The sequence below is a fragment of the Muscardinus avellanarius genome, assembly GCF_963383645.1.
Source record: "Muscardinus avellanarius genome assembly, chromosome: 3".
Lineage (NCBI taxonomy): Eukaryota > Metazoa > Chordata > Mammalia > Rodentia > Gliridae > Muscardinus > Muscardinus avellanarius.
The window spans coordinates 151,284,406-151,428,584 of NC_137788.1; the positions used below are offsets into that span (position 1 = coordinate 151,284,406).

Consider the following 144,179-nt stretch of genomic DNA (forward strand, 5'->3'; position numbering starts at 1 on the left):
CGGACTGAGGGCTTTCCTGCAGGTCCTGTGGGCTCAGGCGAGTAAGAGGCCCACGACTTAGAGGCAGCTGCTTTTGCGGGCAGGGCTGGTGAGCCTGTGCCTGCCAGGAACTTCTCCAGCGTCCTCCCCCAGCCGTCAGAAGACTAGACCCCCTGCATCCCTGTGAGAAAGGGCAAAGAAAGATAAAACTAACATTCAAGACAGTGGAGGCACTGTACACTTTTATAGCGCTGACTTGACGGAGAACAAAATTCTGACCCTGGGCTGAGCCATAGCCTCAGGTTTCTGGTCAGGCTCTGGGAGGGGCCAGAGCTGCCCCCTGGCTGCGCTCCACCAAAGGACGCAGATCACCTGCCCTTTCTTTTCTCCAAATGGGGAGAAGGTTCTCCTAGGAGTCGGGGAAGGAAGAGCAAGCAGCTCTTCTACCAGGGACCCAGGGCAGGAATAAATCATAGCAAAAATTGAGACTTCAAAGGAAATTTATTATTATTTTTTTTGATAGGGCTGAGGCGGGGGGACTTTACAAGAGTCTGAAGCCAGTAACTAGAAAGGAAGATAAATAAAATACAGAGCCAGTATGTCGTGGCAAAATTCCAGAAAACACTGAAAAAAAATCTTTACAGTTTAAAACTGCTTCACCTTTTTACATAATTACAAATTAATATACAATGCTTGGGTTTGAACCCATCTTTTATGTAATAGCACAGGAAACGCTCCTATAGTATGTGGGGAAAAACCTTGCGGCAGGAGTAAGCGTGTCCTCGCCACCCTCCCGCGGGCCCCAGCGCGCCCGGCAGGCCCGGGACAGCCCTATGGCTACGCCGGGCGCTGGGGAAGGCCGGGGACCGGGGGCGGCAGCCGGAGCGGCCACGGCCTGGAGGTCATCCGCCTCATGGCAGGGACACTCAGCCAGTCGGGGCCACCCGTCTTTAAACCTTGGTGAGATGGAGAAAGAATTCATGGTCTGTCAGTCTCCTGACAGATTAAAACAGAGGAGTCCAGGGAAAGGCTTTGGCTGTCCCTTCCTTTTATGGCAACATTAAAATACTTTATCTTAAAACCTGACCAGCAGGCAATAGATCCCAAAGCTCTGGTTAACTAGGAATGTTACACTACAATGCAGGACAACTTAGGAGCTGAACCCAAACAAGCTGTGTGTGCTCTCGGGCTCTGAGGGTGACGGGCCCCGGGCAGGCGCGCGAGTCACCCAGAAGGTGACACCGCTAGGCTTCCACATTACAGGGGGTGCAGGCACAGAGGCTGGAGCCCTTCTGCGGGGCCTGGGCCGCCTCAGAGCCATCCTCTCCAGCCAGGCTGTCCTACACCCAGGGCCCGGCCATCCTCGGAGCACAGTGGCCACCTTCCTGAGCGCACACGTCCGTTCCCACACAAACACCAAAATCCTTGGGGGAAAAAGCATGGCGATGTCAAAAGGGCCTTAGGGACAAATGAATGAAAGGTAAAATAGTGTGGAGAGCGATTTCTAGCCCACAAAGGTTATGATTCCCACCTTCTTTTAAAAGGTGGGGCCCATTGAATATTTAATTGAGCCCTTAAACATTAACACCCCCCCCCAATAAAAAACCAAAAGAAACCCCCAGGATCATCGAAATGCATGCTTACTACTATCCCTGGGAAGATAAGGGACAAAATTAGCAGGGGGACAGCTTTTAGTGGCGTAACCCTGAGACATGAAGAGGAAAAAAGGTAAGGTTCGTACCTTTAAAGAAAAATATCGATAAGCATTTCTTCCCCCCAAGAGAGCTCTCCCTGGGGCAGAGGGAATGTTGGCAAAGGCTGAGTATGGCAATTTGCATGTTTTTAGCCCTCTCGGTTTGGTTTCCTAAACAGAAAACATAGTTAACACATTTGATTGTCTCATGAATGGAGCAACTGAGGAGGAGCATTAAAGTGCACATGTCACCCAGCAGGGATGACAACAACTGAGATGATTATGGTCTGAGAAGGCAGGTCTCCTTCCAGGGAGTTCACTAGAGTTTGGAAGTCTGGGGACCTTGGATTGTATTTCCATCTGCTCCCAAACACCTAAGCGCAATTCCAGGCCTCTGTTCTCTTTAGCATGGTGGAGAAGTCACCCCATGGGGCTTAGCTGCAGGAACTACAGAGGTCCTCAAGGTCACAGGCAAAGGCACAAGCAGCCACAGTCCCCAGTGCACAGCGAGGGCCCCTCGAGCTGTCTCAAAGCGGGGACGCAGCAGGCAGGGAAGCGGCCCTTGGGAGGTGGTTCTCTTTCTGCACAAAGACAGGCTGGTCCTGGAGGAAGCTGGGTGGCCTAAGGGAATCTGAGGAGCGCCTTCTTCTCCTTCCCAGCTTGTCCAAATGAGCACGTGACCAAACTGTCTTAAGGTAGCGGGGCGTGGGTGGAGGTGAAGTCTAAAACCACCCCATAAACCACCCCAGCGAGCTAACGTCGCCGCTCACTCGCGGGGAGGAGGCGCAGTGCCTTCCGTACGGTGTCTGCGGCACTTTTCTTCTGAAGAGTGTGGGAGTGAATTGGGTCAGCACTGCCCGTGACAGGGCCTTCGGCGACTCCCGCGTGGGAGGGGCCGAAGGTCTCGGTCTTGGGTGGGAGCCAGGCCCCCTCTGGCAGAGCCCTTCTCTGGGAAGTGGAGCCGGGTGGGTCATTCAGAGGCAGCGACAAGGCCAGGGCGGCTCTCTGGACAGTCGGAGGCTGTGGCTGTAACGTGGCACGGTGGAAGGAAGCAACTTAAACTTTTTTGCTATTTAGGGGGTCTTTGGGGAGGGACGTCAAGGTTTCAATACAGAAGCTGGTTTTGGTTGTAACGTCTTTCTGAAAAGTAAGAACACTTATGACAAGAACAGACAAAGGAAGTTCGCAGGTGGCAAGCTTCTTAATTTCCACATGGGGAGAACGTCTCTTGATAAAAGGCTGAGCGGGTGAGGGAGGAAAGGCCCTGACCTGCCCGACTCTCCATTTCATCTGGACCTCAAAGGCACTTGGAAAGACGCTGGCCCGTCACCCCTCTGCCTGCTACTCTATTCTCTGCACTGACTGGGTAGTTTAAACTGTTGGGCTAGTACTGGTTCACCTTAAAACAGAACACGAACACACACACACACGCACGCACGCACACACACATACACAAAATAAATAAAACAAATTTAGGCTAAAAATTTTAAACCAGACCTCTTTCAAATAAACTGAAAGATAAATATCTTCATCTGCAAGGCCAGCTTGCAATTCGGCAACAAGCACCACGTTACAGGTTTTTGTTTCTTCTTCTTCTTTTTTTAGGAATTGTTCAGAGCCCCCATGCTTCCAAGGGGCATAAAACTAGAACTGAAGGCCACATTAGAAGCATGGAATTCCTAGGGTCTTCTCCATGGGGAGGACCCAGTGTGGCAGGCAGACGGGGCCAATCAACTGTTCAGCACACACAGCTGTGAAAGCCTCAAGCAAACAGACCAAGACACAGTGGGAAAGAGGGGGCTCTGTGCAGCCTTCCAGAAGCAGAGCCTAACTATAACCCAGCGATCGATGGGGTTCAAGAGCTTCCTAAACCTAGGGCTCCCAGCCGCCTCCTGGGGCTGGCTCCTTGGCCTGTCTACACTGGCAGAAACCACTCTGCATGGGCTTATCACCCTCTCGCTCACCTGAACTTACTTCTCAGCCAGTCCTGCTAGTGTGTGTGTTGGGGGGGCGGCCTCGGAGCACAGCCCGGTCCTGGTGGGGGGAGGCTGGTGCCTTCCAGGCTGAAGGAAGCAGGTGGCCTCCTGGGGGCCCTAAGGGAGCTAGTGAGGGCTCTCTGGAGTGTTGACACTAAAAAGCAGTGTCACACTCCAGAGCTCACAGGGAGGAGGCCTCTGTGCCCAGGACACGGAGGCAGACGTACGGGACAGCCAGGGTATTTCCTCTGAGTTTGGTTAGATTTTTAAGGTAAGCCGGAACACTGAGCCTGAGGTTCAGATCATACACCTGGCCTTGCTCACGGGTTTCACGAATGTTTGCCATCCCTTCTAAGATGGAAAACAAACAGCCACGCAGGAACGGGGTGATGTGCGTAGGGGTGGTTTAAAGTGGATGCGCCCCCTGGCAGCTGAGTGTCCACAGGCCGGGCCACCGCTGCCTCTCGTGCCCGACGAAGCAGCTCTGACATCTGGCGTACCCTGGAGATGCAGGTGGGTGACTGTACACACACTCCAAGTCCGAATTCTCCGCTGTTTGATTCTGGTGGTGTCCCCCTGAAAAGGCAGCCGGGGTTTGAGAGCTGTGTTGGAAACGCTCTTTCAGCCCGACGTGTCTCTCCACGGCCTGGACTGGTGGAGCTGTTATCTGCAGTGTGGATCCTGAGCAGGGCCTGCCCCACCGCGTGGCTGGGGTGGAGCGTGTGGCTCCTTCCCACCCTGCCCCGCGGTTCCTCCTCATCCAGGACCTGGGGCAGCCTGGATGCTGTCGGGCAGGGGGCATTCGGTGGGAGATGCTCGTCGTGCACAGGGGGCAGCAGGAGAGGGCCGGGAGGCGAGGCAGCTGCCGCAGCAGAAAGGAGGTTAGCAGAAGATCTCCTCACCCTCTGCGGACGCTTCCGATGGGCCATCTGAAACAGCGAAACAAGGCTGAAAACCCGTGCTTCCCATCTCTCCAGCGGAGTCCTCGTGACTGCGCGCGCCAGGGGACCGCGCACGTGGGCAGGTAACTCTACACACACTGGCCTTTCCAAACTGATGGTCAAGCGAGGTCCTAGGTCGTGCTCTTCACTGTCTCCTGCTCCTGTAACTTCTATGTACTCACTGGGGTTTATAAACAGGTCTGGGATATACAATCTCTTTAGCTTCTCACAGAGAAGGAAGAGATCATTTCTAGTTCAGAGAAGGTACAGAAAAGGATCCAGGAAGCTGGGCGTGGTGGTGCACACCTGTTAATTCCAGTACTTGGGAAGCTGAAATGGAGGGTCACAGGTTTGAGGACAGCCTCAGCAACCTAGTGCAACCCTGTCTCCAAAACAGAAAGCAATGGCCGGGGCTGGGCATGGTGGTACACACTTGTAATCCCTGTGCTTGGGAGGCGGAGACAGGAGGATTGCGCAGGTTCAAAGCCAGCCGCACTGGCTTAAGAGACCCTGTTTCCAAAAATTAAAAAAAAGTATAAAATAGGTCTGGGAGTGTAGCCCGGAGGTAGAAGGGTTTCCAGGAACCTTAGTACCACAAAAAAAAAAAAAAAAAAAAAAAAAAAAAAGCAACAGCCCGGGAATAGTGGCGCATGTTAATAATCCAAACATATTTGGGAGGCTGAGACAGGAGGATTGCGGTTTGTAGACAGCCTCAGGGGAGGCCCTTTGCAACTCAGCGAGACCCTGTTTCAAAATAAAGAATAAAAATTGGGCTGGCTGGGGATGTAGCTTGGAGGTAGAGTGCCCCTGGGTTCCATCCCCAGTACCAGAAAAAAAAAAAAAAAGGTAAGATGGGTTGGGGGGTATAGCTCAGAGGTAGAATGCCCTGGGTTTGATCTCTAGTAGCACAAAAAGAATTCTGGGAAAAAGCAGCACTTGATCAGGAGGCATGCATGGCAGTCTAACCGTGGGCTTTGTGGCTGCTGGTGCCTTAGCTGACCTCTCAGTTTCAGGACCCTCTTTCTCTTGGGGGCTCATAGCACCTCCAACAATCACTAGGACCTACTGGTATCAGTTATTGGACGAGGTCTAGGAAGACAGGGAAGCCTTGAACCGCTTTACTTGGGAAAATCCGTTCCTCCATCAGGGAAGGCTCCAGAAATAAAACCTGCAGGCCAGGTGCAGTGGGCATGCCTGTAATCCCAGTATTTTGGAGGCGGAAACAGAGTTGTAGGTTTGGGGCCAGCCTCAGCAACTTAGTGAGACTTGGCAACCTCGCAAGACACTGTTTCAAAACAAAACAATAAGAAATTTAAGGAAAGGACTGGGGGCATAGCTCAGAGAGAGAGCCCCCGAATTCAAAGCCCCACTACCAAAAAAAAAAAAAAAAAAAAATGAAGCCAGCACTCTACAGGGAGGGGTTCCTGAGTCTTGGCAAGCAGGCTTGGTGAGGACGACGACAGCCTGGCTTCCCACCCACAAATGTACCTTCCCCCCCACTCCTGCGACACTAAAACCAACCCTCTCCTTTAGGCGGCGCGGTGCAGGCGACTCACCGCCGGGCTGAGAGCGGCTTCCCTTGCTCTTCTTCTTCTCCTTCTTCTTCTCCTTTGGCTTGGCTAGCCCGAACAGGCGGGTGGAGGCGGAGGTGCCCGGCGGGGCCTGGCTCTGCCCCTCGGGTACTCTGTTTGTCTGGCTGGTTGAACTCAGTATGTGAAAAGGCCCCTTATCTCTGTGTGTCCGAGAGATGCTGTTCCGTTTTGGGGACACTGACAGTTCCGAGTCCAATGACCCTGTTTTGGTGATTGAAGGTACAGAGGGCAAGGGAGGCTCCTCAGAAGTGGGAAAGAAGGATGGGATCCTCATTAGCTTGGTATTTTGTTGTGAAACCTGCACGTATTCAAGAGAAGGCATTTTAAGTTGGAAGCCATCAGCACTCCTGGTGCCCCCTCACCATGCCCGAATTATTGACTAAATTCAACTGGGTGTCTACCTGCTTCCCCAGAATCTAGAGAACTCCCTGTAAAAAAAAAAAAGGCTGAGAACTGCAGTTTCATCTCCTGCCCACCTCCAGGTGGCATGGATAAACATGTTAAAACTATTACCTTCAAGCCGGGCATGATGGTACAGGCCTGTAATCGCAGTACTTGGGAAAGGCTGAGACAGGAGAATTGCAAATCAAGGAAGTATGTTTTGAGATTCCACAGAATTTAAGAAATGAATAAAAAATTTAGAATAAAATTTTAGCAAGACCCTGTTTTAAAACAAAAAATAAAAAGGCCTGGGGGCTGTAGCTGAGGTAGGATGCCCCTGGGTTCAATCCTGGGTGACACACACATCATCTTCATAGTTCTGTTCCGGGCACTAATATTTGAAGCATCAATAGCACCTTTGATGGGGCAGCTTAAAAAAAGAACTCCCACCCCCTGAAAATATGAGCAGAGCTGCCAATCTTTTTTTTTTTTTTTGTATTTGAGGTTGAACTTGGGTCATCCTACCTCTGAGTTACACTCCCAGCCTTATTTTTTATTTTAAAGGAGGGTCTCACTAAGTTGCTGACGCTGGCCTCAAACCTGCGACCCTCCTCTCTCCGCCTCCCAAGTACTGGGATTACAGGCATATGCTGCCAATCTTAAAACTGATTTTACACAGGGATGTAGATGATTTTTTTCACAGTTAAGAGACTAGAGACATGTCAAGGAGAGGGTAAGTAAAAAGCATCTGACCTACGTCAATAGCTTAGTCAAAGGTTAAACCAGAGATAAAGAGGATTATCGGATCTGTGTTTTCCCCATTGCCCAGGAACCTTCTGTTCTCAGAGCTGTGCAGCACTTTACGGGGATGGGGGTGGGAATCCACCCTCATGTCATAAAAAAGCAAGAGTCATTTGCAGCTCCTGAGTATAAATTCAGAAACCTCTGCAGAAAGGGTCTACTGCCCACTCTCACGGTCCAAGGTCAATCAGCGAAACCAAGGGCACAGGATGAGTTTGAAAACACAGGGACATCTGCACACACCCAGGCTCTCCATCGGCCCTCAGTGTCCAGGCTCCAGGTAACCAGGGAATCTCGCGGGGATGCACGCAGGAGGCAGTGCACTCAATACCTGGACGCCTTGCATGCAAGCGGCGGCTACAGGAACAGCAAGGAACCACCAGCAGCTGGGACCCAGACGCTAAGTAGCGTCCAGATTTCGGAATCAGAGTAAGCCAGGGAGCTAAGTACAGAGGGCGGTGCTCCTCTGTTCCTGACCACCACCCACATCCTAGGGCTTCCTTTATGGGTGTTTTCCATCAGGTATCAAGTCCGTGGGAGGGGGGGGCGTGCCTGATTTCTCATGGGGCACAGGACAGATGTTCGGGGCTGCCCCAGCCCTCACCAGGAGTGGCTGGTGGACCCAGCTTCCCTGGCCAAGCCCCCTTTTCACCCTTCTCCAAATCTAAAGATGCAGAGGACAGATAAAGACTTATTTCCATCCCTAACAGGGTCTTGCTGGGTTGCTGAGTGTCTGCACTTAGGGTAAAGCAAAGATTTTGAAAGAGGCGTACATCTCTGCTTGCTTTCTTATGGTGCTTAGTGGACAGAGGGCCCTTGATGAGTGACGGCCGCCAGGTGGCCTTCCTCTAACAGGTAGAGCCCTGGCCGTCTGGTCTGCGGGGCGATTACCTGGCAGTGGTCCCGGTCGCTCTGCCTCTGGCTGAGCCGCTCGGTGTCCCGCTGCAGCTGCTCCTGCTCCCGCTCCAGCTGTCTCTGGGCCACGCGCAGCCTCTCCAGGTCGCACTGGTACGTGCTCTTCTTCTGCTGCAGCTCGTCGCGGTCGCGGTCCAGGTCCTGCTGGCCGCGCTGCACCTGCGCCTCGCGCTCTGCCAGCCGCGCCTCGCGCTCCCGCAGCTCGCGGTCGCGCGCCTCCCACTCGCGCTCCCGCCTGCGCTTCTCCTCCAGGTGCTGCGCCTGCTGCTTCTGCAGGTTGGCCAGGTCCTGGCGCTGCTTCTCCAGGCTGCGCTGCTTCTCCTGCTCGATGAGGGAGCTGGGGCGGGACGCGCTCCGCGTGAGCGCCCGCTCGCTCAGCACCAGCTTCTGGTCCTCGATGTAGCTGTCTTGCTGTAACACCACACCCTGAGGGAGGCACAGGGCGACAGCCATGCAACTCTGGCCCAGGACACGGCCTCTGACCCGCAAGAGCAGGGACATCGGCAGACCCAGCCTCCTGCACGGATTTTTTTTTTTTTTTTTTTTTTTGGTACAAAGAATTGAACCCAGGAGTGTTCTACTTCTTAACCATATTCCCAGCCCCTCTTTCTTTTTCTTTTTCTTTTTCTTTTTTTTTTTGGTGTGTGGTACTGGGGGTAGAACACAGGGGCTTTCCTACCACCGGGCTATACTCCCAGACCTATTCTTTTATACTTTATTTGGAAACAGGGTCTCACTAAGTTGCTGAGGGTCCCACTAAGTAGCTGAGGCTGGCTTCCAACCTGTGCGATCCTCGTGTCTCAGCTTCCCAAGCGCTGGGATTACAAGCGTGCGCCACCACGCCCGGCTCCTGTATTTCAAGAGTCTGGTCTGGTGACGAGCTGTGCTGGGATGATCCTGGGCAGTTATTAAATATGAGCCACAAAGGTGCAGGAGCCGGGCTCACGTGGAACCTGGTCACGATCTTTCTGGGTGGCTGGTTCCAAAGGTGGGAGAGAGGAAGAATCTAACAGGCTAGCTCTTCCGGAAAAGAGGGCCGATTTGAGGCTACACCCATGGAAGTACCAACAGTAGCTGTTTCGGGGAGGCTGACCTCCCCGGACACCTCACAGATACAGCATCTCTGTCCTAAAGGCGCTGTGGAGGGAGGTGATGTAGATGCAGGCGCACAGCCTGCGTCTCGAGCGGCGCCCACCGCACCAGCTGATCGTCAGCGCCAGCCTCGGAAGGTCAAGGCACTCTTCCACTGACTTCGTACCGTCTCACTCTGAGAGCCAGTCTTCTCTAGGCCCGGGACCCCACTGAGCCACAAAGCAACCTACACCCCTCGAAGACCCAGGTCACCCCGTTTCTGCCAGAGCCACGTACCTGCAGAGTGCTGAGGAGCTGGTGGAGATGGACGATGCACTGGACCACCTGCTGCGAGAGGAACACGGGAGACGTCACCCCAGGGACCGCCACTACGCCACACCCCAGGCTTCACGCACAAGGGGGTTCTATTTTAATGACAATGTTTTCATACAGAAAGCACCAAAGAAAATAAGCCTACAAGTAGGTAAGAGGGGAATTAGAGGCATCTGTAGTTGGCAATACTATAAAAGCAAAATTCTAAGATGGTGCCCTAGGCTAAGGAAATGGACAACTGTACTGAAATATATAGATTAGAGCCAAGAGTTGTCTTGTGTAAAACAGCAAAGCAAAAATTTTTCTGGTACTGGGGATTGAACCCAGGGGCATTCTACATCTGAGCTATACCGTAATCCTTTTGATTTTGATTTTGAAACAGGGTCTTGATAAGTCCCTATTTTGATAAACAGGACCTTGAACCTGTGATTCTCCAGTCTCCACCTCCCAAGTACTGGGATAAGTGCAGGCTCAAAAATGGTTATTCTTAAGCCGGGCGTGGTGGCGCACGTTTATAATCCCAGCATTCGGGAGGCTGAGACAGGAGGATCGTGGTTTGCGGACAACCTCAGCTACTTAGTAGAATATCACTGGGTTCCATCCCCAGCACCACACACAAAAAATTATTCTTAACAAGGATATACATATTCCTTTATATCATAACGTCCTTACCTCACTGTTTCTTTTAAGCATAAATACCATGTTAGCATTTCCACCCTATAAAAAAAATATGCGGTTAAAAATGAGGATTTTGCCATAAAAGTCATATTCAGTGTGTTTCTAAGGTAAGCCGTGGTTCCCTGCTGCCTTTCTTTTTCTACCACAGCCTCGCACTAGCGAACACGGTAGTGAAGATACGAGGCTCAAGCGCTTATTACTGACGCCTTGTAAGGAGACCGAGCTGGTTTGCGGTACTTAAACCTCTCCATGGAACTTGTCCTGCCAGGGCCACCGTAGAGTTGGGAATGTAAACCAAGTACTCCTGGCCAGGGGGCCCAAGAGCCAGTCCTGTGGGGCTCTCAAAGGCACAGTCTGTTTGAAAGCTGTGCGTTTCCATGGTCATAGAGGATTTTACTCAAAGTTGCAAGTCAGGTCTCCAAAGCAAGACCACAGTGGAACAGTTTGAAAGGTGAGGCCTTCCCGGGAAGGTGCACGAGAGGTTCACAGTGCGTTCCTAGGAGGAAATACCTTTTTCAGACCACTGTCCGATTCTGTCCTCCTGAGGTCTTGGCTGTCATCTCCCTCTTCCTTTTCGCCTCCTAAACAAAAGACAAAGTTGTTTACGTCGTGAAACAGACTGACCAAAAAAAAAAAAAAACAAAAAAAAAACCAAAAAAAAACACAACAAAACCCAATGTAGAGATAAGTTAATATAAGTTAGGTATACGGTATTTCTGAATCTTATTAATGCCAAAAGGAGGGCGCTGGGTGGCAGCTCGGCATTACTGACAATTTCGCTGATGCAGAGGAACCGGAGCAGCTGGAAACCAGGCGAGGCCGAGCGTGCGCCTTACCTGAAACATCTGGGACTAAGACGAGCTTTGGACTTTAGGTTTTTTCAAAATTTGGAATATTGCTTGAATAATGAGATCTCTTGGGGATGAGACCCAGGTGTAAACATGCAATTCATTTATGTTTCATATACACCTTCAAAATACAGCTTGAAGGTTATTATTATTTACTTGTTGGCATTAGAGGTTGAACCTGGAGGCATCCTACGTCCCAGCCCTTGGGTCCCACTAGGTTCCGGAGAATCTCACTCACTGGCTGAGGCTGTCCTCCAGCCTGTGATCCTCCTGTCTCAGCCTCTACAGTACTGAGATTACAGAAATGCAGCGCCACGCCTGGCCCCTAAGGTCATTTTACAGATACTTTATTTTGACTGTGTGTGTGGTTCTGGGGGATTGATCTAAGAGTGTTCTACCTCTGAGTTACACTCCCAGCCTTTTTTTTTTTTTTTTTTTTTTGTGGTACTGGTGGTGGAACCCAGAGGCTTTCTACCTCCGGGCTATACTCCCAGACCTTTTTTATATTTTATTTGGAAACAGGGTCTCAATAAGTTGCTAAGAGCCTTACTAAGTAGCTGAGGCTGGTCTTGAACCTGTGATCCTTTGTCTTGGCCACCATGCCCAGCTTTTGTGATGCTTTTAGCATGCCTGCATTCTGTCGATGACTTGTTACAGAAGGCCAAGCATGGAAATTTTCACTTGTAATGCCATGTCAGCCCCCAAGAAGCCTTGGATTTGAAACTCTTTTAGATTACGGGTATTCAACCTGTGTTATTACTCCTTGGACTATGGCTCAGCTGAGATCACAGGTGAATCCTTTCTATTACTGAAAATAAGGGTGACGCTGACTTAAGTCCCCGAGTGCTTTAGAATCTCACGGAAACCTTACTGACTGATGGGAATCCAGCTCATTCCAGTTGGACGGGAGGGCCCCGGGGGCTCACCCTTGGAAGCGTTCATCTGGTGGCAGTCAAACCCTCCAAAGGTCTCTGCTCTCCGGGGCAGGGAGATGGGGCCGACGGTGACCTCCTGCTCCCCAGGGCTGCTGATGGCCGGCCCGAGTGAGCCTCCCAGACTTCCACTCACCAAGCCCTGAAGGATCTCCACTGGAAGAAAGCAACAGCACAGAAATGACATCGGGTCCTTCAACGAGGAGGAAAGGGCACCACAGTGCAAGGCCTGCTCAGCCACCAGGACCAGCGCGGTCCAGGAGACCGAGGGCCCGCCCACCCGAGGGACGCAGCCCAGGGTGCAGGTGCTAGTGCATTGTGGGAGATTTCCAGATGAACCTTCAACTTTACTTGCCTAGGGCATTTGAAATGGACCGGGGAATGCAGAGTGATTTACCGGAAGGAACAGGACTTCTAGACTGCGACCCAAGCAGCCAAGAGGTATTTCTTGGAAACTATGGTGGACAAGTCAAGAGAAGAGGCGGCAAAATCAGTGAGGGTTTCGTCTCTGCAGTAGGAAGTGGGTTCAAGGGGCAAGAGTTCCCCAAATAGCCGAATTCTTAAATTTGACCAACTCAAGATCTTTTCTAGGGCAGGGTCACAGAAAGAAGCAAGCGGTGAAAGTGGAATAGAAACAGAACTCAAGAAGGAGAGAGACAACGGTAACGAGGGGAAAAGAAGGTCCAGATGGAATAAGGGAGGGCAGCAGAGGCAGGGAATCTCATAACAAGCACTGCGTTAAAAAAGCAAAAACAAAACTAGCCAGATGAGGTGGCGCACACCTGTCACCCCAGCACTTGGGAGGCGGAGATGCGAGGACAGATGTTCAAGGCCAGTCTCAGCAACTTAGATCCTATTTCAAAATAAAAAGGGCTAGAGGTGTAGCTCATAAATAGAATGCCTTTGGGTTCAATTGTAGTACCAAAAAACAAAACAAAACAAAAAAACCAACCAACCAACCAACACCAAAAGTCATCTAAAGTCCCCCAACTTTTTCTACTTTCCTGGGGACTGGAATTCAGGGACATCTTCCTCCAAGCTATACCCCCAGCCTTTTAAAAAAAAAATTTGAAGCTGGACCTTACTAAGTTGCTGAGGCTGGCCTCAAACCTGTTATCCTGCCTCAGCCTCCCCAGTACTGGGATTACAGGCCTGCGCCACCACACCTAGCTTGATCCCTAACATTTAAGAAACTAATTTCATATAAAAGTTAGCAACAGAAAATGGCTTAATAGGTAAAAGAACATTAAAAAGTGAAGTGATCAAAAGTATTACAAGAAAACTAACAAATACTAAAGACAGGCAAAAATGACCCATAGCACAGGCCACTGGAGCGCTTTGATTTTTCTTTTCTTTTTGTTTTTGAGTGCTGGGGACTGAACCTGGGGCATTCTACCTCCACGATACTCCCCCTACCCCTTTTATTTCTTTGTACTGAAGCAGGGTCTCTCCTCCTACCTGCGATCCTCCTGTCTCAGCCTCTCGAGTGCTGGGATTACAGGTGTGTGCCACCACGCCTCACTAAAAGTTCTTGAGGAAGAAAACCATAGGCAGAGAACAGGGAGAACCTTGCAGCCTGTGGTTCAGGAACGCTAATCTGAAGCCTGAAACCTGCGAAGCCATGATCACAGGAGACGCTATGAACCTGAGAATAGCAAGAAGGCAATCTACTAGCAACACCTGCACTTAGAGACGAGCCCCCTGGGCGCGGGGAGAGTCACGCCATCTGCCTCTCACAGCAATGCTTTACGCCCGTACAGAACGAAGTGCCGTCTGACACACTTTCAGGAGAAAACATGAGCCTAGGATTTTGTATCTGGGAGAAAAGATTTAAAGCCCAAAGTGCACAAATTAGTCCCAACATGCAAGAGCTCGTGGAATATTCTCCCCACGAGGCTGACCCGAGGCGTGTGCTGGAGACGAGCTGCGGTCAGCCGCTGTAGAAGGCCCCGCACGCAGGACTGGGGCGAGCCGTGAGCTCAAGAGCTTGTAGGGCTGGCTAAGGCCAAGGAGGAGCCAGCGCCCTTGGATGGCTATAAACAGACAGGCGCAAACACTTAAACACAAAGGAACAGGGGCTAGCGTGTAAAGATTGCACTTGGTAGTGACACCAGTATTATTATTATTATTGAGATACTGCTAAGGTGTAAGGTGGGATAAAGGCAGTAAGCAAATGTAAGATATTCCAATTCTATGGTGTAGCTGTGACAGAGAATATTCACAGCGTGGGAGAAAGGAGATACAGGTGTAATATAAAGGATTAGGCAAAAAAAACTTGTCTTTCACAATTTGATTATAGATAAGATCAATGTGAATTTGCATAAATATATTCATCCCCCAAGCTCTGTCCACTAAAAAGGCCCAACTTAGTAACAGAACCTTCTAAGCTTCATTCATTCATTCATTCATTCATTCATTCATTTGTTCATTCATTGGTTCATTTTGTGGTACCAGATGTTGAACCCAGGAGCACTCTTATCTCCAAGCCACACCCCTAGCCCCATTTTTTATTCTTCATTTGGAAACAGCATCTACTAAGTAGCTGAGGCTGGACACAAACCTGTGATCCTCCTGTTTCTGCCTCCCAAATAGTGGGATTATAAGTGTGCACCACCATGCCCGGCCGACCTTCTGAGCTTTAAATAAGGTTGGGAATTACAATGGCTTGAAACAAATCAAATATGTTTAAATCCATAAATACACAGTAACATTTTATTTATTTTTTGGTGCTAGGAATTGAACCCAGGGCTTCCTGTGCACTGAGCCACACCCTCAGTCCAGAATAATGTTTTTAAAAAAATACTGGTCCCCTTAAGAAGATGACCATGAATCAAGTTAATATCTTGAAAATCAGTAAAGGGAGGAAAAAACCCCAAGAATTTATCCTTTTATGCTGTTTTTCTATATGTTGCCCCAAAGAAGAGCCAGCCTGATATTTGATGCCTCCTAAAGAAAGAATACACTGTGTGTGCTGTGGTGGCGCATACCTGTCGTCCCAGTTACTTGGGAGGCTAAGGCAGGCAGCTGCAGTTTGAGGTCAGCCTCAGCAACTTCGTGAAAGCCTGCTTCGAAATAAAATAGGCCTGAGAGTGTAGCTCAGAGGTGGCGTGCCCCTGGGCTCAATCCCCACTAACACACGCAAACACGTGTGTGCGTGCACACACATGTACATGCATGCACAAACACTACACAACCACAGCTGACCAAGGGAATTAAATCTGAGTGAGCAAGCCTCTGAAACCAGCTTCGGAGCTGGTTTGAAGGAAACAAGACAGAACTGCAGTGTGAGTAAGCTGTAACCTGTAGCCCAGAAGACGTAGTTGGTTCAGGGGTAAACTGCATGGGAAGGAGCCAGTGCGGGAGCCGGCGGTTCCCAACCAGGCCCCGAGCGGCCAGTCTTTTTGGAGGGATGGAGATGTGATGGGGACTGGTATGTGGAGGGGCTTTGAGGGTCTCTGACCTGGGCAGTGGAGATACGGACATTCACCTGATCATTTGCTACAGAAAACTTTTTTTTTTGGGGGGGGGGCTATTGGAATTGAACCCAGGATCACCCTACCTTTGACCTACACCCCCAAACCTTTTCATATTTTATTTTGAAACAGGGTCTCACTAGGTTGCTGAGGCTGGTCCTATTGTCTCAGCCTCTCAAGTACTGGGATTACAGGTGTGCGCCACTCCGCCCCACTAAACTACTTGTTTCGGGTAATTTTCTGTATTGGTGCTCTATTTTCTGGTAACAAAATGAAGATAGTTAGGAAGGAAACGGTAGGCAACCCGGGCACGTAAAACACCGGGAGGGCTGCTGCTCTTACCTTCACTTATGGCACTCCTCATCAACGGCCCTCCTTTGAGAGCCTCCTCCGTGTTGGAGCGGAAGAGCGTCCTAGGGCTCTGAGTTGGCGAGCAATCCTCTGGCAAGGGGGTGCTGCACTCAGTCATGTCCCGGAAAATCATCTCCTTCTCCTCCAGCAAGAGGAGGATCTGCTGGTCCTTCTGCTGAAGTTGTTCTGCAAAGCCAAAGAGAAAACCATCTGTGATGTGTGAGGTGTTTAGACCACGTGAGGACCAGGACATGAGCGACACCTCGTGGTAGCTGGCATAATAGCAAGGGCTGAGCCGGACAAAGGTTCCCAATTCTCTTTCATCATGAAGGCTGCATCTCATGTCTATCCCTTAACTACTATCCGGAAAGCCATCCCGGGATTTTGGCAAACACCAGCACACCCGCACTTCGTCTGCACTCCCTCTGTTTCCATCCACTGCTCTCTGGCTGTGGCCCCTCCACTGTGAGGCTGCTCTCCTGACCAAGTCCACAGATCTTGCACTTTTTAAAAGTAATTTTTCGCTGGGCGTGGTGGTGCACGCTTGTAATCCCCGTGCTTAGGAGGCGGAGACAGAATGATCACACAGGTTCAAAGTCAGCCTCGCTGGCTTAAGAGACCCTGTTTCCAAATAAAAATAATATAAAATAGGTCTGGGAGTGTAGCCCGGAGGCAGCAGGGTTTCCAGGAACCCCAGTACCACCACCACTAATAATAATAATAATAATAATAATAATAATAATAATAATAATAAATAATTTTTTCTGGTACTGGCGATTGAACCTAAAGGCATTTTACTTTGGAGGCACACCCCCAGCTACCTACTTACTTATTGTGGTACTAGCGATTGAACCCTGGGGCAGTCTAACTCTGAGCTACACTTACAGCCCTATTTTATTTTATTTTTTTTTTTGAAACAGGGTCTCACTGAGTTGCAGCGGGCCTCACTAAGTTGCTGAGGCCGTTCATGAACCTGTGATCCTCCTGTCTCAGCCTCCCAAGTACGAGGATTACAGGTGTACACCACTGGTGACCATCCAAATAGATCCTCTGCTCTGAGCACTAGCCCACGGGGCCCCACCGTCATGTCCGAGCTGTCCTGCTCCCAGCGTGCCAGGAACCAGTCTCTTGCCAGCCGTGCTATCCCACCTCTTCCCTTCAGCGTGTGGTCTCCTCAGCCCCAGGTTACCCCATCTGGAAATCTGGGGCAGATTCCCTCTCTCATTCTCTCCCGTCACACACACCCAGCAGGCCAGGTTCTGACAACCCTGACTCACCCTAAGCGCCTCCCATTCGTCTTCCACTTCCAGCAGACGCCCTCCATCAAGTAACTCCCCCAATGGGTTACAACACCGCTTAAACTTTTTTTTAACGAATACTTTTTCTTTTCTCCTTGTTCCCTCTCTCCCCTGTCAGGTACTGGGATCTGGACCCGGGGCATTCTACCTCAGAGCTATGTTCCTAGCCGTTGTTGTTTGTTTTGTAACAGGGTCTCGCTAGGTTGTTTAGGCTGGCCTGGAACCTGGGGTCCTGGCTCAGCCTCCCAAGTACTGGGCTTACAGGCCTGCACACTGTGCCTGGCTTTCTCCCATTTTCTTCCAAGACCTGGTATCTCTGAGCTTTGGCTTTCGTCCCGTAGCCCTGAGCCTTCAGATGTGCCTGAACTGTCACCGTTTGGCAGGTGACATCAAGTCCCTTTTCGCTCATCTGGGGAGAGAGATGATTCTTTTCAGACGGAGCTCACACGTCGGCTTCTCTGTGAGAGCTGGGGGCAGGGGAGCAGCCCCCATACGCTCTACCTCTAGCCACCACCCTGCGGCCTGCTGTTCAGCTAGGCCTCCCTTGCCAGAGAGCGAGGTTCCTCGGGGTCAGGGCTGTTTTAGTGATCCGCGCATCCCGGCACCGCGATACACCTAGCCGGGTGCTTGACAGATGTCACTATGAGGTTTTATCCTTGTCTTCCTGATCGTGGGTGAATGACTTTGTCAGCGCTGGCTGTGGCTTACACCTGCCGCCTGTTTCTTCCTTCCGTGGACGTGCTATTGCTCTGCACAGTCTGGAGGACTACCCACTCCTTGGGTGTCCCCACGTATTTGACTCGCAGCCTGATTTCCACTCAAAGCACACTCTGTGTTGTTGCAGTCAATGAGCCCTGGCGAAGACGCCAAGAGCACCAGGGCCCCTGGCATCTGACCCTGGCAGGGACCTGAACTCTGGCTCGGTTACCAGCTATGCCTGGGTTGTCTGGCCTTGCAGGTCCGCGATGCCTCACCTGCTCGGTGAGCATCAGAATATCAGTTTTTAAGAGATGCTGACAAGAAACAATAGGTCACAATAAATAGGGCCAAACATAAGTACCTGTCCCTCTCTAAACCACCTCCCACCTCACTTGTGAACGATGGGTAACTAAGAAGCCGGGCAGGAGGATTCAGTGCTTTTCCTCCAATGCCTTTTTCTCTCCTTGTTTAAATCTCAAAGGGACTATGAAATTTGGCCAATTCTCAATGACGAAGTACAAAGAATGTCACCAGGGCCCAGGAACGGGACACTGAGACCAGCGGATCAACAGCCCCTCCTCGGGCACTGCACCATTCCTGCGGCCGTCGTTCAGCAGGACATCCCTCTGTTCTGGAGCCAGGAGCGGCCGGGGCAATGGTCCTCCGCAACCGCACACGTTCCACAGCCAAGGGCCTCGCGCCACTTTCAACAGTTTACCTTTCAACTCCCGGGCTTTGGTATCCAGCATCTTCTTTTCTTCCTCGTTCTCACTGGGAATTCCTTCATCTTCATCTCGGTTCCTAATATAACCCCAAACAAATGAAGATAAAACAAAATTTCTAAGATGTCACTTACCCACTCACCACCTGGTCTATTATGAAATCACACGCGGGCATGAAGAGGGCTGGGAAGGGCGGGCTGGGCGCTTCACTCACAGGGTGTTGATTGTATCCTGAATGATCTGAATCCAGCTGTTCCGCTCCTCTTTGGAGCTGGCATGAACCTCCACCATCTCAGGGTCTTTTATCCCCATACTGATCAGGAACAGACCTTTCTCCTCATGTGCTACTTCTCTTACGATCAGCTTCTTTAGAGAGATCACTGTTGATTTTTGGTCCTGGAAAAAGGGGAGAGGGCAAATATAAGATATGTATACAATGTTCTCTATTTTTTTTTTTTTCGGGACTGGTAATTGAACCCAGGGGCATTTTACCTCTGAGATCTATGCCCTCAGCCCTATTTCATGTTAAAACAAGGTTCCACTAATTTGCCTTGCTCAGTTGTTGAAGCCGGCCTCAAACCTCTGATCTTCCTGTCTCAATCTCCCAAGTACTGGGGTTACAGGTGTGCACCACCATGCCTGGCTTATAATGTTCTAAACTTAAGGTCAACTCTGATCTAAGGTAAGACCAAATGCTTTTTTAAATACAAATGATTGAGCCAGGCATGGTGGCACATGCTTGTAATCCCAGCATTTGGGAGGCTGAGGCAGGAGGATCACGGTTCATGGGCAGCCTCTGCTACTTAGTGAGGCCCTTTGCAACTCAGTGAGACCCTGCTTCAAAATAAAGAATAAAAAATAGGGCTGGGGGTATGGCTTGGAGATAGAATGCCCCTGGGTTCCATCCCCAGTAACTCCATAACAAAACAAAACAAAATTGCAAATGACTGAAAAACAAAGTTAGCTTTAGGATAAAGAGCAATGTCCCATTATTTTATACAAAAAGGCCTCTAGTCATGTTTCCTACATGACTCCTTCCAGGTTTCTCATAGCAATTCTGATCAGCAATATCATATACGATCATTAATGGGGGGATCAAATGTGTGAGAAATATTTCAGTCAAAAATTTCTATTTAGAGCAAATTGTCTAATGTCCGGGGCACTCAAAAGGAGAAACAGTGTTGGTAGTGGAGGCGACAGCAGATAATCAGGAGGACATGCAAGAAGTTACCCCGAGGAACAATCCCTGAGCCGACCAATTTTCAGACCGGGTGAGCCATAAATGCAGTCCTCACGCTTGACACTTGACCTAACTGTTTTAAATTCAATGAATTCCAGCCGGGCGTGGTGGCGCACGCTTGTAACCCCAGCATTTGGGAGGCTGAGACCGGAGGATCGCGGTTCACGGACAGCCTCAGCTACTTAGTGAGGTCCTCTGCAACTCAGTGAGACCCGGTTTCAAAATAAAGACTAAAAAATAGGGAAGGGGGGTGTAGCTTGGAGGTTGAATTCCCCTGGGTTCCATCCCTAGAACCGCAAAAAAAAAAAAAAAAAAAAAAATTTAAATTAATTCCAAGCAGAAGAGAGTAACACTTCAGCTTACCAATGAGGCGAAGATGTACTTCTGGTCCTTTTCTTGCAGGAAAACTAAGATGTCAGTGAGCAGAACAGCTTGAACCTCTGGAAAGCAGAAATGGGGGAAGAAGAGAGAACGGTGACTACTTCAGCGCTGGGCACTGCCAGAGAGGGTTTATCGCTGCAGTCAGTAGAGACGCCACAAGGGCAAACTGGTCTGAGAGCACATTACCCCAGGGCCACAGTTTTATAGTTCTAGGGTGCAGCACTGGTCGTGCTAGACTTTTAGAGGCATTTTGCATAGAAATATCTGAGTCTGATGAGAAGCAGCCTTCTGTGTCCTCAAGAGAACAAAAGAGGCGTCCACAGATGCCCTCTGGCCTCAAGGGAGTAGTGCACACAGGGCTGGCCCCAGCTCCCACGGGTGGAACACTCAGCTTCTCTCCCAAATGGCCTTCCCGTCCTTCCCCTGAAACAACCAATAAGGAGCTCGGGAGGAGCTCAGTGGTGCGGCGCATGCTCAGCATGTGCAAGGCCCCGGGCCCCCTCTGCAACACCCCTTCCCCTAATCAAAATCAAAGTGAATGACATCCCAATTGGATGCAAAAATTAAAACCCACCCAGGAAGCTTGCTCTGACTAATCCCCTAGGAGGGCGAAGAGATATTTCCCATTACTTCCCTGGGCCATGTTGACATCTCTGAGCTGTCCACTGAGCACCCACAGGCCGAGCCCTACGTGAATCTTCCCTCTGGGAAGTGGAGCCTATGAGTCCTTGGAGAGGATGGAACTGATTTACGCAACCCCCTCCTGGCCTGCCTTCAGCCTCAGCCGCAACTAGAATTCCTTGTCCGTGAAATTCACCGCAAAGCGATGAAGAACACAGAAGCAAGATGTCTTATTCCCGGGGAGGTCTAACTTTTCAGGCTAAATTATGGTAACTTTCCATGAATTATCCTTAGTTTTGACAAGTTTATTTTTCTAAAGTTTACTTGTAAATAATTCAGGTGTCTGCCAACATGAAAGGTGGGGGGGGGAGCTCCAACTTTGTTGAATCTTGAAGTTGATATGATCAGGGTCAGTGGACGAGACCAAAACAACCCCGCCCCTCTCAAGGGTCCTCAGCACGGCACTGGCTGTTCCTGGCGTGAGTTCACGCGGGGGTGAAAATGGCTACACCCCATCTCCCCTGGTTTTCCAAGCCAGAGAGACTATCACTCGGCCGCTGGCCTGACCACACGTTTATTCCAACAGCTGGAGCCCATTAGTTTTTGTTTTGGAAAGAAAGAAGCTGGCGTGTAAAGAAAGACTCAACGCTGGCTTCGGAGAACAGCAGCTCCAGAGAAGTCAAACCGTTAAGAGAGAGGTTGAGTATTTCTAAACTGCCAGCCTGCTTAAAAGATGGCTTCAGCCTGGCGTGGTGGCGCATGCTTGTAATCCCAGACAGGAGGAACCTGAGACAGGAGGATCCCAGGTTCAAGGCCAGCCTCAACAATTTAGTGACACATTATTTCAACATAAAGAAATAAAGTGAACTAGGGTGTAGTTCAGAGGTAGAATGTCTCTGGGTTCATTCCCTAGTGCCACATTTAAAAGACGGGGGGGGGGGCTTCAAAGTTGCCTGAAGAAAAGTGTGGAAAGAGTCCTCTGGGCGTCCCCACCCCTCCCGCTCTGTTCCAAGCACTTATCACACTGGACAGTGAGCATCTCTTTCCAAGTTGTTTCATTTTGGTGAAAACAGCCAAGTGTCTGGGCCTTCTCTGCTAGTGTCTAAGCATGTCTACGTGAAGGCCCCTTGGCCACTCGGACAGCAGTTACCCCATCACTACACCTGGGACGAGAGAGACACACGTCTCCCCAACCCCACCACCCGCTGGGCGACTGCCTGGCCCGGCCTGCTTCACCTCCTCAGCCCATGCGGGCCACCTGGCGAAGTCGGGAGTTCATGTTGAGGGCCACAGAGTATGGATTTGATAAAAGTGATTGCTTTGATTAAAAAAAAAAATCACATATGCAGTTAAATTAAAACAAACACCTAGCTCTGGGCATGGTGGCACAAGCTTATAATCCCAGCATTCGGGAGGCTGCGACTGGAGGATCATGGTTCTCTGACAGCCTCAGCTACTAAGTGAGGCTCTTCACAACTCAGTGAGACCCTGTTTCAAAAATAAAAAGACTAAAAAATTGGGCTGGGGGTGTAGCTTGGAGGTAGAATGCCCCTGGGTTGGGTTCCATTGTCAGCACCTCAATAAATAAATAAATAAATAAATAAATAAATAAATAAATAAATAAATAATAAAGACACCTAGCTTTCTTGACTTACCATGATTGATCTTTGAAAACCAAAAATTATAAACCAAATGGGAAAATGAATAATCTCTTATGATATACTCGGTGCGAGTAAAACTTACCTTTCTCTAAGGTCTACAACCTGCAAAGCCCCCTAATGTCCTTTGGGCACAGTAATGTGTTTTCAAGTCTCACAGATGTTGTGAACTGTCCCTGACCGTCTCCTCCTTACACAGGGATCCCACAGACCCCAAATCCCATGCTGCCATCTCTCACTGGGGAGTGCTCCTTCCTTGACAGCTTATATATTTGTGTTAATCTTATCCTTTTTTTTTTTTTTTCTTTTGCTTTATTTTTGATGCTGCAGATTGAATTCGGGGGTATTCTACCTCCCAGCTATATCGGAAAACCTTTTTTGTTACTATGAAATAGGGTCTCAGGAGGTTGCTGAGAGGCTCACTAAGCTGCTGAGGCTGGTCTTGAACCCTCAATCCTCCTGTCTCAGCCTCTGCCCTGTGTTAGCCAAGTGCTAGGAAGACAGGTGCGCACCATCACAGCCAGCCTGCTTTTAAAAATCTGATTTTCCATTTTCCCTGTCGGCACTGTTTCTGTAACTGTATCTCGTATGACGGTCAGTCTCTCCTAGCACTCCCTTTTGATCCGGGAGCACAATGATGAACCATCCCGGGTGGTGCCTGGACCCGGGCCTTGGATCCTGGCACAGACTCAGGACAGAAGGGGGCCCAGCCTCACCTTTCAACCTTCCTGCCGCGCTCTTCAGAAATACACTTCCATCCCGCACCAGCTTCTTCCGTTTCAAGTCCTCCTTGGCAAACATCTGACCGCTCTTCATCCTCATGATCGACTTGCTGTCCGTCTTCGTATAAATCTCGTTGAGACGCACTTTCTTCTCATAACTTGCCACTTTGCTGTCTACGGCTCCAATCACATCCTTCACCAGGTTCAAGGACTGAGCGAGGTCTTCCTGCTCCACGTCACCATCTAGGGAGGAAAGAACAGCTCTGGTTTTAATGGCTGATTTCAGACAAGCGCCTTCTTGTCCCACGGCACGGGTTCCCTCTGCTGGCGATGCTGTCAGAGAGGCCGGCGCCAGAGGTCCCCGCCACGCTCTTGCTGTCACTGCGTGGAAGAGCTACGAGTTTCAGTGGTGTGGATAATATGTAGTTATACATGTTCTGGTCTCAAATAAAAATAACCAAACATTTTTAGGAGGGAGAATATAGAGAAAGGGGCTGTGGCTATTATGTCTTTATTTTACTTCATCTTTAACTTTTTAAAAAATGTAGTCCCCTTATTGTCTTTATTGTAACTGCCCGGGAGAAGGATTAACATCAACAACAGAGAAACCAGCACACGCTGATGAAATGAGAAGCGACAGCACTTAGGAGAAAAACTGGTGGGAACTGTTTGCTTGTCTGGTCACAGGGAAAAAAGTTGTTCAGGGCCCTGAGCTCTTTTTTTTGGGGGGGAGAGGGGGGTACTGGGGATTAAACCCAGAGCCATTCTGCTTCCAAGTTATACTCCCAGCCCCTTTATATTTTATTTTAAAACAGGGTCACACTAAATTGCTAAATTGTCTTCCAAGTATTGGGATTAAAGTGTGCACCACCATGCCTGGCTATGAAAACAGTTTTCATTACAAAACATGGAGCCTCTTTTACATCTGCTAGAGTCTGAAGCAGGTTAGGGCTCTAGTGCTATTGGAGATACAGTAAACGGTCGCCTGGCGCGTAAGACGGAGGCTTAGAGGAGGCTCACCTTTGGTACATTGCAATATTCTTTGGAATAAAACTGGGTACTTGGTGATCCGCTGGGTTACAAGTAATATACACTCTGGGATTCCAAGCCTCCGCACCACGGAGCTGCTCATCTTCTTCTGCAAAGGAGTAAACGAACTGTCAGGAACTGTGAAATAAGGAAGCAAAATTCGCCAGCAAAAATCACCGGGGACAGATCGGTTGACAGCAGTTAGGGTTTGGGCCATGTGATACCTTTACAAAGGCCTGGAAACGCTTATCCTTCGTATAAAGGTCTTTGAAGTAGTTCACAGACTGGTTATGATGCCCACAAAACTTGCCGTATGTCTTCTTTAAGCGTTCTGCATTCTCGCCCGAAAACTGCAGAAAAAAGAAAACAGTGGTGAGGCCCTGTCTCGGGGTTAACCCCCTGCAAAGTTTCTAGTCGGTCTGTAAGAGCCAAGTGTGCTTTCTTGTTTTTGGAAAAACAGTTTGGCACTTCATTAAAGAGAAATACAGGGTTCTCATTAAGACCTAGCAATTCTGTTCCCACGTGTATACCCAGGAGAAAGAAGAACCTATATCCACACAGAAGCTTTACGTGAGCGCTCACATCAACATCATTCGTAACAGCCTCCAAGATGACATCCAGACAATGGAATGTCACTCAGTTCTCAAAAAAGAACCAAGTAGCCGGGCGTGGTGGAGGCCGCCTGTAATCCCAGCATTTGGGAAGCTGAGACCGAAGGATCGTGGTTCACGGACAGCCTCAGCTATTTAGTGAGGCCCTCTGTAAATTAGTGAGACCTTGTTTCAAAATAAAGAATAAAAAATAGGGCAGGGGGTGTAGCTCGGAAGTAGAATGCCCCTGAGTTCCATCCCCAGACCCACAAAAAACAAACAAACAAACAAACAAACAAACAAACAAACCCAGAACCAAGTACCAATACATGGTACAATCTTGAAGAACTCTGAAGGTACTCTGCCAAGTGAAAGAAGCCACGCTCACACTCAAAGGCCCAGAGGCTGTTTTATCCCATTTATACAAAACATCCAGAATAGAAACAGTTACAGAACACGTGCGTGGCTGCCTAGGACCAGGCAGTTTGGTGTTAGTGTGTGCAGGAGGAAGGGGAGTGAGCATAAACTGTCCTAAAATCCTCTGTGGGTATGGCTGTACAACTGTCAATATACTAAAAACAACTTAAATGTCCATTTTTTAGTGGGTATATTATACAGAATATTGAATTGTATCTCAATAAAGCTGCTCTATGTATCTATTTATATTTGTTTGTACCGAGGATTGAAGCCAGGGGCACTCAGCCTCCGAGCCACACCTCAGCCCTTGGGGTTTTGAAGTAGGGAGGGTCTCACGAGGTTGCTGAGCGTCTCAGTATGTTTCGGAGGCTGGTCTTGAACATGAGATCCTGTCTCAGACTCCCAAGTACTGGAATTATAGGTGTGTGCCACTACAACCAGCTCTGAAGCTTCTACTTCTACACAGAAGCAGGAAGTTGCTGGAGAAAAGAGACCTTGTCATAAGTGCATGCTGTATTCCTTTATTCGTTACCTGCTAAGGTTCTATTAGCAAGCCCCCCCACCCCGCCCCTTTTGGTACCGGGGATTGAACCCAGGGGTGTTCTACCTCTGAGATACACCCCAGATCTATTTTATTTTTTATTTTAAAACAGAGTCTCGCTAAGTTGCTGAGCCTGGCCTTGGACCTGCGATCCTCCTGACTCAGATTTACCAAGTACTAGGATTACCGGTGTGTGCCACCATGTCTGGCTTGCATTTTGTTTTTCAAAGATAAGATTTTCAAAAGACACATTAAGAACTGCCTATAGCAAGCACTTCGACACATATCAAAATACCTTTTAGCTAAATTTTCTTGGTCTTAGACTGGAACCACAACCACACCTTGATAAAAGAATCCACAATAAAGTCCTATGAATTTGATCAATTTTCTATGCTTTGGCTGGTTTTTTAGTAAATGAGATTCTTTCTGATTTGAGGCACAGGAGAAAGCTGAAGACTTCCACCCAGTATTCTTTGATTTTTTAAAACTATATTGTTTCTGATGATGGCAGAGACTCTAAGGAAGAAACCTTTAACCACATATCTGTATGTTAGATACTGGAACCACAGACTCCCTTTAACTTTCTAAACAGCATCGGTGGAGAAACCCTATTGTCCTTATTTTCCAGAAAAGGAAACTGAGGCTTACAGAGGCTAGCCAACTTCCCGCAGCTTTGCAAAGACAAGCGGCAGAGCTGAGATGCCAGGACGAGGCTCCCGAGCCCCAAAGCTCCACTGCGCCCCGCGGCACCAAGACCTCCCAGGGCTCACCTGATGGACCAGCACATCCCCTATCCTCTTGATGAGAAAGTTCTTTTCACTTTTATCCACCAGAGACTCCTTCTTCCGCTCCAGGATCCTCTGAAAGAACTGGCTGTGGATGCTGATCAACTCATCCAGGCACGGGAACAGCTTTTCCACTGTCTGCTGCTCAAAGAGCAGGTCCGTCATCATCCCCCGGCTGTACACGTCACTCATGATCTTGAGCGTGCGGATGTGATGGAACTCTGTCTGCATCAGCTCTGTGGGGAGGATGGAGACCGGGGATCAGGGAGACCGTGTGACAAGGGCATTCCTTCAAAGATCGTCTGCGGCCAGGCGTGGTGGCGCACACCTGGAATCTCAGCCCATGGGTGGCTGAGGCAGGAGGATCGCAGGCTCGAGGACAGCCTCAGCAATGTGGCAAGACTCCCAGAAACCTAGAGAGACCCCGTTTCGCAACAAACAATGAAAAGGGCTGGGGGTGTAGCTTGGAGGTAGAATGCACCTTGGGTATCTTCCCCAGTACCGCACAGACACAAAAAGGATAATTTGCTGTAGTCCTAAGACAGACTTTAAAACTGGGTCAACAGCTGTGGGTCCTGGGCATTCTCGCTGTCTCTACTTTTCAAATCACCCACCGCTATTTGATTTTCCTCCCTACCCCCCCCCCCCGCCAATGGTACACAGGGGCATTCTACCGCTAAGCTACACCATCCCATCCCTTTTTATTTATTGTTTGGAAACAGGACCTGGCTTGGTTGCTAAGAGTCTTGCTAAGTTGCCGAGGCTGTCCTCGAACCGGCAATCACCCTTGCTCCGCCTCTCAAGCACTGGGCTAATAGGGGTTGCCACCATGCCCCGCTCTCCAAACCGTACTTTCACAGCGATCTTTTTCTAGGAGCGCTGGACAGCTAAGCACTCACAATGTTCAACAGAACAAAAAAGAACTAAAGTGAGACAAAGGGAGAAAAGCGCACACTTCTGTTCCCTCAAGTTTTTAAAGAGACTCTTTAAAATGTCCCCTACTGATTTTTCTACGTTCCATCAGATCAGCGGTTAGGAATGCTGGCCAGGGCAAACCAAACAGAAGCTGAGCAAATGAACCGCCTCACCGTAAATCACTTCTTGCCGTTTGATGGTGTCTTTCTTCTGCTGTTTCAGAAATTTGCCGTCCACTATCCGGCTCCAGGACTCCGCCTCGAGCTGCTTGGAGTCCACCTCAAAGTCTCCCATGAGCAGGCCTTCATTCATGTCTGCGCCTACTCCTCAAAATACCAAAAAGTCACATCAGGATCTCGAACTGTGGCCTGTCAGAAGCCTCGGCTGGCCTCTCCTCAGGGTGAATCGTCTACGTTACTACACAGGTTATTTGTAGAGAACATATCCTGGTACTAGAAAGAAATCAGTGGCCCTTAGGGAGGGACAGACTCTACTATGGTTAGGAATGAGAAAGGAGATATAAATCAGACATGATTTAGACACGATTCCTACGTGAAGCAGAAGCAGAAACTGGAAGAGACGTATTTACCTTCACATGTTTAAGAGAGCAGGAGGCTTACAAGTGTACCAAGATAGCTACAACCAAAAGTGTAGAAGAGACTAGGACAGGAAAAAGCCTTGGTTCAAAAGGGCCTGCCTGCATGAAAACCAATGGCACCCCTCAGTACACAGCCAGCCACTGGGAAATGTGGATCCCAATTCACTGTCATGCACTTGATGCCTTACAGACCATTTGGAGAACATTCACAGTCGGGATAGGGACCAGGTGGGCACTGTTACTGTCGCTAGTATTCCAGGTACCGGCACACAGAAGCTTTAAAGAGGGTAGAATCCAGGCCACAAGTTCCTCTTACCCTCATCAGTAAGCGATTCTGTCGATTCATTGACCTTGCTGATTTTGTTCAGTGAGTCTGTTGAGTGAGACAGGAACTTCCAGGTGTTCGACATGTTTTCATCGTTGCCAACTCTGGGACAAAAAGAATAATACACTGTCAAATACATTTTGATAAATTGTGCTCATATTCTTAAACGAGTACCCAGAAAACTCTAAAATAACAATTGGCTGTAAGTTCTACAATGACTGAAGGCAAATCACTTATATCAGGCACATAGCACACCAAACACTATTCTAAAAGTTTGGAAGCACTTAATACCATCGCGAACCTTTGACCTTTGAGCCTTTTGATTAAAAAAAAAAAAAAAAGGCAGGTGCGTGTATGTTCTAAGCACATTGATCCTCACTATGGTATGTAATTGCAATGCACCAATAAAAAATTAATAAAAATATCAGCAGCAAGGAGAACTTTCTTTCCTCAAATCATGTACATATACAAATTTTCACTATTTAAGATTTATTGCCAGCTGGGTATGGTGGTGTATGCCTGTAATTCCAGTGTTGGGAGGCTGAGACGGGAGGACTGCATGTTCAAAGCCTGCCTCAGCAAATTAGTAAGACCTCGTTTCTAAATAAAGAATAAAATAAGGCTGGGGATTTATCTCAGAGGTAGAATGTCCCTGGGTTCAATCTCTAGCACCATAAGATAAAATTAAACAAAACAAACAAAAAATGAAAAAACCCAAAAAACTTTTCGCCTAGCTACTGCCCTTTCCCCTCTGGCTTCCTAAGTAACTATACCGTGAACACTTATTATTCAACCATGTTCTTTGAACTTTCTCAGCCCCAACTCATCAGGCAGCATAGTAGGCGCACAAAAGAATCATTTAAGACTTCAGATCTTATTTAAAAAAATCAACTTTTCAGAGTCACAATGCAAAACAAACCTGAATGTTCCAACTCTGAAAAAGAAGACTCTTAGAGATAATAAAACGACGAAGACAAAACAAAATACCTGGAACTTTTTAAAAGGCAGGAAAAAGAAAAAACATTAGGTAGCACAGAGGCTAGAAAAATACGTAAAGGAGATGCTGCAACCTGTAGTTAAGGATTCTCCTCCAACTTAGATTGAGACACGTGTGAGAGATGTTTTGAGCCCCACATTTGAGATGACTTGCGTTTCCTTGATGGGCAAGCAGACATCTTGTCCAAACCAGCCAACAACATCACAATAGCCCTGTGCTAACCACTGGGCAGCCACGCCTGCAGTCAGGGGCCACAGCGACTTTGAGGGGACCACAAAACGCACTCGAACAAAGGAGTGAGCGGAACCTCCTGGGAGCACCTGGCCTACGAGGCACCTCTAGGAAACTGACTTCGGAGTCGACAGGCAAGGATGGGACCCAGACTTAGGAAGAACTGAAGGACCCGGGTTCATCTGAACAACACAGAAGTGCAAGCGGTTGCGACGATGTATAATTAAGTCTTTTTTCCCCATTTCTTTTTATTTTGATCTGAAAGTCGTCTTTTCACAACGCACGTTCTTCAAAGGCAGGGCCGATCGTGTATGGATGCTGTCCGTAGCCTGGCAGATGGTGTCTCAGGATCTCCCGTCACAGGACGGCAGTCACGACAGCGTGTCAGAGCGCGGTCCCCTCACCCGCACCGCCCCACTGCACGGCAAACGCTTGGGTCTCAAAGAAGACTCTCCCGCCAAAGGATGTGATCCTTATGCTCTGGTCGCCCACGTGTCAGCGGTGCTGGACTTAAACCTCCCGCTTACCCCGTGATGTTCTGTATGGAGACACTCTTGGAGAGCGAGACGCTCTGCTGGGAGCGGCGATTAGCGAACGCTGGCGCGGCGGCGGCTTCGTCGGCCAGCAGGACGGCCGACCGGGGGCGCTCCTTGGGCTGTGAGGCTGCAGGGAAGAGAGGGCAATCACTGGAGCGCCGCTTATCCACGGCCACTGAGTCCTGACTCACCCGGTAAATGCCAAACGGGGCAAACGGCTTTAAAAGAGATTTGCCCCTGGAGTATAGAGTTGCCACAGAAACTGTGGAGGGCAGTCGGGCAGTAACTACTGAGATTGTAGATGCCTATGTTCATTCATCGAGTTAATTTCAGTTTTTCTGCAGTCCTGGGGATTGAAACCAGGGGGCACTCTACCACGGAGCTACACCCCTAGCTCCTTTTATGTATTTATTTGTTAACCCTTCAACCTCCAGGCTACACTCCCAGACCTATTTTTTATACTCTTTTATTTAGAAACAGGGTCTCTTAAGCCAGCGCGGCTGGCTTTGAACCTGCGTGATCCTCCTGTCTCCACTTCCCAAGAGCGGGATTACCGGCGTGCGCCACCACGCCTAGCGCCCCTTGTATCTTTTACTTGGAGTCTCTCTAAATTTGCCCAGGTGAGATTTGAACTTGTGACCCTCCTGCCCCAGCCCCCCGAGTTGTTTGGATTACAGACACGTGCCACCATACCTGGCTAGTAACTTCACTCTTAAGAAATGTTTATTCTACAAGATATGTGTAAAAAGATGTATGTACAAAAAGATTGGAAATGACACAAAGGGGCATCAAAAGAATGGTTAATATGCTACAGTACATCATACATTAGAATATTAAGCAACTTCAGCTGGGCAGTGGTGGTGCATGCCTGCAATGCCAGTATTTTGGCCACAGCTTTGTGGCCAGCCTGAGTTAGTTGGTTAGGTGCTCCCTCAGCACCTTAGGGAGACCCTGCTTTAAAATAATAACAGGCCAGGCATAGTGGCGCAGGCTTGTCATCCCAGCATTTGGGAGGCGGAGACCGGAGGGTCGAGGTTCGCGGACAGCCTCAGCTACTTAGGCCCTCTGCAACTCAGTAAGACCCTGTTTCAAAATAAAGAATAAAAAATAGGGCAGGGGGTGTAGCTCCGAGGTAGAATGCCCCTGGGTTCGATTCCCAGACCCTCAAAACAAACAAACAAACAATAAAGAATAACAAATAGGGCTGGCAATGTAGCTCGGAGGTAGAATGTCCCGAGTTCAATCCCCAATACCACACAGAAAAGATTATGCAAATTTAACAAAATAAGGCTATTATCTGTGTACCAACACAGATCTCCAAGATGTATTAAGGGAGGGAAAAATCAAGGTATAAAATAAGGTATGGAACAGGTTATCTCTCATGCTTTGAAAAGTGAAGGAAGCTGGGTAGGGGGCGCACTCCCGTAATCTCAGTACTTAAGAAGCTGAGACAGGAGGGTCACAGGTTTGTGGTCAGCCTCAGTTACTTGGTGAGGACCCCCACAACTTGGTGAGAACCTGTTTGAAAATAAATAGGAAATAAGGCTAGGTGTGTAGCTCAGGGGTAGAATGCCTCTGGGTTCAATCCCCAGTACTGGAAAAAAAAAATAGGAAAATTAAAAAATCAAGTTAGTATTTACTTTAATAAGGGAACTCTGAGAAGATAAATGAGAAACCAGGAAGAGTGGTTCCCTGTGGGTGGGATGGAACTTGGCAATGGGAATAGAGAGTCATGTGAAGTATTACATATTTCAAAATATATATTTTAATATATGTTTACTCATAAATATTAATATAACCACTTATTTCCAATCCAAGTTCTATTTAGAAGAGCTTCCTGCAGGGGGTGCAGCAGGACAGGAGAGGGCGTGGTCCTACCCCAGAGGCCAGAGCAGCTAGAGACCCGCGCTCAGCCAGCGCGGGCTGCACACTGCAACCCCAGTACGTGGGGCCGAGACAGGAGGCTCGCAGGCTCCAGGACAGCCACAGCAACCCAGCAAGACCCCGCAAACTAGCAAGACCCTCTTTCAAAAACAATTTCTTTTAAAGAGGGCACCTTAAACAATTTCTTTTAGAGGTAGGACGCTCCTGGGTTTAATTCCCAGGAACGCGCGTGCACACACACAGGTGGGGGGAGAAAAGGCTCCAGATCTCTTGGGCATCTCCCCAGTGTTTCAGAAGGGAGGCTGCTAAAGGAATAAAACCTGAAGGAGGGGAAACCAGTTCTTGTATGTAGATGGGTCAGAAAGAAAAGAAAGGCTATTCCGATGCAAAGAACTACCTGAATGAAGGCAGAAATAACCACATAGAATTAATGCAAGAAAGAGAAAAAAGTGGAGGCGAAGGTAAAGGGTGTATATAAGGTGAACTAGTGAGAAGGCTGGAGAAGCAGAACGTTATTCAGAACGCTGAAATTTATAAACAACAACTTGTATCTAAAAAGGCAGCGTAGAAAATCAAATTAATGGCTTTTCCTTGTTTGAAACCAAGCCAAGCCAGGCCTGTCATTCCAGTCCTCGGGAGGCTGAAACAGGAGGACTGCAGGTTTGAGGTCAGCCTCAGCAACTCAGTGAGACGCTTAGCAACTTAGCCCGTTTCAAAATTAAAAAAAAAATGAGCCGGGTGTGGTGGCGCGCGCTTGTGATCCCAGTCCTTGGAGGCTGAGACTGGAGGATCGCAGGTTCGTAGCTAGCTCAGCTGCTTAGTGAGGCCCCCTGCAACTTAGTGAGGTCTTGTTTCAAAAATATATAATTAAATATAGGGCTGGGGTGTAGCTCAGAGGTAGAATGCCCCTGGGTCCCATCCCTAGTAACACACACACACACACACACACACACACACACACACACACACACCAAAACAAAAATTAAAATAATAATAAAATAAAATAAATGGTTGAGGTGTAGCTTCAAGGTAGGAAGCCCCTGGGATCAATCACCAGTACAAAAAGAAGAAAAAGAAGAATAACATTATTGCATTATTTATGGTGGTAGCTGGAAGCAATTTTAATATCCTGCCTTTGGGGGAACTGATAATTAAAATGTGATAAAAAATGCTTATGAAAGAATATCATAACAGCAGTCTGAAACAATAGCTTTTAATGATAACATGCATAATCTCAAGATGATGTTGAACGAAAAATAACAAAAAGAGCCGGGCGTGGTGGTGCATGCTTGTAATCCCAAGCATTTGGGAGGCTGAGACCGGAGGATCACGGTTCGAGAACAGCCTCAGCTCCTTAGTGAGGCCCTCCTGCAACTCAGTGAGACCCAGTTTCAAAATAAAGAATAAAAATTAGGGCTGGGGTATAGCTCGGAGGTAGAGTGCCCCTGGGTTCCATCTCCTGTACCACAAAAAAACCCAGAAAAATAACAAAAATATATAAATTTAAGTCACATCAAATTTGAATTCATTGGATGAAAACAAGAGACATTTTCCCTAAGGAGTTACATGTGTCTAACAATATAGCAGATGAGCTGGGCACGGTGGCCCACACTTATAATCCCAGTACTTGGAAGGCTGAGGTAGGAGGATCGCAGGTTTGCAGCCAGCCTCGGCAACTTGTGAGGCCCTTTGCACCTTAGCAAGACTCTGCTTCAAAATAAAAAATAAGATAGGCTGAGGGTCTGTCTCAGAGATAGGATGCCCTGTGTTCAATCCTCAGTATACCATAAAAAATAAGGTAAAATCAATCCTGATCAGGAATAGTAAGTGAGCATGACAACGGTATTTTTAAGTCCAGAGCCAGACAGTAACGGGCTTCCGAGAGGTGGGCTGGGCTACTTACGCTTGTTTCTCATGATGACCGTGGGCAGTGAGGATGTGTCGTGTGCCTGGAGACTCCCTTTGGGCTGCTAAAAAGAGAAAGACATGAAGAGGGCATTGGCGACTTCCCCGCCAAGTTTCCAGCAGTTTTCCTGCTCTGGGCCTCAGGACCCTGCGTCTTGGCCCTGCCTTCCCACCTGCCCCCACTCAGATGCCGAGGGTGATCGTCCTTCTCCCAGGAATGCCCTGCGTCCCTCGTGGGCCCAGCGTCACCTCCCTGCTAGAGCCCCCGTTATAACTTCCTTCCCCTCCTCACCCAGGACAGAGGCTGGCACCCTGGGGCTCTGCACGCACTTTCCCTCGCTGGCAACTGTCTGCCTGTCCCAGAGTTGGCTCCTCCCAAGCGGCACCTGTGCCTTTGTTAGCCCCTCTGACTAGCACTCATAAGGTGTTGAGTTTGGAGGTAATAAAACGCTGACTTTAGTGAGGACTGTTGGCATGTAACAAGTGTACCTGGAGAAACCTCAGGCTGAAGCCTTTCATCAGAGACACATCATTAGAGAAAACAGGACACTTCCAGCATCAAACAGAATCCCCCCATTTTTATCTTCTTTTACACAGAGGAGGCTTTACCTGTGTCTTTACTGTTCTACAGCTCCCAGGACATTCACAATAAATAGCAATGTCTTATAAGACATCATGGCCTCAAATGGGTGGGGTCAGGCAGGTGGCAAGTGACAGACGTGAGTGGGGAGACGAGAGGGGTGGCTGCCTGGAACATGCACATCCTTTCCAAACAGGCAGGCGGCAGCCTCCCGCTCCCTCCGGCACCCTTGGCCACCCGTCTCACCAACACTGAAGGCCTCAGAAGCCCCACTCTGGCCTAGGTGCTCAGGCGGGTCAGGCTGGTTGGCAAGGGCAGAGCTTGAATTCTAGTTGGGGGAAGGGGCAGACCATTCAGAACAACAACCCCACAATAATAATGACTGGCAAGCACAGACTCTGGGAAGGCGGTAAGTACCGTGGAGAGCGGGGAGGGCGGGCAGAGGCCTGGAGCCGGGTGGGGGGCACTCGAGTGGGCCCAGGGTTATGAGACCTTCTGATTTTTCAGGGGAAATCAGAAATCCAAAATGCTATCACATAACAATTTTTAAGTAACGGCACTAACTCCAATTTAAAAAAATACTGCCAAACAAAATTCATGTCCGTGGGCTTAATAAGATGTAAGGGGCAGAAATTTGCCATCTCCGCACTAGGAGTCCCAGTGCTTCTCCAAGTGAGGTAGAAGGACCGTATCAGAATCACCTAGGAACTTAGCAAAAACAGATTCCAGGGCCCCACCCCAGAGTCTCCATTATCAGCCCTTTTAAGTTTCTCTTTAAAACCCTCGGGGTGACGCTGATGGATACTCAAGCTTGAGGTCACTGCAGTAGGAAATGTTTGCGCTGTCAAAAGGGACTGACTACACCGACATACTGAACATTTACTTAGATGGAGCTGGAGTTTCTTCCAACAAGGAATGAAAAGACATGCACGTGTGACCAGAACACTGAAATCACACAGGCTACCTATGGGGGTGTGCGCGCACATGCGTGTGTAAGGCCAATGGAAAAGCAGGGTGTGTTATGACCCAGTACACACGTTCCCATGGCACTGCACATGAGCACTGAGTGATCACAGCTCTCTGCCCCTGTGGGCACAGGGCCCAGCAGACAGGCGAGGTTTAACCGGAGCCGCCTGCCACCCCCCGCCCATCGCCTATCTGCTCTCTGCTCGCACCTGACAGGCCAAACTGAGCCTCTGGCCCCTCCCTGCCCAGCAGCCTCGCTCCAGCCCCAGCTTTCTCCCTGCTGTCCTCATGGTCTGATGAGGAAGCCAGGTGTGTGAATTGCAGATCTGCAGATAGGCTTAGAAACAAAGCCCTTGAACAGCAACACAGAAATACTAAAATCACAGAGAAATGTTTATTTAAAATGCCTGTTTGGAAAGCATTTCCTTTTCCAAAAGCCTCAAATTCCCAAGTGTGTTAAAATCACGAAGGGAACTTGATTGCTATGAAGAAGAAGGATTCTTTGACTATTTTGGTCTCAACGTTGGTACCAAATGATCAAAATAAACAGAACCCACCATGACCTCAACTCTCCCAATTTCTGGTGACTTTGGTAGTTTAACCTTCCCTTTTTTTCAAGCCTTCACTTAGTCAGAAATGTCTTACCTTCATTTTGACCTTTGTACAGGAAGCCAGGCTTTCTCTGCAGCCTTTGTGGACAAAAGCACCACAGCCTGAAAAAAAGAGCAAAACCCAAGGTCACAGCAACAGCAGAAAACCCAGCACTCTGACCTTTTGCCAGGCACAAGGAACTTCCATGTGAAGCCCCCACCAGGAAGAGCGGTCCTGCAGCTGAAAGGACAACTGAATCACAGTCCTCACATGGAAGCAGGCCTGGGATAGTGCTTGGAGGAGAAATGAAAGCAAATGGGATTTTTTTTTTTTTTATACTGGGGATTGAACCTAAGGGCATTCGACCTCTAAGCTACACCCACCCCCAACCTCCCTTTTATCTAATTTTTAGTTTGGAAAGATGGTCTCGCTAGGTTAATGAGTCTCTCTGCTGGCTGAGGCTGTCCTCGAGCCTGCAATTCTCCTTTCTCGGCCTCCCAAGTACTGGGATTACAAGCGGGCGCCAACACACATGACTCAGATGTGTTTCAGATTAACAAAATAAGAACAAGAAACCTGAGAGGCCACCAAAATTAAGTTTAAGCTCCCCCCTCCCAATATGGATGTCTAAATCATAAGTAGATATGTAATGCCGCTTCCAGGGATTGTAAGCTTTGAATTACTACTTCAAAGTGCAGGACATGGACCTGAAGACTTAGCTGCTCATTTCCTCTCACTTGGGACCTTAACACCCTTTGTCACAACCGGCCATCCGAGTAAAAGGCCACAAAGGGCTTTCAAGACAACCACTCAAGTACCCCAGGAGTCCCAACTCAAGGGAAGTGGGAGATGAAAGATAAAGCAGAGGGCACAATTTGCCAATTTTTATCTCAAAATACTTTTAATTCTCGTTTCCAGCTGGGGGTGGCTTAGCCCGAGAATCCCAGAACTTGGGAGGCGGAGACAGGAGGATCACAGGTTTGAGACCAGTCTTGGCAATTTAGCAAGACCATATTTCAAAATAAAAAGGGCTGGGGTATTGAAACTCTGAGTTCGATTCCCAGTATCCAAACAACAGCAAGCTGGGCGTGGTGGCGCACGCTTGTAATCCCAGCATTCGGGAGGCTGAGACCAGAGGATCACAGTTCTCTGACAGCCTCAGCTCCTTAGTGAGGTCCTCTGCAACTCAGTGAGACCTGGTTTCAAAATAAAGAATAAAAAATAGGGCAGGGGGTGTAGCTCGGAGGTCGAATGCCTCTGGGTTCCATCCCCAGACCCGCACAACAAAAACAAAACAAAACAAAAACCCCAATAATAACAACAGCAGCAGCAGCAGCAGCAGCAGCAGCAGCAGCAGCAGCAGCAGCAGCAGCAGCAGCAGCAGCAGCAAAATCCCCTCTCTCCGCCTACAAGGGCCACAGATGTGCAATCAGCGCTGCACCTCAGGAGGGTCACCACCCACTCCTGCTGCTGCTGCTATGAAGTCATAAAATGCAGCCGTGCTGGAGGCACAGCAGAGACAAACAAACAGCTGTCTCTGGGGACACCCATGAGGACAGTCTCCCTGGGAAAGGCAGGCTCAGGAATCAGCCAGATACCCTCAGGCGCCGCCCTTACACAACTGCTCCAGGAAGCACCCCATCACCGTGACATCACAGCCAAGATGCTCCCAGAAGCTCAGACACTGGGAGGCGGGTGCGGTGAAGGGCTTGGAGGATGAGCCAGCACCTAGGAAGGACCCTGCCGGAATCCAGACCCGAAGACCGTTTCCATGCCTTTGTGGCAGTTCCTCCTGTGATACCTGCTAGGCTCATGGCTCTTGGGGTACAGCAGTCGGGCTCACAGCTCTCGGGGTACGGCGGTCACATGCACTGGCCTGTATTAGGCTGTTCTCTGGCCTGACAGCTGTTTTGGTTTGTTTTGTTTTTTTAATACAATACTGGGGATGGAATGCAGGGGCATTCTACCTCTGAGCTACACCCCCAGCCCTATTTTTTATTCTTTATTTTGAAACAGTGTCTCAGTGAGTTGCAGAGGGCCTCACTAAGTAGCCGAGGCTGTCCTTGAACCATGATCCTCCTGTCTCAGCCTCCCAAATGCTGGGATTACAAGCGTGCACCACCACGCCCGGCTCTGAGAGCTCTTTTCACCAGGGACCATTCGTCCACTGCTGAGTCTAAGCCCCCAGCAGCACAGTGCCAGGTCACGGGCCTCACGGATGCCTAACTGTACACCCTATGCCTGTTTTATCTAAAAGTCAAGCGCCCCGACGCAACGCTAAAATCTGTCAACTTATTAACACTGTAAGGAGAATAGGGCAAATAAGCTGTCGAACCCTATCTGATTCAGGCCCTGGTGCTGTTGACTGGTATGAGTCTAGTCCAAGCACTCTCTCCACAGGCCTCAGTTTCCTCTTCTGTAAAGCTAGAAGGACCGCTCTTCCCCACATCAGTTGGAAATGCTGATGAGGACCCTGCAGTGCAGAAACAGGCTCATCAGCTAATGGATCTAGAAACTGACACCTCTGAGAGTAACTGAGCGATAGCTGATCAGGTTAAAAATGTCCCCGCTTTATGAATTAGCCCATCGTGATATAAAGTCTAGTGACGCGCGCGTGCGCGCGCACACACAAATGAGATGCGCTATGTGGTATCTTTTGTGTAAATAAAAAATAAGTTTTGTTTACAGGAGATAAGATTATATTCTCGATCCACTATGACTTACTTCTTAAAAATAAAAAATAATCAGAAGCACTATGAAAAAATGTTAACCTTTTCATTCTGAATGGAGTTACCATTAAACGCCCCTAAAATTATTCATGTATAAGACTTTGTATTAAAACCCTTCAAAAGCCCGGCGTGGTGGCGCACGCTTGTAATCCCCGCGCTTGGGAGGCGGAGACAGGAGGATCGCGCAGGTTCGAAGCCAGCCTCAGCTACTGAGTGAGGCTCTCAGCAACTTAGTGAGACCCTGTTTCAAAATAAAATATAAAATAGGGCTGGGAGTATAGGCCAGAGGTAGAAAGCCTCTGGGTTCCATCCCCAGTACACCACACACACACACACACACACACACACACACACACACACACACAATAAATAAATAAATAAATAAATAAATAAAAATTAAAAAAATACCCTTCAAAAAAGAAAACTAAAATCTTTTATTCTCTAAAGTTCACTGGATTTTCTTCAATCCCTTTTTTCTTTTTTTGGTAGTAGGGATTGAACCCAGAGGCATTCTACTTCTAAGCTACATAACAATCCTATTTTTATTTTGAAACAGGGTCTCACTAAGTTGCCGAGGGCCTGAGTAGCAGAGACTGGCCTTGTGATTCTTCTATCTTGGTCTGTGCCAAGATGCCCAGCCATTTCCTTGAGCTTAACAAAACAAAATAAAACAAAAAGGCTGGGCATAGTAGCCCTTGTCCCTAAATGCCAGCACTTAGTAGCTGAGGCTGGCTTCGAACCTGTGTGATCCTCCTGTCTCAGCCTCCCGAGCACTGGGATTACAAGCGTGCACCACCACACCCGGCTAGTGTTTTATAACTTAGTGAACTTGTTTCAAAATAAAATATAAAACAGAGTTGGGGGGGGCAGGTAGCTCAGACCTAGAGTGCTCCAGAGTTCAATCCCCAATACCAAATAAATGAATAATTAAACAAAAATAAAAAAGTAAGTTGGGTGTGGTGGCACACAGCAATAATCCTAGTGCTTGGGAGGCCGAGACAGGAAGATTTCAGGTTCAAAGCCAGCCTCACCAACTTAGTGAGGCCCTATGTCCAACTAAAACATAAGCTGGAGGTGTAGCTTGAAGGCAGAATGCCTCTGGGTTCAATCCCTAGCACTACACAAAACAAACAAATAAATGTAACCACGTGTGTGAGAAATTTAAAATAATTATCAATTAGGTTTTATTATCATTATAACCCTGTCATGAACATATATTTTTCTTTTGGCTTTATAGAAAATCTTTACTATTTTAGGGATCTATACGCAAAATAAGAGGTGATGGGTTAACTTGAGAACTCACTAATTTTGACTTCCAAAAGTGACCACCTAGAACACTAGGGACAGAAGCTGTCTTTTCTGTTCTTTCTTCCTAGCCAGTTCCAACACCCTGCAGCATATCAGGCCATGGCAACTTTCAAGAGAGTGGCACTACCACTTTTAAATAGCCTTCAGCAGGGCCACATTTGAGATTGAAAAAACAATCTTGTTTGATGAATCGCAAAAGCAGAAATAACACTTAAATGTGCTTCTAGGATAACTTTTCACATAGATTCATGTTTTTAGTTAACTGAGACATGTCTCCCAACCCACAATCCAGCTGAAACTTTTATATGCTCTATACTATGGTCACAAGTCTTAGTGATGAATAGTTCACATGGGTGTTTGCTTAACATACTGAAGTATCTACTTGAAAAACACTCAGCTTTTCACCAAGAGGCCCTGGACCTGATCCGTGGCCACGGTTTTAGTGCTGTGTGTGGGTGACTTAGAAACTTTTAGACCTACTGACATCAGCCAAAATCATGGGGTTAAAACCTTATTCTGTCTTAGAAAACAATTACCAACAACCTAAGAATTGAGGACAGATTGAATATATTTTTAAGTTCTATGACACTAACCATACCACGTCAAAGAATTATCTGGCTGGCTAACTATCTATCTATCTGATTTCCTACACTGGGTGTGGTCGTGCATGCTTGTAATCCCAGTACTTGGGAGGCTGAGAAAGAAAGATCTCAGGTTTGGGGCTAGCCTCAGCAACTTAAGAAGGTACTTCGGCAACTTAGTGAGACTGTTTCAAAATAACAATAAATAAACTAGGGCTGGGGATGTAGGAGGTAGAATGCCTCTGGGTTCAACCGCTAGTACACCTTTCAAAATTTCCTAATGGCAGACAGCAATATTCTTCATCTAAAAAGTTCCTCATAAAAAGTGTCAGCATAATACTTTATGGGAACCAATGAGTAAAGAAACAAAACTGCCATCTATCTGTTGCTGTTTATTTTTAAAATCTCTGCCACCAACTAACACAGATCTTTGGTGAACTGTTATATACTATGCGGTCTTTCCATTTCAACAAGAAAATAAACCATTACAGAGACCAGATTTAAAGAAAGAGAAATTACCCCAAATTAATAAAAAGACAAAAAGAAATGACCACAGATACCACAGAAATGTAGAGGATCATCAGGAACTATTTTGAAAATTTATATTCCAGCAAACTGGAAAATCTAGGAGAAACTAACATGTTTCTTGACATGTATTCACTGCCATAGGGAGAGGGAGGCACCGTCTGGTCGGGGCTGATAGTGCTTATACGCAAAACGCGTGTGCTAGGGTCTCGGCAGACGGTAGAATCAGCGCAGCACTGACTACAGAACAAGAAGAAGCCATAGAAAGCGCCACGCCACCCCGGCCGAAGTGCTCTGAGCGGCCACCTTCCTGAGAACACGGGAAACAAATGAAATGAACTGGTAAGTGTTTCTCTCGACAAAGAACTGCTTTACGGCTCAGGCTCTCGATTTACTGTTCTTTTGCCTACATAATGGACTTCCTTTCTTTAAAAATTATATATATTTTAAGCAATAAACTCTAAATACCACAACTACAGTGGTGACAGAACTGCTTTTCCTGATAAAATCCGTATTCTAAATTCCTATGTTTCCTACTTGGAGTTCAGCTGATTCACTTTTGTTGTTGTTGTTATTGTTGTTGTTTTTAGTCAAATGGTACAACCTACCACAAAAGTACTCAGAAGCTGCCAACACAACAGAAAATAAATCAGCACTAATCTCACCATCATTTTACATCTGTTTAAAGCAAGCAAAAGGGAAATCACCAGCAAGATCCATAAACTTGAATACAACAAATTCCTTATTCTGGAGGACTCCACCAAGCTTTCCACAAGCCAAATTAGTTGTTGCAGCTAGAAAGAACAACTGGCTAGTTAAGGACAGCTTTACATAATAAAGAAAACACTTTAGAAAGACACTAAACCACCCCCCCCCATAAAGTCAAATAACCCTGACTTGGGAGTACAGCTTGGGCTGAGAAAACCCTTCCCGATTTCTCCAATACTGTGAAATACTCCTGACTGGAGGCTCCAGCTTGCTTCTACGTTTCCTTGCTAAACCCAAGAGTGGACTACAGGGAGCTATGGGTGCTTAGCTGTGATCACAACTACTTCCTGCTAATCTACATGAAGGACTCGGGTTTCACCCTATGACCTCAGACTGGTCCAGGTGTAACCCAATGGCGTCAGAGCCGTGGACTTGTTTTGAAACACTCCACCTGGCTTGATCCCTTTGTATCTGAATGCAGACGCTATGTTCAAGTGGTAGGAAATGGGCTTAAGTCAATATAAACCACAAGACATCATCACGATGGGTTATGTGATGACTTGTCCACTGTGAGTCAAGCCCGACCCGAGGAGCTGCCTGGGGTAGGAAGGTCCATCCAGGGGTCAGCAAAACAGGCTTATGTCAAAGAGGACAGTTTTCTTCTGAGAGCACCACGGGTTCCTAAGAGGTAGATGACTAACGGCAGGGACACTACATTTCCTGAGACTCCTGGGAAGATCCTAAACATGACCGCGGATGAAGGGAAAGGACTAAAGATCCCGAGTCCCCAAAGCGGTCATCATATTTTCCACTTCCTGCCAAGATAACAGATGGGGCTTCAGACACATAAACATGCACTGCAGGCTGTTCTTCAGGAAGCTGGGAACATCAGCCAATTGCTTTGTCCCTTTGGGAAGATGACCACACACTGTTCCTTTGCTTTCAAGACTCGATTCTCCCCCACCCTTCTTTTTATAAGAAGCAGGCTGCACGCTATCACACAGGAACCTTCGTGCCACCATGAAACATTATTGTCTGAAGTGATTGTATATACTATGATGCTGACCCCTTTGGTTTCTGAGATTGAACTTGGGCGTTCTACCTCAGAGTTATACCCCCAGCCCTATTTCTTATCCTTTATTTTGAAATAGGGTCTCACTAAGTTGTGGAGGGTCTCACTACATAGCTGAGGCTAGTCCTAAACCTCTGATTTTCCTATCTCAGCCTCTCAAGTACTGGGATTGCAAGCATGTACCACCCTGCCTGGCTCCTGGCTATAATTTTCAATGTATACAATGACAAAATTTGAGATGCGATGAATCTGGTCCGAAGCCTATTTTTGCATAGCCCATGATCTGTAGGAATTCCTTTTCTTTTTCTTTCCTTTTTTTTTTTTTTTTTTTTTTTTACAATACTGAAGATTGAACCCAGTGGCATTCTACCTCCAAGCTACACCCCCAGCCCTATTTTTTTTTTTTTTTCTTATTTTGAAACAAGGTCTCACTAAGTTGCAGAGAGCCTCACGCTCGCTAAGCTGAGGCTGGCCACGAATCCAACAATCTCCTATTGCAACCTCCCAAGTACTGGAATTACAAACGTGTGCCACCACACCCAGCTTGTATGAATGTTTTTTTTTTTTTTTCAATTTAAATGGCTGAAAAAAGCTTTAAAAATAATATTACCGACATGTAAAAATTTATGCAATTCAGATTTCAGTGTCCATAAATGAAGTTTTATTTGAGCCAAGCCAGGCTCCTTGTTTTATGTCTATGGCTAATTCTGTCCAGCAATTGCAGAGTTGTGAGGGAGACCAGAGGACCTATGAAGCCTCGGGCATTTACTATGGAAGTTCTGTTCAGACAGAGTTAACTGCCTCTGGATGAAAGTGTCTTATCAAAACCAGGACCATTGCTCAGTTAACAGACTTGCCTTTAACAGATGGTTGCAAGGAGGACAGCGGTAGGTTGGTAGGGAGCACCTGCATGCTAGAGCTCCCTCCCTTGGCAGAAACCACGGTTTAATGTCGGTGCATGACTGAACCATATTCCAGAGGACCAGGTTTAAAACTGAGCACCTAAGCCGGGCGTAGTGGCACACGCTTGTAATCCCAGCATTTGGGAGGTTGAAACAAGATGATTGTGGTTCGCAGACAGCCTCGGCTACTACTTATTGAGGCCCTTTGCAAGTCAATGAGACCCTGTTTCAGAATAAAAAATAAAAAATAGGTCTGGAGGTGTAGCTCAGAGGTAGAATGCCCCTGGGTTCCATCCCCAGTACAAAACAAAAACAAAAACAAAAACAAAAACAGCCGGGCGTGGTGGCGCACGCTTGTAATCCCCGCGCTTGGGAGGCGGAGACAGGAGGATCGCGGAGGTTCGAAGCCAGCCGCGCTGGCTTAGGAGACCCTGTTTCAAAAATATAAAATAGGTCTGGGAGTGTACCCGAAGGTAGAAGGGTTTCCAGGAACCCCAGTACCACCAAAAAACAAAAACAAAAACAAAAACAAAACAAAACACCAGAGCACCTATGGTGAGTGTGGTGGCACACACCTGTAATCCTAGTATTAGGGGAGGAGTCTGAACACAAGAGGACCACAGGATTGAGGCCAGCCTCAGCAATGTAGTGAGACTCAGCAATCAAGGAAAACCATGTTTCCAAGCAAAAAATAAAAGGGAGGGGGGTGTAGCTCAGAGGTAGGATGCCCCTGGGTTCAAACCCCAGTACCACAAAAAATAAATAATTTATGTAAAAAAATAGAAGTAAGCTCATATGCTCTGGCGAGAGATCACCAGGTGGCTGCAGGGGGAGAGGCCTTGAAGAGTTCTGATGGTGACACAGACTTCTAGAATAGGAGGTGGTTATAGCTGCTACGACAAATTTAAAATGGAGCTGTCGGAAAAAACACGTTATGTATCTAGAATTAATTTCTTCAATAATGTTTTTTTTTTTTTTTTTTTGGTGGTACTGGGGGTGGAACCCAGGGGCTTTCTCCCTCCGGGGTATATTCCCAGACCCATTTTATATTTTATTTGGAAACAGGGTCTCACTAAGTTGCCGAGAGCCTCACTAAGTAGCTGAGGCTGGCTTCGAACCTGCGCGATCCTCCTGTCTCAGCCTCCCAAGCGCGGGGATTACAAGTGTGTGCCACCACGCCCGGCTTTCAATAATGTTTCAAACAAATACAAACAGGACTACTTCTCCACATAAATGAGGAACAGAGAAGGGGTGGGATGGACCGGAAACTAGAAACACACCTTCCTGAGCCAAGAAAGGGCCATCTGATTAGAGGAAGAGGCGTCTCTTACTTGCACAAGTGTAGGCGTCTTTGTTGGTGAAAGGCTTCAGACACTGGCCACAGTTGATGGGCCCCACGACAGGGATGGAGCTGAACGTGTGTCCGTTGAGCGTCTTCTTGTCTTTCTCCTTCTCCTTGCCATCTTTCTCCTTCTCCTTAATTTTTTCTTTCTCTTTTTCCTTTTCCTGCCAAAGAGAAGAATCAACGGTCAACTGAACACTCGAAGGCTTCCCCTTATCTGAGCACCCAGAAGGCATGTGGCCAGCAATGGCTGGTGAACAGTCGGGGCCAACGTGGGGCATGAGGCTCCGGGCGTGTTTTCCTACTGCGAGCTGGCCAGCTGCACCAGACAGATGGCATGAACACTGGACAGGCGGTGCGTCCCTCCAGGGCTCCATAGGCTGAGGACATAACGCCCAGGGACCAACACTGGGAAGAGGCCTGCGGTGCTGGGTGAGGAGGGGCCTCCTTGAGCTACAGGGTGATACCATGGCGAGAAGGCAGTGTGTTCAGGGTCAGCTTTAGACGGGGCCCAGAATGAGATGGCGGGCCTTCTGGGATCAGCCCGAGGAAGAAGACAGGGGACCGCGGCACAGGAATTTACTCTGAGGCTCCTTGCTGATGATTCGCTCCAGCTGCATATCCCTAAGTAAGAGTACTTAGGGATCCTTACTGACATTTCCTCCTTCCCTAGAGCTGAAACTACAACAGTGCCTGCACATACAGTTTTTGTGTGTGTGTGTGGCACTGGGGATTGAACTCAGTAGCATTCTATGTCCAAGCTACATCCCCAGCTTTTTAAATTTTTGCTTTAGAAACAGGGGGTCTCTAGGTGGCTAAATTGCTGAGGCTGGTTTTGAACCTGTGATCCTCCTGTCTTAGCCTCCCAAGTAGTGGGATTATAGGCATGAGCCACTAAGCCCAGCTCACAGGTACAGTTACGTTTTTACTAATTAGAAATCTAAGACTTACAGATATCAACTTTGTTATATCTAGATAGATAGATATAATCAAGGGAAGAGGTTCAGATTGGGAAAGGGGCAGAAAATCACAGTGGCCAAGAAAATGGACGATGGGGTTAGGCCTGGGTTCAAATGTAAGTCCGACTACTACTTACAATGGTGGGACTGTGGGTATGTCATTTCCCCGACCCTCATTTTCTTCCTTTGTAAAATGGGAAACGTGTCCATCTTGTAGGTTTAAAAACTTCAGCGAGACAGAATATGTACACTACACAGTCTCATTTTGCACAGTACCGGGCACACAGTAAGCACAAGAGTTGTAGTAATTATACCTCACTGAAAGTAAGTTTCATTACCTTACTACTCTGCTCACCAAACAGAGGAATGTCCCTTGAAATAAATAAGGGGAATTTTTTTTTTCTTCAGTACTGGGGATAGGACCCAGGGGCTTCCTAAGAACCTCCAAGCTACACCTTCAGCCCTATTTTTTTATTCATTAATTTCAAACCGGGTCTCACTGAGTTACAAAGGACCTAAGTAGCTGAGGCTGTCCTTGAACTGTGATACTCCGGTCTCAGCCTCCCAAATGCTGGGATTACAAGCGTGATAGGGGAAGAATTTTTTGATGTGAGGAGGGAAGATAAAAAAACCCCGAGAAGTTGGTTGTGCTGGTGCATACTGTAATCCCAGTACTTAGGAGACAGGAGGACTGGAGGTTAGAGGCCAGCCTTAGCAACGTAGAAGCAAGACTGTTGGTTAAAGGGAGGTTAGATGGCCGGGCGTGGTGGCGCATGCTTGTAATCTCCGCGCTTGGGAGGCGGAGACAGGAGGATGGCGCAGGTTCGAAGCCAGCTGTGTTGGCTTAACAGACCCTGTTTCCAAATAAAGTATAAAGTAGGTCTGGGAGTGTAGCCTGGAAGTAGAAGAAGGGTTTCCAGGAACCCCAGTACCACCAAAAAAAAAAAAAAAAAAAGAGGTTAGATCTAGGGATATAACTTGGAAGTAAAATGTCCCTGGGTTCAATCCCCAGTATAAAAAGAAAAGAAAAGAAAAGAAAAGAAAAGAAAAGAAAAGAAAAGAAAGTGAGGGGTGGTGACAAGACTTGGTGCCAAGCAGGAAGGACAGGAGGCCCGGAAAAGATGAGAGGAAGACGCTTCGCTGAAGCTGCTCTCAAAACTAAAGCTCGCACCACAGTGGTCGCTTCCTGTGCAAAAAGTGGTACCCAGAGAAAGGAAGTCCCCAGGCCTGGCTGCTCACTCTGCGGGCCCGAGGCCAGTGAGATGGGACGGGCAGGTTTGGAGAGCAGGCCTCCCCAGCCGGCCCTCGCCTTCCTCTCAAAGCTCCTTTCTCCTCCCAAGGCCCTCGCTCACCTGCCAGGCAGGGCCAGGCACAAGGGTCAGGGGACACTGGGTCCGATGGGGAGGGGGCCTGGGCTGAGCAAGGCGCTCTGACCACTAGCCTGCTCCACCATGTCACCTCCAAACAATACAGGAATGCCAGAAATGCCGTGGAGACCGACTGGAAGCGGAGCGCTTCCATGTGACGACACGTCTCAACCCAAGCGGGGCTGTGATCAAAGCTTATACAGGCATGCATAGGAATGAGAAGGAATTTGAACCTTGAAAACCCGAAGAAATACCTTAGAATGCCAGGTCCTTAATTAAATACCTAAAATGGTCAGGGGCATTGCAAGTCAAGTGCACACACTAGGCTTAAGAGGCAGGGACCATGGGGATGGGGTTCTTTGTAAAAAGCCTTTAAGCACTGTTTGGCAAAACAGACTGCTGGTTAATCGGTATCGATTTCCATTCAAATCAACTGGACCTCGAGCAGTGGCACATACTCCTGTAATCCTGGTACCTGGGAGGATCACCAGCCTTGACAACCTAGCAAGACCCGGTTTCAAAACCACCACCACAAAAAACAAACAAATAAAGGAGTGCAGGTGTACTTTGGCTGTAGAACACCACTGGGTTCAACCTCCAGTATGAAGAACAAAACAACCAAAAACTCACCCACCACACACCAAACAACCCACCAACTGCACCATAAAACAACAATAATAAAAGTAGTAAGAATTCCACTGACATATACTATTTTAATCTAGAAAAATACCTACAAAATGGGCACCCCCAAGTTAGTGATCATGACAACTACTCAATTCCTTACAATGTATACAGAAGCCAATGCCTTCTCTATAGATTATTCCATCGGATTCAACAATTCTGAAGCGGGCAAGCGGGCACCGTGATTCTTATTTTACAAACTGAGAGAAGTCAATTACGGCTAAACTTGGGAACAGTTACCATGTGCCAGGCATTGCAGTAAGCAATTTATATGTATTTTCTCACACCTCAGTGAGTCAAGTACTAGTTTGCGCCATGCTGCATCTGAAGAGACTTAAGTTTGGAGATTTTAATAATGCATTCGAGGCCACACACCAATAATTGCTCCAACTAAAATCACGATCCAGATTAGGCGTGACCATAAAGCTCAACTCTCCACTTTAGTAGAATATACTCAAGGGTTGGAGAGGGTCCTTGACTTGCAGAGTCATCACAAAGCAAATGAGAAGCGCAGGAAAAATGAGAACCCAGGAGTCTTGACTTTCTGTTCGGATCCCACCCATTAGCCTGGAAGGGTACACGTTTGCTAAATCTATGACGCATGCGTTAACAGAATCCATATAAAAACGCCAGCACCACAGTGCTATACTTCTGCACTCCACAGAGTAATGAGAGAGGAAGAAAAACAAACTACTTCACTTGCAAAACAGGAAACTGTTCTCAGTGAAAAGGAGCGACTGCAAACGCAGTAAAACCAACACAAACCGATAAAGACATGTGAGTGTTTCCAAGTCACTCCATTCTTTCCTTAAACTTGACTAGCGGCTCCTCCAAGCATACAAGGTTAAACTGGGAAGTGTCTGCTCTTTTGCTCAAGAGAATTAAAAGCATGCTCTAATGGCTAAGACATCTTCTATGACAACCAGCGTATTCTCTCAGGCCTTGCAATGCGCTTCCAATTTGAGTAAATAATTTCCTCATCCTTTACAGCGATCCAAACGAATGCTTCCAAGGATGGAAACCAAAACCCAAACAGCAAACCATATACCGTTCCTTCCTTCGCTTACTAGACCTGTGCGCGTCAAAGGCGGTCAGGTTCTTACCTCCCCATGCTTTGGTCCAGGGAACCTCACGGTTATGAGGGGCACGTCAGGAAGCCAACCCCATTTTATCGACATGATTCGACCCCCATGCCAGTAAATGTGCTTCCGCGGGAGGAGGGGCTCATGCCGGCAGGGCAGAGCCCGCAGCTCTGAGTTGCCACTAGTGAAACCGTAAGAGGAAGCCAGAGACTGGTTGAGAAAGGGACGAGGGGAGGGCTGAGGCTGCTGGTTTCCTTAAGACAGTCTTAACTATTTGAATGCTGCTGGGAAGACTACCCCAGCTGGAAAGGACACAGAAAAGGAAACAAAGATAATCCCCGCAAATCCAATGTGAGTGGAGAGTGCTTGGCAATTCTGTCAGGGACTGCTGCTAAGTTTTTAATAGCGGAAGGGAGACATCTTATGTATTTAAAAATCAAACCCCATCATTTACAAAAAGCAGAATTTCCTAAGAAAAAAACATTTTTTTTTTCTGTTTTTTTTTTTTGTTTTGGTGGTACTGGGGTTCCTGGAAGTCCTTCTACCTCCGGGGTACACTCCCAGACCTATTTTTACATTTTTATTTGGAAACAGGGTCTCCTAAGCCAGTGCGTGTGGCTGGCTTCGAACCTGCGCGGTCCTCCTGTCTCTGCCTCCCAAGCGTGGGGATTACAAGCGTACGCCACCATGCCCGGCTAAGAAAAAAATTTAGTGAAGTTGCCGATGATAAAGTAGGGACTTGTGGGTGTATGCTTGTAATCCCAGTACTTGGGAGGCTGAGGCAGGAGAATAACAGGTTTGAGGCCAGCCTTTCCAAATGAGACTCTGTTTCAAAATTAAGAAAATAAAACAGGCCTGGGGTTGTGGCTGGGAGGTAGAATGCACCAGGGTTCAAGCCCTAGCACCGCACACAAAAGAAGTAACTAGTTGTTTTCTCAAGTTTAATTTGTCTATGATTAGTAACTGCCCAAATGTTTCAACTTTGTGTAGTGGAAATAGACTTTAGCAGTATTTAAAAAGAAAAGGTGTTGCTAGCTAATAACCACATGAGGATACTATGAAAGAAAATGATTTTTTTTTTAACTTTTTTAAACCTATCCTTTTAGACAAGGAATTAACAATTTAAAAAGCAACAAGAACATCTGGACAATTGTGAAAACAGATGAGACTGAGCACCTGTCCAGGCCCATCCTCTAACTGAGGAAGGAGAGAACTGTGTCTAACATCGACTTAACCCTTCGGGAACACGCCTGTACCCTCCTAGGCACCTGTGGAAGGCTCATGAGAATACTTCGCTTTAATACCACAGGAATTAGGAGTTGGCACTGAATAATCTCGTTAAAAAATCAGGTAGTGAAGCCAGGTGTGGTGGCGCATGCTTGTAATCCCAGTACTTGGGAGGCGAGACAGGAGGATGATGGCAGGTTCAAAGCCAGCCTCGGCAACATAGTGAGGTTCTTGACAACCTAGTGAGATCCCATTTCAAAATAAAAATAAAATAGGGCTGAGGGTGTAGCTTGGAGGCAGAATGCCTCTGGATTCAACTCCCAGTACCACAAAAAGAAAAACAAAAAAATCATGCAGTGTATTAGCTGGGCAGCAACTTAACCCTGGCACCCAAAAATAGCTACTTTGAGACAGACTAAGAATTAATTTCAAATATTTCTAACACACTTCCAGTTCTCTGTAAAGAGGAAAGCTTAATAGAAAAAAAATAATGCAATTGGATGGTCTAGAAAAGATCAATGCACTCCCTTTAATATTAGGTATATGAGTGTTGAGACTCCTCTAATAAGCAAACTATCTTATTTAGCAGGAAATAGTACTTGCTACCTCTCAAAGATAAAAGGACAAAAGCAGAAACGGCCAGTCTTCCTGTTACACTTCCTGTTTAGGCTCAGCTCTTTCTCAGAAACATTCAACATATCTATCCTATACCATGTCAGTTATTGATAACTCTCGAAAGGACACGTGGCAGATGAGTAACTAAATTATTTTTTTCTCTCTTTTTTTTCATGCTACTGGTAGTTGAACCCAGTGGTATTCTACTTCAGAGATAAACCCCTTTATTTCTTACTCTGAAACAAGATCTTACTATATCGCTAAAAATCTCACTACGTTTGCATAGGTTTGAGGCTGGTCTCAAATCTGTGATCCTCCTGTCATAGCCTCCCAAGTACTGGGATTGCAGGTATGTGCCACCGTGCCTGGCTATTAAATTTCTCATATAAATTATATATATATATATATATATATATATATATATATATATATATATATATATATATCCAGAGCTATAGGCAAAATATACTGTTGACAGTCATAATACCCTGAATGTAATAAAACTAGGTTAATAGCTATGTATGTGTGTGTATTTTTTTTTTTTTTTTTTTTTTGTGGTGGTGGTGGTACTGGGGATGGAACCCAGAGGCATTCTACCTCTGAGCTACATCTCCAGCCCTATATTTTATTCTTTCTTTTGAAACAGGGTCTCATTAAGTTGTGGAGGATCTCATGGAATAGCTGAGACTGGCTGCAAACCTGCAATCCTCTTGTCTCAGCCTCCCAAGTACTGGGATTACAGGTGTGCGCCAAAACGCCTGGCTCCTATATGCTATTTTCATATGAATACATACATGATGCATAATAGGAGTAGGAATTAGATCTAAGAATTAATATTAAATCAGTCTTAAGCCGGGTGTGGTGGCGCACGCTTGTAATCCCCGCGCTTGGGAGGCAGAGACAGGAGGATCGCGCAGGTTCGAAGCCAGCCACGCTGGCTTAAGAGACCCTGTTTCCAAATACAAATATAAAAATAGGTCTGGGAGTGTAGCCCCGAGGTAGAAGGGCTTCCAGGAACCCCAGCACCACCAAAAAAAAAAAAAAAAAAAAAAAAAAAACAAGAAAGAAAAAAACAGTCTTAAGAGTTCTTGTTTTCTGTAGGATAATTTTCTTCTCTCTGAACCCAAATACTATATGTATATTCTTTTCTTTTTTTCTTTTTTTTGGTGGTACTGGGGGTGGAACCCACCAGAGGCTTCCTACCTCTGGGCTATACTCCAATATCTATTTTTAAAAATATTTTATTTGGAAACAGGGTCTCACTAAGTTGCTGAGAGCCTCGCTAAGTAGCTGAGGCTGGCTTTGAACCTGTGCGATCCTCCTGTCTCCGCCTCCTATGCACGTGGACTATAAGCGTGTGCCACCATGCCCGGCTATATGTATATTCAATCCACTGATTTTGGCATAAAATCCTTCCACTGCATTTTACACCTGAGAGGCTGATTTAGCACGCATTTGTGTGGTTTAGTGTAACAAACCTAAAAGACCTAGGCTTGAATCACCTTCTCTACCTTGCAGTGCTGTTGAAAGGATTGACCTCTGGTGCATTATGAAGGGCTCACAGTGCAGAGTGACGACCGAGTAAGTGCCCCTCTGTCTGGCTGCTGCTGTTATTACTGACGATTTTCTTCAAGTATTCGGCTGTTTCAGAAAGCGCCCTGAATTTGTCTCCTGATGGTTTTCATGAGTGAGGAGGTGTCTGCAGGCCGTGGTAACAGCCACTGGGAGCCCACAGAGGAGGTCAGAGGAGGAACGCCCGTCGTGACACTTACTTTGCGGAGCCCACAGGGGAGGTCAGAGGAGGAACGCCCGTCGTGACACTTACTCTGCTTTTCTTGCTGCTGGACATTTTATTCCTGATGTAGCTGAATGTGCGACTGACTTTTGTCCCACTCTTTCCTTCAAAGTCTTTCTTGGAAGGGCTTTGTGGCAGGAAGTTATAGTTCTCTTCAGTTATACTAAACAAAAACAAGAAGATGAATGTTTTTAAAAAATGGCCTAATGGGAAGTAGAAGTAAGAGGCAAACACAGGCTACTGAATGGTTTCATGTAACGAGGAGGGAGTATGCTGCAAAGCCCAGTAAAGCTTCTTCTATCAGCCATTAGTGTTCAATTATGGATTTTGCATGACTGCTGTTAAAAAGAATTCATCAAGGCAGGCGTGATGGAGCACGCTTGGAATCCCAGTATTTGGGAGGCTGAGACAGGAGGATCACAGTTAGCGGACGGCCTTAGCTACTTCGTGAGGCCCTTTGCAACTCAGCGAGACCCTGTTTCAAAATAAAAAATAGAGGGAGAGGAAATGGGGTGGGAATTGGGTAAGGGCTAATTGGGTGATGTTTCCACCATCTTGTATCCCATTAAGATGTATGACTACAATGTACCAATACAAAAATTTAAAAACAACAAAATAAACAGGGCTGGGCGTGTAGCTAGGAATGAGAATGCCCCTGGGATCCATTCCCGGCACCACACACACACACACAAAAATGATCAATTATTCTTCTAAATCTAAAATAGCACTTGCAAAATTGCAATTGAAAAATAGCAATTGAAAAATTCATCAATTATTCTTCTAAATCTAAAATAGCTCTTGAGTGGTGGTGCACAACTGTAATCTCAGCACTTGGGAGGCTAAGATAGGAGGCTGGCATATTCATGGTCAGTGTCAGCAACTGAGCAAGGCCCTCAGCAACTTAGTAAGACCCTGTTTCAAAATAAAATTGGGCTGGGGGTGTAGCTCAGAGGTAGAATACACCTGGGTTCAATCTCTAGTACCAAAAAGAAATAAACAAAATAGCACTTAATCTATAACCTTCTCTATAACAAATAGGTGTTTGAAAGGAAAGCCATACATGTAATGGGATGCCAGTGTACTTTTGGGGGGCATTAATTAATTTATTCATTTTTTTAAAGAGGGTCACGCCAGGTTGCTGAGAGGCTTGCTGCGTTGCTGAGGCTAGCCTTGAACCTGTGATCCTCTTGGCTCAGCCTCCCAAGTACTGGGATTGCAGGTGTGCACCACTACATCCGGCTCCAAGGACACAGCTTTAAAGTTTAAATCGAAGCCGGGCGTGGTGGCGCACGCTTGTAATCCCCGCGCTTGGGAGGCAGAGACGGGAGGATCGCGCAGGTTCGAAGCCAGCTGCGCGCGCTGGCTTAGGAGACCCTGTTTCCAAATATAAAAGGTAAAAATAGGTCTGGGAGTGTAGCCCGGAGGTAGAAGGGCTTCCAGGAACCCCAGTACCACCTTAAAAAAAAAAAAATAAAGTTTAAATCGACTAAGAGGGCAGCACCTCATGAGCTTGTGTGTGTGTGTCTACACACTAATTACGGAGTAAAATGCTGCTAGGTATAGGAATTAAAAGTCCCTAGAAGCTAAGTAGGCATAAGTTTATACATTAAAATGTAACCGTATTAATAAATGCAAACAATCTTTCAAATGAAAAAATCCTGGGGATATTAAAGACACAGTCTCCATTACAAATGACTTGTGATAATTATTCCAAATTGATGACTCAGAAAGCGAGCACCTGATGGGCTCAAGTAACTTCGTCTACTCAATTAAATGCCATCAGATAATGTGGATGTTCTTCATTTCATTCTGAGAAAAGGAGTGACAAAAGGAATGGCCCTTAATTACCTCTCCGTCAGATTGGCACTGGTGTTGTGGAAGAGCCGGGAATCTAGAGAACAAAGAGGCAAAGGGAAAGTTAACAAGATGCAACCCTGACGGCAGGTAAAGCATTTTAAAATCTCCCGCACGCTAACGCACACACGGCGTTCGCGAGTCCGTGCACGGTGCCTCTCCCGCCTTCAAAGGTCTTGGAAGATTTGTAAAACTCTAACTTGAAGCCTTCAAATTAGAGCTGCCAATAAGCGGCGATAGTGAATTTCCCACCAAGAAGGTAAATCTAATCAAGGATTCGAATAATGAAAAACCCCAACGTTTTCTTTCTAGCGCTTAAACGCATGTAGCGTGCTATATTTCTGTTCCCATCCGTGTTCACTTTCCACAGGCCATCGTTCTGAGTTGATGTGTCGCAGGAAGAACGTATAATAAAAGAAATGCCACCGTTTTCACTTCCAAGCCTGCTTTCATTTATTCCTACACTAAGCACCTAGTACTACCTGGTATCCTCAGAAGTCCTGGCAACAGACTAGTGAAGAGGACGGCGCATCCGGGCTGGCTGCCGAAGACTCGGCCCTGCCACTAAGTCGGGGTAAGGCAGCTCGAGTCAGTCCCTCGGCCGTGAAAGGCTCGGGATAAGCAGACAGGAGGTCTTTTCCAGATCGACAGCGGTAAATGACCTGGGGCCGATGCGGTCTTCCTCCTTGCCTAACTTCGGACCATAACTGGAAGCAGGTGGTTAGCACTGCCGTTAAGTTAGATCGCAGGGCATTAAGTGGAAAAATCAGAAGGAACTAGATCGTTACTAGATCGATCACCTGGTATCAAAGTCTGAGCTGCAGAGGACTTGGATGTGAGCAAGGCCCGCAAACTACAGAATGATAAATGGCTTCAGTTTTTAGTGAGACTAGGTTTAGAAAATAATACACATATATGTATGTATATATTTATTTTCCAGGTAGAATCAGCTTGCTCAGTTATACACAGAGGAGGCCACCCTTTTTCTGAGGTTGGTTTCAAGGATCTCTAAGATGACTGCGAGTCAATGTTAATCTGATAGAGATCTGAAGACGTTCCATAATCTGATTCCCAACACTTGGCACTCTTTTCAACTCACACTCTGGTCTGGATTCTGAATAGAAATTTGTGGTTAAAGTTACTGCTGTAAGATATTGCAAAAGCCAACATGTGGGAATAATGCATAAGCAGCTTTCAGAAGAACTCTAAGTCTTCAAAAGACTGCCTCCTCTATCTCCTCCCCACCCCGCCTGGGGTTCTTCTATTTCACTGACGACATTTGGTAGCAGCAGAGGGGTGAGAGGGAAACACCAGCAGCGTAAGAGTAAGGATGCCCAGGATCTAACCCCCCAGGCCCACATCATCTGGGTATGAAATGATCTAACCTCACGATGCCTTAGCCTCAATCAGTGGCTTCAAAACTTTTTCCATCCAAAAGGCCACCGATGATATAAGCAGTACTATGTTGTCTCAGGCTGGGATTCTGCTAGACCTTTAAGCAATTACCTAGTAAGTTACCACCCTAGCAATATGAACAAAATAAAAATCCATAATGTAGAAAAATACCTAACACAGAGTCTGGCCAATGATGAGCTACCAGGACATTTCTGTGGAATAAATTAAAGACCGAACAAACATGTGAGTAGGTGCCTGAAGAATCTATGACTCCTGTAAACATGTCCAGCTTCTTCACTGCTCAAAAAATTTTAGTTCAGTTACTATGACCTCTTAGCTGTGGTTCTAAGGCCGATTAGTTTACCGATGCCTGTGAAATTCGTAGTGTTACCAAGTGTTCAGAGCATCTAAGCGTGTGAAGAATCAAAGTTACTTTTACGAAAAAATTATAGAGAGAAGAAATCTGTCATTGACGTTGGGACACAGAATATTACTCCAGGTAAGTAACACATTTCAACCAGACTTTTTCTTTTTGAAGGCACAAATATAACCTATTTGTTATATATAATAATATATATATATATATTATATATATAATAATATATATATAATAATAACCTATTATTCTAACATCTAGGAACTTTAGGTGGCAATTCTCAAGATAGCCAGGGCCAATAACTTTCAAAGTGTGCTCCATGGGATACTTGTGTCATGAAATGTTATAGGTAGTCCTAGTTAGTAATATGGAAAACACAAGCCGGTGTGGTGGCGCGTACTTGTAATCCCAGTACTTGAGAGACTGAGACTGCAGGATCCAGTTTCGAGGCGAGCTTCAGCTACTTAGTAAGGCCCTCAGCTACTTAGGGAGACCCTGTTTAGCTCAGAGGTAGAATGCCCCTCGGTTCAATCCCCAGCACCACATCAAAAATTTTATATATATATACACAGAATGTCAAACATTGCCTTGGGACTTTACAATGTATACACATTAGCATTTTAAACCTGCTTAACCCAGAGTTTCTTTATTTGGCAAACCCCTTTACTTGAACCCAAAACACCCTTCATTTTTTCTCTTTGCCCTCCCTACAACTCTGTGTGTGTGTGTGTGTGTGTGTGTGTGTGTGTGTGTGTGTGTGTGTCTGTGTTTCTTCCTGGGGATGGAACGCAGAGGCATTCTACCTCTAAACAACATCCCCAGCCCTATTATATATATATATATATATTTTTAAAAATTTTATTGGTGCGTTGTAGTCATACATCTTAATGGGGTACAAGATGGTGAAGGTACCCGGGCGTGGTGGCGCACGCTTGTAATCCCAGCATTCAGGAGGCTGAGACCAGAGGATCGTGGTTCGCAGACAGTCTCAGCTACTTAGTGAGGCCCTTTGCAACTCAGTAAGACCCGGTTTCAGAAAATAAAAAGACTGAAAAATAGGGCTGGGGCTCAGAGGTAGAATGCCCCTGGGTTCCATCCCCAGTACCATAGGAAGAAAGGAAGGAAGGAAGGAAGGAAAAGAAGGAAAGAAAGAAAGATGGTGGAGGCATATATTCATTAAAACGTAAAAATTTCAAAGAGAAAAAATATTTAACTCCTATTGCTTAATCTACAGAGTAACCAGTTAGACCCTGTAACTAGTCTAAAGTGGTGAGAAGAAAAAAGAAAGTTTAACATTAAATTTTTAAAAAACAAGTATTAAGCTGGGCTGGTGGCGCATGCTTATAATCCCAGCATTCAGGAGGCTGAGACTGGGAGATCACGGTTCACGGACAGCCTCACCTACTTAGTGAGGCCCTCTGCAACTTAGTGAGACCATTTCAAAAATGAAAAGATTAAAGTTAGGCGTGGTGGCGCACGCTTGTAATCCCTGCGCTTGGGAGGCTGAGACAGGAGGTTTTTCACAGGTTCGAAGCCAGCCTCAGCTACTTAGTGAGGCTCTCAGCAACTTAGTGAGACCCTGTTTCCAAATAAAATATAAAATAGGGCTGGGAGTATAGCCCAGAGGTAGAAAAGCCCCTGGGTTCCACCCCCAGTACCACCAAAATAAATAAATGAATAAATAATAAAAAGACTAAAAAACAAACTAGGCCTAGGGGTATAGCTCAGAGGCACAATGCCCCTGGGTTCCATCCCCAGTACCAAAAAAAAAAAAAAAAAAAAAGTTTTAATTTATGTACTGGTACTGAGCATTGAACTCAGGGGCATTCCCCCTCTGAGTAGCACCCTCAGCTTAATTTTTTTTATTTTGAAATAGGATCTCACTAAGTTACTGAGTGCCTTGCTAAACTGTTGAGACTGGCCATGAACCTGCCATCTTCCCATCGCAGCCTCCCAGGTACTGATGACAGGCATTCACCACCACGCCTGGCTAACATTAGCTTTTATTTTTTCCCTTTTAAAAGTAATTTTATGGTGCACTGTAATTATACAACATAGCGGGAGCCAAAGCGATACTTTTATACACGTGCACATCCCTCGGTGTTCCCTTCCTCATTCCATCGGGGGCCCCCTGCTGCCCCATTAACATTAGCTCTTTTTTTTTTTTTTTTTTGGGTGGTACTGGGATTCCTGGAAACCCTTCTACCTCCAGGCTACATTCCCAGACCTATTTTATAATTTTTTTTTAAAAATTTGGAAACAGGGTCTCTTAAGCCAGCATAGCTGGCTTCGAACCTGTGCGATCCTCCTGTCTCTGCCTCCCAAGCACATGGATTACAAGCGTGTGCCACCAACATTAACTTTGCACCCGGCAAACATTAGCTTTTAAATACCACAGATGGACAGGTATTTATCCCATGAGACAGAAAAATGGACCAAGAGAATGCAACTGACACCATCAAAAGGAAAATTGTGTGAGATTAGCCCTCAGTACTACCAAGGGCGGAGAGGGATGGGAGCCATCCCTTATGCCTCTGAGGGCGTTGTTCTGGAAAGATGCCCTGTGCCTTGTTAAGGGGAGACCAGTGGACCAGCTGGGGTTAGTAGCGCACAGAAGATGGAAAATCCAGCTTTCTCCAAATCAGTTGTGAGAGGCATGCAAGAGCTCCAGTGATGGTCCTCACACAGTTTAATTTTTTAGTACCAAGCCTACAGCACTGAGAGACAGCCCGACCCTTGGAGAACGGCCACTGGGCGCCACAGCTGCTTACTTACTATGGAGCTCTTCCTCCTCATCACTGGAGTGAGAAGAGCCAAGAGAAAAGAGAGTTTTAGATTTAAGGAGGAGTGGAGAGATGCTGATGGCGAAGGAGATCCGCCTCGCTGGCTGCGTCTGCTGCGGAGCTGAGAAGGGGGTTAACAGAGAGACACAGATTACGCCCGGTTAGAGAGACAGGCACCTCCAACCCGTGCGCAAACAGTGATGCCATCGGCTACGGCATCCCAGGGGAAAGGCTGACTAGATGAACGATGTAACGATATAAATGATTTACATTCTACATTTTCATTTCTGAACATGCAGAATTCCACTGCAGTTTTTAAAGACATCCGACAAGTATGTTCTTGTTAGATTATAAAAACAAGATGTTACCTTTTTCTTTTTTCTTTTTGGTGGTACTGAGGATTGGACCTCAGTCACACCAAGAAGAACTTGAGCATTCTACCTCCAGGTCTTTTTACTTTGAAACAGGGTCTTATCCGGAGGACATTATGCTAAATGAGATTAGTCAGTCACAAAAAATAAGAAATCGGATGCTTTCCCTAATATGTGAGAGCTAGGGAGAAATGGGGCATAGGAGGAACTCTAGATGAAAAAGGAAATCCTATAGAGCAGCAAACAAGACAACCTAAAGGAGGAAAAGGGAGGGGGGTGTAAGAAGGAAAATCTCTAAAACACACAATGTACTTAAACGTAACGAAGTCAACCAGTAAGCCAAGCAAGGAAAGGAGGGATGGGGCGGGAATTGGGTAGGGGTTAAGTCAGTGATGTGTACATGTCTGTACACACACTTTTTTTTTTTTTTTACCCCAATATGATGTGTGAATATAATGCACCAATTAAAAAATAAAAAAGAAACAGGGTCTTGCTAGGTTGCTCACTGAGGTTGGACTTGAGCCCACAATCCTCGTGTCTGAGCCTCCTAAGTACTGGGATTATAGACATGTGCCACCATGCCCGGATGGGAAGCTATTTTTAATGGTCACCATTTGCAGCTAGAGTTTTCTTCCTTAAAAGTATATGGAAGAGCCGGGCGTGGTGGCGCACGCTTGTAATCCCCGCGCTTGGGAGGCAGAGACGGGAGGATCGCACAGGTTCAAAGCCAGCCGCGGGCGCTGGCTTAGGAGACCCTGTTTCCAAAATAAAAATGTAAAAATGGGTCTGGGAGTGTAGCCCGGAGGTAGAAGGGCTTCCAGGAACCCCAGTACCACCAAAAAAAAAAAAAAAAAAAAAAAAAAGTATATGAAAGATATGTAGTCATGGTGTTCCTTAGAATTTTATATTTAGCGGTCTTCTCAACCACCAAGGGCATTTTCATTCATTCACGCCTCTAAGCAGACGATGTTCCCACGCAACATTCTGGTAATTCACATCTTTCTGACCTTCAAAGATAGACCGCTCCTTCCAGGCAGGCTCCTCCATCTCACTACTCACTGTGGACGGACACTCCACAGGCAGCTGGCCTCAGTCAAGTAGGGAAACAATTTATCATTTCCCATTGACCTGCTGTTCCTCTTATGTTCCTTCATTTAGTAAGTGGTACCTAACATCTAACTAGTCACTGAAAACACAAACGTGGCACCGTATGTGTGTGTGTATTTTTTTTTTTTTTTGCAGTACTGGGGATGAAACCAAGGGGCATTCTCCCTCCGAGCTATACCCCCCAGCCCTATTATTTTATATTCTTTATTTTGAAACAGGCTTCTCACTGAGTTGTAAAGGGCCTCACTAAGTAGCTGAGGCTGTCCGCGAACCACAACCCTCCATTAACAGCCTTTCAAATGCTGCGATTACTACAAGTATGTGGCCCCACGCCCAGCTGGGCACCATCTTTGAATCCATATGGTGTGTCTAACTTAGGAACCTCCATCCCTTTTTTCTTTTTGTGTACCCAGGAGTGGGTTCAATTCCCAGCATCTTACCCCAGACCTTTTCAATCCCTTTCAACTTTGTATTTGAAACAGAGCCTGGCTAAATTAGTGTGTGCTGGCTTGGAACCTATGATCCCCCTGCATGTACACCCCACTTGCTCAAATCGCTTGGGTGAGCTTTCCATATATGAGTCTCCCCAGCTAATTCCTCGCTGCCCTGGGCATCTCTCTACCCCTGCCATCCGACACCTGCAGGACATCAGATGTCTCAGCTGCTCGATCAATGGTTTTCTATCAGCTTCATTCGTTCTCTTCTCCGTAGGGTAAAGGTGTTCAGGAAAGCAGCACTATCTATGGGTCCATTCCTCTCTGGCCACTGGCTAGTTTGGCGCTTAGCAAAGACAAGGTTCTCAACTAGGCACTGGGTAAACACAGTAACAAATGTGCTTTCTTTTATCAGGCTTCTGGGACTCGTAATGTTCTAAACGAAATCCCAGAAAACGCCCTGTACCTACTGATAGGAAATGAATAAATCTAAGGGATGTGAGATATTTGCTATCTGTAGAAACTGTTCGTAAAAAGAATCAAGGAAATGTTGGCCCAAATGTATGTACCCAGGCTTTATAGGCATGACAGTCTTACAAAAAAGTTATCACTGAATGTGTGTCTTAAGCTTATTTCCAAATGCAAAGCAAATTTTGGAAATGACAATGAGTTGCTCTATTATCTATTATCTAGTAGTCCCTTTTTGTGCTAAGAAATCATGGATGAAGAAAATCCTTATTTTTATGAGTATCTAAAAATTATCCCTAGCCAGGCATGGTGGGGCACAAGCCTATTTCCTGTACCCGGGAGGCCAAGACAGGAGGATCACAGGTTCAAGGCCAGCCCGGGCAACTTAGTGACACCCTGTTTCAAAATAAAATAATAAAGTGGGCTGGGGGTATAGCTCAGTGGTAGAGCCCCCTCCCCACAAAAGAATATCCCTGACACACATAAAAATCTCCAACCTGTACGGAAAGATATTCTGGTAACATGGTGATAAAATTTAAATGCAGTCAAAGTACACGCACACACACTACATACATATATCTGCCAATTACTAATCACACACACACATGTACACACACCTGTAATTGAATCAAAAGATCAGTAAAATATCTACTTGCCTGACTAAATTTTTGTTCTTTTGGACATGCTTATCAATGCTATCATCTCCAAAGAAGAGTTATATTAATTAAATATATAGCTAGGCGAGGTGGTGCATGCCTGTAATCTCAGTAGTTGGGAGGCTGAGACAAGAGGATTGATTGCAAGTCTGAGGACAACCTCTGCAAAATAGTGACACTCTTAGCAACTTAGCAAGCCCCTGTTTTAAAAAAAATACTGGGCTGGGGGGTAAAGCTCAGAGGGTAGAATGCCTGTGGGTTCAATCCCTAATACCACAAAACGGGAAAATTTCAGTAAATTTCCATCCCACTGTCCAAAATTAAAGAAGAACAAGTATGGAAAACAGAGACGCTATACGCTCATCAGCAGTGATGCTCCCTCTCCAGACGCTCGCTGCGATCTCTGCTCGTGTGGCTCATTTATCTTTTCAGCCTGGCACAGGTTACAGGTAAATCCTAAAGTTCAGTTCTCAAGAGAGACTTGGCTTTCACCGCCATGCAAGCTGTGACAGCCCCAAGCTAGTTTCTCTCTCGAGTCGTGTACAAGGAAGTGGGCAAACTCTTCAATGTAGGTGAAGGTGTGCTCACGAGCCATGCACAATGAAGGAAAAAGATCTCACCGACAAGCTCATCAGGTGAAAACCTCTAGAGCCCGGCGTGGTGGCGCACGCTTGTCATCCCCGTACTTGGGAGGCTGAGACAGGAGGATCGCGGTTCACGCACAGCCTCAGCTACTTGGTGAGGCCCTTTGCAACTCAGGGGTTCCACCCCCAGTACCACCAAAAAATAAAAATAAAAAATAAAAAATAAAAAAAATTAAGAATCAAAATTAGGGCTGGAAAGCCGGGTGTGGTAGCTCACGCTTGTAATCCCCGCGCTTGGGAGGTGGAGACAGGAGGATCATGCAGGTTTGAAGCCAGCCTTGCTGGCTTAAGAAACCCTGTTTCCAAATAAAAATATAAAATAGGTCTGGGAGTGTAGCCCGGAGGTAGAAGGGTTCCATCCCCAGCACCACCAAAATAAAATAAAATAAAATAAATAAATAAATAAAATAAAAATAGGGCTTGGGGTGTAGCTCGGAGGTGGAATGCCCTTGGGTTAGAATACCCCTGGGTTCAAACCCGGGTACTGAACACACAAGAAAAGAAAAATCTAATGGATACAACTGCCCATAACATTATCATTATTCACATATTCAGGATCTGGGACACAAGGAAGCAGTTTCTCAACTCTTTGAAGCACCTTCTGGGTGGGAGCAGTAAAAAGGTTAAAAACAGTCTTGGAAAGAAATCATCTGTATTAGACAGACTGCTCTACATATGCAGATATGAAATTGGCTCTTCCACTTAACCAAGAAACCGTCCGAGTTTCCCCGCAGGCTGGGAGGCAAAGGGCCCGGCCCTCCTCTCTGATGCAAGGAGGAGAAATGCTAGACACATTTGCCGGGGCGGCCTCCCAGGAGCACAGCAGCCCCGTGCTCATCCTGATTCCCTGAAAATCGAGCCAGCAAAATGTGCTCATCGCGAAGGAAACGTTTTAGTCATCCCCTTTACTCAGTGTTTTCTTCCACAGCAGTGCATTTTGAAATAGGCACCAGTTTGGAAAAAAGGCTGTTAAGTTTTGTCTGCTTTTTCTAATCTAGAAAATGGCCCAACGAGACAATCAGACAATGGCTCACTGGACATACATTTTCTAAAATGCTCAAGTGTAAATAGTTGGGAAAGACTATATAGGTTTAGGTGGTAACTTTTTAGAAGGAGGAAGATGGCACACAGATAAAAAGCCAGAAGCTGTAAGAATAGAGAAGCACTGTTTCTGTGCGCCATGGCTCTGTGTGGTCACTGAACTGTGGCACTCCAGAAAGGTAACAAAGCTTATTACATCATAGGAAATACTCCAAAGCTTTCTTTTTTCTTTTCTTTCTTTTCTTTCTTTTTGTGGTACTGGGATGGAGCCCAGGAACATTCTATTTTTCTTTTTTTAAACAGAGTTTCACAGAGTTGCGAAGGGCCTTGCTAAGTAGCTGGGGCTGTCCACGAGCCGAGATCCTCCTGTCTCGGCCTCCTGAAGGCTGGGATTACAAGTGTGCACCACCACGCCCGGCTTATACTGAGGCTTTTGAGAAATTCACATGTAAACCACAGCACATGAGCATCCCATTGACAGTTTCTGGAACAAGCTCCAGATCATACAAACACTAAGTGTGTTTACAATGAAACGTAAGAATATATACGCCAAGTATGTTAAATACCTGAGGCTTTAAAAATCAATTGTGGAGCTAGGCATGGTGGCGCAGGCCTGTCATCCCGGTACTTGGAGATTGAGACAGGAGGGTCATAGGTTGGAAGCCAGTCCCTGCAACTTAGACCCTGTCTCAAAATAAAAAATAAAATAGGGCTAGGGGTATGGTTTGGGGGTAGAATGCCCCTGTACCTCTCCCTCAAAGAAAATCATTTTCAGATATTAATGATAATGCTTTTGAGCTAGGAAGACCATGAGTAAAGGTGAATCACGCAAGGCACTTAAGTGTTCTGGAATCAGAGATCTGAGTCTACAGCAAATCCCAAGATATCCAATTATCGTGGAAAGCGGCAGACCACACGGATTTGACACAAGTACTAATTTTCTCTTCAACAGTCACAATTTCAACATTTTTAAAGGAAATATATTCCTAGAAAAAAATAAGAAATACACTTGGGAAATTAGCAAGCTGCATTTGGGTAGAACTCGCTGACACCGGTTAATCTTCCAACTGTAATATATGCCAGTGTCGGGAAGTAGGCGACACTAGTTACTCCAATCTGCATGAAGCGTATGCGACAAATCAGAATGAGGGTATGATCTGCTGAGGAAAGGACTGAGCCCTGGCTTAAAACTCTACTCCTGACAGCAGTCTAATACTGACTTCAGGTCTTCTCAGTGAGCTAACCAGACAACTTCCCTACATCAGGAAGAAAAGCAGCGTGTGCCGGAACCTCAGAACCTCCAGGACAGTGTTTTCTGGGAGCTAGCCACACTATTTAGTGTTTGGAGAGCAACTGAAAATAGTTAAAAACCATCATGCTTTTGGAGGAAAAATAATGAAGTGTTTCATCCGTAAGACAAGAGCGTACATGATATAACATAGGAAAAGGATCTCTCTCTGTGGATACGTTCTACTGGCGTTGGATATGTGTTGCAATGAACAGGATCTCCATGGTGCCACGACACGTGCTGGTCATGGATGTCTTTAGAAGTGCTTTTCTGTCTTTCTCGGACTATTGAGCTCCGCCACCCTGATTCATCCAAATCGACTCTATAATTCTCATTCTGTACCACCATTTAGAACCTCCATCCTAAAGCTAACTCTCAACAACAAAACAGGAAGCGCTAATTCTTATCTACTCTGTATTTATAATTCTCATTCTGTACCACCATTTAGAACCTCCATCCTAAAGCTAATTCTCAACAACAAAACAAAACAGGAAGCGCTAATTCTGCCACAATTCTGGGAGGTCCTATCTGTCTCTCCGAGATTATACCATTAGGCACATAGCGTGCTTGAAACTTAATCACATGAAAACGAGGACAAATTCTATGGGATCATCCATTATGCCATAATTCCACTGCAAAAATTAAAAAGATTAGGCCTCCAATAAGCCATGAAGCAGGCCAAAACATCCTATTAACACAGGGAAGCTACTGTCTCTGACTGTTTCAAATTGAGTTATAAACCGGAGACACCGAGAAACAGACACCAGCGGCTTATGTTTATTCTCTCTGCTTCAGCCTCCAAAACAGCTGGTCTCCCAGCAAAGAGCCTACCGCATCACCCTGCTTGATTTAAAGTTATATCAATAGCTCACGCTTTCAGTACTCATTAAAAAAAAGTTTTTAAAATGGGATTTCTTAAGCTTTTGCTTTTCTGTGACACATTTATTCAATTCCAATACGTTTCTGAGTGCTTCTCCTTACGCGGGCCCTGTGTTTGTGGACGCCACAACATCCCTACATCTCCTTTTGTAGCCAGCTGATGCGACTCTGCACAGTTCTGGCAGTCATTTTAGATGTACTCCTCTTTTCATCTGCCTAACTAAAAATGAACCTCAGCCTTTGCCTTTCATGAGCTTGATATTTTTGTGTTTTTCCTTGGTGGTAAATGAGCACTGAACCCAGGGCCACGCTACCGCTGAACTATACCCCCTAAACATGTTGGCCTTCTTATTTTGAAACAGGGCCTCACTAAATTCTGGAGGGCCTCACTAAGTTGTCGAGGCTGGCTGCGAACCTGTGATCCTCCTGTCTCAGCCTCACAAGTCTGGGATTAAAAGCGTGCCTCACCACGCCTGGCTAAGTTCGACATTTGTCAAGTGCTCAGGCCAGTTACTTTGCCAAGTTTCTCCATTGAAGAGCTCATGAAAGGTAAGATCAACTTACCATGAATAGCGCAGAATATTTATGGAAATATACGATATTTCCATGAAGGGAACCATACCAAGTGCTATGTGCATGTGTTTATCATGTTGAACCTCACCATCATGTATGATTACTCGCACCAACAAAAGTACACATACACACAATTTTGATAGTAAAGTAGACTAAAGAGGCATTACCACTTAACTCAATGTATATTCCTGAATTAGGTCCTGGACCCAGAAAGAGATAAGAAAACTTTAAATGTGAATAAGGTCTGTATACAGCATAAGAGCATTTTATCAAGATCAAGCTTCCTGATTTGGGTAACGGTACTGTGGTCGTAAAAGAGTTATTTTTGTTTTTAGGGAATATACAGTAAATTAAAGGTAACGGAACATTATGTCTGTAACTTATTCTATCATGTGCTTTAAAAAAAACTTTAAGGGGACTGAGAAAGAGAGTAAGAAAGCATGGAGAAAAAAAGTATTATCACAACATTTGGGGATCCAGGTGAAGAATACGTGGGAACTCTGCACTGTTCTTCCAACATTTTTTTTCCTCACTGACAAGCAACTGAACTATTTTTTTGAGTCTGAAATATTTCGAATCAAAAAGTTTAAAAAACTGTGCATTGGATTTACATCCAAGAATATAATGTACTAAGGAGATTTTTAGGGAGCAAAAGAAGGAAGATTCCCAAAGTTAAACTCTGTTTTCTTTTTGAAGTATAAACCATTTATTCGGAGGAAGAAGCCAGCAAAGTTTGAGAGTTAAAGTTATAGAGCCTTAGTGTAAGAAAAATGATAGGAAAAGTGACTAAACTCCTTGGTGTCTTTACAAAAAACTAAAGCTACCATAGTGATACATGCAAATCCATGCTCAGAGCGGCACAAATCACATCAGCCAAATTACGGAACCAGCCCAAGTGGCCATGAACAGATGAACAGATAAAGACAATGTTGTACATACATACAGTGGAGTTTCATGTGGCCGTAACCAACAACATTATGACATCTCGCAGGAAAATGCAAGGAACTAGAGAATATTGTGTTTGGTGAGCTCAGTCGGTTTTACGAAGTCAAAGGCCATGTTTTATCTCATAAATGGAAGGCAGAGAAAAAAATAGGAATCAAAAGAGATTTCCGAGGAAAGAGGATTGAAGCCAGAAGGAACTGGGTGGTGGGGGTGGCCAGGGGGACAGGAGGCTTGATGAAGGAAACAGTTCAAATGATGCTCTGTCCATAGATGACCACGTACCACATAGATGTCCATGCCATTATCACAATCCATCTCACTAATGTGTATGGGGTGGGGAGTGCGTGTGCGTGTGTGCGTGCGTGTGTGTCCCAAGTGCTGTGTGTATGAATGTTTCTATCACATTAAACCTCATGATGATATATAACTATAATGCACCAGTGTAAGTATCTTTAAAATGTAGCTCAGATATAACTAATGTTTTAAGAGGTAGCATACTCACTGTCCAATCCAGGATGGCTGATCGTCATTAATGAGATGGATTTTGTCAACGGAGAAGAAATGGAAGACGTACAGTAATTAAATCCCTGTTGCTTAGCTCTGTGACGTGTCTATGAAGTAAAAAAGTAAGAAACAGGTTTTAAGTACACGCAGTTTTAGTACTCCTGGATCACCACCGAATTTATTTCCAGACTTAATTCCAGAATGGCTCTGCCACTTAATAACTGCTCAACTCCTAAGCAGGTATTCAAGTTTTTGAGCCATAGATGGTTTTCTATGATCAGAGATTACTAGAGTATTCATCCTTTACAGTGGTTTAAGACCTTTGATAACCACTAACAATGTCTCAAGCTTAGCAAGGGCTGAATATCTGTGGAATCCATAACGCGATTAAATTAACTGCACCAAAAATGCCACACTGCGTATAGTACTTGTGCTTTGAAAACCTATATAGCCCCCTACAGAGATATGGTAGGAGACTGGTATTACTCTGATTCTCAAGAGTGGGAAACAGAAACAGAAGTAAATAAAGTGTTTCATGATCACAAGCAGAACAGCAGCACATCTGGAAAGAAGCCTAAATCTCTTTCATTTCCTCTTCTAAGATTAGACTGGTTCTACATGAACACGAGGGCCACTGAAATCTGGTGACTTAACTCCCCCAGGAAATTCCCAGCAGCTTCAAGGTGACGTAATTCAGCCAACTATAGATGTTCCTGCTAAACATCCCTGAAAGCCAGCATCGGAGTCCTGGCGATAAGGGAGAAGTTCTCTCCCCGGGTCTTTTGAGAGCCCTCATACTGCTAACCGATGTTAATAACCAGGGTTAATTATCACCAATCCCTTCACTTCTTAGTGGGCTGAAATCTCTCTCCTTGTGACTCACAAATGTTGACAGGGAAGCGATGAAAATCCATTACTAGCAATGAAGTCAACTCAACCGGGGCAGACTTCTGATTATTTAGAGCTTGTTCCACTTGTAACCATGGAACCCGAGGCAAACAGTTGCTATGTTTCAAATACACTGTGAGGTCTAAAAATTGACCTCAGGGAAAGGCACAGACTTTCAACAGGAAGTTGGCTGCAGGCAACTTGTACAGATCGGAGAGATACAAGCAGCTCGAATCCCCGTGCTGAGGTTGCACACAAGACGACAAAATAGGGCTGAGCAGAGAGTTCCAGGAAGGCCAGGTGCAGCAAAGCACTGAAGGGTTGACATTTATCTAGAAATACTGATTTTATCTGAAGACTAAATCAGAAAATCCACTGCAGAAAGACATCAGTGGTAATTAACATCACTTATTTAAAGACAGGGTCACCTGTCAAATTCCTGGAGATATCAATCTCACAAAAGGGACCACATTAACAATATTAAGAAAATCTCAGCTGGGTGTGGTAACACACACACTTATGATACCAGTACTTGAAAGGCTGAGACAGGAGGATCGCAGGCTTGCCAGCAACCTCCTGAGACCTTCTGCAGCTTAGGCCCTGTCTCAAAATAAAAAACAAGCTGGGCGTGGTGGCGCACGCTTGTAATCTCCGCGCTTGGGAGGCTGAGACAGGAGGATCACATAGATTCGAAGCCAGCCTCAGCTACTTAGTGAGGCTCTAGGCAACTTAGTGAGACCCTGTTTCCAAATAAAATATAAAATAGGTCTGGGAGTATATAGCCTAGTAGAAAAGGCCCTGGGTCCCACCCCCAATACCACCACCAAAAAAAAAAAAAAAAAAAAAATCAGGCTGGGGGTGTAGCTCAGGGGCACTGCTCAATCCTCAGTACTCCCCCCTAAAATAAGAGGCCATAGAGAAGAAAATCCCAGCTGGGTGTGGTGATACATGCCTATAAGCCTATTACTAAGGAGACTGAGATAGGATGATCATAGGTTTGAGGTCAGCAATGTAGCAAGACCCTGTTTCAAAACAAAATGTAGTAAGCCCAGCATTCAGGAGGCTGAGACCCGAGGATTGTGGTTCGCAGACAGCCTCAGCTACTTAGTGAGGCCCTCTGCAACTTAGTGAAACCCTGTTTCAAAATAAAGAATAAAAAAATAGGGCAGGGGATATAGCTCAGAGGTCAAATGCCCCTGGATTCCATTCCCAGACCAGCAAAAAGTAAAAAAGTAAAAAAGGGCTGTGGGTGTAGCTCGGAGGTAGAATGCTGCTGGGCTCAACCTCCAGTGCCCAAACAAAACAAAACAAAACCCCCTTCATTTCCTCATTAAAACCGGTCTACGTAAAGATATAGAAAAGCCAGGCGCGGTGGCGCAGGGCTTGTAATCCCAGCATCTGGGAGGCTGAGATGGGAGGATTGAGGTTCACAGCCTCAGGTGAGGCCCTTTGCAACTCAGTGAGACCCTGTCAAAATAAATAATAAAAAATAGGGCTGGGGGTGTAGCTTGGAGGTAGAATGTCCCTGGGTTCCATCCTTAGTACCTGAAAAAATATATACGTGTATAATATATATGGAAAGAAGTGAGACCAATAGCCAGGAATTCTAAGTTTCGAATTCTGCCTGTCACTGTTCAGCTAACAGGCACCGTTACGCAAGTCACTTCTATGGGCTTGGAGTTTTACACTGAAGGGCTTCATGTGAACTCAAATGGACGCAGTGGCACCAAGTCTTTGATTCTGTTCATTTTACCTGGTCTTGAAAATCATTTCCCAAGGATTCTATACGCTTGAAATGCACTTTCTTTTGCATGGGTTTATTCACCCTTATAAAAGCTGCACTTGGTGGCTGCGGTGTGGCTCAGTGGAAGAGCACTTGCCTGGCGTGAGTGAGGCCCTGGGTTCGATCCCCAGCGCATCTACGCACAGACACGCGCAAAACAAAGATACTTATGCAAGCTGCACTTGGTAGCCGCCAAAGACCTGTCCTAGTTCTTATTCCCTTCATCTGTCACCATTAAGCTGAGTAAATCTAAATCACTTGTTGCAATAAGCATATTTTCTAGGCTCTTCTTTTTTTCTAACATTTTCTCTCTCTCTTTTTTGGTGGTACTGGGGTTCCTGGAAGCCCTTCTACCTCCGGGCTACACTCTCAGACCTATTTTATATTTTTTATTTATGGAAACAGGGCCTCTTATGCCAGAGAAACTGACTACGAACCTCCGGGATCCTCCTGTCTCCGCCTCCCGAGCGCGGGGATTACAAGCGTGCGCCACCACCCCTGGCTAACATTTTCTAATGTAGGAGGCAAAGCAGAAAAAATTTTAAAAGCAGCAAAAGTTTTTAGGCCACTGATTTGATTTGCATTAAGCCTAAATTCTCTTTATTTATTCATCAGGCCTTAAGTAAGTATAAATGATACGCTTGTTACTAAGAGAATCTTTCAGTGCCAAATTTCTATTTGGTTATGCCGCTGTGACGTGGTAGGATGTAATAAAGAACTAATTTTCTTCACGGAAAGATGCGATCATTAAGTCAACGTGCAGGTTATTAAATTTCTTGTTTAATTAAAATGTTTCATTAGCCGGGCGTTTTGGCACAGGGATTGTAATCCCAGCGCTTGGGAGGCTGAGACAGGAGGATCACACAGGTTCGAAGCCAGCCTCAGCTACTTAGTGAAGCTCTCAGCAACTTAGTGAGACCCTGTTTCCAAAGAAAGTATAAAATAGGGCTGAGGGTATAGCGCGGAGGTAGAAAGCCCCTGGGTTCCATCCCTAGTACAAAGAAAAAAAAAAAAAAAAAAAAAAAAAAAAGCGTTTCACTTTTTTGTGTTTAATTAGAAATATTTCAATTGGGCCGGGCGTGGTGGCACACGATTGTAATCCCAGCATTTGGGCCAGCCTCAGCTAATTAGTGAGGCCCTCTGCAACTCAGTGAGACCCGGTTTCATAATAAAGAATAATAATAAAAAAAAAAGGGCAGGGGGTGTAGCTCGGAGGTCGAATGCCCCTGGGTTCCATCCCCAGACCCGCAAAAAAAAAAAAAAAAAAAAAAAAAAAGAAATATTTCAATTGGAGGAATTAAGCGTTACCTCTAAATCCTTTCAAAAATTACCCCCAAAGTCCCCTGGCCTCTGAGAAGGAAGAAGGAATGAAGACAAGGTAAGAATATTACAAAAGCGTAGAATTCAAATTCTCAACTCAAAATCTGCGCAGACGAGGGCGTGCCTAGTGCGGTGTGCCCACCGCGATCGCTCTGAGCTCATCATGATGGATGATTACAATTCACCAAAAACACCCCCCCAGAGAAGCCCCCAAACTCCCCCAGATATTGCCAAAGGTGATAGAGGACAACGAGGGGCCTGAGGAGACGAGTCCCCTGATTGTGGTCAACAAGGCAGCCCACAACTTGACAGGACAGGAGTCCAGTCAAGCTAGGAGTGTTTTATTTCTTTTTTGTGGCACTGGACACTGAACCCAGAGGCATTCCTACCTCTGAGTTACACTGTCAGCCCATTTTCTCTTTATTTTGAATCAGAGTCTCACTAGGTTGCTGAGCGTCTCACTACTTGCTAAGGCTGTCCTCGAAGAGGCGATCCTCCTTTCTCAGCCTCCCAGGTACTGGGATTAAAAGCGTGTGCCACCACGCCCGGTTAAGGCAGGAGTTTTAAGAAAAAGGCAGCAGGGGAAATTTACAGAAGATGAGGTAGGAAGCAAAAGGCAGGGGTGCAGATGTTCGCTCAGGAATGCTGATGTGGACAGAAAGCAGAAGGAACACGCGGTCATTCCCTGGATAGCATCGCAAGACAAAGTATACTTCTAGGAAGAACAAACCTGGGGCATGTGTTTGAGAATTAAGAAGCTAAATAATGACACGTAGTATATTTCAAAACTCATTTAACTACAACAAAGAAGGCCACAGATTAAAAAAAAAATAGAAAATTTCAATATCCTGAATACCTCCCCAATTTTAAAAACTTTGCTTTGATGGAATATTTTCATCTATGCAGATTAATGGTATTTAATTAATATTTTAAGTGCTAAAAATAGCTTTAGTGTTGGATCGAGCATATTATTTAACAGGAAAAGAATCATAGCTACTAGCCTTATACTAAGAGAGGTCTGATCGTCTATGTTCTCACCCTGTTCTTACTGTGAGTGCATATTTTGGGAATGAATTAACTTTTTCTCTCGATTAGCAACATATGCCAATTTCAGCCTCACCTGCTGATCAAACAGCCTATGTTCTCTCTGGTCTGACTCCAGATCCTCTTCTGACAGCGACATCAAAGAGTCCCCGCGTTCCTCTCCACTGAAAGGGCGTCTGAGCTCTTTGCCATCTGCGGAGTTTGCTTGGAGAGATGAGGACGGCTTGTTTCCGACGCCAGGCTCTCCCGTCAAGCCTTCCAGACTGAAACTGAACACAGAACACAGAGCCAATCCACCTAGAGTCTCATAATAACAAGAGGACATAAAATCCTGTTATATCTGTATCTCCCTAGTCCAAGTCTTATTCCTATGTCACCTAGCACAGCTGTCGAGAAGGCCCTCGGGCACAGATGAGTGTCCTGCCTTCCCCCAGAGGTCTTGGTTTGCCGAGAGAGAATACCACATGTTTATATTCTTACTTCATTCAACTTAACTAAATGTTGAACCAGCTAAGATCATTTTCTCAGACATGTTTGAAAATGTCATATAGACAGACCATATTTCCTGTAATTACTATCTTGTGTGTGTGTGTGTGTGTGTGTGTGTGTGTGTGTGTGTTTCATTCACCTGATATAATCAATCGTTGTTAGAATCTAACTCTGCCAATGTCAAAATTCGCAGAGAAGGTATGAGCGTAGGTAACTTCTAGAAGGTACAGTAGACGCCGTGTCCATGTGTCCACTAAAAAGACCCCTTCAACTCTAAGCTCAAGTGTATTCCCGCTGGCTGGCCTTTCCAACTTGACAGGTAAGCTTCCTCCCGGAGAACTTTACTGTTACTCAGAGCATCACGATCCGAGCACACCTGGCCGGACAGGAGCGACACCCAGGCTTCCTGAGAACTGTTAGTTGCAGAGAGAGACAACACTTTAAGAGACAAATGCTGAAAAGCTACTAAGTCTAGGAGTTTCCATTTTTTTTTTTTTTTTTTTTTTTGTCTTGATGTGGGTAAAAGAAAAAAAGCAAATGAGTTGGGATTTTAAATGTGATTCCTGGGATAACGATTTTTGTGGTTTGCAGAGTAAAAAGCATTTTCTTTAGGCGGGAGGCTACAGTGAGAGGTTAGTTATCTGTTCTCCTGGGTCTGCTAAGTGGAATAATTCACATCTATTGTGACTACAATGGAAACTTCTTCAAAATTAGCAAGATCTCAAGAGAGTTGTAGCTGCCCAGGTCCTCACTGAACGACCAGATGGCAGAGTATCTGGAACTACACAAAAGCTATTTCGTTACCCCCGCCCTGGGAAAACTTAAGAGTTAATTTCTATAATTATGTTCCTACATGACAGCCCATGGGGCTTCTATTTGATTTTTGGGTGGAGGGGCTTCATAAATTGCTTGTTGCGAACTAAAGCCATATGTCTCATTTCTTATGTTTTCTGCTGCGTATATTAAACAATAGGTTTGTTTCTCGTGTTTCAACAATAGGAATCATGCTAATTACGAGCAATTGTGCCTGCAAAATGCATTTCCAATACTGGGGACGAGATGGGGGCTAAGTGAAGAGGGAATTTCGTTTTGTATTATAAATGAGTTTAAAAGCTCGAGAAAACAAAACTCTATGTTTACTGCAAAACTGAATACTGAAAATGTGTTGCTAATTAAATCCGGCTGCCTAGCTGAAAGAAAAATACGAAACAAGGGTCCCTGAAATTGAAATCTAAAGTGGCCTGGGAGGCATAACAGCAATCAGTGCATCGTATTATCTGCCTTGGCTAATTGTTTTCCTCAGGGATCTGGGGATTTGGACAGACCCAAACGAAGAGGGACCAGGTCTACTAAATACAGAGACAAGTCTGAGCAGCAAACACCAAGTCCACAGCCCCTCGAGACAAAAGCGATACACCAGGGTATGCCACGGGGCCCCAGGACGCTGCCCTTCAGCTGGGTTAGCGAAGCCCACAGTGGAGACGGGGAACGCTGTGTTCACACACATAGCAGGCTGCCCATATGCATTCCAGCCACACAGAAGCCAGCTCCAAGCCAAAGCCAGATGCCGTGTTTTGCGGTTCCCCGCTCGGTGGCTGGACACGCAATGATACCATACCTTCTGTAATTAAAGTCAGCGCTCAGGGCAGCAGAGTACTGCACACCAGAGGGACACCAGCTCATACTGGGGATGACACCAAAGGCAGAAACAGAAACGGAGGGAGACAAGGAGAAACAAGTATGGGGTTATTAGGTTTCAAAGGAAAGGGCGTCATTAGAGACCGATGGAATGGTTTAATCATCAAAATTTTTAGGAATGTAACATTGAGAATTTAGAAAGGCTAGAATTAGAAGCATGAAATCTTAGCACTGTTATAGCAATGACAGTCGAAACAATGTTTTGGAAAAGACCGTATGGACTCTTTTATCGGTTAACCAGTCCAATCTGAAACCCCCACATAGCCCACCTCACTCACGGCCTCCGCTCTGCGCATGCTGGGAGAGATGTTTCGTCTGCACTATTGGGAAAGCCCCTCTACCTACCGTGCGGCTCCCACATCTACCGCAGCGTCTCATCCCACACCGAGAGGAGAGTGGCAAATTGTGCGGGGGTGCTCGCTGAATCATCAGTTGGTGTTTTTTCCTTCCTCCACATGTTTCCATTAAGGATGCAATCAAACCAGACAATTCCTACGCCTTGCGTGATATGCAAGAGCTTTGCATCCTTAGAAGCTACTCATTAGGCCATCCTGCTACAAGTATATACATAAATGATGGCCATATTTTCTCCCATTCTCAACCATAAGGAAGGAGTTTTTTTTTTTTTTTCCTTAGAAGTCTATGGTACTGATTTGGAAATGTGTCTTTTACATTTTAAGTTTATATCCATTTTTCCCATAAGATTAAAAAAAAGTATTTCATCATCCACTTCCTTTGCTTATCATAGTACAGCTGGGACAGTACATGTTTAGCTGGGAAGGCTAAATAAATATAACCAGCTAAAAAAAAAATAAGCCATTTAAATGATCAGTTGTTCTATAAAGGGAACTGTATCAACAGGTCAGGATTTTGTTTTGTTTTTTGTTTTGGGTACTGGGATTGAACCCAAGGACATTCTACATCTGAGCTATACCCTCAGCGCAATTTCAAGTTTTATTTTGAAACAAGGTCTTGCTAAGTTGCTGAGGCTGTCCTCGAAATTGCAAACCTCCTGTTTCAGCCACCCAAATACTGGGATTACAGGTATGAGCCACCACATGTGGCTATAACAGGGGCAGGATGCTTGCCTAACGAAACCTATGTTTAACATGCATTGCTGCTATTTGGGCCTTAACATCCTACGTGATATGGATTTGTTTTTTAAAACGTATAAAGACAGAGCTGCTGGACAACAGTAAAAGCACTCAGCTCCCCACCGCACCCTGCAGACGCAAAGGCCTGCGGAAGCCGTCAGCACCTTTCTCAAATACATCTAATAACTGCTTGGTGGCCAAGTGGGTATTTGAATAACAAAGGAGGGTTTGGGGCAGAGGAAAGAAAACAGGGAAAATGGTGGGAGGGTCCAGCAGCTTCCCCTATGGCTCTTCTAAAAGGGAATCTTTAAAATAGCTTTAAAAAATAATTCAAGTGGCATAAGACATTTTAAATCAAATTAAATGAAATGCATCAAGCTCACAAATGCAAAAGCAAAGCGCAGAAATACATAGCGGAGATATACGTCTGTCTGGTATGATGAGACTGACTTATAACTGACTTGAAGAAAAACAGGATTATCCTCTATAAGCATGCATCAGACCCAGAAGTCCATCCCTCTACCATTTATCAACTTAATTTTCTCAGTTTCCACACTGTTGATAAATTTCACCCATCTCCTTGATTCCCAAAATACGATAATGGCGTGGAAGACTGGGGAGAATTTAAGATGAAGAGCCGCAAGGAGACAAAAAGACAGTTTTCCTAAGAATCCAGTAAGTGGCAGACGGATGATAATGCTGCCCTTCGCTGCGGCAGAAAAAGCCCGTTAATAAATAAGAGTATGAGTGAGCGCGTCCAAATTGCCTCCATTTCCCATTGAGTGGAGGTGATACGCAATGGTTCTTCTTGGCCTTGGAAATTTAGGAAGTTCTAGACTCTTCCAACCCTCCCACCCTCATACTCATGGATATGTTTCAATCTTACAAACTTTTAAATTACACAATATTTTTCTACAAAAATAAGTTTCAGTCTGGGTAAAAGAATAAGTCTGGGTAAAAGAAAAAATCAGTTTTAGTCTGGGTAGAAGAATAACCGGGTCCTTTCTATCTGTGTGCTGACATGGGCAACGTTCAGCAACTTGCCATCCTGCACCTTCTTATCAAGTGCATGTTTTTAGTAAGTTTACATTGAAGAGCTTTTAATAGAGAGCCCCAAAATACATTTCCCAAGGTTTTAAGACACTGTCTACTGAAAAAGGCCTGGAACAACTTGTTCTCCTGGAGACCAAGTTAATGAAGCCATCATCATCTGACGTTCATGAGAATGTCTGAATTTAAGCTTGACTTTTCCTCTAAAATCTAGACTTTGGATCTAGACCTTTGAAAGGAAGCGTCCACTTCAGAAAGATGAAGTAGGAAGATAACTTGCCTGCTAAGAAGCCTAACAGATAAAAACACCTCCTTCCAAATGTCTCTTAATCTGAGAAGCTGACAGTAATTTAACCATATGTTTTGGAGAAACCCCATGTTTTTCCAAACAATGGAAGAAAGGGCCGCCAAGGACTCCCGAACAAGGCAAGTAAAATAAATGTTAGCATTTGGAGAAGTTTGAAGCAAATCAGCACCTGTAAGTAGAACTAGCTTCTTGGCTTATAAATCATTTATATTTAGCTTCAAAATTTTTACCTGACAAGTAATAAGGAATTAGAAGTCTAAGAGATCAGTTAATGACTCTTAATTGCGTTTTGTTTTCCTTTTGTGGTACTGGGGATAGAGCCTAGGGTCATTCTACCTCCGAGCTACACCCTCAGCCCCCCCCCCTTTTTATTCCTTATTTTGAAACTGGGTCTCACTGAGTTGCAAAGGGCCTCACTAAGCAGTAGCTGAGGCTGTCTGTGAATCGCGATCCTCCTGTCTCAGCCTCCCAAATGCTGGGATTACAATCCTGTGCCAGCATTTACATGCCCAGCTCTTAATTGCTTTCTGAAATGACTACGTCAGCAATGAAATGGAAACTGCCAAGTGGCCTAGGAATTAAGTCTGCCATCATATTATTAAAAAATGTATTGAAAATATTTTAGGACTTGTGTGAGAGCACACACATATTTCTGGTTCTTTTCTGGAGGGAGGGAGAGAGGAAAGAGAGAGAGAAAGAGAAGGGGAGGGAGGGAGGGAGGGAGAAGGGGAGAGGAAGGAAGAGACAGAGAGAAAGAGAGCGAGAGAGAGCGAGAGAGAGAGGAGAGAGAGAGAGAGAGAGAGAGAGAGAGAGAGAGAGAGAGAGAGAGAAAAAGAAATGTATTCCCTAGGGTCTACTAGATAGACACAGCATGCAAAATTCTTTGCATCTTTGAATTGTCCTAAGAACAGTGGGGTGAGACCCTATTATCAGAATCATCTGAACCAGTAAGTACAAGACAAAAAAATTACTTCCTATGGAATGGACACAGTAAATAATTAGAACCTAAATTTTATTTGTCTAAATTAGGAATGACACTATTTAAAAACAGACTGTCCAGGCAGCTGGGGATGCAGCGCGTGCCTAGCATGCACAAGGCCCTGGGTGTGATTCTCAGCACGACACACAGAAAGTTCCATCCTGGATTAAGCAGAAGGAAAGGCTTGTTAGTGCAGGCTCAGAGGTGACGCGGTGAGTTAGTCCGTCAAGTTAGTGAACTCTGTACCTTCTCCTATGAATGGGAGGCCTCCTGACAACATCCCCAAGAACTCGCATTGAACTGAAAATGAATGGCGGGACAGTCAGTGATGCAGTAAAACAAACGGACACGTATGCATGAAATGGACAGACGCCACGCTGGGGAGACACACCGCACGGGCGCAAGAGAACCCGAGGCTGGGGTGAGAAAGACGGCAGCGCTGAAGGCCCGGCGACTCTGCGGAGGGCGACTGCGCTCCTTCCTTGCTCTAAGGAGGCAACGAAGGAGGTTTATTACATTGTAAAAGGATGGGAGGGCGCACTATTCAAAACTTTACTGACTTTAAAACCCACCTATCTCTCATTTCAGGAACCCTACAGTGGAGTTGGGTAGTCCTTAACACTAAGCTCAAACAGGCAATTCCACGACATATAGGCAGGTTGAAAATATAAATAGTGTATGGCACAGGGTTCTAACTCAGCTTAGCCCTAAGCTAACCATGGAAACTCGGGCACATCTAATCAGAGATTCGGCTTCCTCGTCTGCGCTCCATGACACCCACTCCCTTGTAGCTCTGAAATCAAAGCCAGGACAAAGGGATCCACCATGGGATATCAAGAAAAAAATAGGTTATTTGTAAAATATACCTCCATCCTTGGTGCTGTTTTCATCTAAGACAAGGATTTCCTATCAAGAAGATGTCCTTGCCTCAGGGACAGAATTTGGGCCACAGAGCTCACTCTCTGCGTCCTTATATTTTATACTTTTGTGACTGCCTTGAATAAAAAAAAAAAAATGCAGCTTGTAAAAAAAAATCGAGGACAGAAGTATTTAGGAATTGACTTTTTTGACACTATAACCTAGGATTTCCAATCCATATAAAAACAACGTAGCAGATAAAGATTCTGCTAATTTTTCAGGCTAGCCTCCTGAACGCAAGCACGTGTGATATGGAACTGTAGAAGGGCCTCTGCCTAAGAGGATGCTAACCTGGGTTCTACCCACCTTGTGTCCAGTGATGTGAAGTCCCTGAATCAATGTCCTTATCTACAGACATATCACCTGACTCAGGAAGAAGATTGAAAAATCACACGAGATACTGAGTAAAGATTAGCCACTAGTGTAGGGCATTACTGAGAGCCCCAAGAAAGCAAGGGCTTTGTCTTAATTATCTACCTCCAGAATCTAGAACAATACCTGGCAGGTAGTGAGTGCGCAGTATCCTTTAGCACAATCAATGAATGAGATCGGATTATAGGTTATTAGGAGGAAGTAGGGGAACATGTAAAAATGCGCAACTCCAGCTGAATTGTTCGCAGACAACTATTCAATAAAAAAAAAAAAAAAGGCCCAAACTAAAACTCCAACTGCCAGTCTCCTCTCTCTCTCAGCCGGTTCTCCTGAGGAAGACGGCGGTGGAGGAAGCACAGTGGTCAACACAGCGGGCTCCGGGCGCTCACTCAGTACTGGTAAAGCCACCTACTTAAATGCATGTAGGCAGTCTGCGGTCAGAGGCCAAGTTCAACTGCCCAACTGAAGGCCTAAGACTGGGTCACACTTCAAAAAATCCCCAAGACTGCGTGACACATGGGAAAATACCAAGGATTTTATGGTGTGGCACGAGTCTCCACAGTCTCTCGAGGATTAAACACCGATAATCTAGACTTTATAAAGACTTTTTGCACTAAGACAGATGGCTTTAATTCTTGGGAAGCACTTTTCACATGTGTAAAGACTCTTAAGACTTTGTGTTTATTTCTTAATTGAACACTGACATGAAGCTGTTCCTTCCAGTATTTTTACTTTTTTTGTTTGTTTGTTTTAGTTACTGGGATTGACGCGGTGGGGGTTCTCCCTCCGAGCTACACCCCGGTCCTTTTTATTTTGAAACAGGGTCTTACTAAGTCCTATCTCAGCTTCCCCAACTACAAAGTTTTTAGTCACACCGTCACCACACCCAGCGCCCTCAAGTATTTTCTAGCTCATGGATTTCATTAACAAATCTGATAAGAATAAACATTACATGTATTAAAAACTCACTATATGCCAGTCCCATTTCATTATTACCAACATTCTGAATGGTAAAGTGGCTTGCAGGTGAGAACATGCAAGCTCAGAGCGGTCAATGACTTGCCCAAGGTCATCGGCATGGACACTGTGCAGCCGGAGTTTGCACATAGGTCTTTCTATAAAAATCCCAAAGCCTGTCTTAGTTATGACATGGAGCTTCCTAAAATCTTAGACCAACAGTAATAGCAAACCAGAAACGTCTCGAAAGCAAGCAGACACAGAGGCATGCAGAACGGGGTGCTGCCTCACCTCCGGTGGTTCATCTCGCCGTCGCTGGCCGCGTTCTTGCCAGGACCCCAGCTGTGCCTCCGGAACGGGGACAGAGAGCGCGTGGAGCTCCGCAGGATGGAGCAGCTCACGGGTACTTCGGTGATGCTGTCCATCTCCTCCTCCTCCATCTCCCCGGAGCCGGCCGGCTCGCTCTCGCTCTCGCGGCCCTCGGCCCCCACCCGGCCATCGGGGCTCTGCTGCTCTCTAGACCTGTTTAACTTTGAAATCGGAGGGAGGGACACATCACTGCCGTGAGAAGAATGTCGATCCAGGGAAGCTGTATCATCAGTCGAAGAACTGGATCCCATGATGTCACAGCCCAACTGTTCTTCCTCTGGCTGTCATGGAGAAAAAGCAGAGTTAAAACTGGAGGGACCGACGGACGGAGCAGATAGTCTTAGTCTAGACCAAGCCAAGGGCCTCATGGCTGAGTTGAGATGGGCAAGATCGACAATTGACGTCACCAGAATTTTTTGTTTTTATTTTTGTTTGGTACTAGGGCTTGAACCCAGAGACATTCTATCTCCAAGCGATATCCCCATCCCGATTTTCTTTCTTATTTGGAAACAAGGCCTACTAGGTTGGTGAGAGCCTTGCTAAGTGGCTGAGGCTGGCTTTGAACCTGCAATCCTCCTGTCTCAGCCTCCCAAGTACTGGGATTACAAGCACATGTCACCACGAATTTTTTTTTTTTTAAGTACAATTGCGTTTGGATTAAAGTTTCCTTGACTTCCTGTAAAGGAATGTTCTAGGCTACCTCTTTCTGTCATCTTACTAGAGGCATTACAGTAGAAGTTTATCAATTTTTTTTCTTTCTCTCCTTCCTTCCTTCCTTCCTTTTTTTTTTTTTTTTTTTTTGGTGGTACTGGGGTTCCTGGAAGCCCTTCTACCTCCAGGCTACACTCCCAGGCCTATTTTATACTTCTTTATTTTTGGAAACAGGGTCTCTTAAGCCAGTGAGGCTGGCTTCGAACCTGTGCAATCCTCCTGTCTCCACCTCCCAAGCGCGGGGATTACAAGCGTGCACCACCACGCCCAGCTTTTTAAAATTTGTAGACAGGAAAAAAATTATTAGGTCAATACCATCAACTGAAAGAAAACCATTTGCCACGGGGTTTCTGCTATATAAAAACTCTAAATTCATATTAACTTTAATTATTTTTCAAAAGCTTCAAATAAAACAAAGCAGTCTTTATGGTTGCAAAGATAATGTGGCCAAGTTAATATTTCAAGAGCAAGTGCATGGTTATTTTTAAGTGCCCTTTTTAAAAACACAGAATGCCGGGCGTGGTGGCGCACGCTTGTAATCCCCGCGCTTGGGAGGCGGAGACAGGAGAATCGTGCAGGTTCGAAGCCAGTCGTGCTGGCTTAAGAGACCCTGTTTCAAAATATAAAATAGGTCTGCGAGTAGCCCGGAGGTAGAAGGACTTCCAGGAACCCCAGTACCACCAAAAAAAAAAAAAGAAAGAAAGAAAGAAAGATAAATAAAAACACAGAATAGCTTATGACCCCACCTAAAATCAGCAAATACCACTACTATTGCTTCTTCTCATATGAAGCCAGATCACGGATAAAATCATCGGTACTGGCAATGGGGTTTTTGATAAAGTGATAATACTCTCCTGGCCAATTCTAGAGCCCAAGATAAAGTGTGCAATTTTGATCCTTGTAGGCTGACATTCTCTACTTGTTGAAAGACGCCCAAATGTATATGGATAGCGAGGGAAGTATGAAGAGCTGCTTGATTACCAGAGGTTATAGATGTGGGCGCTGTCTTAATATTTTTATTTTCCTGTGGTATTGGGGATGGAACCCAGGGGCATTCTAACCTCTTGGCTACATACCCACTCCTTTTTTTTTTGGCAGTATTGGGGATGGAACCTAGGGGCATTCTACTCCCAGCCCTATTTGGGAGTAGTATATTATTTTAAAATAAAATAACCAACTTTTTGAAATATTTTTTTGGGGGCACTGGGTATCGAATCTAGAGTCCTCCTATCTCCAGCCCTTTTTATTTTTTATTTTTAAACAGAGTTTGCGGAGGATCTTGCTCTGTTACTAAGGCTGGCCTTCAACCTGCATGCATCCTCCTCTTTCAGCCTCCCAAGTACTGGGGTGTGCACCACACACCTAGCTGTGTGTGTGTGTGTGTGTGTGTGTGTGTGTGTGTGTGTGTGTGTGTAGTTAAAGAGGGACTGATGTGACCATCTAAAGTGTTCCTATTAATGGGTCTAATCTCCAAAAGATGGGAACTGTGAATGGTCATAAATACCAACTTTAGAATACATACCCACTTCTAGAAGGTCCTCGCCTTTTCACTACACTGGGTGGAAAGTAGCCTTCTACACTATGTGTTCTCAGAACGTGACCTTCTTAGGAAGCAGGGTCTTGGCAGACGTAACTGGTTAAGACGAGCTCATACAAACTGCAGTAGGGTGACTTAGCAGGAGTGATGTCCTTTAAAGATGCAGAGGACAGAGAGCGGGAGAGGGCCACGTACGGACAGAAGTGGGGACCGGGCCGCCCGAGGCCTGCTGGTGCGCACTGGGAGTTCAGGAGCGAGGCCCGGGACAGGTTCCCGCAGAGCCGCCGGAGGAAAACAGCCCGTCTCGCATGGCCTTCAGGACCTCCAGACTCCACAACCGTGAGAAAATAAGTGTGCTGCTTTCAGCCGCCCAGTCCCTGGTCATCTGTTACAGCCGTCCCAGGAAATGAATGCTCTTAGCTGATTCTCAAAACAATACCAGGGGACAGAGTGGGTATAATGAGCTGGATCACAAGGACACCTTCAAAGGAAGCACAAGCTCTGAGGTACAGTTTCCATTTACCGTGTCGTCTCCTACAAGCGGGCCTCTCCCGGTGTGTGATGACTCACAGCCGGTGGCCGCGGTGCCTGTTCACACTGAACATCCATCTACCCTCAGGAGGGCGGCCATGAAAAATGACCTTGCAGTTTACTAACCTGAAACTCATGAAGCGAGCATCTACCGTTTTCGAAGACATAAACGCAAAATGGGAACATCTTTGATGATCTGTTCGAGCATTTTAAGAGAGAAGAGGTCTGTCTACAATACCTCTGCAATGGGACCTTTCCCCTGGCATGTGCTGGGGGATTTCTGCCGTGTGCTTTTAATGCTGGTCTCAGGGAAAAACAACCAAGGATTCTTCACGATATAGATATATATGTATATATATGTATAAATATATTAGTTTTGCATTCCTGATAAAAGAAGGTTCACAAAGTACAATACTCTTATATCAAGATATTTTTATTATATTATTCAACTCTTATTATGAGCTGGTGGCCATTTTTATGGCCATTTTTTTAAGGAAAAGCAGAACAAAATTCAGGAATATTGAGTCCAGCTATTAAACACTAAGGCGAATAGTTTTTAATTCTGGTTAAATCTAATGAAAGCTTTAATCTGGGCAGAGTGGCATACGCCTATAAGCCCACCACTTGGGAGTCTGAGACAGGCGAATTGCAGGTTTAAGACCAACCTCTGCAATTTAGTAAGAGTCTCAACAACCCTGCAAGATGCTGTTTCAGAAAAAAAAAGGTGGGAGCCGGGCGTGGTGGCGCACACTTGTAATCCCAGCATTCGGGAGGCTGAGACCTGGAGGATAACGGTTCACGGACAGCCTCAGCTACTTAGTAAGGCCCTCTGCAACTCAGTGAGACCCGGTTTCAAAATAAAGAATAAAAAATAGGGCAGGGGGTGTAGCTCAGAGGTCAAATGCCCCTGGGTTCTATCGCCAGATCCGCAAAAAAAAAAAAAAAAAGAAAAAAAAAGGTGGGGTCAGGGGTCAGGGGATTTGGGGGTATAGTTCAGAATGCCCCTGGGATTCAAGCCCCAATAACACACACACACACACACACACACACACACACACACACACACACACACCAGTTTGGGGGATTTTTTTTCCCATTTATAAATTAAAAGAAAACTAGAAAGGTATAGTCTTATAAATGGATGATCAAAACATAACTCAAGCCCCCCCCCCACTTAAGACATAGTTTGTAGATAAGGATATATTAAGAACAAAGAAGGGTAAAGAAGCAGAAGAGACTGCAGAGGCAGACAGAGATGGCGATGGCATGGGTGAGAGTTATATATGTATGTGAGGAATATGGGGGAGCTAAGACTGAGTGTATACCTGAGACTGACATAAATCCTCTCTCCCTCGAGCCTTCACGACTGCTTTTCCTACTGACTCTAGGGACACACAAAAAAAGTATCAGCTCTTTTGTTCTTGGAGTTTGTATAATTCCTAAAATCCTGCTTGCAAAGAGCGGGCCCTCCAGGCATAGGAAGCAGGTGTGTGGCGGCTCCGCGCCAGGCTGGGCAGGGCCTAGGTGGCCGGCAGCTGCTCGGGTGAGTGGCAGGGCAGAGCTACGGTGAGCTAAGGATGTGGGCCTGCACGATGCCAGGCAAAATAAACCAGGGAGACCTGAGTTATAAAATAGTTACATAGCCAACAACTCCTGAGAAGCTCTAAATAACAGGATGAGCTGCACCAACTCTTAGATTCTATTACTATTTTGAAATATGTAAACCTCGGATGGTGTAAAACAACTAGAACATAAATCTGAATGATGACTATTGGCTACCTGTCATGAGTCAGGCTTCATGCCACTTAGATATGTTAATCTTCTTAATCCCCATAACGATTTGATTTGATAGACATTCCCATTTTATAGAGGAGAGAAAATGAAGGGTCCGAAGCTTAAATAACAAACACAAGATTCTATTTTAGCTGGTCTGGGCTAAAAGCCAGGTGTACTTATATAAAAAAAGAAAACTCTTCTGATGATTCTAGGTACAGCTAAGATTGAATCTTAACACTACAAACCAGAGAGTTGTTATTCAAATATTTAAAAGCTGGGATGAATCTGCCTCCTAAAAGCACAAGTGAAAGCTAGCAGTCTTTTGAAGGAAACCCTCGAGACTGGTGGTAGGAACCGGTTTCCTGCAGAAAACAGGACAGGACACAGGAACAATCACCAGATAAACGTTCATACGTCACGCTTCATGCAGAGCAAACACACTTCGGCTTAGCAGAACCCCATTACAAAAGTGAACAGCAAGTCATAGACTGGGGGACAACAGTTGCAAAACGTGAACCCAATAAAGGAAAGGTATTCAGAGTATGTATAGAATGCCACTTCTCAAAAGCAGCAAACCAGGCGATTTTTTAAAATAGGCAAATATTTGAGCACAGACTCGATAAGAAAGGATGCATGAGCTGCCAGGGAAGACCCAAAAATGTTTTTTTAAACACTATTAGTTATCAAGGAAATGCAAATCAAAACCATAGCTATTTGAAATGGACACAAAAAATGCTAAAATGAAAATATACAGCTGGGCATGGTGATGCGCGCTATTTATCCAGTACTTGGGAAGCTGAGACAGGGTTGAGGCCAGCCTCAGCAACTCTATGAGGCCCTCCCCAACTTACTAAGACCCTGTTTCAAAAATAATATAGAAGCCAGGTTTGGTGGCGCACACTTGCAATCCCAGCATTTGGGAGGCTGAGACAGGAGGATCGCGGTTTTCGGCCAGTCTCAGCTACTTAGTGAGGCCCTTGCAATTCAGTGAGATCCTGAATAAAGAATAAAAAATAGGTCTGGGGGTGTAGCTCGGAGGTAGAATGACCCTAGGCTCCATCCCTAGTACCGAAGGGAAAAAAAAATAGGGCTTGGGTAGCTCAGAGATAGAATGATTCTGGGTTTAATCTCCAGTTCACAACACACACACACACACACACACACACACACACAGGATATGTATCAACTAGAATTCTCATATATCACTAGTGAGAATGTAAAATGATTTAGGAAAAAAAAACAAACCATTTTTTCCCTTCCTCCCTCTGTCTGCCCATCCTTCCTTCCCTCCCTGTAGTGGACACTGGACCCAGGAGCGCTCTACCACTGAGCTACACCCGCGCATCCCCAGCCCTGTTTATTCTGAAACGAGGTCTCACTAAATTGCCAAGGCTGGCCTTGAACTCTCAATTCTCCTGCCTCGGTCTCCTGAGTTGCTGGGATCACAGGCATGCATCACCATGCCAGCCAAAGTCAGCTTCCTATAACACCGAACCCACATCTACTAGGTAATCTGACAATTCCACTTCTAGGAATTTGCTTGAGACATGATATTAACTAGATCCTATTTACTAACATGATAGGGAGAAAAATGGTTGTCTCTGGAATGTCTGAATGAAAACTGTCTGGGAAGGGGACAAAGGGAAACTTTCCAAAGTGGTGTTAACTCTATGTCCTGATGTGGCTGTTACAAAGGTGAATAAATGCATTTATCAAGAGTCACGGGCCGGGCGTGGTGGCGCATGCTTGTAATCCCCGCGCTGGGGAGGCTGAGACAGGAGGATCGCACGGGTTCGAAGCCAGCCTCAGCTACTTAGTGAGGCTCTCAGCAACTCAGTGAGATCCTGTTTCCAAATGAAATATATAGCCCCTGGGTTCCACCCCCAGTACCACCAAAAAAAAAAAAAAAAAAAAAAAAAAAAAAAAAAAAAAGAAAAGAAAAAAGAAAAGAAAAAAAGAAAAAAAAGAATCACTGAACCCTTACAACTGCACATTTAGTGTATGTAAATTTTACCAACAAATGAAGGCCAACTACAGAGAAAAATCAAATTCTAAGTACTTACAGGGGAAGTATACTGACATATTTGTAACTTATTTTGAAATGCATCAAAAAGACCTTAGGCAGACCATCGGGTAGACAAAAAAATAGAAACACAGGTAATAAAACAATGCAATAAAAGTTAATTGTAGAATCTGGCAGGTGGACAGAGTGGTGCTCTCTGCACAATTCGATTTTTCGACATGTTTCTGTGATTTATTTAATTTTGGGTGGTACTAGGGACTGAACCTAGTGGCATTCTGTCTCTGAGCTATACCCCCAGCCCTCTTTATTTCCTGAGACAGGATCTTCCTAAGTTGCTGAGGCTGGCCTCAATCCTGAGATCCTCCTGTCTCATTCTTCCAAATACTGGGATTCCAGGCATGCATCACCATGATCGGCTTCTGTTTGGCTTTCTTAACCAGAGTGACTCTATGTACATAAGATATATGTGTGTATAAAGAAGTATAAAATTATATAGACTATTTATATACAGAGAAATATAAAAACTGCTACATACTTTATATGTAATTACTATGCCTGAAGGAATCAGGCCAAAATATGAGTCCTTTAATTTCCACTAGCTTATATACCCAATTTTTATTATTATTTATTATGCCACTCAAGGTATTCCACGATGTGCCTTTAAACATCTACCAGACACCAGAGCACTTAATGCACTTAGGTACAATATTTTATCTAAGAATGTTAGCCTCATCAGGAGAGCCTAGCTCATGTATATGTTTTATGATCACACCTTGCCTCTCAGCTGGTGCCATAAAAGCATCCCAGGATTTCTCCTCACTTTAAAAACAAGATGTGAAATGTGTGCTGCTGATCTAAGTAAAAGAAAGGCCTGAAGAACCAGCAAAGTCTTAAGGCTGGACACAAAGCTCCTAACACTCACTGAAGGGCCACGTTTACGGGGGGCACACTGAGTAGAAAAAGACATGGCTGGGGGTAAGAGTTCACGACACACGCTCCAGGCTGCGAGCCCAGCCACAAGTGGCTGCAGGAAGTGACCTAATGCACTGCTCATGGCTCACAGAAAAGGATGTCGCAATGTCTTGCCCACAGATTATTTTTTTAGAGGACGGAGGAGGGGAGGGCTAGCCCCTGGGAAGAAATGAAAACGTCCTGTGTTGCACAGAGCACGTGTGGAGGGCCACTGAGGAAGACTTTTAAGGAAGCGGTGGGTGGCCTGTCCACCGGGGCTACGCTTCTATATAAACGCAGGCTTCAGAGCACAGTTTTGGAGACCGAGAGCACATGAAAGCCTGAAAGGATTAGAGAGTCCGGCCCGGGTGTAAATCCCAATTCGGTTACTCAATTGCTCGGTAATTTGGGTGAAACATCTTTACCAATCAGAGCCTCTACGCCCTCAGGGTAAAAAGAGTATAAAACCACCTGCGTCTCAGGATGGCTGAGCACATGAAATGATATCAAGTACAGAAATAATTCCTTCAGCATCTTGTGTATAGTAAGCACTTTGCCTCCCTTGTTTTCCTTCCACAAGTAATAAGCACTTGGTTTTATTAATGTTAACAAACAAAAAATAAAGAAAAAAAATTACTGCAAAGCCTCTCTCGGTCACAAACCACTTTGGCATAGTACCAGCAAGCATTTCTTACTGAAGACTCTGTGTGTGTGTGTGTGTGTGTGTGTGTGTGTGTGTGTGTGTGTGTGTCACTGCAGACTGAACGGGGCGTTCTACCACTGAGCTACACACCCTTAGCCTTATTTTTATTTTGAGACAGGGTCTTCTCCAAGTTGCTGAGGCTGCCCTGAGCCCGCAATCCTCTTGTCTCAGCCTCCCTAGCACTGGGAGTACAGAGATGCATCACTATACCTCGCCGAAGACGATTCAGTTTTTTAAAAAAAGATTTACTGCTATGATTTTCAAGCCTAAACAAATGTTCAACAAACCTCCATGAGTTCATGACCCAGCTGTGGTCATTATTAATGGTCACTATTAATATCCATCTTAAAGCTGGACTTCAGGGATACAATCCAATGTGTTCATCTCAGACAAAAGCAGTGTATTTAGAAACCTGTAAATTCACAATCTGGGGGGAATAAAAGTTCTTAGAATTAAAATCTCAAAGGTAGTGAAAATTACCCAAATTCTGATATTTAAAAAGAACACATTAGTTTTCCACTTCCTAAATAACTTCAGGGAAACAGGGAAAGGTCAATTTTTGCAGTGTGTGAAGATTTTTTTTTTTTACTTCAAAGAATCCCTTGGGTCAAAATACTATGAGTAAGCCGGGACAAAACTAATGGGACAGGAGGATCTCAGGTTCGCAGCCAGCCTCAGCTACTTAGCGAGGCCCTCTGCAACTTAGTGAAACCCTGTTTCAAAATACAGAATAAAAAATAGGATAGGGCTGGTGATGGAGCTCAAAGGTAGAATGAGCCTGGGTTCAATCCCCAATACTGCAAAAACAAAACAAAACAACAACAAACAAACAAAATGACATAAAACCTGATTAACACTATAAATCCTTCAAAGGACCTTGGGAAAGAAAGACAAAAGAACCAGATGACGGGGGCTAGGGCAGGCCACAGCAGAACACAAGAGCCACTGGACAAAAACAGAGAAAATGATACACAGGAGCGGAGTCTGGTGGCGTACACCTATAATTCTAGTACTTGGGAGGCTGGGACAGGAGGATTAGAGGTTTGAGGCCAATGTGTGCTAAGTTAGTGAGACCCTGTTTCAAAATAAAAAACAGAAAGAACTGAAAATGTAGCTCACTGGCAGAGCACCTCTGGGCACACAGGGTCCATTCAGAGGCTTCAGTGTGTTGCAGACCAGAATTCCAGAACTTTATGCCGCCGATCAATCGTATGACTTCTAAACACAGGATCATCGTGCCATCTCGGATAACCTAATCACCTGCCAGCACAGCTGCTCAAGCTATCTCAGAACCAGAAAGAGCAGTCTTCGCAGCTGCCCCATGCTGCCGACCCTGCGCCCCTTCACTATTTAGCAAACCACGTGCGGCGTTCAGTGGGCGCTATCCCTGCTGCCTGTGCCCCGGGGAAGCCCTTTATTCCTCATAGGGTCAAAAACAGGGAAAAACAAACCCAAGCAAAAGACAGCAAGTGCCTCCATCCCTCCTCCCTTAGACAACCTCAAATTAAAATTATATGGCAACTCGAACTGATTCATGCGGATGGCTTTTCCCCAGGAAGGACGCTTGGATTCCCTCGCAGAAATCTACGGAGTTCAATTAAGCAGGGGATGAAAAGGGTGATATCACCGGGCTCGGCAGCGAGCCTCAGGCCTCAACACATTAACCAGAAATGACTCGATGGTTAGTTTATACGCATGACATCAGGCCGTCTGAGCTGCAGTCCCTTCCTGCCCGGGGAAGAGTGTTGACTCTCCTCCGATTTAATTCATTTTAAGGGAACGTCCAGGCTTCTCAGTTTCAACGCAAGCTTCAAAACTTGTAGGTCAACAGCTACAATTCTGCAGAAAACTAATTTGGCCAATGTTTTTTTGGGGAGCCCTGGCGATCTGGCATTCCAGCCTTCAAAAGCCAATGTTTACACTTCTCTGATCGCAAGTGAGGCCTTTGAGGGCTAGCTGGAACACAGCTGACCAGCAGGAGTCAATGTTAAGGGGAGCCGCGGGCACAGGCGAAAGGAGGCGGTGAAGCGAGCCGAGGAGGGCATCCCTGGGCAGGAACCCGAGGCAGGGGCCGTACCTTGGAGAAGATGATGCTGTCCATTTCGTCGCTGGGTGAGTGAAAGAGGTCAGAATCGCTCCCGGATCCTCGCTGCAGCGCATCTTGTTTTGAGCCGCACTTTCGGTTCAGTCCAACATCCAAGAAGTTCTCACATTCTGAAACAGAAAATTCAATCGGCACTTTATTTTTTTCCCCTCTGTATCTTTCTAAAATTCTTATCGGTACATTGTATTTATACATCTTACTGGGGTACAAGATGTTGGAGGCATACACGCACACAGCACCCAATAAGCAGCACTTTAAAAAAATCACTTTCAGCCGGGCGTGGTGGCGCACGCTTGTAATCCCAGTGCTTGGGAGGCTGAGACAGGAGGACCGCGGCTTGTGAACAACCTCACCTCTACCTAGTGAGGCCCTTCAAAACTTAAGTGAAACCCTGTTTCAAAATAAAGACTTAACAAGACTAGGGGTATAGCTTGGAGGTAGAATGCCCTGGAGTCTATTCCTAGTACTACAAAAAAAGAAAAACCACTTTCTTTTCTCTTTTCTTTCTTTTATTTTTTATTGTTTTTGTGGTACTGGGGATGGAACCCAGGGGTATTCTACCTCCGAGCCATACCCCCTGCCCTATTTTTTATTCTTTATTTTGAAACCGGGTCTCACTGAGTTGCAAAGGACCTCACTAAGGAGCTGAGGCTGTCCGAAAACTGCGATCCTCCTATCTCAGCCTCCCAAATGCTGGGATTACAGTAACTAGCATTTTTCTTTCTTGCCTATCCATCTTCTTTTTTTTGGGGGGGGGGACATTTCAGATGGAGCCCAGGGGTATTCTGTCTGAGCTACACCCTCAGCCCTATATTATTTTTTATTTGGAAACAGGGCCTCACTAAGTCACAGAGCGCTTTGCTAAGTTGCTGAGGCTGGAGAGCCACCACATTGGTCCCCTTCCTTCTTTCCTGTCAGAGATGGAGAGGCTAGAGGAACACAGTCAACCGAGGAGCGCTCAGCTCTGTACTGCAGCTCAGCTGGGCACAGTTACTAGAGGCCATTCCTAAGTTTGCCGTGTTTATGTACGGCAGAAGAATACGATGACTTAGAACCATATCCTACCTAGATGCTAATGTTCTCTGGCTGGTAGTAGTAGAACTATTTTCTTTTTCCATCAAGATTTAATTTTCATGACTAAGAAATTATTTGATAAGAGTCTGTAGACAAGTTCTTTCTGGAAACTTATCTTTTCAAAATAGTGGTATAAACAGAAAGAGACTCGGGCCCGGCAGTGCCAGCCTCGTAATCCGTGCTTGGGAGGCCGAAACAGGAGGATCAGAGGTTCGCTGCCCGCCTCAGCAGGTCAGTGAGGCTCTCAGCAACTTAGTGAGACTCTGTTTCCAGATAAACCATAAAATAGGGCTAGGGATGTAACTTGGAGGTAAAATGCTTTCTGGGTTCAAACTCCAGTACAAGAAAAAATGGGGGAGGGCAAAGAAGGTCATCTTAACAGGCCTATCAGCATTAGGCAGATCAGTATTAAACTTATGGGTTCTACTCAGTAGCGAAGCTTAACTATCCTGCCCTTGAATACCTTATTTTTAAGTGGGAAAATAAAGCACTAAAATAGAGAAATGCAAACTCTAGGATTTGTTTTCAGTTCAATGCGTAGGATGGGGACTGGCTATATGGGGAGACTTTCCTGGCAGAACTATTACCCTGGTCTGAGGAAGAATCCTCAAGCCTTAGTATCTTGAAATTAGCAAACGCTTTAACCTATTCTCTCCTATTTACGTTGTAAACAAAAGGATCACAGGACCAGACAGTTTTGGATGGTGAAACCAAGAGCATGAAGAGTACTTAGCAGGAAGTACTGGCCTCCTTGAAGGAGTTCTGAAGATAGCGTCAATGCTTCTCATGCTAATGAGTGTTTTAATGTGCTAAGTGGACGGACACAGAAGCACACTCTATCAAATCTGCAGGCGACACACAGTGACTCGGGACAGCAGAAAACCCGGCGACCCAGAGTCTCAGGACAACTCTATCCCGAAGTTGTTGGTGGAAAGCAAATTCAGGAGAAGCTGAAAATATAAGGTGATGGCAAAACAAGGCAGGTACCAGAATCCTTACAGACGGTCCAGTCACTCGTGCTATCCGCACCACACCAGACAGGACTGTTCTATCTAAATTAGCACCCTGATAAACAAAATGTGTCCGTGGAAAGGAGCTCGCTCTAATGGAAACATGAAATGCATTTAGCTTGTGGAGAAGCTTGAAGAAATTGTGCCTAAGGACAGTAGCAGCTTCACGCTGGGCTCTCCCAGGGGCAGAACAATGACCACTCAACTTAGTGTGAGCTGCAGAAGGTCACTGTCACCTGGGCTTTGGGGCAGCTTCATAAAGTAATAAAGCTACTTCACCAGGAGGGATGGAACAGAGCCTATGTCGAGATACTACAGAAAAGAAGCTGGGCGTGGTGGCCATGCCTGTAATCCAAGTACTTGGACAGGAGAATCGCAGGCCAACAGCAATTTAACAAGATCTTGTTGTAAAATAAAAAGAGCTGGGAGTTGTAGCTTGGAGGGAGGATATCTCTGGTCCAACCCCTAGTACCAGGAAAAAAAAAGACCTAATAGAATAACAGAAAAGATGTCTCCATAGATGGAGACGTATGGATGAACCAGATAACTCCTACACTTCTTTTGATTCTTAGATTCTATACTTCAACGATGGTGTATATGTGTGTATGTGTGTTGTGGGTAGGGAGGAGACAGAGATAATGGGAAGAAATATCTATATTAATAATTAATAGTTCATATCAATATTTTTTTTTTTTACTCTGGACCATGCAGGTAAGCTTTGAGGAAGAAGTAATTGAGTTGGTATAGGTACAGAATTATAGAAAGAATGCCACAGAGGCCGGGCGTGGTGGCGCACGCTTGTAATCTCAGCATTTGGGAGGCTGAGACGGGAGGATGGCGGTTCGCGGACAGCCTCAGTTACTTAGTGAGGCCCTCTGCAACTCAGTGAGACCCTGTTTCCAAATAAAAATATAAAAAAGGTCTGAGAGTGTAGCCTGGAGGTAGAAGGGTTTCCAGGAACCCCAGTACCACCACAAAAAAATAAAAAAAGGGCAGGGGGTGTAGCTTGGAGGTAGAATGCCCCTGGGTTCCATCCCCAGACCTGAAGAGAGAGAGAGAGAGAGAGAGAGAGAGAGAGAAAAGAAAAAGAATGTCACAGGAAGCGAGGCAGGGGTATGGATTCATCTGAAAAAAGTTTTAGTTAAAAGAAAACTCCTCTTAGACTGTTTCAGCTGTGTTAATTCAGTGGGAAGAGGCCAGCCTCTAAGGCACGGGGCAGTGTGGGTTTTCTGGAGTCATTCTTCCCCCATAGAGCATATGATTAACTTAGGTGGAGTTGGTGATCTTCCAATTCCTTCCCCTTTTCTCACTTGGAAAAATGAAAAACTCCACACTGTGGTTGAGGGGAAAGAGAGGGCTGGCCAAGGAAAGAAAGGGCTGTCACAGCAACCAGGCTGCGCCGCCAGCGTCCAGCTGGCAGTCAAACAGACCACGGCCGATTCCAGACTGGAAAACAACCCGGCTCCAGGGCTTCTAATGGTAAATCCACAGGCAGATCCAGAGTCAGCCTCGGGAGGAAGCCCCCTCCCCAAATAAATCCAAGCCAGCACAAGGGGCTGCACGCCATGTCTGGGCTAAGAGGAGTTCACTGTGTGAGGTCCTGCTGGTCGCTGGGGTGGGGAGGGAGCGGGAAGGGTGGGGGGAGCCCCCGTGGATGGGGGGTTCGTCAGGGCAGAGCTAATCTGTACCTCTGTCGTTCGTGCCCCTGAATTTTCAAAATTAATGAAATCTTTCCTTTCTTCCTACATCCCCCTTCCTAGTGGAAAACGTGGGCAACATATCAAAATGTACACAGGAGCCAAGAGCACCGATTTTAGAGTCAGATAGCACGGTTTAAATCCACGTCTGAGGCCGGGCGTGGTGGCGCACGCTTGTAATCCCCGCGCTTGGGAGGCTGAGACAGGAGGATCACACGGGTTCGAAGCCAGCCTCAGCTACTTGGTGAGGCTCTCAGCAACTTAGTGAGACCCTGTTTCCAAATAAAATAGAAACTAGGTCTGGGAGTATAGCCCGGAGGTAGGAGGCCTCTGGGTTCCACCCCAGTGCCACCAAAAATAAATAAATAAATAAATAAATAAATAAATAAATAAATAAATAAATAAATCCAGGTCTGACTACGTATTAGAACAAAGATTCCAGGCAGAAAGTAACTTAATCCTTCTAGGTCTCCACTTCTGGTCCAGTGAAATGGAATGACGAGTATCTCCCCATGTGACAGAAATAATTTATACATGTAGTAACCAGAACGCTAGTCCTCAGCACCCAGCAGGTGTGTGATATGCATACCTAACGAAGTTCAGACTTCATTAATCTTTCATTTTTTGAGTCTCTGTGGTACTGGGGATTGAATCCAAGCTGCTTAACCACTGAGCTATACTTCCCAGCCATTTTTATTTATTTTGTTAGATTTTTGAAATAGTGCCTCCCTAAGTTGCCTAGGCTGGCCTCAAACTTGTGATCCTCCTGCCTCAGCCTCCTAAGTACTAAGACCTCAAGTGTGCACAGATATGGCCGGATTAATGTGAGATCCTTTGAATGTTTGGATGACAGTAACCTGAAGGCGGGGCCGGCAGGAGCACATCTTGTTTTGTATCTCATGTACATCTGAGCCATTTGTCCTTTGAAAAGCTGGCAGATCGCTAGGTCTGGGGGGGCGCATCCCTGTTATCTACGTATGTGTGAGGCTGAGACAGGAAGATCTCGTGTTTGAGGCCAGCCTCAGCCATCAGCAAGAATCTGAGCAACCCAGCAAGACACTGTTTTCAAATAAAAATAAAATAGGACTGGTGATCTTATTTATTATTTATTTATTATTATTTACCATTTATTGTTTTAATAAATTATTTATTTATTTATTATTATTTACTATTTATTGGTGATAGGATCTTATCAGTCCTATTTAGCTCAGAGGTAAAACACCCTCGGGTTCAATCCCCAGTACCACACACATAAAAGAGCAAGCTGATCATGTATTTTTAAAAATACTACCTAGTTATTGAGGTTTAAAATGACAAAGTCAGGCACCACAGAGCAATGTTTCAGTCCGTGATGGGCAGCCCGTGATATGACAATATCTACCATACAGCCCAGCTGGGCAGCAGGCTCCTCCATCTCCCCCATCTAGGTTTGCCAAGTCTGATGTCTGCACAGCAGTGAGATCACCTAATGACACCATCCTCAGAAGGGATCCTTGTCTTCAAGCCACAAATCATTGCATGTCCTAACAAATTAGAGTTGGAAGAGGGTAGGAAGGCAACTCAGCAACAGACACTGGGCTTCGAACCAGGCTCATGATGGTCTTATTTTGTATTTTTCTAGTATTAAAGTATGCAAAGTGATTTTTTTTTTTTTTTTGGTGGTACTGGAGGTAGAACCCAGAGGCTTTCTACCTCCGGGCTATACTCCCAGACCTATTTTCTATTTTATTTGGAAACAGGGTCTCACTAAGTTGCTGAGAGCCTCACTCAGTAGCTGAGGCTGGCTTTGAACCCGTGCGATCCTCCTGTCTCCGCCTCCCAAGCACGGGGATTACAAGCGTGCGCCACCACGCCCAGCTGCAAAGTGATTTTAAAGGGTATTTTCATCTTGTTTTAGTACTGGGGGACTGAGCCCATATGCATTCTAACTCCAAGATACATTCCCAGCCCTTCTTTGTTTCTAAACATGGCCTCAATAAATTGCAAAGGATGGCCTCAAACCTGAATCCTCTTGTCTTAGCCTCTCAAGCACTAGGAGTGCAAGCATTTACGACCATGCCCTGCTTTTATTTTTTATTTTTTTAAATTTATTTTATTGAAAGTAAATATTATACATTTAATCTGTATTTGGTGCCCCCCCCCGTTTCCCTTCCCCCCTCCCGATACTTAATACCCAGGCTAACCTTGCTATATTCGTACTTTTACACCTATTTGGAAATAGCCCCTCATCAATCAAGTTCAGCCTCCTTCCTCTCTTAGTTTTCCATTCAAACTTTGCTGAGATTTCCCTTCCTTTATCTGGAGTCCCTCTAGTATCCCCAGTGCTCACTCGTTTGGGCATATTAGAGGAAACATATGTCCCTTCTCTTTCTGTGTTTGGCTGATCTCACTTAACATAATGCTTTCCAGCCCTTTCCATCTTCTTACAAAACAATACACCAAGATGATATGATGATAGTAAACGTTTATGCTCCAAATGTGAATGCAGCCACGTTTGTAAAACAAACCCTTCAGGACATCAGATCTCAAATAGACCCAAACACAAATACGCCTCTCACACCACTGGATCGATCTTCAAGGCAAAAGTTGACTCTTCAGAACTAAAGAAAACTATAAACCAAATGGACCTAATAGACATATACAGAACATTTCATCCAGAAACTACAGAACACACATTCTTCTCAGCAGCCCGTGGAACCTTCTCCAAAATAGATCACATCCTGGTACGCAAAGAAAGCACCAGCAAATCAAAAGATGTAATATAATTCCTTGCATCTTTTCAGACCATAATGGAATTAAAGTAGAAATCAACAACAGGAAACTCAAAAGAAACTATGCAAATACGTGGAGACTGGACGATACACTACTGACTGATGAGTGGGTAAGGGCAGAAATTAGGGAAGAAGTAAAGAAATTTTTGGAAATAAACGAAAACAGAGACACAACTTACCAAAGTCTCTGGGACACCATGAAGGCAGTATTAAGAGGAAAGTTTATTGCATGGAGTGCCCACATAAGAAGGACTCAGAATCACCAAGTTCAGACCCTATTGGCACAACTCAAGGATCTAGAAAGATTGCCCTGCTTTTAAACGATTTGATCTCATTTGGTTTAACTCTATGGCTCTCATGAGAAAGTGTTGATACTTTAAGTTATTTTGGTACCGAGGATGGAACCCAGAGGGATTCTACCTCCAAGTTATACCCCCAATCCTATTTTATTTCTTATTTAAAAACAGGGTTTAAGTTGCAGAAGGCCTCGCTAAGTAGCTGAGGCTGACTTCAAACCTGTGATCCTCCTGTCTCAGCCTCCCAAGTACTGGGATTGCCAGCATGTGCCGCCATGCCCAGCTGAGAAAGTGTTTATTAAAGTAAAAGAAAGAAACCTGCCAGACAAAGTATATGCCTGGGATTCACACACAAAAAAATTTTCTAAAATAAGAATCTCAGTTCTGAAGGTCAGAAGCCTAGTTCAGACCTCAGATTTTTGTCATGTTGAAGTTTAAAAATAACCACCCTAAAAACACCAAACCCAGCTGGGCAAGGTGATACACTCTTGTAATTCCAGCATTTGGGAGGCTGAGACAGAAGGATCGCGGTTCATGGCCAGCCTCAGCTACCCTGTTTCACAGTACAGAATAAAAAATTGGGCTGGGGGTGTAGCTTGGAGGTAGAATGCCCCTGGGTTCCGTCTCCAGTACTGTAAAGGAGGAGGGGAAAAAAAAATACCAAACTCAGAATGCGTTCACTTAACAGGATTCATTTAGCAGCTGCAAGTACTGCCAATGAACAGACAACTAACCCACCATGTCAGGCACAGGACAGCCTCCAGCGAGGCAAGTCAGTAACAATTTCAGACCATGGAGAACACAGACATCGGGAACACACCTAATGCCAGTCTCAGAGAGTGAGTCTGGACCAAATGCTGGGAACCCTAAAGCCACAGGCCACGCGTCGTGTCATTAATAAGTAAAGTACCCAAAGCACTTCACCTCCAATTGTTACTAATACCTCCTAGGTGCTTAAGGAAGAGACACAATTTCTTATAATCCCACAGAGTGATGCTTCTCACGTTGGCTCTCCAGGAGGATAAGCAAAGGAGCGAAGGAAGATCCCGAAGCCCACGCCCTGCCCAGCACAGAAGAACCAGAATCGCTGGCTGGAACCCCGGGAGCCTTCTACCTCCAAGCCGTACCACCCCTAGACCTATTATTATTATTTTATTCTTTATTTTGAAACAGAGTCTCACTAAGTTGCGGAAGGCCTCACTAAGTAGCTGGGGCTGGCTGTGAACCACGATCCTCCTGTCTCAGCCTCGCATGCACGGGAATTCCAAATGTGCACCGCCATGCCCGGCTAGCAGTATATTTCTTTTATAAAGTCTGCTCGCCCCAAAAATTCCATTGTGCAACTAAAAATCATAAATCACAGGGTTGGGCCCTAATAATATATGTTTATAACTTTATCAGACTCTGCAAGCTCAAATCACCTGCATTCCTTCCCTCCTGCATAAACAGGTGAAGGAGGGGGAGAGCTCTACATCAAATGATGGCTATTCGAGTGGGACTCTGGCTCCAGGAAAACGGACATTTCAGATGCAGTTATTCAAGCAAATAGGCAATGGAAAGTCTCGGCTCACCTGGGCCCTGCTTGGAAGCCAGAAGGGACGCCGCACCGGGGCATGGCTCTATTGTACACCAGCTTTCTCGGTTTATCTAGAAAAGAAAAAACAGTTTGTTTCAGACAGTGAAGTAAGGAGGGAAAATTTCGTAGCTGCAGAAAATTTATCTACTGTGCAAATACTACTCCTTCTTTCTTTATTGCGAGGTTGGCAGAATTATGTCAAGGAAAAAGACAAAACCTTCTCAGTACAACCAAGACAATATTCACTCGAGCCTCGATGAAGAAGCCATAGAGGCGGCATGCAAAGGCAGCAGGGAAAGAGGTACACGAGGGGAGGCCACGAGGACAAGGATGAAATAGCAACAGCTGACACACAAAGATGACCAAGCATTAAAAACATATGTGTACGTGATGACCAAGCATTAAAAACATATGTGTACGTGAAGTCCTGTTTTACAAGTTGAAAAATATACAAATATCTTTAGAATACAAAATAATTCCTTTTTTTTTTTGGGCAGTACTGGGGATGGAACCCAGGGGTACTGTACCTCTGAGCTACACCCCCGGCCCTATTTTTTAGTCTCTCTCTCTCTCTTTTTTTAGGTTTTGAATCAGGGTCTCACCGAGTTGCGAAGGGCCTCGCTAACCAGTCTCTAATTTAAGAATAACTATACACCAGGTATGGTGTTCAGGTTATATAGGTATCATCTTGTGGAATCATCACAGTAGTTACAAGGAGTTTGTGTTTGCTTTTTTTCATCCAAAGAAAGAATGAAGTTGGGTGTGGTGGTACGTTTCTGTAATCCTAGTACTTGGGATGCTGAGACTGGAAGATCGCAGGTTCGAGTACAGCCTCGGCAATATAGTGAGATTCTCAGCAACCAAGCGAGACCATTGCCAAATAAAAACTAAAAAGGGCTGGGAGTGTAACTTGGAGGTACAAGGTTCAATTCCCAGGACCACGAAAATAAAAATATTATGAGCTCAGAGAGGTTGCTAAGGCACTAAAGAACAGAGATAGCATGGGAATTCAAAATTGTGTGATTCTAAAGAGCAAATATATCAGCTTCCCCCAAACTAAGTATTTTTACAAAACTTAGCCTTTGCAATTCCCAGTCACCTTACATCATAACCCTCTACTTTTATTTATTTTTGGGGGGTGCTACGGGGGATGGAACCCAGGGTCCTTCTACCTCCAGGCTACATTCCCAGACCTATTTTATATTTTATTTGGAAACAGGGTCTCTTAAGCCAGCTGAGGCTGACTTCAAGCCTGTGCGATCCTCCTGTCTCAGCCTCTCAAGCACAGAGATTACAAGCGTGCGCCACCACACCCGGCTTTAACCCTCTACTTTCATTAACTTTAATATAACTTTCAAAATTACCATTAAATATTTCAACACTCCTCTCTCAATAATTGATAAAACAAGCAGACACAATACCGGCAAAGATATAGAAAAAATTAGATATTAAGTCATTTGATTAGCCTACACATACAAAACTCTCTACCCAACGTGGAACTAAATGCACATTATTTTCAAGTGCATACAGAATATTTATAATTGTATGGCATAAAGCAAATCAAGATGAATAAAACCTACAAATCCTCAAAGTATTCTCAAATCATACTCTAGAGAAAAAAGCATCAAATCAGAAAACAAAAAGCACCTGGGGAAACCCCAAACATCTCAGAAGTTTAAAAAAGAAACTTTTCCAAATACCCCATGGATCAAAAAAAATTAAGAAAAAAACCGAAAATATTGTGAATCGAATATAAGTTTAAATGCTACGTATAGAAATTGGTGGGAACAACTAAAGCAGTGCTTAGAACAAGGTCCAGAGCATTAAGCACCTGTGTTAGAAGAGTCTCTAATCAGTAATCTAAGCTTTCCTCTTAAGAAACTAGAAAGAGAAATTAACCCCAAACAAGTAGGATAAAGAAAAACAGAGAAGTCAATGAGATACAAAACAGAAAAACCCTATATATACTGAAAAGATAGTAATGAAATATTATAAGCTTTACTGTAAAAAAAAATCATCAAATTAGATGAAATGGAAACATCTCATGAAACTACATCAGACACCAAAATTCACTTGAGCAGACATAGGTAACTTTAATAGTCTTCTTCATAGTTTAAATTCATAGTTTAAACACTTTCCTACAAGAAATATTCCAGGTCCCAATAGCTGCAGTAGTGAGTCCCACCAAACTACCAAACATTTAAGGGGAGAAAAGTACAAATTCTCTAAGACCTGTCATAACAAGTACAAGAGAAGGCTACAGTGCACAGTTTGCGTCATGAGCCCAGCATCCCCGACACAGCACTCAGAGAAAGATGTAAGAGAAACGTGGATCGATGCTTCGATATTACTCGGGAACGTAAATACAAAATTCCTGAACAAAATTTTGCGTACATCAAATAAAGTGATATAGGAAGATTAATACGTTGTGAGGCAGTAGGTTAATCGCAAGAATATAAGGTTAGGTTAGCATTCAAAAATAACAATGTAGGCCTCCAATTTGCTAACTAATGGTTATCCATACATAAAAAGAACTTGGTAAAATTTAACCTATATTCATGATAAAGCATTAGGAACAGAAAGGAAATTTCCACCTTCTACAGAATATCTGCTAAAATCTCACGACACCACGTGAATGGTGAAGAGAGTCAATGTCTCCATCTGAGATAAGAAACAAGACACAGACGCTGGCTCTTGTCACATCTAACTCAACATCATCCCGGAGGGTCTGCTCAGTGTAGAAAGAGAAAACTCACACACCTGGGGAGGAAAATATAAAACTTTATTCACAGATGGTGTGATTATCTACGTAGAAAAATCCTCCCTTGGGAGGATCTACAAAGATGCTACAGGAATAAATAATTTGAGAAGGATCCCAAAGTCAGAGTCCATACCCCCCACTCCCAAATGAATACTAGGTCTGCATACTAGCAATGAGCCATTTAAAATTAAAATTGAAAGTAAAAGCTTTACAGTAGCATCATGAAATGTTAAATAAGGGTAATTTTAAGAGAACATGAGCAAGACATGTGCTCTAGAACGGTTGAGAAAGGATCCTGGTCAGCCTCAGCTACTTAGTGAGGCCCTCTGCAACTTAGAGAGACCCTATTTGAAAATAAAGAATAAAAAATAGGGTTGGGGATGTAGCTTAGAGTTGGAATGCCCTGGGTTCAATCCCCAGTACTGCAAAATAATAATAATAATGATAATAATAATAATAATAATAATAATAATAATAATACAGAGAGAAGTAATGCTTCTAGGTTAGAAAATCCATACTTGTTGTTAATTCTCCCACAAAGCAATATAAGATTTCAAGCCTTAACATAAGAGCTACATTAATCAAACCAGTGTGGTGCTGCTATAAAGACACTGACCTGCCAATGGAGAAGAACAGAGAATCCACATATACAGAGGTTCATTGACTTTGATAAAGATGTCAAGGCGTTTCGACGGGGCAAGAGTAGTCTTATGCACAAATCGCATCCAACAACTGGATTGGCATACGTAAACAAATACACACAAAATCCTCCCAACTGCCAAACCTTATACCACCCATAAAAATGAACTCAAAACTGATCACGTACAAAAACATTAGGGCAAATGATATGAAACTTCCAAAGAAAACATAGAATATTTTGAGTTAGACAAAAATTTAGTAGACAGTCCATATAAAGCAGCCTGAAAAAATCAGACAAATTCATCTATATCAAAATCATTACGAACTTGCTCCTCAAAAATCATTAAGATAAATGAAAATATAAACCAGATAGGAAGAAAATGTTGATACAACATCCATCTACTAAAGGTCTCTAACCAGAACATTAAAATAAAAAAATTTAAAAACTCCTCTTACATTGCAAAATATGTTTAAAGGGGTGAAGGACATGAATAAACATAAAAAAGATATAGAAATGGCAAATAAGGGCAGGAAAAAAATATCTAAAATTGTTACTTAACAGGAAAATGAAGAAGTCGTAAGAAATACAAGTAAGTACATGTCCAATAGAAGAGCTAAAGGTAAAGAATAATAAAAGCCAACTAGATGTTAAACACATGAAACAATGCGAAAATAGGATGTTTTGCAGTACTTTATTTTATTTTTTATTTATTTATATTTATTTTTATTATTTATTTATTTTATCTATTTTATTTATTTATTATTTATTTTTGCAGAACTTTATTTTAAAATAGGGTCTCACTGAGTTGCAAAGGACCTCCGTAAGTAGTAGCTGATGCTGTCCACGAACCACGATCCTCCTGTCTCAACCTGAACAAAAATACTTCTGAGAGAATGCAAAATAGTACAGCCCCTTTGAAGAACAGCCTAGCACTTTACATACAGTACAATATCCCACTTATGGGTATTTTACCCAAGAAAAATAAAAACCCTGCCCAGGCTGGCTCCGATTTTATAGAATTATGCCTTGGCTGATGGGCCCCTGCTCTGTTTTCACTGCTTGCCCACTGGGATTAACCGTGCTGTGAACACCTGTACACACGTTTTTGTGGGGACATATGTTTTCGATGCTCTTGGGTACAATATCAAGGATTGGAAGTGCTGGGCTACGCATTGCATATGTTCAAATCTTGAGAAACTCCTGGGCTGTTTTCCAAAGAGGCTTCATTCTTTGGCAATTTCTTCACATCCCTGCCAGAATTTGCTTTTGTTTATCTGTGTTTTTTTTTTTTTTTGGTAGCCATCATAGTAAGTATGACCTTCTATCTAGCTCCAACTGTGATTTTCTTTTAAAACAGACAATTTTTAATCTATTGGTTAGGTTCTAGGAAGGAAGATCCTATGAAGATGTTCGTCACACTCAGTTTTGCTTCCGTCCTTCTATTAAAAAAAGGAAAGCTATGATAAATACCTTTTATGTATCAAACAATGCAAAGCCTTAGAAGAAGAAGTAGTAAGTGAACTCATCCTCAAAGAACTGAGTTTATATAAGAGATCTGAAAATGTGAGGCCAGCAAGCTCTCTGCAGCATCTTACACTGGGGGCACTGACATGTGTGTTGACATGTTCGATGTGCCCTGCCTGTATCTAACGCAGAGAGGGCTGGGAGTGCCGTGGGACACGAGAGATCTGTGTTGCGGGCATCTTTGGTCAGACAGCAGATGTCACAGAGAGGCAGGGGCCAGGAAATTCATATTCATTCTTTTCCCCTCATTCATATCCATTCATTCTCATTCTCTCTCTCTCTCTCTCTCCCTCCCTCCCTCCCTCTCTCTCTCTCTCTCTCTCTCTCTCTCTCACACACACACACACACACACACACCCTAGAAGCCAGAGAGCTCTGGGAGATTAGCATTTTCCTTTAGTTAAGGAAGAGGGCCTAAGTGGGAAGGCATGTCCATTGTGCCAAATGTTGCAGAGAAAAAAAAAAAAAGATTAAAAAATTACAAGTTGTAACTGAATTTGGCTATTGTGTGGTTTCTGGTGGGCAGGTGAGAGCAGAATTAAGATGGCCATGTTTACTTATATTTACAGATTCCTGGTCCTTTAACATTGATAAAGTACCACCACACAGATCTGACCTTTTTACAGCCCTGTGGGAAGGCGGGTTATCATAAACACCAGCAGCAGCAGCATCACAGTGTCGGGGATGGAAGCCAGGGCTCCACATGTTGGGAAATGTTGTACCGCTGCTCTGTACCCGGAGGTCCTTGCGTTGCCATTTTAGAGACTCAGCGAGGGTTGGTGATGTGAGAAGTGTCCTTGTGTGTCAACTATACTGTCGTCGTCGGTTGCTTTTCTCAAAAGACAGCCCACTTCTTGAGAACAGAAGCCCGTTTTTCCTTCCGTGAGTCCCCACTGAGCACTGTGAGAGGTTCATGGCGGAGGCCTAACGAGCAATCTTGGAATTTGTTATCCCCAGTGATTCTGAAGAAAATTAAAAGCCAGAGTCTTTAGGATTACAACTGCCTTAACTAGATCCACTCACAATTCTGAGGAAAAACAAGGTGGAAAATTTGGCCAAACTACTAATAGTTCGGTGGTGTCTACACGCAGCGAGGACCTGGGGTTTCTCACACCCCCTGTTCACCTGCCCCTCAAGTGACTCCTCTTCTTCTTTAATTGGCTCCAGAGTCAGCGATAATTGTTTAGACAATTTTTAATATCGATACCGAGTTAAGTGTGGCAAGGTGTATTTAATACTATTCTAGGAACAATTTGCTGGAAGACGATGAGACTGTTTAATTTAGATAAAAATATCGAGAAAATAAAATATTTAATACTACTCTAGGAACAATTTGCTGGAAGACGATGCCACTGTTTAATTTAGATAAAAATATCTAGAAAATAAAATATATTAAAATAAAGCAAACAAAGGCCAAGTGTGGTGGCACACGCTTCTAATCCCAGTACTTGGGGGGCTGAGACAGGAAGATCACAGGTTCGCCGCCAGTCTCAGGTTCTTAGTGAGATCCTCTGCAACTTAGTCCCTATTTCAAAATAAAAGAATGAAAAATCAGGCTGGGAATGTGGCTTGGAGTTAGAAAGCTCTTGGGTTCAATCCCTAGTACTACAAACAAACAAAAAAAATTTTAAAGTAAAACCAGTATTGAAAAATAGTAAATGTCCCGGGACTCAGGCCTTCTAGAGAAACACTAGAGAAAGACTGGGAAGCGAGCCCAAGAAGGCTTCCTCAAGGTATCACACTCTCGGCTCCAGCGTGGCCCAGTCGGTGATGGAGGACCACTGCAGACTCGGCACTGCAGAGAAACAGGTAGGATGAGTAAAGCGTGTCCTGACTGCCGTCTGCACCACAGGTCCACAGTTTAGACATCTGAGAGGTATACCTTTCAGTTATAAATGTGGTTTTTTTTTTTTGCGGGGGGGGGGGGGGACAGGGTCTCTTAAGCCAGTGCGGCTGGCTTCGAAACTGCGTGATCCTGTCTCTGCCTCCCAAGCGCGGGGATTACAAGAGTGCGCCACTACGCCCGGCATAAATATGGTTTTTAATTTAAAATGCCATGGGTTGCCGGGCATGGTGATGCACGCTTGTAATCCCAGCACTTGGGAGGCCGAGACAGGAGGATCAGGGCTCGCGGACAGCCTCAGCTACTTACGCCCTTTGCAACTCAGTGAGACCCTGTTTCAAAATAAAGAATAAAAATATAGGACTGGGAGGTACAGCTTGGAGATAGAATGCCCCCAGCTTCCACCCCCAGCACCACAGAGGACAAACAAACAAAAATAAAATGCCATGGGTTACCTGGCCTCCACACCCCAAGATGACAGAGGTGTGTACACGTAAACCTGGGAGCGTGTGGGTTAGCAGGCTCAGTGAGCTGCCTCTGCAAACCACAGCCTGTAGGTTGGTACAGACTGGCTTGACCGTGAAAGAGAGTACCCAAATAACAGAAATCCATAGAGGGAACAAAGCCCCTGGCAAACACAATCACGTCAGGGATTTGAGAAAAGCTCAATAGAACTGGAAGCACGAGGCAGGAGCACTGCGTGACAACACGGCCCAGAGTTCCAGCCACGTGAATAAAGCACAAGCAAGACACTCCAGAGCTGGGCTAAGCTCACAGCCTCCTGTGGCACAGCCTCCGTCACAAGGGGGAAGACAGAGCTGGGCGTGGTGGTGCACGCTTGTAATCCCTACACTTGGGAGGCCGAGACTGGAGGATCGCATGTCCGCGGCCAGCCTCAGCAACTTAGTGAGGCCCTGTATCAAAATAATAAAATAAGCCGGGCGTGGTGGTGCACGCTTATAATCCCTGTGCTTGGGAGGCGGTGACAGGAGGATCGCGCAGGTTCGAAGCCAGCTGTGCACGCTGGCTTAGGAGACCCTTTTTCCAAATAAATAAAATAGGTCTGGGAGTGTAGCCCGGAGGTAGAAGGGCTTCCAGGAACCCCAGTACCACCAAAAAAAAAAAAAAAAAAAAATAATAATAATAATAATATAATAAAATAAAATAGGGCTGGTGGTGTCCAGAAGTGTATACTAAGGAAAAGAAGCAGGAGACGTGGCTACGATAGAGCTAGGCTTTATTTTTTAGCAAGAGTGGCGCCCACCAATCGTAGAAGGAAGAAAGTGAAGGCATCAGTATTATATTTGGAAAATAATTCTAGAATTCTGGAGGTGAAAATGAAGTGTGGCGAAGTACAGTGATATTCGGAAGGCGAAGACCAGCGAGGACGGGTCTGACCTGGTCCAGGCAGCGTGCGCCTCGACTGGGAAACACAGAAAACGATGTACACTGGAGAGCTGGTACCAATGCAGAGGCCGCCGCAGGGAGGGGAGAGGACTGAAGGTTCACAAAAGGCAGGAAACCCGAGGGCCAGCTGGGCGGCTCGCTCTGCTGACCAGGCTGGGCAGGGCGAGATGCCAGTCTGTCTAGTAAAAGGTTAAACACGGAGAAGGAGGCTTGAAAATAGGCTGTGTCTAGTTTCACTTGTTCTTGAGTGAAAAGTGTGGCGGTTCCTCTAAACAATTAGGTAAGCCATCACCTTGTGATTCAGCAATTTCACTCTGGGAAAATTTCAGTCCAAACAACTGAAAGCAGGGATGCAAAGAGATATCTGTAAAGAAATGCTCATAGCATCATCATCCCAGCAGCCACACAATTAAAACAGCCCAAATGTACACTGACAGATGTAGGGGTAAACAAAATGTGGCATCTACTTAGAAGAGAATGTCTTTATCCTTGAGCCGCGCGTGGCGGCACATGCCGTAATCCCAGTACTTGGGAGGCTGAGACAGGAGGACTGCCGGTTGAAAGTCAGCCTTAGAAATTTAGTGAGCATTTCAGCAACTTAGCAAAAGCCCGTTTCTAAAGAAATAATAAAAATTGGTCTGCGAGTGCAGCTCACAGGTAGGATGCCCCTGGGTTCAATCTACAGCACCACACACAAAAAAAGAATATTATTTATTCTCAAAAAAAAAAAAAAATTGGGCCGGACGTGGTGGTGCACCCTTGTAATCCCCACACTTGGGGGGGGGGGGCGAAGACAGGAGGATCGCACAGGTTCGAAGCCAGCCTCGCTGGTTTAAGAGACCCTGTTTCCAAATAAAATATAAAAAATAGGTCTGGGAATGTAGCCTGGAGGTAGAAGGGCTTCCATCCCCAGTACCACCAAAATCCCCAGTACCACCAAAATAAATAAATAAATAAATAAATAAATAAATAAATAAAAAAGAAAACTGGCACAAAATTCAATGTGGATGAACCTAAAGGCATTATAATAAGTGGAGTGAGATGGTCACACAAGGACAAATAGCAAACGATTCTGTTTCTGTAAGGCACAGAAAATTCTAGAATTATTTCTAGAATAATTCTAGAATTATTTTCCAAATATAATACTGAGCAGTCAGAATCAGAGAGAAACCAGAATGGTGGTTGCCAGGAGTAGGGAGAGGGAGGAGCAGGGTGTCGCTGTCTACAGGTAGTTTTAGTCTGGGAGGCGACAAAGCTCTGAACATGCCTGGTGGTCATGATTACACAACTCTGTAAACGCATTTAGGACTGCTGAACCGTCCGCCTAAAAGTGGTCAAAATGGTAAATTTTAGGTTATGTCTATTTTAAAACAATTGAAAAACGAGTGTGCGGCAGTTAAAAATATGCAAACTTGTTTATAGAAAAGTAGTCAGGCAGCCCACAACGCCAGAGTCAGAGCCAGTAATCCGAGCCAGATGCTACCAATCATGGTCAACAGCATTAACCAGAGGACCAGCTCCATACTGCAGAGTGGGGAAAACAAAGAATGTCAGAACGCACGTCAGCGTTTGCAGCCGCAGCCTGCACCAAGCGTCACGTTCAAGTGTGAGCAGTACTAGGCCTACTTTGGGAGTGAGCTGCTTAGAGACAGAACCTGGACCGCGGAGCGCGCCCAGGCCTTACCACACACAGCCTAAGACATCTGAAAGGTGTCCTTCAGGAAATTGTTACCGGGTATTTTTGACCGTAAGAATGCTTCTTCTCGTGGCAGGCTCTTTTCTAAAATGTGATTCCCTAAGACTGAAGTTTCTACACTAACAGAAGAGCTGCTCCTTGTACTGTCAACGCTCTTCCAAGTCAGTTCTGAATGCGATTAGGCTTGCCAAATGATTCTGACTGTGAGCAGAATTAGCAGACAGAAAAGCAAGAAACATTAGCGGTGGCGCTGCTAATAATTTGAATTTCAGGGGAAAAATGAAGCTGATAGGATGATTATGAGTCCTCCATCCAGATTTGGCCCTTATGGGATAACTGAGCTGAGAGCAAAATACAGTGTTGGCAACTGAGTGGGCTGGGGCGGGGAATAGTTCCAAATGTCTAGCAAAAGGCTGGAAATGTGGAAAACAGATTTTAAACATTAAATATCTACATCACTTGCAGAGGTAAGTCAACAAAACACACTTGCTGGCCCTGATCACAGTCAGGATATTTTTTTTTACCTAAAAAGCAAACAGTCTCTGGTTTTCCTCTGCCCGTAGCACTGCCCTGACAAGCGCCTGGGTACCACAGGCGCTTATCCCGCTATCTGGTGAGTTCTGGCGTATCCAGAATGTGGGATGCTGCACGTTAACCTCAGAGGTAATTGATGCCAGACCTATCTGGAGAGCGTTTTCATTCCTCCCAAGAACCCTAGCGACCTCTTGTAGCACCCACGCCACGTCCACGATATGTTCCCAACGGTCTGAAAATAGAGTGGGACATGTTTTCAGTGGAGAGGAAAATTTTTGTGTCTGGCAGAGTTTCTGCTACTGTTTATATCTGAACATCCTAATAATACAGCTCGTGGTGACGCCCGGCCTTCCCAGCCACGGCCAGCACCGACTTCCTCTGCAACCGTCTCAGGAGATCCAACCGGAGTCACAAGGCTCAACAAAAGGAAGCAAAACCCACCATCCGGCCATGGCAGCCAACGTTTGAGTCAAAGTCCTTTCGGGGAATCGGACTGTGAGCGGGGAGACACACAGGGCCGCCTCGGCCCCCTTAGGTTTTCTCGTTTTGCTGAAAAGCGGAGCCAGACTTTTAAAAGATCTGTATTTCTCTGGGAAATGACACTGAAGTTGGAGACACCGTTCCTTCTGAGCTGTGCTGATGGGGTCGCGAGGCCCGCCCAGGCATCGAGGCCGGGAGGGCACTGCCCTCCTAAGTGTCCATAAGCACCCGGCTAACATTCTGAGCAACTAGCCACAAGATGTGCCCGTGATCAATCATTACTAGCATGAAGAATCCTGTTGCTAATGGTGGACAGCTTCCCCCCCCCCAGGTACTCAAAGTTATAAAATTAGTTCAACAGAAGTGACCCTGGCCTGAAATCAGTATAAAACAGCAGTTGATTCCAGAGGAGCAAATTCAGCCACATACTGTCAACCCCTTTCTTTACGGCATGTTGGGGGTTTGAGCCTTGCTGTCCTCTAGGAACAATGAAGTCTATTTTTTTTTTTTTTTTTTTTTGGTGGGTTTAGGGATGGAACCCAGGGGCATATGACCTCTGAGCTACACCCCCCTGCCCTAATTTTTATTCTTTATTTTGAAACCAGGCCTCACTAAGTAGCAGAGGGCCTCACTAAGTAGCTGAGGCTGTCCGCGAACCGCGATCCTCTAGGTCTCAGCCTCCCGAATGCTGGGATTACAAGCGTGCGCCACCACGCCCAGCTTTGTCTAGAAAAGTTTTAGCAGTCACCAATGGGTGAGGTTAGCTCTAACTTTTTGAAGGACGCTGGGAAAATCGGGTATGTGGGTATCAAAGAGCCCCTGCTAATAATTACATTTCTTCCATAGTCCATTTTTAGCCCATGATTCACAGTTACCAACGACTTTATCATAGAAACCAGGTGCCGTGTACGCATAAGGGAGGAGGAAGGGAGGGAAGTCATATAACGAGGAAGAGGACCGTGTACGTGTAAACTGAGCAGGGAGCAGAGGGGGGATAACCGGGAAATAGTATCTGCTTGGGCTTTATTATAAAAAATTTCAGAAAGGCGTTAAGATCTGGGGAACACGGCAGTCAGTGATGGCCTAAGTGCTCATCTGAGGCGTGGTGGCGCATGCCTGTCACCCCGGGCCTTGGGAGGCCCCAGCAACTGAGACCTGGAGCAACTTAGCCAGACTCTGTCTCAAAATGAAAAATCCAAAGGGCTGGGGGCGTGGCTTGGCGGTAGAGCGCTCCTGCGTTCAATCCCAAGTATCACCATGGCAGCAACAACAAGAACTGCAATGTACCTATGTTCAGGGAACTCTGGGGAGAGAGTGTGGACACAGAAGAACTTCATGAAGCGAACTATATACAACGAACAAAGGAAGCTGATCCGAATGCAGGGAAAGCCCAAGAGAGCACGGGTAGGTAGCACAGGCTGGGGGTTCGGAAGGCAATCGCAGTCGCCATTCGGACGCCACCGGAGGCAGTGAGATCGTGAACGGGGTGTGCCGAACTCAAAGGCCGGCGAGCTGAGCCACGTGCTTCTTGCTGTGTTTCATCTGTCTTCTCATCGCAAACTTATCAGTACATTAAACAAAGTTGACGTAACATGAGGCTTATGAACCCACACAAACCTTACGATGTTAATTCACTGAGCTTGAGTGCGTGCACAGGTGAGCGTGTGCTACTGGGATTGAAGGCCAGGGAGTTCTATCACCAGGCTATATCCCAGACCTTTTTTTTATTATTTATTTGTCTATTTATTTATTTATTTATTTATTTAGTTAGTTAGTTATTGAGTCTGTGGCTGGAATCCAGGGGTGTTCTATCTCTGAGCTACACCCCCAGCCTTATTTTTTTATTCTTTATTTTTTATTATTTTTAATTTTTTGGTGGTACTGGGGGTGGAACCCAGGGTTTTTCTACCTCTGGAATATACCCCAGACCCATTTTATATTTTATTTGGAAACAGGGTCTCACTAAGTTGCTGAGAGCCTCACTAAATAGCTGAGGCTGGCTTTGAACCTATGCGATCCTCCTGTCTCAGCCTCCCAAGTGCAGGGATTACAAGCGTACGCCACCACGCCCGGCTTTTTATTCTTTATTTTGAAACCGGGTCTCACTGAGTTGCAGAGGGCCTCACTAAGTAGCTGAGGCTGTCGGTGAACCGCGATCCTCTGGTCTCAGCCTCCCGAATGCTGAGATTACAAGGATGCGACACCATGTCTGGCTTCTTTTTTATTCTGAAATAGGGCCTTGTAAGTTCTTGAGGCTGGCCTCAAACTTGCAATCCTCTTATCTCAGCCTCCCACGTACTGAGATTACAGGTGTGAATCACTGTACTCAGCCTTTATTCAGCTTTTAATATAAATCAGAGACACTGTTCTGAGTGCTTAGGTACATTAACGAGCAGATCAATAAAATCCTTTGTGGAAAAAGTGAAACTTCTGCGTATGAGTGGAGTGCGAATATGTTCGTGATACTTGTGAACTGCAGTTGTACAAGCACTGACACACTTAATTTATTATTTTTTTAGTACTTTTTTTTTTTTTGGTGGTACTGGGGGTGGAACCCAGAGACTTTCTACCTCCGAGCTATACTCCCAGACCCATTTTATATTTTATTTGGAAACAGGGTCTCACTTAAGTTGCCGAGAGCCTCACTAAGTAGCTGAGGCTGGCTTCGACCCTGTGCGATCCTCCTGTCTCAGCCTCCCAAGCGCGGGGATTACAAGCGTGTGCCACCACGCCTGGCTTAATTTCTTAAAAAGAGAAGACATTAAAACTCAAAATGACTTTCTAAAAAGAACTGGGGGAAACTGCTGAATGATAAAAATGAAAAAGAAACCACAGGAATCATGGCAGAAGTATTCTAAAAACCACGTGGCAAAATAAAACTTATACACTGTCATGTTCATGCACAACGTGTCACGAAAGGAACCTCCATGCTGGGAGAAAGTGATCAAGACCCCTCTGACGCTTCTTCCAGAGAAAGAATCCGTGTGTGTATATACGGAGCTCGGTATAGATCCCCATGCAGGAGGCTGGATCAGTCAGCTCAAAGGCGCATCCGAGCCAGCCAAAAAAAAAAGCAAAGACCCTGAAAGCAGGTGGCCTCCCAGCGCTGATTTCATGAGGCGGGGAATGCTGGGTAAATTACTGGCTATCCAAATCTGACTTCGCGTCTGTAAAATGAGACGAGGAAGAACGTAAACACTCAATGCTTATGTCTCAAATCCGTTCGCTTCTTCCCAATTCAGACCACAAAGCAGCCTGGGAGCGCCCGGACTGTCCTCACAGCCGCCTCACCGACTCCCATACTGCCAGGATGATCTTCTACAAACAAACCGAGGAGGGCCCGGGGAGGTGGCCCACATCTGTAATCCCAGTACCTGGGAGGCTGAGATAGGAGGATAGAAGGTTTGAGGACAGCCTGAACAAGTAGGGAGACTCTCACCAAACCTAGGGAGACTCAAGTTTCAAACATAAAATAGGGCTGGAGGGTATAGCTCAATTCCCAGGACAAACAAGCTAACAAACATGCCTAATGTGTCTGTGCTGCGGGGCCAGGCCCTGCTCTTCCTGGCCCGCTATGGCTCCCCTCCTCTGGCTCATGGTCACGGGCAGTGTGCTCCGCCCTGGGGACGGCCCTGTCGGCTCCTTCCTTCCTCCAGAGTTTTCTGGTTTTCCATTATTTCCTTCTAGAATATATTTGCTTGGTGTCTTTTCATAGTCTGGGGATCGGTTTTTAAGTTTTAGTGCCTCAGAAAACCCCTCCGTCTAAACGCTATTCAAGCCGGGCGTGGTGGCGCAGCGCTTGTCATCCCAGCGCTGGGGAGGCTGAGATGGGAGGATCGCACAGGTTCGAAGCCAGCCACGGCTACTTAGGCTCTCAGTAACTTAGTGAGACCGTTTCCAAATAGAATATAAAATAGGTCCGGGAGTATAGCCTGGAGGTAGAAAAGCCCCTGGGTTCCACTCCTAGTACCACACACAAAAAATACATAAATAGCCGGGCGTGGTGGCGCACGCTTGTAATCCCCGTGCTTGGGAGGCTGAGACAGGAGGATCGCACGGGTTCGAAGTCAGCCTCAGCTACTTAGTGAGGCTCTCAGCAACTCAGTGAGACCCTGTTTCCAAATAAAATATAAAAAAAATGGGTCTGGGAGTATAGCCTGGAGGTAGAAAGCCTCTGGGTTCCACCCCCAGTACCACCAAAAAAATAAATAAATAAAATAAATAAATAAATAAATGCCTCGCGCTTGTAATCCCAGCATTCGGGAGGCTGAGACCAGAGGATCGTGGTTCGCAGACAGCCTCAGCTACTTCGTGAGGTCCTCTGCAGCTCAGTGAGACCCGGTTTCAAAATAAAGAATAAAAAATAGGGCAGGGGGTGTAGCTCAGAGGTCGAATAGCCCTGGGTTCCACCCCCAGACCCGCAAAAAATAAAAAAAAATATATATATATAAGTGCTATTCTATCTTATTCTTTCCGTCATTATCTATTCAGGATCCTGCTCATTTCTGTCAAAACACAACAGCTTGTACAGACTTGTTTTTCTCTTTGCAGTCTGTTTATAAGCTGTGAGAAGATAAAGGTTACAGCTCTTGGACTTAGCACCGTGTCTGCCATAGGATATGAACTTGATATATATTTTTAATGTGTAGCTTTCAATTATGTTATCTCCAAAGCAGAGCAACTACCTCTCAAAGTCTCCATAGCATTTCAAACTGGAAAGTGTTTCCAGGACTCCTTTTGTTTATATACTCGCAACAAATGACTGTCTCCTCAGAAGTGTTTTCTCTGTTGAGACTCCTCCATGCTATAACGGGTGGTATAGCAGAAATAAAAAGAATATAGCTGGGCGTGATGGCGCATGCCTGTAATCCCAAACTTGAGAAGCCGAGACAGGAAGATCACACACTAGAGGCCGACCTCAGGAACTCAGCAAGACTGTATTTCAAAAGAAAAATTAAAAGGAATGGGGGTATTGCTTGGAGGTAGAATTCCCTTGGGTTCAATCTCCAGTACAGAAAAAAAAAAATTATATATATATATATTAGCTACAGCCCTGTGAAAACTAGTCACATATTTGCTGCTTGATTTCATATGATTTCTACATGAAAATAAGGTAAAAAAAAATCACTGCCTGACAAACACCATCTCATGAATTTACATATATACAAAAGAGCTTCATTAAAACATAAAATAGTAAGCTGGGTGCGGTGCCGCACGCTTGTAATCCCAGCGTTCGGGAGGCTGAGATTGGAGGATCGCGGTTTGTGGACAGCCTCTACTACTTAGTGAGGCTCTCCGCAACTTAGACCCTGTCTCAAAATAAAGAATAAAAAATAGGGCAGGGGGTGTAGCTCGGAGATCAAATGCGCCTGGGCTCCAACCCAGAGCCGCAAAATAAATAAATAAATAAATAAATAAATAAATAAATAAATAAATAAATAAATAAGGCTGGGGGTGTAGCTCACAGGTCGAGCGACCCGGGGTTCCACCCCCAATACCACAAAATAAGACAAATAAAAATAAACATAAAATAATCTCTCTGAGGCCCATGAGTTTGTAAAGATTTACCTTCCAACATTAAGAATCATGCCGGGTGTGGTGGCGCACGCTTGTAATCCCCGTGCTTGGGAGGCAGAGACAGGAGGATCATACAAGTTCGAAGCCAGCCTCTGCTGGCTTAAGAGACCCTGTTTCCAAATAAAAAATATAAAATAGGTCTGGGAGTGTAGCCCGGAGGTAGAAGGCCCCTGGGTTCCATCCCCAGTACCACAAAAAACAAAACAAGAACAAAAACAAAAAACATCCTCAAGGTTTTCCTGCCCATGTAGACTGTCGCACAGCACAGTCCAACGGCAGACTAGGTTCTACCGTTACTTAAATAGACACGATTCCCTTGTTACACACAGAATGAGACCTTTCCGCTTCCCCATACGCCTGGTTCCAGTATGATCGTAAAGCAACAGGCAGGTCAAGATCCCCCAAACCAGGCTCTCCCAAATATGCATATGAGGATAAACCTTCACCGCTGTTATCTGTTAGAGGAAATCACATCTTAAAGAAACTAAAATAAATGTATCATGAAACAGGTTCAAAACACCCAGATCCTGCCAGCCTAGGCGTGGCTGGTCCACGGCGACCTAAGAGTGATGGCGGAGCCCTGGCCAGGGCGCCTTGAGCCATCCACCTGGCCCAGCCTTCTGGGCCGTCAGAGCCTGTTCCTTAAAGAGCAAAGGCAAGGGGTCTTAGCTAATGAACTGAACTGATAAATCAATGTCTTAGCTCCCATATTTCCTTGACCAGAGCAACATGTTATCGCTGTCCCCTCCACACCCTCACGAGTTCAGATGGTGAGGTACTTTGGGTTGGCTTTCAATTTCCCTTGCCTTTGCCAGAAAATCACTGTATTACCATAAAGTGCTCCTTCAGTTGGCCAGCATTCCCAGACCCCCAACGAACGGGCCAGAGGAGTCCTTACTAATTTTAGATTCAAGGATGCCTCCTATGAGCAATTAGCTATCGAGTCTCCGCCCCCATCCTGCTTAAAGCCCCCACACTGCGAATGCTGAGAAAACAAACCTCTGGCTGCCAATAGAATCAGAAGTTACATCCATAAGCAGTCAAACCAAGCCAGAAGGGCAGCTTTGCCGCTTAAACAGGCTAATCGGAGACCCTTTCAAAAGAAATAAACATGGTCTGTCTTCATCGGAAAGAACTGAGAGTGAAGCCAGGCGTGGTGGCGCACTTCTGAAACCCAGTACTTTAGGAGGCTGGGACAGGAGGATTGTAGGTTAGAGGTCAGCCTTGGCAACTTAGCTAGACTCTGTTTCAAACTAAGAAAATAGAGCTGGGAGTGTAGCTCTTAGGCAGAATGGCCCTAGCTCAATACCTAGTACAAAAAGGAAAAAGAAAAAAAAGAAAAAAGGAATTGGGAGTGAGATTGCTGGGTGTGGTGGCCTTGTAATCCCAGTACTTGGGAGGCTGAGACAGGAGGATCACAGGTTCGTGGCCAGCCTCGCCTACTTGGTGAGGCCCTCAGCAACTTAGTGAGACCGTTTCAAAAATGAAAACTAAAAACTAGGGCTGAAGGTGTAGCTTGGAGAAAAAAAAAAAATTGTCCCTGGGTTCAATCCCCAGCACCACACACACACACAAAAAGAGCAGCAGCAGAAAAACAGAAAGACTCAGACAAAAGACAGAAAGACCAGAAGAAGAAGGGAGGAAGAGAGAGACCAGACGGGGCAGGAGGGGGCAGGAAGGAGGGAGTGAGGCAGACACACCCGGGAGAGAGCGACTCGGATAGTGAATTTCTTCCTCAGCGATTTTCACGAAGATATTCTTCTAAGCATAAGAACCCATTTTAAAGTAAGTAAAGTTATATTTCAATAGTAAGTGGCTTGTTACTGATTTTCAAACACCCTCCCTCCCAGCCTTCCTCCCTGTACGGGAAGGCCAGAGACACCGTGCCTGGATTCGGATTCCCAGAGAGAAGCCGGCTGGGAGCTTCCCAGTGCCTTCCAAACGGCCCCTCTTACCTTCAGCAACACCACGTCCACGGTCCTGTCCACCCTGGAGATGTCACACAGGCTGTAGCGCCTCTTGTGCCGTTCATACATTTTGCCCAAATACAAAAGGGCCCAGACACACGAGAATGCCCACTGTTAACCGGGGGACCCGTGTGCGCATGCCAGGCCCACAGTTCCAAATTTCTCACAGCAGGCAGGAGCACTGTGGCTCTCAGACCCCTCTCTACAGAGCGCCCTCAGAGGGGTGAAAATCCGAAGAAAAGACCCGGCGGGCTCCAGCTCCTGAATGCGAGTGAGAACTTTCTGGCCACTTCAGAGCTCAGACATGAAGAATGGATAATTCATAATGCAAGTACCACATCCCTCAAGATTCCCAGGGCGCAGATCTGGACCGAAAGAGGAGCGGACACCATTTCCATCGCTGGTGATAACTCCGGTGGGAAAATGAAGGAAAAAATGGCTAAGCATTCCGGCCGACACACACGTGGGACAAGAACTCCAAAGCAGGGAAGCAGAATCCGGTCTGGGCTTTGCCAAGGGGAGAGAGAAAGAGAGCCAAAAAGGAGGACGAGCGATGCAGTGGGGTGGTGCGAGGAAGCTCCTTAGACTGCTTTTCCTTAAAACAACAGTGAAGGTGAGGAAAATCAATTTGTCCTGAAAGGGGAGGAAAAAATAAAAATAGAAGCTGGAGATGCTCTTCAAAGGAAAGAGTCTTTTGAGTTCCTCTCTTGCTCACCGGGCAGTAGGGCTGAGTTTTAAGTCAAAAGTATCTGAGGACAGCAGAGCAAATGGGGAAAAAGACAGCGGCTGGCTCCTCCGGCAGTGCTCCCCTCCCTCTTCCCTCAGCGCCAGCCCCTCCCTGCCCCTGCTCCTCCCCCTTCTTTTCCTACTCAAGGACGTCACTACTTGCCCTTTCAGCGCGGCTGGAGCCTTGGAGGTTTGAAAACCTAATTGCAGTGGTGGGAACATGATTCATCTACAGACGGAGAGGAGAAAAACAAGGCTCCCTTTTCCAGCCGGCTTCCTCCGGCTCCTTCTCACCATCCTGAAAGGCTCTGTCGGGCCTTGCAGGCTTTGATGTCAGGGTAGAGCACTAATAAAGGCAGGTCCCTGCCATCCTGAATGCCACACGCCTATACAACAGGCTTATCTATTCCCGGAAGTACAAAACATTGAAACTACCCAAAGTATGGACTGCATCTCCTGGCCAAATGCAAGCCAATGATTTAATATGAGAAAAATGTTAGCCAAATATTCCAGAGTTATGCCTCCAGGTCCCAGACGTAGCTATAAAAATGTCTGGGAAGGTTTAAGAATCATCTAGAGTAAGGCCTTGGGGGAGGTGGAATGATACAGGGTTTTAAAGACAATTAGAAAGGGAATGGGTGGAGCCTGCCTGAGATCCCAGCACTTGGGAGGCAAGACAGGAGGATCTCAGCTTCAAGATCAGCCTCAGCAACATAGCCGAACCCTGTTTGCAAACAAAAAAATCAAAAGGGCTGGGGGTGTAGACTGGAGGAAGAATGCGCCTGAATTCAATCCCCAGTGTCATACAGAATGGAAGGAAGGAGGAAGGGAGGGAGAGAGAGGGAAGGAAGAAAGGAAATGAGGGGGAGGAGACAGAGACAGACAGACACACGCAGCAGAGGAGAATGGAAAGAGAATTCTATGCCTTAAAATTTTTGTGGCTACCAGGCGTGGTCGTGTGTACTTGGGAGGCTAAGACAGGAGGATTGCAGGTTCGAGGACAGTCTCAGCAAGTAGTTAGACTTTCCTCAACCTAGCGAGACCCTGTTTCCAAATAAAAATAGAATACAGCTTAGGGCTGGAGGTCATCTCAGAGATAGAGTGCCCCTACGTTCAAACCCTAGTGTCTGTCTGTGTCTGTCTGTCTGTCTGTCTGTCTGTCTCTCTCTCTCTCTCACACACACACACACACACACAGCAAACCTGTGACTAAGAAAATCACCCGTCTTGGACTCCCTCCCTCCATACTTTTATATTAACTAGACCTTGGATGTGGCAACTACTTCATTTGCCTGTTCTCCTACGATTCCAGACCTTTCCAGCTGCCACCCTACCCAGCATCCTCAGGGGCAGACTAGTCTAGACTCATTCACTTCAGCCATTCTCTTACGTAGACTGTAAATGAGTTGGGAAGGAGAGGAGGAAGAAGAGAAAAGGGGAGAAGAAGCGGATGAAAGCAGGAAGAAAAAGAAAAGCGTGAAGAGATCCAGAAGGGTTTTCTCTTTCTAGGAGGAGCTGACGTACATTTTCCCTGCGCTGGCCAGGGCAGTCCTGAGACGGACCCGGAAAGTGTGAGCTCAGGGCTTCATGTAGCATGGCAGAAAGGAGACATATTTAACGCCTCCATTTCTCTTGATACTGGGAACACGGCTGGGAAAAAGTTCTGGGGGTGGGTGTTATAACAGGAGTCCAGACTTCTGACAAGTCACCATATCTTCCAGCCAGACAAGTCTTTTTTTCTTTTTTCTTTTTTTCTTTTCTTTTCTTTTCTTTTTTTTTTTTTTTTTTTTGCGAGTCTGGGAATGGAACCCAGGGACATTGACCTCCAAGCTACACCCCCTGCCCTATTTTTTATTCTTTATTTTGAAACCGGGTCTCACTGAGTTGCAGAGGGCCTCACTAGATAGCTGAGGCTGTCCGCGAACCGCGATCCTCCAGGTCTCAGCCTCCCGAATGAATGCTGGGATTACAAGCGTGCGCCACCACGCCCCAGCCAGGCAAGTCTTTTACCTCCCTTATCCCTCCCCAAGGTGGGTGGCACTCTCCTTCCCGGAGCCCTGGTGAGCCCCGGCCCTGTCAGGTCCCCCACATGCACAGCGAAACACACGCTCAGTACAGATGACACTACAAAATAAAATAGCAAAACAAGACAATTAGATGAAGAAGTTGTAAACAAAATCCTTGATCAGGTTTACCGAAAGCGTGGGAATCTGGCCAGGGAATTCCAAACACTTTCATCAAACTATGTGGTGGAGGACACAGGTGGAAAGCTCCTGTAGGCTTCAGCATACAGAAAGACCGAAAGTTTATTATCTTTTCTACATCAACTTTCACCCAGTGCTGTTTGGAGTCCCCCTCCCCTCCGCGAGCGCAAAGCCACCTCCCCTTCTCCCCAACATGGCTCCTTCCTCTCTCGGCTGCTCCCTTTTGCTCTAATGAGAATCAAATGTTTCCTGCTTCCAAGGTTCCCAGGCATCTCTCTAGGGATCCGAGATACTTTCATCACCACAAAGCCTTTCTATTCCAGCCCCATCTAACCAGTGCCTTAAATGAAGATAATCTATCAAGTGAACAGACATTTTGTGCCTTGCAAAAGAGACAAAGAAAGAAAGCACGAGGTTTCTGGCCTCAGGAAGTTTATATAGACCAGAGAGACACTTGCTGCAAAATAACATCAGATTCTGAGATAGCCCACATTACTGTCTGAGCCATCCGCCATCGCCTTTTCTTTTCTCCTTCCATGTTTTCCCTGCCCGCCCGCTGCCCTGGCGCTATCAGCACCCCACTCTGCGCACACACGCAGATGAGGAGAGCAAACAGACCGTTCTTGGAGAACAAATGCTCTGGGTGGGGGAAAACAGTGTCTGGCTTTCCCCTCGATTTGCTCCGCCCTCCCCTACAAGAGACAGAGTCTGCTTTTGCTGCTGATGTGACAATTCCAAGTTTTTATGGAAAACATCTGGAAGCACTGAACAGTTATTCCGTTAGGATTTTGAAACACAGCAACCAATTATCTCCTATCTAAGCCGGGGCTGAGAGTTACGAACGTAAAGGAGGTTTTGAGCATTTTTCTCCTTTCCTTTAACTTTGGGCCGTTAAATACAATGGTAGTTATTTACAGTATTAACTACCTCCCTTCTGTCCGTCCCACCCTCTATCCGGGAGGATGATACCAAGTTCTCCAAGAAGCAACCAGTGCTCTTAGACCAACTCCTACCACTACCTCAACATCCATTCCTAAACATTCTAGAAAACTACGTCTAAAAATATTTTATCCATTTTAATTTCACTGAGGCATTTCTATTCATGAATTAAAATCTCTATTTATTAATTAAAAAATCAAATATCTTACTCAAATTGTTTAAAAAAATTTTGTTTTGTACTAGGGACTAAACCCAGGGGCATTTTACCTCTTAGCTATACCCCAGCCCTATTTATTATTATTAATTTTTTAAAACAGGGTCTTGTTAATTTGCTGGTGGCCTTGGTTAATAAGTTGCTTGAGGCTGGCCTTGAACCTGGGATCCTCTTGTCTCAGCCTCCCAAGCAATGGGATTACAGGTGTTCGCAACATGCTCGGCTTTTTAAAACATTCGTGTGTGTGTGTGTGTGTGTGTGTGTGTGTGTGTTACCAGGGGTTGAACCCAGGGGCATTATACCTCTGAGCTACACCCCTAGCCCTATTTTTTTTATTCTTTATTTTTTGAAACAGGGCCTCACTAAGTAGCCGAGGCTGGCCGTGAACCCGCGATTCTCATGTCTCAGCCTCCCAAGTACTGGGATTACAAATGTGCGTGACCACGCCCTGTTGGCTTAGACACTCTTAATGGGTCAATGTATGGTTCCTTCTATTCAAGCCCATGTGAAGTCTTTACTGCAAGGTTTCTGAATGAGAACACCACCTAGTGGAGATGCTGAAGACCCAGACAGAACAGCAAAGGTGTGTGTGTGTGTGTGTGTGTGTGTGTGTGTGTGTGTGTGTGTGTGTGTGTGTGTGTGTGTGGCAGCGGGGTTGGGGAGGGGAAAGCTACTGCTGAACATTTTTCCTAAAACCTCAAAATAAACATCAGGTAGCAGCATGTGCCTCGGGACTGGCTTAATGACCCACCAATGATCTATGTAGTCTCTGCAGAGAATACAAGTTCTAAAGTGCAAAGAAGCCAATACAAGTTCTAAAGTGCAAAGAAGCCTTCTTTGTTTTCAGAGACGGTGTCCCACCGTCTCTCTGAGCAGCTTGGGACACACTGGTTGGACTCTTTGGCCCTAGGTTTCCAGACGGAGGACGAGAGGAGTTTAATGCTCAGTTCCGCCTCAAGTTCTTGCTCGCCCCAATGGTCAGTCTGGCACTAGGACGGCTGTCACTTGTCGTCTGGCTTTGTACGGATGGGGGTTGATTCCGGAGAAAAAGGAACTGAGACCTTCTCTCAAAACTTTGGGAAGACATGCTGTAGAAACCACTCTTTCTACACATTGTATTTTCCACCTCTACTCTTCACATGAAATAGGAAGGAAGGAAAGGATTCGGCATGGTTGGCGATTTTCAGTCATCTATGATCTCACTTAAAAATAGTGAGTCATCCAACATTACACATTTGTGGGTGCCAAAAATTATTAAAGATAATAGACTTTAGCCTCTACTTGGGTACGTCGTCCTGTCTGCTTGGAGTAACGGCTTACTTCAAATAAGATGCACGGAAAACGTGAGAGAAGAAAGAAGAAAACGACTTACAGTGGCCATGCAGGTCGCCCTGCTGGGTTCTATGGAGATGTTTCGAGCTCTCCTGGCCTAAGAGAGGGAGGCCTATGCTTCCTCTCTAGTGTTTCCCTAACTCATAGATGTGCACGTTCCAGGAAGGAGAAAAGGAGTCAGTGAAAAAGGGGGCCGGGGATGTGGCTCAGTGGCAGAGCGTCTGCCTGGCCTGAGGGAGGCCTTCGGTTCCATCCCCAGCGCTGCAAAACATAAAATGATAAAATAAAGAAGAAATACAAGAGAGAAATTAGTGACAGGTGGCACAAGCAGCTCCTTTCCTAACTTTGCAAGAAACCACACAACAATTTAGCTGGAAGGAGCAAACTGTTTGACAACAATACTGTCAATTAAAATAATAACAACAGCCCAGTGTGGTGGCGCACGCCTGTAATCCCCGTGCTTGGGAGGCAGAGACAGGAGGATCGCGCAGGTTCGAAGCCAGCCGTGCGCTGGCTTAGGAGACCCTGTTTCCAAATAAAAATGTAAAAATAGGTCTGGGAGTGTAGCCCGGCCGGAGGTAGAAGGGTAGAAGGTGGTACAGGAACCCCAGTACCACCAAAATAATAATAATAATAATAAATAAATAAAAATAAATAAAATAAAACAACAAAATTAAAATGGAAGAGTATAAGGAAAAAAGCCCCTACCCTGTTACGGTTTGAGATGATATGGTTTGGGGGAAACTGGCCCCGAGGACCCCTGTTAAGGTTCCGGACACAATTTCCCTCAAAACACACAAAAAAACCAAAATCAGAAAAACAGAAAAAACCGTGGGTTCTTGTCCAGAGCTAAGGGTAAATACACACTAGCCCGGACTCTTGCTGAAGATTTAAAGAAGTTTATTGAAAAGATAGAAATACAGAAGACGGTTAAAGCCCCCTGCCATTCAGAAATGGCACAGGGAGGGGGGGCGCGATTCAAACGAATTCACCAAAGATAAAACATGTGGCTCTTTGTATACACATGACCTCCATCTTGTTCATGTAATTCTGACTTAGTAAAAACCCTGTAAGGTTCCTCCCCTTATTTCCCTGCCAAGGTAGAACCCAGGTGTCCTTTCCACCTAGGTCTCTTTTCACGAAGGACATGATCAAAGGTCAAGTCAACCCCCTCCTCCCATCCTAGCTAGATTATCTAATTATTATGTAGATCTCTCTTTAGACAGAGAAAGTCCTAATTCCCCTCTCGTATCGACTTGCTAATTACTTTTAGCCAAGTCAATCTAAGCTTCAATAGCTGTTTGCTTCCTGACGGAAACCAAGTCTTTCTCTCTCCAGGTCTGCCATTTTGACACAATTATTTTTTAAATATATCTATTAATAATCAGAGTTTTCCCAAATCTTAAGCCATTCACAATACTGGTACATACCCCAGACGTGTGCTCTTTACCAGAAATAAGTCTCATGGCATGAGCACATAAATGTTAATTTTGACTAACTTACATGACCAACAGCTTTGAAATAAAAGGAAGAGGAGGTGAAGAAAGGCAGACAGCAGAGTCTTACTTTAAACTGGAACAAAATGACAGGATGGTTCAATCTCCAGAACAGATCCTCTGGAGTAAGATCTATTAATACCAACATTTACTAAGCGCCTCCTGTTTGCCGAGGGCTTCCCCATCTGCAATTTCATTTACTTTTTATGAAGACCTTTAAGGTGGCTGGGTGTGGTGGCATGCACTGTAGTCCCAGCTCTATACGAGGCCTAAGAGGGTGGGAACACTTGAGTCCAGGCGTTCAGGGACAGCCCATGCGTCTCAGCCAAGGGGAAGAGAGAAGAGAAGAGAAGCTGTAAAGCAGAATATTACTGTCTATAGATGACGAAAAGTAGCACTTAAAGTTTCAATCAGTTGTACAGTCACACAGTTAATGAGCCTGCAATAATCTCCACTTGGTAAGTCCTCTTGCTTTCTACTACATATCTTTTTTTGTCACTTGAGAAATCCCTCAAAATTAAGAAACAAAACTTCTTCTTCCTCCTCCTCCTCCTCCTCCTCCTCCTCCTCCTCCTCCTCCTCTTCCTCCTTGTCTTCCTCTTCTTCTAACAAACATTAGCTATTTCTTTATGGCAGAATTTCAAATATTTAAAGATGGCCATCAAGACTCACCACACTCCTCCAAGCTTCTCTTTTGGAGCCCAATTCCCACAACTTTTCCTCTGGCAACAAGGTTCTTGACAGCAATATTTAGTCTTGTGACGTGAAAACTCAGAATGAAACCCTCTGAAATGGCTATACCAGGATGATGAAGATGCAATTGGTTTCAACACGAGAATCCCATCACTAGAAGGATGGGCATAATACGAAATAAGCCCACCTCCCACATCTTTGTTTCAGTTTGACTGATTTCAAAGTAGATCTCACCCCTATCACAATCTTGTGTTTTACTGCAAAATCCTCTACATCTTTTCATGCTAAATTCTCTCATTTGTCTTAATTTACCATTATGACTTATAATGAGTGAACTGAATGTACATCTGTTAATGACATAAACTGTTTACTGTAGAAACCTGAAGAGTAAGGTCAACAGTGGAACCCAGAGGTGTGTTGCTAAAAGCCTCTCCAGGAAGGACAGCACTCTGTGTATCAGCGCCCCTGATAAGTGCCGTTCCATCACCCTCAAAGCCAACTGAACTCTGGGGGACATTTCTTCTGAAGCAATTTGTAAAATTTCTTGTTGAATTTAATACATACTAGATTATGGCATTATCCTATTCAGCCTGATAACTCTATTAGAAAGGGAAATGAGAAAGTAATCATGTTGTGTGTTGCTTGATAATCATTTCTCTGTGCAGGCATGGATTCTTTCTGAAAAAAAGATTTCAAAGATGGCTGTAATCGGGCAGCTATGTACCTATATGTGGTTATTTTTAAATCTTCCAGCAGCATTTCTTTTTAGCACGATCAAAAGAGCATCATCACTTTGTAATGTCCATCACATTACGAACAACAGAAGTGAGTCTAATATTTTCATCACAGTGGCCCAAGGACATAATAATTTCCTCTCATATGCAGAATCTTACTGTAACTTCATGAAGCTTGTTAGGTACAAACTTTTGAGTAACCTAACCATAAATGATAGCACCACCCAACCCCTTAAGGTCTTAATGCTAATGCTAAGGACATATCCCCCCCCCCCCTCAGTGGTAGTGGGGACTGAACCCAGGGGCATCCTACTCCTGAAGCTACACCCCCAGCCCTTTTTATTTTTTGAGATAGAATCTTTCTAGGTTGCTAAGGCTGGCCTCCAACTCATGATCCATCTGTCTCAGCCTCCCAAGTATGGGGATCACAGGCATGTGCCACCATACCCAGCTTTCTCTACATGTTCTTATTCTTAAACTTGGTATTTTATCAACTAGCCAAATTCATCAATATCCTTTTGCTATTTTCACACCCAAATAATTTGTTAAACATGGAAAAACTAGAAACAGGGACACACATTACAAAGTCACTGCACAGCTTAAGATGAGAGGCGCTGGTCACTTGAATTCAGGTGATAATTGTGGAGATCAAGAAAAAAAATCAAGGATCCAAAGACATCTAACATCAGGGAGAGACTGGGCACTGGGGGAACAGGACAAAAAAACCAGGTATGATTAACTAGGTTTCTGCCCTAGGCCACTAGTTAAGAGGTGGCATTAAAGCCAGGCTTGGTGGTACATCCCTGTAATCCCAGTCACTATTTAGGAGACTGAAGCAAGAGGACCGTAGGTTCAAGGACAGCCTCAGGGACACAGTGGGAGTCTCAGCAACCTAGCAAGACCCTGTTTCAAAACAAAAAATAAAAGGGGCTGGGGTGTAGGTTGGAGGTAGCAAGCCCCTGGGTTTAATCCTCAGTAGCCCCCAAATTAAACGGTCAAATGGAATAGAAATAGGGGGGCAGCAAAAGATTAGATGATGAGGGCATTTTTAGATGCAATGACTCCGAAGTATCTCAGAGATACCCAAGGGCACCCTGTTAAGCAGCTGAATCCAGGAGCTTGTCTGGGCTCAGGAGAATGGTTGGGATCAGGCATAGAAATTTGGAAATCAGCACACAGATATGACATCAAGCAAACTAAAGTTAAAAAAAAAACAGTAAACAGAGCCAAAGGCTGTGAAAGGGTCACCTTGGAACGAGTAGGTATTGTAGTTTTAGGGTGTTAAATCCCAGATTAAAATAGTCTACAGTTGCAAGAGTGAACATTTAAGTTCTGGGAAAGCGTTATGGTCAACTCTTTCCAGTTTTCTCTTAGGATAGTTTTCCCTGCAGAGAAAGTACCCTCAGTGAGTCCTACATAATGACTGTTACAGGATTGCTAACACAGTAATAAATATTTCACATTGGAGAATTCGATAAAGTATTAATTAAGAGAGAAAAAGGACCACTAATACGAAGTGATCTCTAAGCACCATGTCTAAGTCTTTCATATACGTTTGATTCTGTTAAAGAGATGCTGGCCCAGAGACCAGAGGTAACACTTGAAGCACATAATGGTTGGAAATATGGCAGAGGCTTCATGCGAACTAGGAGGGACAAAGAGTGCTTTGGCAATGAAGTGGAAAAAGAAGGAATGAGCCAACAAGAAACTCCCTTTCCATATGGTCATCTGTGAAAATAACAAACTTCATTATAAAACAAAGGGAGCGAAGTGAAGGGAAACAGTGCTGAAGGTTACTGACCAGATCCCCAAGGACATGTGACAGTGAATCAGCAAACTAAGGAAACCAGTCAAATTTACCCGTTCAAACTTTGGGAGACTGAGACAGGAGGATTGGTTTGCGGACAGCCTCAGCTACTTAGTGAAGTTCTCCACAACTCAGTGAGAGCCTGTTTCTAAATAAAGAATAGAAAATAGGGCAGGGGATGTAGCTTGGAGGTAGAATGCCCCTGGGTTCCATCCTCTGTCTGTCTGTCTGTCTGTCTGTCTGTCTGTCTGTCTGTCTGTCTGTCTCTCTCTCTCTCTCTCTCACACACACACACACACACACACACACACACACACACAGTGTTTAAGCTGGACACTGTGGTGCATGTCTGTAATCCCTGATCTTGGGAGGCTGAGACAGAAAGATCGCAAGATCGCAGGTTCAAGCCCAGCCTCTGCAACATAGTAAGACCCTCACAACTTAGTGAGAAGCTGTTTCAAATTAAAACTAAAATAGGGCTGGGGATGTAGCTCAGAGGTAGAATGACCCTGGACTTAATGGTTTAATCACAGGTAATTCACACACACACACACACACACACACACACACACACACACGCACACACAATTTAACTGTGTCTTATAAGTAAAGACCTTTCTAGCCAGGTGTGGTGGCGCATGCTTGTAATCCCAGCATTTGGGAGGCTGAGACAGGAGGATCACAGTTCAAGCCTCAGCTACTTAGTGAGGCCCTTTGCAACTCAGTGAGACCCTGTTTCAAAATAAAGAATAAGAAATAAGGCTGGAAGTGTAGCTCAGAGGTAGAGTGACTCTGGATTCCATGCCCAGTACCACAAAAATAAATAAATAAATAAATAAATAAATAAATAAAGCCGGGCGTGGTGGTGCACGCTTGTAATCCCCGCGCTTGGGAGGCAGAGACAGGAGGATTGCGCAGGTTCGAAGCCAGCCTCGCTGGCTTAAGAGACCTTGTTTCCAAATAAAAATATAAAAATAGGTTTGGGAGTGTAGCCTGGAAGTAGAATGGTTTCCAGGAACCCCAGTACCACCAAATAAGTAAATAAAAATAAATAAATAAATAGATAGATAGATAGATAGAGCTGGGAGTGTAGTTCAGAGGATTCTAGAATGCCCCTGGGTTCAATTCCCTGTACCACAAAAACAAACCATAAAGAAGATCTCTATAGTTACGAGAGACATAAAAATGCACAAGACATTTCTGAGTCTCCAGGAAAAACACGTAGGGTTGAGCTCACAAGATAGCAATACAGAAGCAAGGGCAGGCAGCTCAGATGCGGTGCAGAACTGCAGCGAAATTAACGAGGATCTCTGGCTGGAGAGACCAAGAAGAAAAGTCTCATAAAGATGATCGTTTAACATACAGGAAGGGAAGAAGAAAACAGGGAGGAGGCAGGCAAGCACAGATAATGAGTGTGAGCAAAGACAGACGTGTCAGAGTGTCAGGCACGGCAGAGGAACAGGTATTTTGGTTACATGGACCAGACTTAAAGGAGCCCTCTGAACAAAGGCTGCAAAGGCCAACGGCCTACATTGCAGAAGCGTATGATGCCATGCTGAAGGGTTCAGACCCCATTCAGAGGCAGCACGGAACCAGTAGAGATGTCTGAGCACGCCGGTAATCCCAGTACTTGAGAGGCTGAAGCAGGAGGATCACAGGTTCAAGATCGACCCCAGCAACTTAGCGAGACCCCCATTTCAAAATAAAAAAATAAAATGGTGTCTGAGGTTAGCTCGGAGGCCTGGAATGCCCTTGTATCCAATCCCAGCACACACACACACACACAAAGAAGGCAACCTACCTTTCTGTGATTTTCCCCCAGAGTACCAGCAGAAATGTAAACCATTCAAAAGCCAGATGACTAACAGATTATGTCTTCGTTTATCACCACAATCTCAATCCTAAGACTTGCCCAATGGCTGACCAAATGCAGTTATTGAACAGTGAGGAGAAAAATGTTTTTCAGAATCAACATACATGAAAAGTAGGTAGTTAAAAAAATCAAATACAAATTTCTAAATTGAAAGGATAAAAGCCCTGGCCCGACATGAAAACTGTTCTAAATAATCCTTTGGAAAACCTCCCATCCTGTGTAAAGTAAAAATGTGTCGCTTTGGCTAGTCCTGCTTCTCTCTCTGCAGCTACTACAGTGGCCACCCAGTCAGAGGAGCCAAAGAATGCCTCCCTGCCCCGAGACTCTCCTCAGCCCTCAGGCAAACTCGCACCACTGTCCAGTCAGGCTTCCTAAAAACGTGCGGGTACAGCTTGTTCTTTGATCAGCTGTCTAAAAGACAAAGGGAAAAAGAAAATGCTGACTGAAAACGCCCATTTTCAACACTTCTGTTATCTTGGCTTCTGTTCATTTACAGACTACTATTTGAAGCTTGAGGGTCCTTTTTTCTTTTTCTGTTTTGCTACTGGGGATTGGATCCAGGGGCTCTGAACCTCTGAGTTTCATCCCCAGGTCTACTTTATTTTTGAAACAGGGTCTCACTCTGTGGTGGAGAGCCTTGCTAATTGTTGAAGCTGGATGCCAATCTGTGGTCTTCTTAGCCTCCCAAGTACTGAGATTACAGGTGTGTTTTCCACACCTGGCTGAAGCTTGCATATTGATTATTATTAATTTTTGTGATACTGGAGATAGAACCCAGTATTCTACATCTGAGCTAGACTTCCAGCCCTATTTTCTTTTTTACTTGGAAACGGGGTCTCATTAAGTTGCGGTGGGACTCATGAAGTTGCTGAGGCTGGCTTTGAACCTGCAATCCTTCTGTCTCAGCCTTCCATGTACTGGGATTACAACAAGCGTGACTCACCATGCTCGACTAATAATTTTACCTAAATATAGCATATGTCTTAATGTCCTGAAAATTCTTAAAGTGGAACATAACCCTGTTTCCCTCTGATGAAACTGGGGGCACCTGTTTAGTAAAAGTTATCACCAAAATCTGTTTAAAGGAGCGGAGAATGCTCCTTTCCTTAAATACATACAAGCAGAGACACCTTGTACGTTACGCATCAAAGGTAGTGAAGGAAGGGCTGAGCAGCTTAAGGGGTCTATTAACCTAGAGTGGTGGTTAGGAGCATGAACTCTGGAGCCAGGCCACCTGCAGCTACACAACCTCTTTGTGCCTCAGTTTCTCACCTATAAAATGGGGGTAAAATAATTATGGCAAACGTAAGGGGCAAAAGTTATGAGAAATGAATGAATATGTGTGAAGTTTTTGTATAGGGCTTGTGATGTAAGGATACCATTGTTTCACTACTACTTGCTTAATGTGCATCATTATACTTTTACCTTATTAATAAGAGAAAAGTTCTTAAAGTCAGCCTACAAGGGTGCACAGAAGAAAACACCAGGGAGTTATGGTAAAGTCTGACAAGTCAGAACTGAAAGAACAGCTCACCTTTGCTTTGAATTGGACCACCACATTCCCTCTGTATGTATGTATACATATGTGTGCATATATATTGTATTTTAAGTTATATAAGTATAATATATATTATATATGATAATTTATAAATTCTATTTCCAATTATATTTAATTATACACATATATATTTATTTGTTTACTTACACTGGAGCAGGAAAGCAGAGAAAAGGAAGAGTTCGGTTTGTTCTCTGATAACTGGAGAAGACAGCCCCCCGAAAGCTAAGACTAAAAGAGTTACTGATCATCAGGACACTATGCTGCTTAATGAATAACTAGTCCTTTAAAAAACAGGATAGACTACACTTAGAAAGTAAATTAAACTAAGTGGTTTGTTTTACCATTCTGTTTGCTGAAGTGTGTTATCAAGCACTGTGTAATTGAATTGTTTAAATTTTAAAATGATTTAAAATGTTTTAGAAATTAAAATATTTTAAGTAATAAAAATAAAAGTCAGGATAGGACTGGGAACATAGAAAGCCTTAGGGAAAAAAGAAGAAAAAGAAAGCCTCTTCATTCGAGCAAAGGGAAAGAAGAAAAAAGATATTTATAGATCTTTCCTGGCCAATCCCCAGATGCCTAATTTGGACTGAACTGTAAATGGTCCTGAAATAATCCCTACCCAGGAGGCGGCGCTACCAGTGAGAGCCACTGGGATAAAGAGCATTTGGCTTTAAAGACATGACTCTGGCCTCTCTCTCACCTCGCACCGCAGCCACACAAGCCCACTTGTTGTCCACAGATTTCAGAGCTAGCTGCAGCCTCGGTGCCCGCAACTCTGCCAGGATCAGCTTCCCCAACTAGGCAGAACCGGTTGCGCCTGTAGGACCTCCTTGGATGCCATCACACCCAGGCGCCTCCACAAACCCTCGGTCAAAGCTGGCCTGCCCTTCCTCTGACTCTTTACAACTATGTCATTAGCACCTATCCACCCATTATCGTGGTAATATGAATGTCTGCGCACAAGTCCCCTGGAATAAGACATCGCCTATTCTTTGGATTTCTTTCCTGTTCAGCACAAGTGGTTCCTGCCTGAATAAGCACACACAGCAGCCCCTTCAGCTGTGGGGGTGTTGTCCCAAAGTCCCCGTGGGTGCCCGAGAGTGGAGATGGTACAGAACCCTCTGGGCACCATGCTTCTTCCATACGCCTTGTAGCACGGCCACATGCAACCGGAGCTCATCTGATGGTACATGTTTTATGTCCTGGTGCCCCCCTGGCACCCCTACTTTTGTACTTTGGGGCCATTAGTAAGTAAAGTACGTGTTATTTAAACTTGAACACTGCAGTGCCATGACAGTGGATCAGATACCACGGTGGCTGGTGGTTACTGAGTGAATGTTGGGTGAGTTGTGGATAGAGCGTGGATACACCAAACACAGGGATGATCCATGTCATGGGGGGAGGGTGGGTGAAGTCAGGTGGCAAGAGATTTCATGAGCTACTCAAAACAGCAAGCAAATTTAAAATTTACAAATTATGGGTATGACAGAACAGGGAGGGAGCCTGGCGGTGGAGTAGGGAGGAGTTCCCCAAGTGCTCTGTGCATGGACCTCACCATCACTATAAGCTACGTTATGATGTGAGACCGTAATGTACCAACAGAAGTGTAGAAAAAATTTACAAATAATCGCTGAAATTTTCCTCTTGGTGCTATGGGATCATAGGCGACCACAAATCAATGAAACCAAGGAAAGTTAAAACTGTGGTGAAGCCACAGTTATAACTCCAGTACCTGGGAGGCTCAGACAGGAGGATCACAGGTTGATGGCCACCCTCAGCAATTTAGTGAAATATTGTTTCAAAATAAAAAATAAAATAGGGCTGGGGGTGTAGTTCCGAGGCAGAATGCCCCTGGGTTTAATCCCCAGTACAAAGAAACAAACAAAAATCAAACTGGTGAAGGAGGGACTACTCCCATCTCCCTGTCTGAAGAGGATTTTTGAGTAGAAACCCATTCCTAGGAGATCAAACTGGTCAAATCTAGATTTACAAGCTCATCTTTCAAAAACGTAGATACATAGTCAGGTGTGGTGGTGTACACTTGTAATCCCAGCTTTCGGGAAGCTGAGACAGGAGGATCACAGCTCGCAGACAGCCTCAGCTACTTAGTGAGGCCCTCTACAACTTAGTGAGACCCTGTTTCAAAATAAAGAATAAAAAATAGGGCTGGAGGTGTAGCTCAGAGGTAGAATGCCCATGGGTTCCATAAGTAGCGCAAAAAGAAGAAGAAGGAGGAGGAGGAGGAGGAGGAGCAGAGGGAGGAGGGGGAGGAGGGGGAGGGGGAGGAGGGGGAGGGGGAGGAAGGGGAAGGGGAGGGGAGGGGGAGGGGAGGGGGAGGAATGTATCCTATGGATTTCTGATACAAAGAGATACACTAGAAAAAAAAGGGCATCTGCTCTCATTATGAACCTACAGCACCAGTAGTTAGAACTTATCAATAAATGATCCCATTAGAAATCAATCAGTAGAAAGCCGGGCGTGGTGGGGCACATTTATAATCCCAGCATTTGGGAGGCTGAGACAGGAGGATCGTGGTTTGCAGACAGCCTCAACTACTTAGTGAGGCCCTTTGCAACTCAGTAAGACCCTGTTTCAAAATATAAAAAAATAAAAAATATATATATATAACTGGGGGTGCAACTCGGAGGTGGAATGCCTCTGGGTTACATCCCCAATAACGCAGAAAAAAAAAAAAAAGAAATCGGTAGAAATTTTCTGCCTACTCCAAAACCAATATTTAAAAAAACTTAAACCACTTTATTGAGATATAACTGATATACAAAAAGCTGTAAATATTTTATATAATTCGGCAAGTTTGGAAACTATTATTATTATTATTATTATTATTATTATTATTATTATTATTTTTGGTGGTGGTACTGGAGTTCCTGGAAGCCCTTCTACCTCCATGCTACACTCCCAGACCTATTTTATACTTTTTTATTTGGAAACAGGGTCTCTTAAGCCAGCACAGCTGGCTTTGAACCTTCGTGATCCTCCTATCTCCGTCTCCCAAGCGCGGGGATTACAAGGGTGCGCCACCACGCCCGGCAGAAATTATTTTATTTTAAATATATTTTGCAGTTTGGGTAGGTTCTGTAAAATAATCCTTTCTGGAAATTTGCCTGACTGAACACATACTTATTTTTGGATTTTATTTATTCATAATGAATAGGCTGATATCCTAGTGCCTTTCCAAATTTGCAGATCTCTCTTTCTAGAATTAACATGGATGTTTTTTCACATAAACTTTGCAAACAGCAAACAACTATTCCCAGTGAAACTTTAATTACGCTCGGCACAAAGTGGCCAATTATTCAAGACCAAGTTTCATGAAAGCACTGTGATAAAACTACTCTAAAAAACAATGGTATAAGTTTGCACAACAGCGACTGGATGTGCACGATGCCCGGGACACTCAACCTAGCAAGTGAGGTAACACACGGGCCTAAGGAACAGGAGCAGAGTTGCCCTTGAGCAACCAGAACAGCTCTGGGCAGCAGGGACTCATGGACTTTGCTCTGTTTCTTCAACTTACTGTCTACAAGACTATAATTTCTCTTTCGTTTCTGCCTCCCACTTGGGATGTTATCATCATAAACACTAGTGGTACTCAGAAGTGCACAGCATCGTTAAGCAGCCCTCTGTATCTTCCTTCCACACAAGCCGAGTTTCCCTGGATCTGAATTCTGAAGGTTCTGTGCCTTTAAATTTCAGTGACAAATCTGACAAGGGTTTGTATCTGCTCTGTTTCACAACAAAGGCAATTATTCAGATTCTACACAGGCAGAAAGATGAACCACCCTTTTGGTTCAATACCAAATACTTATATTAATGAGTTATCGGCAAGAGTTTTCTCTTCTCCACCTGATTTTTGCAGTAATTCCTGCCATGATAATTAAATCAAGTTTTTTTTTTTAAACCTCAACTAACAAAATGTAAAGCTTTAAATGCGCCAGCTATGGAAAAAGGATTTAAAAAAGGTTATCAGTGTCCTAGAGGAGAGAAATTAATTTAAAGCAATGAAGTGAATATATACTGATTTGTAATGCTTGGTGAAATACTGCTTCCAGAAAACTGTCAGCTGGAGATAAGCCTTGCTAAAGTCCTCCCTGTGTCTGTCTGTCTTTCAAAATACTCAAACATCAGACATAGAGATGCCTGCTCTGGTGTGAGACGTGACAGGTCAAGATGGCTGAGCGGGTGAAGCAGAACCCGCAGCAGGAGCCAGATGCGCTCCCAGCGCAGTGTGGGTGCAGAGAGGGACGTGGCAACCGCACCTGACCTCCGCTCCAGTGGGAGGCGGCGGCCAAGCCGAGGCCTCTGGAGAGCAGAGGGCAGCCCGGGACAGCACAGCACTCAGGAAAGGCTCCCCGGGGCCAGGGCACCAGGCCGAAGCCAGGGACGTGTTGGAGAAGACAAATGATGACTCCGCACAAGCAGGAGTCGAGAGAAGCTGGCAGCAGGGCTGCAGGTGGATGGGCAGAGCAGATGGGCTCCTACGAGCCATCTCTGAGCAAGAATCTGTACCATGGGCTACAGTCAGAGATTCCCAAAGTGTGGTCTGTAAAGCCCTGGGGGTCCTGATGGGCTCAAAACTACTTTCATAGCAATGTAGCTGTTATTTTTGTTTGGTTTTGTTTTTACTGTGTGGATAGTCACACTTAGGGTTTCTTATACAAGTCAAGGCAGTGATGTCAAAGTGATCCAGTAATCATTACTTTCTTCACTGCCAGACACTTTTAGTAATAAATAACCCTACACTTTTATGTAATGAGCTTCTTAATGAAGCTATAAACATTAATTTCAAACTTTTTGGTGTACAGCTTTTTAATATTCTGCTGACAAGTGGTGTAAAAGAGTTCTGTAGATAGAGGTATGATGGTGGTCTGGAGAAATATCACCTGTATGGTTGCTTTAAACTATGACGTGAGCCGGCTGCTGTTTTCAGGGAACGACATCTCTCCCTAAAGAAGGGCGGCCCAACAAATGATGGCTGTTAGAAGGTATCTTCTGCCGGGCATGGTGGCGCACGCTTGTAATCCCCGCGCTTGGGAGGCGGAGGCAGGAGGATCGCGCAGGTTCGAAGCCAGCCGCGCTGGCGTAAGAGACCCTGTTTCAAAAATATAAAATAGGTCTGGGAGTGTAGCCCGGAGGAAGAAGGGCTTCCAGGAACCCCAGTACCACCAAAAAAAAAAAAAGAAGGTATCTTCTTGGGAATGGTCATGTGAACCTGCCTCTCACAGGAAGTAACTGACAGGATTTGTTGCTGGTGATAAATTTCAGACTCTCAAGAGAAAATGAGAATTCTGGAAAATCTGCTACTGTGAGCCTGGTGGTTTATCAACACTTAAAGGTATTTTGGATTAGACTGGAGATGATGTTTATTAACAAGTATGATTTTTTTTCTAATACCATAGAATGAAATGGTGGCATTTTGAAGAGTTAAATCATTTACTTATTTATTTATTTATTTATTTATTTATTTATTTATTTATTTATTTTGCAGTGCTAGAGATGGAACCCAAGGGCATTCGACCTCCAAGTTATACCCCCCAGCACTATATTTTTAATTCTTTACTTTGAAACAGGGTCTCACTGAGTTGCGGAGGGCCTAAGTAGCTGAGGCTGTCTGAGAACCAAGATCCTCCCGTCTCAGCCTCCCAAGTGCTGGGATTACAAGCGTACACCACCACCTCAGCTCAAATTGAATCATTTAACTACCAACATTTTTTGCAAATGACCAATGCGTGATGTCACTAGGCAAAGATCCTAGAAGTAAAAGGTAGAGACGGGTGTGGTGGCACATGCTTGTAATCCCAGCACTTGGGAGCTGAGATAGGAGGATTGCAGGTTTGCAGCCAGCTTCAACAACTTGCGAGGGCCCCCCCACAATTTAGTGAAACTCTATTTCAAAATAAAGAATAAAATAGGGCTTGGAGGGGGGTAGCTCAGAGGTAGAATGTTCTTGGGTTCCATTCCCAGTACCACCCCCCCAAAAAAAAGTATTAAGTAGTGGCTGTCATGGTGGCGCATACTTATAATCCCAGTATCTGGGAAGCTGTGACAGGAGAATCGCAGGTTTGTAGCCAGCCTCAGCAACTTGTGAGGCCCTTCACAACTTAGTGAGACCCTGTTTCGAAATTAAAAAAAAAAAAAAAAATAGGGCTGGAGGTATAGGTCGAAGGTAGAATCCCCCTGAGATCCATCCCTAGTAGCACCAAAATAAATCAATAAATGTATACGGTAGACCAGTAGATTTTAATGTACTATGGTACAATAAATTAAACAAAATGGTTTCAGATTCCATGTTGCATGTAATTTTTTTTTCTTTTTTTTTTTTTGCAGGACTGGGGATGGAGCCCAGAGGCATCTGACCTCCGAGCTACACACTCTGCCCAATTTTGTATTCTTTATTTTGAAACATGGTCTCACTGAGTTGCGGAGGGCTTCACTAAATAGCTGAGGCTGTCTACGAACTGCAATCGTCAAGTGTCAGCCTCCCAAATGCTGGGATTACAAGTGTGCGCCACCACGCCCGGCTTGCATGTAATATTTAAGTACCTATTACCTAGCCTAGCAATTGCCGATTGTGATTTAATATCAAAGCAGAATACCATAACTACCTGATAGAACTATTAAAATATCCCTCCCTTTTCTAAGCATATACTTGGGGGCTAAGGCTGCATTTTCTTTATATACGTCAACTTAAGCAACATATTATAGTAGATGAATGTATACGAGAGATAAGAACCTTCTATTAATTCGGAAATTAAAACAATTTGTTTGGGCATGGTGGCCAATGTTGGTAATCCCAGTACTTATGAAGCCAAGACAGGAGGATGACAGGTTTAATAAGGACAGCCTCAACAAGTACTGAAATTCTCATCAACCTAGAGAGACACTGTTTCAAAATAAAAACAGCTTAGAGGTTGAAAGCCCCAGGTTTAATCCCCAGTACCAAAAACAAACAAAAATAGTGTTCCTCTTCTTTTTGTTTTGGAAAACTTATTTCTCACAAAAATATTTTTATATTAACAAGTAATGACCTTGAGTAATTACAGAATTGTATTTGTAAAAAATCTTTTATTTCAATTGCTTAGATGATAAATATTTCCAGCTAGAATTCACATAAACAAAAGTTCTTTGGCATTGTTAATATTTTTTAAAGTGTAAGGGGAACTTGAGACCCAAAAGTTGGTGAACTGCTGGGTTATAAGGTAGGAAGGCATTTATTACTAAAGAACCCAAACAATTCAGCTGAGAGAAAAGTATGAATCCTCTAAATCAACAGTTTGATGAGATACGTTAAATTTGACAAATATCTCAAAGGGGGGGAAAAAAAGTCTTTTTTGTTTGGTAGAAGAGGAAGGAATCTGAAAGGAGAATTTGCTAGCTTAAGAGACTTATGAAAGCCAATGCTTTTAGTTGAGAACTGAGTTTCAAACAATTTCATTGAACTGTGAATAAAGCCGGTTAGAGAAGCTAGTTAAGAATGAAGAGCCGAAATGGCTTTCTGAGGGTGAATGAATTCGTTAGGAAGAAACTATTTTGATGATCTAGGTGCTAACGAATTTAGCTGAAAGGCACTAACCCTGGGTCTACAAGACTAAATGTGTCTCATTCCATTTTTCAGAGTCCAGAGCAGATCAACAAGTAGACCGCCATGAGTGGCTCTGTAATGGAAGTTCTGGAACTCCTGGGAGGACTCGCGCCCACTGATAAACATCTTTATTATGTAACAGTCAGTGGTGCCCTTAATGGAGATTTCCCCCTCCAATGTTATTGACTGAACCCAGAGGCATTCTATCTCCCAGCTGCATCTCCATCCAGCCATATATATATATATGTATATATGTATGTATATATATATATGTATATATGTATGTATATATATATATGTATATATATGTATATGTATATATGTATATATATGTATATATATATATATATATATATATATATATATATATTTTTTTTTTTCCCCCTAAATTTTGAAACAGGGTCTCACTAAGTTGTCGAGGGCCTCACTAAGTGGCTGAGGCTGGTTGCAAACCTGCAATCCTTCTGTCTCAGCCTCCTGAGCGCTGGAATTACAAGTGTGTGCCATCACCCCTGGCCTTAATGACAATTTTGAGACATCAAAAAAATAAAAAAAAGAAGATAACTTGCTGGCATGGTGACACATGCCTGTCAATCCTGACACTTTGGAGGTTTGAAGCCAGCCTCTGCAACTTGTCAGCAACCTAGTGAGACCCTGTCTGAAAATAAATATTATAATGGCCTTGTTTCAAAATAAAAATTATAATAGGACTGGGGCTCAGAGGTAGAATACCTCTGGGTTCAATCCCTACTACAACCCCCGAAAAAAAGGATAGCTTGTGTTCAGCATTTAAGAAGCCAGCAGAGGACACATATACTGTAGAAACATAGGCATAGCAATGACAGTTTAATCTCCTGCTCTCTGGAAACTGTCGTTCCAAAAAGATTTGTCAAATATTCCAGAAGGAAAATGTCCTAGTTTAGTGATAGGGTGATCTAGCACGCCACCAGAGCCACCAAGCTACGGAATGGAAAGTAAGGAACACAGGAGAAGATTTTTCATAGTTTTTATATAACTTTCCTCTTCCTGCCCAAATCTAAGTCCCTTTCCTTATGGTTACAGAACAATATGTGCTTTGAAGAAATGGGGAGAGAAAAAAACTGTGTGTGTGTGTGTGTGTGTGTGTGTGTGTGTGTGTGTACACGTCTCTTCTAAAAGGTTGCCATTAGTCACAAAAGGTTGTAAAATATTTCAATTACTATTTATCAGTCAAAAAGAACTACCAAGAGCAGCCCTGGTTCTGAGACTGTGAATGCTAGTATTTGAGGCCTCGCCTGCTATATTAAAGATGCCCTCACAGTTGCTCTATTTACCTACAACTGTAGAAAATTTCTCTGAGTAATTGTGTATACCTAAAAGAGGCCAGCCAGACGTGGTGGTACACACGTGTAATCCCAGGACTGGGAGGCCGAGACAGGTTCAGTGTTCATAGACTCAAGGCCAGCCACAGCAACGGAGCGAGGGCCTCAGCAACGCAGTGAGACCCTGTTCCAAAGTAAAAATAAGAAGGGCTAGGGTAGCTCTGAGGTAGAAAATGCCTGGGTTCAATCTCCAGTACCAAAAATAAATAACCAGACAAATAAAATTTAAAATAAAAATAAATAAAATAGCCTAGTTTTCTTTTTTATTTTTATTTTTGGTGGTACTGGGGGTGGAACCCAGAGGCTTTCTACCTCTGGGCTATACTCCCAGAACTATTTTATATTTTATTTGGAAACAGGGTCTCACTAAGTTGCCGAGAACCTAAGTAGCTGAGGCTGCCTTCGAACCTGTGCGATCCTCCTGTCTCAGCCTCCCAAGTGTGGGGATTACAAGCGTGTGCCACCACGCCTGGCTAGCCTAGCTTTTTTTAAAAATTTATTTATTTTTATTTAATTTTTATTTATAAGTGGAACATATTGAGAGTGGTGTACATTTATATTGTGCTTCATGCCCTTCCCCTCCTTCCCCCTCAATAGAGAGTATCCAGTAGCCTAGCCTTTAAAAATACTTGACAACCCTGTTTTTACTTAGATTTATGCAATTAACTCTCTCCATTAGATGATATTAGGTGGTTATGGGATAAAATGCCAATCTTTTTTTAAACATTCCCAGTATTATTATTATTGTTATTATTAGTGTGTGTGTGGTACTAGGGATGGAACCAAAAGCATTCTACCTCCAGGCTATACCCCCAGCCCTATTTTATTTTTCATTTGGAAACAGTTATTGTTATTTTTGAAACAGGGTCCCACTAAGTTGTTGAGGTTGGTCTCCAATCTGTGACACTCCCGTCTCAGCCTCCCAAGTGGTGGGATGACAGGTGTGCGCCAGCACCTGCTATTAAGTGCTGATCTCAAAAGAAAATTGTTTAGCAGTCTGTGAGTATTCCTTTAAATGGATTCAGCTGCAGCACTGACTGCATTAAAGTTGTATGTTAAGACTTTTCCCGACTCAGGAAGGGAAGAACAGCCTCAGATAAGAACAGTCCATCACGGTTAATGCGAGGCAGATGCAGCTCCATTTCAGCACTGAGGAGGGAGGAGGGCCAGAGCGCCAGTTCCCTCCTTTCCATCATCCTGTTAGAAAAATCTAATTACTCCCAGGAAGGAACACAGCCTATTGTGTCGCAGAGATGGGCGAGAGGGACGGGAGCCGTTCCACGGCAAAACAATCATGACACATGCATCACTTTCTGGAATGAAACTCCCTGTTTTAAGGAAAGTCATGCTGTCAACAGGAAAAATCCCTTGAGTGAAACTTTTTCAGCAGAATTCCACTCAGTCCTGATGGTAAGCCACCAGACGCGAGCGGCAGGAGGGACTCGCTGTAGACAGCCCGCAAGGAGACAAGCCCGGCTGCGGGCTCCCGTGACCCCTGTGTGACTCCGGCTTTATTTCTTTGTTTCTCCCAACAAAGCTTCTTGAGGAACGGGCCATGTCTTATTCACCCGTGTGGGTGGCAGCCCTGGGTTCTATTCCAATGTTCAGCACAAGAAACAGGCAGCGTTTGCAGATTAAAGGCTCTACTTAGTTTTGCAAATGACCAACAGTAACATCTCACCAGCACACTGCACTGCTGGAACCTCTGTTCTAAGTGTCTAAAGGGAAGGACTCACACAGCGACACATAAATGTTCTCTCTCCACTTCTCCTGCTCAGGAGTCAGTCTGGGGCTTCCCACAATCCCTGGCCTACAGGGGTGGAGTGAAGGGACAAGAACTCATGAGCCCCTTAGAACAAGCACTCTGTTGCCCACAGAGGGGAGATGGTGCCCTCCTCAGGTTCTGGTGCATCGCCCAATGGTGCCCTGGCCCAATCAAGAGGCCTGTGGTCCACACAGTGCCTGATTCTTCATTAGCCCGAATGGCAGGAGAGGCTGAAATGCAACCCACTCCATGTCTAGGCCCTTCTGCCTAAAAGGAGCTTGGTTTGAAGATGATTGAAAGGGAGACATGATGAATCAAAAAAAATTTTCTGGTAGCAAAGTAAGGAAAAAGGACAGTAAATAAACAAACTAATGATATCAGAACTAAAATTGACCACAAGCACATCTCCTGTGAGTTATTATTTATAGAAACAGAAAGACAGAGGGTGTAGGCAAGAAGAGTGATCCTACAATTCTGCTTTCCCAAGGCTACCAGGATAGATCCCTGGGGAGGACAGAAAGCACCAAGGCTGCTGCAATGGCTAGCAGTAACATCTTCACTTAATTTTCCTACTGCGGCACTGTCTGACGACAGCCTTAAACAAATCTGGAGCCGGGTGTGGTGGCGCACGCTTGTAATCCCCGCGCTTGGGAGGCAGAGACAGGAGGATCACGCAGGTTCAGAGCCAGCCTCGCTGGCTTAAGAGACCCTGTTTCCAAATAAAAAATATATAAAATAGGTCTGGGAGTGTAGCCCGGAGATAAAAGGGCTTCCAGGAACCCCCGTACCGCAAAAAAAAAAAAAAAAAAAGCAACAACAACAACAAAAAATCTGGATTCCCAAGCGACTCATGCAGACTACTTTGCAACCACAGACCCTTATCTGGCAGGTAGTAATTTTTATTAATTTCAAGGAAGGTAATACAGAACCTGCACGTTTATAAATGAAGATGAAGGTGCCATGCTCAGAGAAGGAGAAGGCAGTAGGTGGTGGAAATCTGAAGTCTAT

The 144,179-nt window shown here is 45.2% G+C and overlaps 1 protein-coding gene across 1 annotated transcript; it reads right to left on the bottom strand.

Annotated features, from left to right (window-relative positions):
• Positions 1 to 4,530: 4,530 nt before the first annotated feature.
• Positions 4,531 to 118,932, bottom strand: AKAP13 (A-kinase anchoring protein 13; the record flags this gene model as incomplete). The annotated part of the gene is made up of 29 exons (XM_080692887.1): positions 4,531 to 4,577; positions 6,146 to 6,479; positions 8,255 to 8,704; positions 9,647 to 9,697; positions 10,355 to 10,399; positions 10,871 to 10,941; positions 12,135 to 12,296; positions 15,956 to 16,150; positions 18,680 to 18,762; positions 18,898 to 19,079; positions 20,287 to 20,363; positions 23,300 to 23,548; positions 24,326 to 24,443; positions 24,559 to 24,684; positions 26,653 to 26,903; positions 27,756 to 27,908; positions 28,497 to 28,609; positions 30,261 to 30,396; positions 34,057 to 34,120; positions 36,250 to 36,317; positions 45,352 to 45,526; positions 53,119 to 53,251; positions 54,937 to 54,979; positions 68,405 to 68,513; positions 73,518 to 73,710; positions 81,597 to 81,955; positions 91,984 to 92,120; positions 100,430 to 100,505; positions 118,852 to 118,932. 29 exons carry the CDS (start codon positions 118,930 to 118,932, stop codon positions 4,531 to 4,533), a joined length of 4,281 nt encoding a protein of 1,426 aa, XP_080549013.1.
• Positions 118,933 to 144,179: the final 25,247 nt, after the last annotated feature.